The sequence below is a fragment of the Ixodes scapularis genome, unplaced genomic scaffold, assembly GCF_016920785.2.
Source record: "Ixodes scapularis isolate PalLabHiFi unplaced genomic scaffold, ASM1692078v2 PGA_scaffold11__112_contigs__length_91849675, whole genome shotgun sequence".
In the NCBI taxonomy this organism is placed as follows: domain Eukaryota; kingdom Metazoa; phylum Arthropoda; class Arachnida; order Ixodida; family Ixodidae; genus Ixodes; species Ixodes scapularis.
The window spans coordinates 46,428,575-46,572,753 of NW_024609837.1; the positions used below are offsets into that span (position 1 = coordinate 46,428,575).

The 144,179-nt window shown below is 46.5% G+C and overlaps 1 protein-coding gene, 2 long non-coding RNA genes and 2 pseudogenes across 3 annotated transcripts; 4 read left to right on the forward strand and 1 right to left on the reverse strand.

Annotated features, from left to right (window-relative positions):
- The first annotated feature begins 12,191 nt into the window (after nt 1-12,191).
- LOC8038323 lies at nt 12,192-99,795 on the forward strand (annotated as a pseudogene).
- On the reverse strand, nt 30,443-32,227 carry LOC121047559. The gene has a single exon (XM_040502881.2). It carries the CDS (start codon nt 32,149-32,151, stop codon nt 30,889-30,891), a length of 1,263 nt encoding a protein of 420 aa, XP_040358815.1. The 5' UTR covers nt 32,152-32,227; the 3' UTR covers nt 30,443-30,888.
- On the forward strand, nt 42,885-47,194 carry LOC121835020. The gene is made up of 3 exons (XR_006077447.1): nt 42,885-43,041; nt 46,915-46,989; nt 47,083-47,194. It is a non-coding gene; the product is annotated as an uncharacterized LOC121835020 (long non-coding RNA).
- LOC120844119 lies at nt 58,208-62,533 on the forward strand. The gene is made up of 3 exons (XR_006077448.1): nt 58,208-58,315; nt 60,332-60,497; nt 62,449-62,533. It is a non-coding gene; the product is annotated as an uncharacterized LOC120844119 (long non-coding RNA).
- On the forward strand, nt 88,871-94,837 carry LOC115329816 (annotated as a pseudogene).
- Nucleotides 99,796-144,179: the final 44,384 nt, after the last annotated feature.

A 144,179-nucleotide genomic window follows, 5' to 3' on the forward strand; every position in this document is an offset into this window, starting at 1 on the left:
ATGAATAAATATTATTATTATTATTATTATTATTATTACGTATGCTGAAAAGCGCCGTTCATTTCCCTGCATAGGTTAGTACGGATGTGTTTAATGACTGCCTTCTTGAGATCGAAAACGCAGCAAGCATGGTTAATCCTCGCAAACTATTATTATTAGGAAACTTCAATGTCCCGGATACATGCTGGGAGACAAACACTATTTCTTCGAGTAACCACAATGTCGAATTGAAAAGTAGTTACCGAATTGACTTTATCTCCTTCATGGGCATGAGCCAATTTAGCGAGGTGAAAAATGGTATGGAGGACTTCTTGGACTTTGTCTCTCAAACTTTGAGGATGTCTTGTTTGTGGAAATTAAATTTCCTTATGTGTCGAAAAACAAATATCATCCTCCTTTTGAACTAGCCTTAACTTTTACTGTACCTATAAATCGGAAATCGAAAACAGGATTCACTCAGGTAAGAAGGCTGCGCAACTTCGCGTCCGGTGACTATGTAGAGTAATAAACGAATTTTTATAACTTCGAACGCTCGCCCATTTTGGAATATTTTGATCATAACCATCGGGTTGTTCAATTCACTAAAGTGGTACACGACGGAATGGACCACTTTATTTCTATTAAATGACAACAAAATACTATAATTGTCATTACTGGTTTTCACCAAGTTTGAAAAAGCTGAAAAATATTCTGTCAAAAAAAAAAGAAAACGAAAAAAACTGGTAGCTCTAAATGGGAGTGGAAATTTAGACAATATAGGCACTCTTGCAAACAGAAACAGAAGACTGACTATCAAATATTCCCGGAGTCAGTGTTGGCGGATTTAAGGTGAAAACCCAATTTTAATATTTTAACGTGTTCGCTCTCAAGCTGGAGCACTAGAGCACCCTGAACTTAATTTGTTCGATGACAAGCATAAAACTGCGACCAACGTAAGTTTCGCCTTTGCGTGTCGCCTTAGTTCTTTTTATAAGGACAATGTAGATGGTTACCTGCGTCCATCATCCTCTGGCGTGAGTGGGCACATTTCTTGGCTGGCTGAGGATGAAGATATATGTTACGACTTCACAGCGCACAGACGTCTCACAAACAGGCACTCACTCGACTGCAGACACAGAAGCATGCGTGCAGCGCAGAACTCACAAATCTTTGTATTTTGTCTTCGTCTTCTTCTACGTATTATTAAAAAAAAACAAAAAAAACCTGTAAATTCTTTTTTCTTCGTTTTCTTCTTCGCCTATTAAAACTAATTTGTGAAATAGTCCGCAATAATCTCCTAAAGGTGAGGTAAGCTATTTCTTTTTGGCTGACAAGGTTGGAGATGGGCTTTTCACGCGTCCATTATCAAGCCTGGCAATATTCTTCGCTTCAATTATTTTCCTAGTTAGTTGGTTGTCGTCTCGGTCAAATAAGTAGTTGTGCCACACACCCGTAATCCCGGCAGTGCAGACCAAGATGCCCTGAGTGAGCTCTAGTAATATCATAGTGGTACTCACGAAGACGATCGTTAAGGCACCATCCAGTCTGGCCAAAATAGCGTTTTCCGAAGGAGAAAGGTAGGGAGTACACAACTTTTTATGTGCACTGTGAAAGAACTGTTTTTTTTTTTTGTTTTTTTTTTGCTTCGTATGGCTGCTCTTTGATCAATTTGAAGAAGCGTTCACTTTCTTGCAGAAGCTAGAGAGCTTGCTCGGAGCTGAGTTCGGTCACGTCAATGATGACTTTTTCTCTACTTTTTTTTAGTCCATGGGAGATGTTCTGTGTATAAGGCACACCAACAGGCCTAGTTGACCTGTCTCTTGGTGGGGGTTGAGTGGCCTCCCATCTTTTCATATCTTTGAGGACGTTCTCTGCAATCAAAATTAGTGAGACACTGGGGTACCCTGCTGATGTTAGGCGAGAGATTTGCGCATCGAAGCTTGTTGTCATCAAATGTTCGCATGATGTGTTAAGTGAGTTTTTGAGGCATACATTCGCGATGCCTCTTTTGACCGGCGTGGAGTGCGCAGAGTTGAAGTGAAGTAGCGGCCGTTTCTCCCGTGGCTCAACTGAGGAGCATACGTGATCGCTCGACACGGAAGAGAAGCAGGGGAGGAAACGGAGGAAGACGAGGGGAGGGCACAAAGAAGGAGGGAAGGGTATGAAGTGCCTCCCGTCCTCCTGCTTCCTTCTTCCTCCTCTATACCTTCCCTTCCGTACCCTATCCTCCTCCTCCTCAAGAGCTGCGCTCCAATTTCACATTACAGAGATTTGTAAACGTACATCCATTTTTTACATCCATCCTTTCTGTTATAAAAAAAAGAAAAAAAAAAAAACTCGTTAAGATTGGAATTATTTTAGAATATTTGGAACAAAAGCTGTCTTTAATCCTCTGTAGAAGTCTGGCAGCCGTGGAAATGTGGCTAACTAGAGGCCAGTTTGTCTTCTTTGCACCTTTCCTATGCTTTATGAAAGGGTAGTACATAACAGATTTTTTTTTTTTTTTTTCGTTTACAAAATGTAATAATTTCAAACCAGCACGGTTTGCCCCTTGCCACTCGACAACAACGGATGATTTCATTTATGTGTCTTTGGCATCCAAAGCTGTCTGCCAGAAAGGGTACCTTGACGTTATTTACTTTGACCTGAGTAAGGCTTTTGACGTGGTTGGTCATCGCCTATCAACATCAAAACTTGTTGATATCGGTGTTTATGGTTGGTTTTATGAGTGGTTAAAGACTCATTTGCCAAATAAAACTTGCGCTGTCCGTGCCAATGGCGAGCTTTCTCCGGAGTATTGCGCCACGTCCGGAGTACCTCAGGGGTCGGTTTTAGGCCATCCTCTTTTTTCTATCTTTGTTAACGATGTGTGTAAACATATAGCAAACTCTTCTTTTTTGCAATACGCTTTCCTTCTTGCTTTAAAGATACAGTTAAGGACTGATTGCACGTCAAGAGCTTAAGCGCGGTCTTTCTATCGACCTCCTACTTTTTCCGAACATAGGAGATAAACACATGGCAATTTTAAGACTAGAAGACCACTATTTTCGTTTAGCGATGACTGATGTCTAATGAACAGCCCTTATTTGGTCACGAATGACGGGCAGATACACGTTTAATGCGGTAGAAAACTGAGCTTTTTTTAGGAAGGGGGCGTGTGCCCAAAACAAGAACAGAGGTACAGACGTCGCGGACATCGAAGGCGGCGTGGCAGTTGATCGAGTGCCGGTGAAAGACTGATCGTGCACATGGAGGCGCGGCTTGTTTTTGCGCTTCCTGCGCATGCAGAACATTGGACCAAGAAAGATTAGCAACATTATATTCCGAGGGCGAACAAACTATAAAGTTTTCAAACCTTCTCGAATCTATGATTAACATGCAGAAAGATCAAACAAGCGCTGCCGGGATTAGGATCCCGGTTACCTGCGTGGGAGCCGAAGGCGCTGCCTAGTTAGCTAGCTGCGCACACGGCAATATCTAAGGCTAAATAAAGGGCGGTAAATCTAGTCTCCTGCTATTAAGCTTTATATCTTCTGCCATTACAGATAATTGTTTCGTCCATAACGTCTAAAAAAAAAAAATTGAAATTTCGAGTTTCCATGCAGATGTGGAAGCTATGTAATTGGAACAATTTATTTCTTTTAGCAGTAATTAGGAATGTAATGGAACGAAAATTTGAATTATATATCTTCATACTTTTTTTATCTTGAGGAGTATTTTGTTTACTTAAAAAACGAAAAGACCCCTTCTTACCCCCCCCCCCCCTTTTTCCCCCAAAGAAAAAAAAAAAAAAGAAAATCAAACAAAAATAGTTTTGGGCGAAACATGAAAGAGAAGAAAAAATAAAATGCCATAGGGGACTCATGAAGACATGCATTTTGAAGACCACAGACCGTTTGAGTTTAATTGTCCAATAGCTCGAGCACGAGCCATTCGGATACACAATATTACTGTCCCAGGCAGCACAAAACGTCGTGGAAACGTCGAGAAAAAGTCCCGGACGTCCGTGACGTCCCGCATGACTTCGATCACGTTTTTTCGATGTTGAGGTGACGTCCTTATATAACGTTCCATTAGAGTCCAATCAGTGACGTTGTGACGACGTTGTATTTCAACTCAAATGTCGTCAACGTTCCCACGACGTCGATGCACGACGTTCTCATAACGTCCAACGCTCACGTTTCTTTGACGTTGAACTGAAGTTCATAAATGACGTACCAATATCGTCCTGTCCGTGACGTGCTGGCGACGTCACGTTTCAACTTTAACGTCGTCATCGTCGCCACGATGTCAAGACAAGACGTTTTAGCAACGTCGAACACTCACGTGTCTTTAAAGTTAAAATAAATTCCAGTGTGACGTTACATTATTGCCCCGTCAGTGACGTTTCAGCGAAGTCGCGTTCACACCTAAATGTCGTAAAGTCATACAAGACGTGCTGGCAACGTCGGCCACTCACGTTTTGTTCGACGTTTTTAGATTTTCCAGCTCAATCTCCAGCCGCAGAATCAGTGTGGTCAAGGTGACAGTGCTCAAGAGAAGCAAACAAAACTTAATTTTTGAGAGGCTGAGAAGTTTAATTATTCATACATTAATTTGCGTATTTCAAAATGCTATTAATTTCACATCGATGCCGCTAAAGAGGGCATTTACAAAACTCAATGTACACGGAAGAAAAAAAATAATATGAAAGCATGTTCGGAACATCATTCCTTTTAGATGTGCTTGTTATTATTTTGGTTTGTTTAAAATATTGTTACGGGTTTAATTTTCGAAGCCCATGGCGTCTAGAAGGGATCGAATTGTACCATTCTTGCATTTTGCACGCGCGTTGTCGTCTTCCATGGGTCCTGGGCCCTGGCACGCGCCTCAGGGGCGCCGCTACACTATACCCTCTCCAGGTGATTTGAGACCTGCATCCTTTCCTAGGAGCATCCATACTGCTCCGCGACCACCCGAGATTGTTTTAAGGTTCGTCGATTTCTCTTCGTATTTTGTAACCCATGCTCACCTGCGCACAACCAAAAAATGTTCATCAACATCACAGTTCATCCATAACACCAACTTCCAGCGCCTTAGCGCTTTCGGTAGATCGGGCGCAAAGTCTTGTCACGTGACTGTCAGTACAGATCTGGCTATCGTTGCCACTGGTGACGTACCCAAACGAAAATCGCATGCCATCACACACTATATCAGAGCACAACTTCACTGCACAATTGCGCATTTTTGGAGTTGACTAAAAAAAAAAGACAATAAAATGCCCGGCAATGACGAAATCCGGTAGATACTGTCAACGGTTTGTGGAAATTGACATTCATGATGCCAACCCAGAATGGCCCAGATGACGGTCCAAAAAGCGTTCAAGCCCAGTCCGCACTTATGTACCGAAAAAACAAAACACAAAAAAAAAAGAAAAAAAGAAAAAGGAAAAAAAAAAAAAAACAGCCAGCACGGCGCGAAAGAGAGGGGGAAAGTTAGGCCGAGGAGGTGCCAGTGGCATCTCCATAGAGCCCCATGCGATGCGTCGGGAAACTCGGCAAGAAGAGGGCGAGAGAGAAAAGAGGGGGAAGATAGCGACGACGAACAATTGACAAGCCTAAGTTCCGGGTGCACGTATTTTCTCAGTCGTTCCCAAAATATTTCACTGAATCGGTCCAGCTTCTTCCGAAAGCCGGTCACTATACTTCGTTTCAGCTTCGGTCCGAGCGCAGCCGATGTTATGAGCTGAAGGGCCGATCAAACAGCGAAAGAGGCACAAGGTCATGGCGTGCTCTCTGCAGTTGATAGGACCAGCCGGTATTCGCCGTCTCTCTGTGCGCGCTCCTCCGCCGGCTAGTCCTATCATGTGCAGAGAGCACGCCATGACCTTGTGCCTCTTTCGCTGTTTGATTGGCCCTTCAGCTCATAACATCAGCCGCGCTCGGACCGAAGCTGAAACGAAGTATTCGCGACTCCAGCAAAACGGACGCCACCAAGCGGGAAAACCGGGAACCAGCCAGTCCAGGTCGCTCCGCGTCCCTCCGCGTCTCTGGTGGCTTTCGCGAACACGCGTTGTCGGCGCGATGGCGAACAGTGTAATTTCACGAAGGTCCGAAAATTTCTTAAGTTTGCCTGAGTGTTGATTAGTGTGGCGAAGCCTCAGTAGACTGTTTCCTTTCATCACGAGTTTTCGATTTCTTTGATGGGGAGGAATCGCGGAAAAACGTTTTGATTTCTTGTCTGTCTGGAATCACATTCAAAGTGACGACTACTTGGTAACTGATAAGGGGTTTCTTTATAAGGACGTAGAACAGTGGGAGGACGACAGATGAGTCATTTCACTGGAGGGAACACCAATGCTGCAGTCAAGTGAATGGGAAGGTTCGATAGCTGCTTTTCTTGAGTTTGGTTGTGTTCGATTAGCTTCAAGTTTGAGCCCCCCACGCCGGTCGGTGCGTTGGGTATTCATCTTGGCTGCTTTTTGCCGAAAAATCTTCTGGGCCACTCTGAAGGATTTGGGCTGATTTCGCAATTATTTGATTCATGAAAGCCTGCTCGCTGCAAATGAAGAATGAGGGAATTTATCTGTTTTCAAAAGGTGGGGGACGACGAGTCTCGCAACGTTAGAAGCTGTCACGGCATTATGATCTATCGCGCCTCCAATATATATATTATACCATCGTCGAATTAAGCCAGCAGCAATATACGTCTACATTGCTCAGGTTGATCGGCCACAAAAATACTAATTTTTTCCGTTCAGGATTCGAAGTCAAGTTCAGTGCAGAGAGGTTCTGCACTGAACTTGACTTCGAATCTCCAATGTATTGACTCTCCTCAGTTTGTCCGCATTCGTCTCCGTGTTACCGGCTAGAACCATTTGGCTAAGTTTAACTTAGTATCTCACTGTCTGACAAATATACTTTTATTCAGCAGTTCACCTAATAGCTAATTAACTAAGGTCATATTTCAAACCGAACAATATTCTAGTATCGCTTTAGTGGGACGTAGTACGTAATATAATACATAACCCGCTCGTCAAAATGACTTCTCGATTGCTACTAAAACCTGAATTGATGTACGAGTATCAGCTGCTCAGTGGGGTGCCGGCGGGTCAGCATGCTCCTTGGCTCAAGAAGCGCTTGCTTAATTTTCGTAATTTTCCTGCAGCCTGTGTTGTTGACCGAGCAGACGACTGAAGCTGTTTCTTAAACGCGGATACGCACAAAAGCCTGATTTCGCGGACAGATAAGTCGCATGGTCGAGGCATGCGAGTTGGCTGAAAATTACTGCCGCTGGGAGAATTCTGCAGTCATTGCCGCTTTCCTTAGATGAGCAAAACTGATTAGTATATACCGTCTTTTCAGAAGCCCATAGTTTCGGTTTCGAACGAAATGTCCAAAACGAAAGTTTGACATAAAAATAAAAAAAATAAAATAAAAAACACAGACACTTGGAAAACAAAACTATGTTCAGCAAGTTTATATGCACCGGCCACACTGAACCGTCTCAGTTCAAATACCTATAAAATTGGGCATTAAACAAAAGAAAATCTGTTAAATTGAACGCGCCACCTGTTCAGGCGGCCCGGCCGAGCCGACGCGACCTGGACTCAGCCGCCATGTTTGTTTGGTGGTGGCGCCCCCCTATAGGTCGCTGGAGTCGCGAATAGCCCCGGCCGTCACATCTACGGGTCTACGAGGCAGGCTGCTATGTCGCCGTGATTTTTTTTCTTTCGAGTCTGCATACAGTATAAGTGCTGCGATTGGATGAGTCGTTCAAGTCGCCCCTATGAAGAAGTCGGTGATCGCCAACAACGCCGTCGTGTTTAGTCACGGCTCGAGGACCTTTTTCAAGGCCATAACGCTTCACGCGTCGAATCTTTCTACTGCTCGGATCAAGGTTCCTGTGAGGATATGAATGACGCCCCCAGAAAACAAGTGGCAGTGCACATAACGGCGCGTCAAGTCCAGTCTCCGATCAAGACCCTTCAGACGCCTCCGACGATCCCAATCAAGAACGCCCAGTGGACGGGATCCCCCTTCTGAAACCATTCCCGTGCACGCAGCGAGTGTACCAGCTACGCGCAATGGGGCGGCTAAAGCACGCGCGTCAGCGCATTAATCAGAAGCAGAACGAGGTAAGCGGTGGAACATTCCGCGCTTCGTGACATCGTCTCTTGTTCATTTATTTACGTGAATTTTTTGTTCTTTTATATCTTTGAGGCCGGCAGATCCAGGGACGTGTTTTGGAGGCGCTCCGTATTGTATCTCGTGTCTGAACATGTCAAATAAACAGTTCGTACCAAACCTGTGTTTTAGGTACTTCCTTCGTACTTGCATGATAGCAACTTGCTTTCAAAATAATATAAAAATTTACTTCTTTTTTTTTTTGGGGGGGGGGGGGAGGGGGACGCAACGTTTTCCCACGACGGCTAGGGAACGTAATTTGGCAAGGTTTCTCGACGTTCTGTGAACGTCGTTGGTAGTCCGGATGTCGTAAACACACGTACCATAAACGTCGAGGGAGGACGCAACGGCCCACTGAGACGTGCATGTGACGTGCAACAAACGTCATTTGGAACGTCCCCTCGACCTTCTGTGCACCTTTTCTCGCGGACATTTAAAGGTTTCATCGACGTCGAAGGAAGGTAACGTCCGGACCTTCGACGTTTTACGACGTCACGTTACAGACGTCTTCGACGTTCTTTCGACGTTTTCTTCACGTTTATGTGCTGCTTGGGGTACTTCTTAAATAATATGAATAATATACAGAACGGGTAATTGGCAATAAAGGGAACACACTTAACTTTTTTTTTGCTTTTGAAATTAATATTGTTAAGGGGGCATGTGCAAGTATCTTTTAAATCTGCTCATGCATGAGTCATACGTCTTGCAGAGGCAAGGGATAAAAGCACCCTTCTGCAAATGCCCCTTTTATTCTAAGCGGATCCGCTTTATATTTTAGGAAACCTGCGTTAGAAGACGCAGGTTTCCCGGATTCGGTAATCGCCTCGGCCGCGGAAGCAATAGCGAAAAGCATTAAGGGTGAGGCGCGGGGAAATATAACAAAAAAAGTAAGAAAAACAGGTAACTGTCATCCCTTATGTGCACCACATGTCACACGGCTTTAAAAGAGCCGCCTCGAAGTTTGGGGTAGATGTGGTTTTCTCGGTACGTAAGAAGTTAAGCGCTATTTGCTCTGCGGTAGAAAAGCGCGTGAACAAGGAAGAAAAACAGGGGGAGAGGCCGTGCGGCATAAAACACCGCATTGAGTTCGTGCCATGCACATTGAGTGTAGTATACCAGATACCCTTCACGCGCGGGACGGTATAGATAGGGCAGACAGAACGGTGCCTCAACATTCGCCTGCGGGAATACCGTAGTTCTTTAACAGGAACAGCAAGCTCTCACTTCTCGTTATACTGCAGGGACTGCGCCTGTACACCGTTACTTGACAACGCCAATGTTTTATATAAACACAGGGACCAAAAAGCTCGAGAGATTGTCGAAGTTCATAAAATGAAGAAGGAGGGGCCAGCCTGCGTTAGTCAGGCTTCCTTGAATTTGCTGGACAATGAGGTCGCATTTTTAGATCGGCGATGACGCATATCGAATTGTGTAACAGATAGCACCCAATTTTGTGAGGCGCATGCGAATTTCCGTCGTGATTAGAGAGCCGTGTTGTACGTTTTCTTCGTTGTTTCCTGATAATAAACCTTTCAGTTGTTAGTCAGCGCTCGTTCTGTCCAGTTCCTTCCTCTGTACCTTTAAAATTCGCGCTGTTCAATTATGAATACATACCAACTCGCCCAGCTATTATGTTTGCTTCTCAATGTGTTGCACATTTTAGTCGTTCTAACGATGGAAACACTGCCTTTATCAGTTTATGTAGGATTAGAATATTCTTCAGGTATCCAAAATAAATTTATTAATTTATTTTAGCGCAAGATTGGGAACTCCCCAGCTTAAACAAAACCGTCTACGATAGCATGGGATTCCTTGGGGGCCGCAGTATAGACCATTCCATTAAGCGCTCTCTGGGCGGCACCATTTTGTTCGACAGCAGCGCCCTCTCCATACACCTGGGAAATTCAGCGGGTTTGGCGGGGTAAAACGAGAGAGAGGGCACGTGCCCGACTCCGCTAGCAGACGACAAAACGGGAGGTTAGCATTCTCCATCTTCGGGCTGTATCGGCGGGCTGTACGGAACATCGAACACTCGCTCGTGGCTGCCGTTGTGAAGTGGTTCGCGTTCTTAGAATAGTCATGGTTACTCCAAAATCAGCCTAGAGCTCTCTGTTGTTCCATTTCGGTAAATGATCAACTAGCATATCTTTTTTTCCCGTTACTTAAATAGCAGTTGAGTCAGCCGGCAGTACTACCCTCAACTACTGCGTGTATTGCGGCAGGAGAGCACGTTTTTATGTATTATTTCAGACATCCATTCATGGTCGCTAAAGGCCTACACCAGTACGAACTTTGTATAGTAGAAAAGGTACAGCCACCGGATCCACTTTTCGCCGGAGACCGGCCAATCTGACACAGTTTTCCTTATTTTTTTTTATTTGCACGCAGATAACAGCGCAATTTGACTCTGTTAGTCTTTTTTATCTAGCATAGTAATACACGATAACTGGCATACCAAAATCTGCGCATCTGCGCTTGAAATTCCCAAAATGACGCGATTTTAAACAGAGTTTGTACGCCAGCCGGATGCTAGGTACTGCCCACTCGGCGGAGCAGACGACATTCGGGCGAGAGGGGGAGGGCATTTTTTTCCCTTTTTACCCTCTCTGCTGTGACCCTAATGGAACGGTCGATATGAGGCCGAAAATTCGTCTATATGGAAATGACCTGAGTACAGCGTTGTGAACGCCGGGTTAGGGATTTACTTCCAGCGGCTCACGACGCCGAAATGTAAAACAAGCCTGTTAAATGAATAAAGCTCGTCTACGCAGGTTTATGCAGTGGCTCCTGGTATTTAGCTTCAGCCAAACTTACCGGATATCACTCTTCTTGTACCCTATATTTCATTTGACAAATTTTATAAAAGAATAATTTCAAACTTTTTTTCATAGGGCCGTCACTTATCTCAAATATCGAGTACGCCATAAGCAAAATGTCTTTAAGACTAATAGAGTATTGTCAACCTCAGCATTGCAAAATGCTGTTAATTAGTATTTTTGTAAAGCCGGTAGTGAAAGCAAATTCGTTTTCGGCATAGGATTGAATATCAGAATAATTCTCGAGTAATTATTTTCTTAAGAAACAACACGCCAAACAATATCACTTATTCCAAAGAATCGTTGTGATAAATAGGAGACTCTCCCAAGTTTGCAAAATGATGGTGTTCGCAAAAATCTAAATGTGAACTTGCGAGTTCATCTGTCCTTAGAAAATCTGCCCATTGTTAATTAGTACGGAGGTGAGCTGACCTAGTTGGTTATCATACATCACTGGTCGTTCTAGCTAATCAAAAAGGAGAAATAAAAAAAAAAAACAAGCGGCGGGTCGCCTTTTCTATTTCTCCTTCATTCTCCTCCTTCAATCCTTGTTCAGTTGGTGCCACCCGTGAGGATTGTTACTCAGGTTTTCGACCTGCTTTCCCCAATGAATCCTTGCATTTCTTCTTTCATTATTTTTTTCTTGCAAAGTAGGATCAGCGTGTACTGTCGATGCCAATGGTATTTTTTTTTGTGTGCATCATGTTGCATTGTTTCGACGGCCTCATTGGCTGAAATTAACAACAGTCGTACCCAGATTCCCCATAAGGTGTTCTTGAAAAATGTTATCAAATTTAGGCATCAAACTACTTTGGGGTTCTCAAAGTGACTCAGTTAAATTGTTTAATTTCTTGTGTACCAAAAGGAACACGTCTTTATTACGAAATATTTCGAGAATGTCATAAAACACCAGTACAGCCGCGTTCAAAATGGAACAAAAATACACAAGTACACTGAAGACTGCTTACGTGTAGGAAGGTGAAAGCCAGTCAAGAACGATGTTGAAAACGACGTCGAGGACGACGTATACGTCGACTTCTAGGACGAACTCTAGGACGACCTTAAGGATGACGTCTGGGGATGTTGAGAACGACGTCGAGAACGACGCCTAGAGGAGGACACTTGAGAGGCTGTTGTGTATTTGCCGTAGATGTAGACGCGGTCACCTTACAGTCCATCGCACGAAGCGCACAACGAGCACAGATGATGTCTGAAGCTCACCCTTTGCACACTGCTCTCCGGTGGTGACATCACGCTGATGACGTATGATGACACTTCATCACAGCACGCTGATGACGCATGATGACGTGTCTTTATATCCATCTTTTGGGAACAACGCCGACAACGCCGACGCCGCTTGTATTTCACGTACTGTGACAAGTGAGGTCGTCCTAAAGGTGTACGAGACTTCTACGATGACCGCAAGTACGACGCCGAGGGCATACGTTTGAGCGGCGCGTGCCCCGCTATCGCAATTTTATTGCCATTTACTCGGAATGTTTGCTCAATGATAAAAGTAAGGCTTTCGCCTTAAAACTAACCAAATTGAAGCAACCCGATCTTGGTGAGTACGTCAGCACCCTCTATCCGTCAGTCAGGTAACTACTGAGATAAAAAAGCATATGGTGAGCGCGCGACACCTAAAAAGGGCGCGCCGATCCAAATGATGTGCTCGTCAAATGACTCTTTTGGGAGCCACATCGCGGCACACTGTCTTGTGCACGCTTCCCATTTTCACTCACCAGCCAATCAGATTACGGCGTTACTCAGTATGAGCGCCGAAAAAGAAATCAGACAGCGCATAAAGATAATAAACCCTGCAATTCTCACTTCGCGAGTGAGAACGGCTTAGTTCGTTAATGCTCTGCCCGATTCCTTCTTCAGCGCTTTAGTACCGATGCCGAGGCATAAAATTGGCATGCCTGTTAGATTGTCATCGGGTGTAGGTGTCACTGGTTGTGCGAAAATTCTAAGTTTTTATATAACTTTACAGTAGTGACATTTTCAGCAACAGAGCAAGGTACAAGAGCCCCACATTTTCGTGAAGTAAACGTGAATTTTTAAAATTCACGTTTACTGACTTCTCTTGTGTTCGCTGTCTTCTCATGAGGAATATATGTTATCAGAACGTTTTATTGCGCTTTTATTTTTTATTTTTTTTCATTTCTGTTTTAACAACCGTAGAACAAACGTAATATGTACACAGTACTTTGCATCTGATAAATATATATTTTTTTTTTTTTATTGTCAGACACAGAGGTAATGTACCGGGCAACCGCGAGAAACCAAACCCCGAGAAACCAAACCCTAGGCATCACGGAGAGCTCAAACGCCGCCAGGACGTAGCCCCAGCCATTCGAGCAAGGTGTCAGAGTTTGAGCACCAACCGTGATCTAATTCGAAAGTTATGAGACATTTTCTGAAATTTTCAACGGGAAAATGGTGCCACTTTTCTCCCTTTTCCAGTTTCTGGCGCAATAAAACACCATGCATTTGAGAGCTCAGTCGGACGCCATTTTTTCATTGAAATTTTCGGAAAATCCTGTATAACCTTTAAATAACGGTTGGTGCTGAAAATTTTTCGCAACTTGCTCGAACAGCTTGGGCTACGTTCTGACATAGTTTGAGCTCCCTGCGACTTCTAGTTTATGTTTGTGGTGCGAAAAATTGGGTTGTGCTTTCTCGCAGACGCCCGGTAAAGTACAGGGAATATCGATTTCATAAACGCAAGTCAAACAATGCCTTAGAAACAGCCGGTGCGATTTATAATGTATGCCTTTCCTCCACATTAATACTTTTTCTTGTTTTCTGTCTGAAGCTAAACATGTGTGAATTTGTCCCAAATACCTAGCAACATCGTACACTGTGAGTCAGTGGGATTGGTGGCTCTTTGAAGGAATGGCAGAGATCAGTTTCAGAACGTATCGACCTAATACTTGCTCTAAAGACGGGACCAAAAACGTGTATTTATGGTTTATAAACAATCTTACCTGACTAAAAGGTTATAAATGAAACAAAAACTTCAAATTAACTGCCTACAGCAGCCGTGTACTAACCAATGGCGTCTGATTGGCGCAACTCCCGATAGATGTCGGCAGTGTTCTCCACGTCAACAAATGGGGGTCTGCATTGAAGGCACCGCGAGTACCGAAATTTTCAGCGTGAGCTTCGATGATGACGTACCTTTTGACGTCGGCTTGTTTTGGAGGTTTTTTTACTCGTTGAGGCGCGTGTTTGCCGGCGTATACTTGTAAGTTAGCCCTGTGGTCGCTTCCGGAGCTCTGTCCGAAAAAATCGGTGCAACTTCTTCGTCCACTCAGAAATCATTTTTCACTTGCTCGTTTGGAGCTAAATTCACAATGCAGTTGAAATAAACCCCAACACAACTCGGTTGAAAGTTGCAGACAAGAAGAGAGACGCGGTAACAACCAGAAAGTTCAAAGCAGACGACATGTATAGCCGAAAATAATGGTCAGAAAAGGAGACACCTCATCCGTTTTGTTTTTCTTGTTTTATCTTAATTTTAAAATGTTTTATTGGTAGCATAAAATAATCATGCATTGAGGATTCGTGCAGAAAAAGATCGCGTTGCTTGAGGCTCAGAAAACTCGTCTGCTATTGCCGAGGTTGAGGATGGCATACAAGGACGAAACATGACATTGTCTGAAGACTGTCCCTAGATGTACTTGCAGTGTGATCGTGGCCTGAGAGCACGCCACCGAAGCTTCTCGTCATAAATATCCCAGGAATCTCAAACGTATACTGCCCTGTACACCCCACTAGACGCCCATATTCTGTGATAGCGTCTGCAACCGCGGCGCGGCTCAGGCATACCGCCTGTAATCTTACGTGCCGCCATTTGTCCGCTGCTGCACCACTCAGACGCCTTTCTTTAGCAGAAGGCGACCGCAGATAGAAATTTGTCGTTTTCGTTTCTAACTTTTAATGTGGTAATTTGTTCTGTGAAAATTTGGATGGTGCGTGAAAGCACCCATGTCAAAAGCCCCGTGTCAAATACTGCGCGGCAAACACGCCGTCTGTTTTTGCCCCGCTTTCAAAAGCCCCAGTTTCAGAAGAAAATGTCGCGAATCCCCCGAGTCAGGTGGCCAGCTCCTCAACGTAATGGCGGAGCATTCTGATTTTAACTAAGATAAAGTGTGCAAGCGATCATGTGTAACGTAATCACGAGGTACCCTGGATTCAAGTAATGATTGAGACGTTGGAAGTGAAAATACGCAGACAATATCATTCACTGGCAATTAGCCAGTGAATGATATGGTCTGCGCATTTCTGATAGCGGGTTTTTGGCAATTAGCGGCCACCCTGAGCGTCTCCCCCTCACTCATTCCTAATGTTGCTCAGTGCTCTTGCTCCTTTACGTGCTTCTGCTACGCTTTTGCCCTGTTTGGTTCGGCGTTGTGCTCGTGCTTGAGTTTCATCGCACTCGTCGGAGGTCCTTCAGCCGATCCTCCAGAAGTCGTATCACCACCCAGGAAGGTTCAACGCTCCAATGAAAGCGCGGCGACCCTTTCCTTCTCGTGGAAACTCCTCCGTCGTTCGACATATCGCACGACGCGAGAGTGAGATACAGAAATATATTTGTACGAAAAAAAAAAAAAAAAACAGTTAGCAATACACTATTAAAGAATGATTAAATAGGAAGTAGAGAAATAAAAGCTGGATAACTATGGTTGTAACGAAAATCGAGAGGAGGAAAACCGAAGTGCCGAAGCGGACGATGCGAGTGGGCAATGAGTACAGGGAACTATTAGTAGAGCGAGGTCTGTACAAAGAATATACATGAAACACACTCTTTTTCAATAATAAAAATACAAAAATACATTGACTTTTTTGGTGTCAGTACGATCTTTTTTTTTCAATTTGCTTCTGTAGTGTAGGACGCTGCTGACGATAGTACGCCGTTAGCAGCCGTAGAGGAGTCGCGGGGATTCAGGATCACGAAAAGGATCTTTACGCTAAATGCCACTTTAGTTGCCGTGTGGCACTGCCTAAATGACGTTTACATTGAAGGTCCTTTGGCGTAAAGGTCCTTTTAGGTGCCCGTCTGACAGGGGTGTAAGTTAAGACATGTAACAATGCTGGTTGAAGCGCGAAGAGGGTGGTAGGGGGGCAGTGAGGGACGGGGCTTGTGGCACGCGGGGAATACGGGACGGGGTAATTGAACGCTGGGTTTTCGAAACATGAAGCTAATGTAGCGGGGATTTTACGACAGGAATTCAGCGCGCGGGGTGATTGTGCTATACCCGAAAAATTTATACCTTTAATGCACGTGTTTTAGGTCACGTTTCTAAACAATTTGAGCTCAATACGTCAACAAACCGAATTGTACGGTGCCTTCAAATAGGCATCGATACCCGCTACTCATCTTTAAGTTTACGCTTTTTTCCTTGCGCCGAAAATGTAGATACGAGAGTAATCGTGTGCATTCCAGTGACACTTGCTGACACTTTGCAGGCGCTACACACCGAGTGGATTCGGCGATATTCCTCGTTGCATCAAACGGTGCTGGCAGCACGAAGCAAGATCGCCAAGAAGAATTCTTGACAACGGCCTCGGGGGAACCCAGGCTTCCCGGTGCAGAATGCTGGCGGAGTAGCTAAACTACTACGCAATACAATCAGCTTAAAAATACTCACTATGGAAAATGCAAGCCTGACAGATACAATCAATTATCAGGTGTCTTCATCATTCGCGTCTCCTAACAGAACACAAGCTACGAATCTTACAGGCGAAGATGACGTGATGGGTCCACGGTACCATGAGCGCGTTCGCATCGCCATCATTGTCATCATGATCGTTGTATCGGTGTTCGGAAACAGCGTGGTCTGCTGGAAGCTCGTCTCGAGAAGACGAAACCACCGCGTGTCCAAGGCGCGCGTGCTCTTCCTGAACCTTGCCATAGCGGACCTCCATGTCGCTTGCATCACAATGACGTCACAGGTCGTCTGGGAGGTAATGGGACGACTGTGGGTAGCCGGCGACGTCTTTTGTAGGTTCTTCAAGTTTCTGCAGACGTTCGCCCTGGTGTCTTCCACGTACATGTTGGTGACCATCGCCCTGGACAGACACATCGTCATCGTGACTCCACTGGCTCCGAGCACAGATCCGTGGACACTGGCGATCGCGACCTGGGCCGTGTCGTTGTTGCCGTCGCTACCGAACCTCTACGTGTTTAGGAGCGTGGAAGTAAGTCCCGGCAAGTGCTACTGCACGTCCATCTTCTACGACCGTCAGACACCTAAGTACCACCGGCAGGTCTACATGGGGTTTGTGTTTCTTATGGTGTTCATCGGGCCCCTGGTGCTACTCGTGGCCTTGTACGCTGGAATATTGTTGGTTATCTGGAGGCATGGTGCTAAGAGGAGCACAACGGGATAGCAGACCACCTCGTCATTTCCGAGAGCAAAGGTGCGTGTGTCTTGGGTGTTGCAAGCTTCGTAATTGGCGTCTCCAATGATTTGTCCACTTGGTTTTTGTTTTGCAAATGAAAACAAATTGCTCTCTAAGTTTAACAAAATTAGCGACGGTTTCGAGTTATGCATTGCCTAAATGTGGTTTGCCACAAATGGGTTCTAAGAAAAAAAAAAGACTGATGACATGCTCGAGCTGGTGAACACATGCATGCCATGGCCAAACCAGGGACACAAAAGAGGAAGGCACTGTAAAAATGCAACATAAACCTTATCCGTTGATGTCACTCTTTTGACGTCTCAAACGTTTCCTGCAGAGATCGATCTTTCAAGGAATGGCGTGTATTTTTCTACGCCTTATCCGTCGATGTCATTCTTTTGACTTGTGAGACTTTTCCTGCAGATATATATTTAAAGGCATTGTGTGTGTTTTCCTTCTTTTTACGTGCCTTCCTCTTCCTTTCATACCTCGGGTTTAGTTATGCAAACTAGTATTTGCGTAATTGGTGTTTTGTACGTTGCTACATACAGTTTTTAATTCGTCGTCTGAGGGCTTTCTGCGAGCAACAGTTTACTGCCAGTTGACAAGAATACTCCAATACTAAATATCGCTTCGGTAAGACGGTTAAATTTTGATACATTACAATGTGTATGGTGTTAGTGACGCGAAATCATCTGTTAGCCAGTCGCATTGTGTAGTTTGTAGTCTAAAATCGGTATCCAATTAGCCTCGTCTTTAAGTCGACATCAAAAGTGTTAGAGGCTATATTTTGAAAGCTGCATGTTACTTAACCCCCAATAACAATATAATTGTGTTTCATACAAAGCTTGGAGACACTGTTTCTCAAGCAATCCTAGAGGCACGCGATTCGCATGGCAACTTCCATCGGGTATCTTGCTTGGTGTACTAAAAGAGGGCTTTCGTTTAATTACCATATCTTTATAACTTTAAAATACGACGTGAAGAATACTGGTTACTTATACGCATATGTCGCCAAATATCAGTTTGTATGTCGCTTACTGCTCTTGTATAAACCTATCATAACTGAAACATTTATTTAACCATGTGGATTCTTTTGAATCGGTCACAGTCTATCGGTATAAAAATATGCAAAAAACCAGACGAATAAAAAATATGCTGTAGAGCAAGCATAACAAAATGAGTCATTGTGGTGAGTGTGAAACGTGGTCTGCACAATTTTTATTACACAAAGCGTTTGTGAGAAAGCTGTATAGGTTACACTCTTATTAAGAATGTTGTTCATGGTGACCTAAATTCGAGTAATATATTAAAGTTCCTTGATTTTGATGATTCAGCTCGGGACAGTGGGAGCATATTTAATACCCTTGTGTACCCTTGTTTGGGGTTTCAGATATTTGGATAATCAGCATAAATGTGACATTCATAACATTTCAAAGGTTAAAAGCGTGAACTGATACACGGACGATACAAGAAACGCATACGACAAGGACAGCAACTATCCTTGTAGTACGTGTTTTATAATTTCGTCCTTGATATTATTAAAGAAACATTCAGTCAGCCAGGCTGCCGTTCACCATACCGTTAGGAGGCCATAAACCGATAAAATATTGGCAGTCTTATATAAAGCCACCTAAAAAAAATATTTCTTTATCCAACGGATAGAGAGGCGGCATGCTCATATACTCTTCACCGGTGTTCTTGATAAAGAAAGCTTCAACGATTTATCCATCCCTCTATTCATTCGTCGTTTGAACAAATTTTGTAAAACTTAAAAGCGGTTTGCGGCCGCAGTGCTACAATTGAATGATATTAGAAAGCATACTGCGCTGCAAAGTTACACTGAACAAACACGTAAAGTATAAGGCGATATGGTAGATAGAAAAGAACACGACATACATGCGAAGGGGCAAACTAACAACTGTGTTTTTGTCATTTCTTCTTTCTTCTTTATACCCATTTGTGAAATTCGAAGATTGGTCTCATAAGTCTTAAAAGTAAAGAGGGACCTACGCTTACAGTGCTCCGCGAGATGCCCCCCCACACCATTCCCCGTCAATTGTTACGTACAGGGAGCCTGTGCTCTCTCGTCCCATTGAAGGGATCATGAAATGACTTCTTTTTTTCGCTTTGGCCACAAAACTTTCACATTAAGCCTTCAATGTTCACTGAACGCAGAACAGGCATCCGTTTTCGTGTCGGTTTATTAACTTATACACAAAAGACAATTATTGAAATATCGAGTTTTTCTTCTCCAACTCACCGCAAAACAAGCCGCTGCGCAATCTTGAAGGGCGCGGCGTTTTCTGGCACCGGAACCGGAAGTTCCCTCGGCAGTAGGAGAATGAGAGCGTTAGCGGCGAGCTGGCCTTGTGCCGGTCGGTTTTACAGTATGGGATTACACTGCGCTGATGGCGCCGATGCCAAAGATATAATTTCTGAATCTGCGCCTCTCAACACCGCGATAGCCATGGACACATCGCAGCTGAGAGAAATTCAATTAGGTATGCTGCGCTACAGCGACAGCATAGGACTGGTCCCATACGCCGGTACACCTGCTGGAAAGCGCGGCAAGTCTTCCAACGAAGACTCCAGGAAGGCTATGTCCGACAAATGTTTCGTTTCTCCTGAAAAGAAACGAAAGTGACGATATCGCGTCTGATTGGTTAGAGGCTCGAATGACAACATTTTTCTGCAAATATGAGGGCAGAGACGGGTAAGGCGAGCGCGCCGCCCCCCACCAGACGTGACAAAACATTGACGTTTGGTTTCCTTGCCGTTTCGTCTTCAAGCGAGACGAGTCCGTCGATGGTCTCCACGTGAAACCGATGGACTTCGTCTCAATTTAGTGATGGGTGTCATTTTGTACCGAGAACAAGACTCGGTTGTTTCGTAGTCTGTGTGACGTGAATGAATAATGCTTTACGAGTATTGGCCGCTGGCAAAAGATACTTCAAAATCGATTGTGCTACCACGTCGTTGAGAGCGTAGTGGCGAGACCGGCGAGGCTGCGAAGGCGACGGGGTCGTGCTTGTTTCAAGTTTTACCTTTATGTAAACAAATCTATGTTGGTGTTGTGTTGTGACCGCATTGATTGTGAATGCTAGCGAAACACCCAGTGTTACGTTCGTCGCGGTAGGGCACATTCTACGTCGTGTTCGCGTAGGGACGCCTCCGAGATCACCATGAACCGTGTACTTTTGCTTCATCCTCGTGCTAACTTCCGCAATTTCTGCAAAGGAGTTACCGGCAATCCAGCGTTACGTCCATGGTACGTGAAATCCTGCTTCGTCGTTAAGGCTCTGTTTCATGAGTGATTTAGCCGTGAACAGGGAGCATATCAAACTTGCGTTTGATATGCTCTCTGCCCGGTCGAAGAGACCATCAGAAAGTTTTGATGATTCATCAAACATTCTCATCAGTCCTTCTTAGAAGCACATCAGACCTTCTTGATGGCCCAGGAGACATACTTGACGGCCAATTACACCTTGTTGATTTACCATCACACCTTTCTGGTGGTTTAATAGACCTTGATGACTCAAGAGACATTCTTGATGGCCCGTAAGACTTCATTGATGCTGTCTGATAGACCATCAAAACAGTTTTTGATGGTGGCTCATGAACCAATAAAGGTTTCTGTTTGTAGCACACACACCGTCAAAACGTTTCTTGTGGTGACTGACGGACCATTGAAACTTTTTGATGTTGCCTGAATGCGACCATCAGGATTTCTCGATAGACCATCAGAACGTCAAAACGTTTGAAGGTGTTTCTCATGACATCTTTCGGTAATGGAACGAACCGGACTTTTTTCAGTAGTTTCCAGAAGTGGCCGAGAGGAGGCGCTAAGGATCTCACGCCGTCGCGAATGCGTGAATTACAATCGGTGTGGAAAGCTTACAGCAGCGTGGCTCGATAAGGAGTTTTCGGTCCGTAATAATTTGCCTAAACAATTGTCCAAGGATACTAAAAGGGTCACGAAGACACCTTCTTATAGACTCGGGTATGTTTTGCAACCATAGTTCCCTTTTAAACTTTGTTCTAGTTCGTTCGTGAAATAATTCGTTTATCCGCTTTGCATGTCGAGTAGATCATGTTTACGATCTGAGTGGCAGAGATTGTTCCAAAAGATGCACTTTGCTTTATAGGAGAATGTGTCAAAAGATGCACTTTGCTTGATAGCAAGTTCATTTACTAGGCGGGCGAGTACTGTGAACTAAATGTTTACAAGTAAAAAAAAGTTTACAAATCCACGAATGCGGTATTACTAGGCTTACTGAAATCTCGGGCTGACGAGGCTTAGTGTATTGCCCGTCATGCCCGGCTTAGATAATGTGATAAAGTTGCACGCTGTGAAGCTTCGAAAGTAGCGACTTAATTAAGCACATTTTCCCTTCCGTTTTTTTTCAGTTTGATAATTCAACGTTTCATTATTTCAAATAGAAATAATACATGCCATAACCAAAATACTAGCTTTGCTTTCAGGTTTACAAGGAATTTCAGAAGGTATCTTACGCTTCGAATGTTCCATATTCAAAATAATAATGTGTACAAAAAATATACCTTTAGCTGCAGTGCAATCATTCTCTTCTGCCGGTGCATACTTGCGATTAGGAATTCATACTGACCATTAGACAAACAAACCATCAAACCATTAAACCATTAGACCATTAAACCATCGAACCACCAGACGTCCCAAAATACGACGCTATCAGAAAACAGACCATCAAGACTTTTTATGGTGGTCTTTTCGATATGGTGTTGTTTCACTGTACGCCTAATAATAACAGTAATGATTCATATATTTGATTGGGATATCCGTATTCGAGAGCACACATGGCCTGAGTCCACCTCCATGTCAGGGATGTGTCCGAATGGATACATGACGTGGTAAGAGTGGTGCTCTTTAGCCTAATTTTTAAGTTTCGGTTCAACCCTGCAAATTAGCCGCTGTGGTATATGTAATTTTAAGCTCAGTTCTCTGAAGTAAAATCTCGCTATATATAATCGCGGCACAAGTTTGTGTGATACACCTCAATGTAACGGCATTCACATTGCTCTACAACTAATATTTTTCGTGCTCTATATGCTTGCAGCACGCCAGCAACATTGAGAATATATGTCTGGTAGGGGAAGTTCTAGATGGCAGAGTATTGTCAGACAGTGAATGTAGCATGAAAGCAACCCGTGAACACGATTGTCTTTGTTCAGGGCTTCTGCCTGCTTCTCGTCACCGACAATCATACATTTTGCATTTTATTTCTGAACTTGGAAAAACATGAAAGTCATGCAAACACACGCCGTGTAGACACTTAGCTCCTTCTCGGTGCCGCACAAATTACAACCTACAGTCATTAATTTAGAAAGCACCGCACGTGTTAAATAAATGTTTAGCGAACAACATAGACATCTACACACTGGGCAAAAAAGTCTTACGTACCTACTGTTTTAACTACCGATAACTAATTTTGTTTCTCTGCTACTTCAGTATTATGTGACCTTGTTGTATTTTTGTTATCATCCTGGTAAAGTGTTTTATGTGTTTGTTGTAAGACCTGCTGCCATGTATAAAGGGAAGCCAGACCCAGTCAAGCTGCTTTTAGCAGCTTTTTGTCTGGGGACACCTCCAGTACTTTTGGAAAAATAAAGCTTATTGTATGGTATTGTATTTTAACCTCCTACATTGCATTGTTTAATAAGTGTTTTAATTAATTTTGCAGGTTACATCAGTGACGCCCATTGTTCGAATCTGTCCCAAGTCTAGGACCGGAGTCGTGCAAAGTATCTCGCTATTGGCGTGTCACATTCCCCAAAGACTCCAACCCCCGCCATTCTGAAATGTCAGCTCCCAGACTCCTGCAGTCGTTCAAGCATGTCGGACTGGCCCTTCCTGCTGCTTGACGAGTTTACCAAGAGTGCATGTACTTTTACGACAGGCTGCTGTGGTGTGGCAGCGGCGACCGAACGAGCCAGTAGAGCTGCCGTCTGCTACGCCTGAAATAAATGAGAATACCAATGCTGGATGTTGTTTTATTACAAAGTGGTTGTTAATTTTGTTTGCATCGCTTGCAAGTAGCTTGCATTGTCAAGGTTCACGTGAAGGTTTCTTGATTTGACTCCTATCACATATTAGAGCACCTAAGCACCTCAAAGCTGTGCACTTTGAGGTGAATAGCCTGAAGGGGTTGCTGACCCAACAGGGTTTGAAGCTCGAAACTGCCCGTGAATGATGACCACCAGCTGGAGCTTGAATATCTGAGTGACGACTGAAATCTTTTACGCATCCTTCTCACGTTTGGCTGGACAATCAGGCAGGTTCGATTAACTGTAAGACATAGGACTTATTGACTCGAACAGAGCAGAGAAAATAAACTTGTTTAACTGTATTTTAAGCAAAGGGCGTGATCATGTGTACGTTCCTAGCCGCGTTTACATGAATGCAACTTAGTCGCATCGAATCCAGTGGTCGCATTCAGTGCGGTCATGTAAACGGCATAATGCGCAAAGAAAGCGCGTCGCATTCAAGCCGCCAGACGGAGGTGGATCGAGATGGCGACTGCGCATTCATTCAACCCATGTAAACGGAGGTCGCATCGCATTTTGAAACGGGGAGGATTATGGGAAGGCGCTCGCTGCGGGAGTGAGTGAACAGCTGAGAACATGGCGGCGGCCAACCTCGTCGGCGGCGCGGAGAGTGGTCCCGTATGGTCGCCCGCAATTTTTTCCCGAGAACAAGCGCGAGATTTTATTGCCATCATAAGTAAGCGGAATATAGTGGAGCTGCTCGCTGAGGGCGGCCCCCGTCCAAGCCATGCGAAGTACGAGTTGCGCGTCCGAAGGGGTCCCAAAGGCTTCTGCGCAAGCACGAACGACACCGAGAGCTCCGAGCACTGGAGAGCACTGCATGGTAGCGCAGAACGAGCAGCTCCTACCTCGGTGCCGTTCCTGGCTGCGCAGGAGCCTTTTGGACTCAGGGTCCGGTCGCGATCGGCGAGGTCTGGCGATGCGAAGCGCGGAGGCTTCCTCAAAGCGAGCGCACACACGTCGCCTCTGGTTCAGAGTGACCCGGCGGCCCGGCCTGGAGCCCTAAACGCTAGGGTTTTGATGTTTCTTCCGTCTCGTGACTTCTTCCACAGCAGCGAAGACAGCGGGCACGATCTTTAAGTTCACTGAATGCGTTGATAGGCCTCCACGTGCAATGCACCGGAACAGATGGTGCGGCTGGTTCCGGAAGTGCATAACTTCGAGCTTTGACACGGCGTGGCGCCATCTTCGTGTAGGGTTTGGTACGCATTCATGTAAACGTTCCGCGTCGGCTTCGTCCGAAGAACGAGTGGAGTCGATGCGCTGAAGTCGCTTTCATGTAATGGAGGCTCCTGACGGAGTAGTCAACATGTTATACCAGCAATTAACACAGATCGTACTAGAAAACATAATATACTATAGTAGGTTTCCATATAAGATGACTCAAATGTTCGTGTATAATGTAGCAATATCATTAACCCATTGACGGTCGTCGCCGTACGGGGTGATTACACATCTGAAAGCGCCCGCAAAAACGTGAAATTGCGGACTCTGCATGAGGTGTTGCTATTTTTTAGGTATCTTGTGAACTATAAACATTATATTCACGCATTTCTCTCGCATTGATAGGCTGTTTATTTTTTTTCAAGGCTATTTATAGATTCAAATTAAAAACGCTCCGTGCACGGGATGCTCAGTTCGCGTACAAGCTGCTCTTCTGATTCAGACTTCCAAACTATTTTTAGAATTAAATTTAGAGGGTGGTAGTTCATCATCCAACTGGAAAGTTCTGTAAAGTACCTCCAATTAGGAATCTCAAAACCGATTGAAAGTCGCGGAAGTGGATGCGAATAAATAATATCGAATGGAAGAAATGTGTCAGCTTTTCGCTTTCAATATTTTCGCTTGATGCTTTTAAGTTTGAACAGTCTGCAAGCAGTGTACCTAAACAGCCTTGATTGACGCTTTTCGTATACTCTTCGTTTACAAACAAAACCGGACCATTGGAAATCATCGTTTGAGGAAAAAAATAGATCGATCGTCAACGGGTCAACAGATACTCTGCAAGAAAACATTTCGTGAACAGTTACTGTGAGGCGCAATATTCATAGTTCGTGCGCAAAGCATATACTTTGCGATGCGCCGAAAACATATTTGATGAACATTGGAGGTCGTATGCTGGCTTATGAAACCGTAAAGCCTCAGCCGCACTGCTCGTACATAATACAAAAAACAGTGTTTGCTGTAGACAATTACATCCGGACACGCCTCAAGCAACGTAGAAGCCATTCACATGTCTGCACCAAACATGCCTGCAGACAGTTGTACGTGACGTCATACAAAAAAGGCCTCAAACAATGTGTTCAGACTGTCTTTTGTGTGATGATCTCTCTGTGAGACCGCGACTTAAACCATGTACGAAGATGAGCTATGAAATCTGCTGGTGCGAGCGCATTTTTATCTAGAGTGCCCTCATTATATTCCCAGGCGCTCCGTTCGCTTTGCGAACGTAGCGAAAAAGTTTGACCCGGCTCAACTGCTTGCGTTCCATACCAACACGAACAAAACGGTCGATTGGCGCTTCGTTGCTATGGTAACTCGTCGTTCCAAACGGTTGCATTCGTTCTACTCAAGCATCTAGAAAACGAAACTCTACTTCGTGAAGAAAGAGCCATGAAGAGCAAATCCGTTCAGCAGAAGACGCACGGGGTTTGACAGTGCAGGCGCAGTCTGATCTTTCTTTTGCTTCGTTTACCACGCCATAGATGCCGCATGGCTCCAAGCATTATAAACTTCGACAATTTTCGTAACATCTCTAATTATGCTACAAAATGAGGATCGAAATATTTTAAAAAATGTTCACGAAACGTTCACGGGATATTTATTGTTTACAATCGCGGTGCAGCTGAGTTCGGCTCTTATCCAATAGGCGACGTGGATTTGGCACGGCGGATGCATCACAGTGAAAAGGCAGATAGCTTTCGAAGAAAGGAAGATGTAAAAAAGACCGCTTTTCTTTTAAAATGTTTATGGCAAAAAAAAAAAAAAAAAAGAAGAAAACGTTCGCCCCTCTATTCTGGAGGTTTTTTTTTTCACACATTTTAGGACGTGCGGTGGATGAAATTTGATTTCAATATCTTTTCAAAGTTCCTTTAACACAACATTCCGTCTGTCTGATATAACCACGCAGACATGCACAAGTTGCTAAAAAGTGTAATTATGTTAAGTTACTGAGTATTGGCCTCAAATGTAATCTGATTAGAATAGAAACTACTCAAATAGAAAGTAATCGACTAAATTCCTAACTGCCGTAAAAAGTAGCAAACTCCCAGGTAGCACACCACACTGGGCCAATATTGGGCCAAGCCAGGCATGCTTGGTCCAATGTTGGACCAGGTTTGCCATTTTATGGCCAATATTGGCAAATGTTGGGTGAAACTTGGTTAGCTCGGCCGTTATTGCCAATTTTAACCAGTATTCTGCCAATATTGGCTCAATATCGGGTTATTTCGGCTAAATCGGGCCGTTATTGCCCATTTTAACCATTATTCTGCCAATATTGGCTCAATATCGGGTCATATCGGCTAAATCGGGCCGTTATTGGCAATTTTCACCATTGTTCTTCCAATATTGGCTCAATATCGGGTTATATCGGCTAAATCGGGCCGTTATTGCCAATTTTAACCATTATTCTGCCAATATTGGCTCAATATCGGGTCATATCGGCTAAATCGGCCGTTATTGCCGATTTTCACCACTATTCTTCCAATATTGGCTCAATATCGGCTAAATCGGGCCATTATTACCGATTTTAACCATTATTATGCCAATATTGGCTCAATATCGGGTCATATCGGCTAAATTGGGCCGTTATTTCCAATTTTAGCCATTATTCTGCCAATATTGTCTCAATTTCGGGTCATATCGATTTGGATTGTTGACTAAAGTGGGTACTGGAACGTGACACAACCGTTGCCAGACTAAACTGTCCAAAACTCTGGTATTACCGATAATCGCAACTCCTTCGTGGACACAGTTCAACCACTGGTGGGATAGGACCATTAAAAAGGTTAACGACAACCATTCAAAAAATTAATTCTGTGCATGGTTCGTACAAGTGGTACGCGTGGTACGCCCTTAATTCGCACTTCACGCAGCGTCAATTTTCGGCACCTGCCGAAATTCGGAGCGCACAGCATTGTAGGTGGCGCCACAGCGTGTCATCTGCTTGGGCCTAATCCTCGGGGTGCTGTCGCGACTGCCACGTATACTTGCCGCTTCCTTTTGATCTGATTCGACAAAAGCAGCTGGCACACGTGCTAAACACGACCATGGGAACATCGTCCCTAGCGGGCTGTCCTTTGCTTGCTAATCTGTGCCACAATTGTTTTTGTTGCTCGGGCAGTCTCTTTACATGACAGTACAAGCTACTGAAGAAAATCAGCCTAGCTCCTGTTGCCTGACGAAGTCTAGAGTATGAGAATACAGTCAAACGTGGACATAGCAAGTTCAATGCTATAAAATTTTCAATCTAACGAAACTACTATTGCGTTGTCCACAACTCCTTGCTTACGCGGCGAGCAAGCTTGCCTGCTAGCCGCGCACAGCAAACGACAGCCGCCGTGGCGTCACGCCAATGTGGTATGCTTGATTTTCTGTCGTCTGGTCTGTGGCAGGTCGTAGCAATGGCCAGCCCTTTTCGGCGCCTGTCGGCAATTTACTGCCGTTTTAGGGATGAGGACAAAGTGTATCAAAAAGAGCAGAAATACGTCGAAAAGTAGGTTATTTACCCTGACGTGAAGCAGTTAACTGTGAGAGGACATGCACAAGTCTCGGCCGCCATGAGTTTCGCCGAGAGACGCGGAACCCGAAGACACTATGAAGCTCCTGTCTCGCCTCCACATTTCCTCGCTCAACTGCAGCAGACCAAAATGGGCCCACTTGCTGCACGTATAGGCATTATGCATTTTGGCCTCAATATACCAGGCTGAGTTCTGTCGCAATTTCAGTTTAACCAAGTGAGTGTGGCTCAGAAGAGAGAGAGAGAGAAAAATAAAAGCTCTGAGGCAGCACTATCAAAGTTCAGTCTTCAGAAGGAGTTTTGCTGCACAGAAGCGCTGGCAGGGTTACTTTACGGTAACAGGTCTCACAAAATAGCATGACCAGTTGCACCGGAGGGGCTTATTACATAGCGAGTCTGTCTGCTCCGTGGAACTGTGCAATTGGCTATACAAAACTCCACATGCTTTATATAAATGCAGTTTTAGGCTATATAACCATTTTACACAGAAGTTCAAAGAATGTGAAAGAATTCATACTTGTTAGAGATCCATGTAAGGTCCACATTTTTCCAATGCTAAACGATTGTGATATCCATCCCCGAGATATCTATCCACCAGTCACCCACCTGCAGTACACTCCGACACATTTTCTCATGAGATCTCTGGACGTAAGCTACTGTTGTCCCAAATAAAGGCTAGTTTCGAAGAGCATATGCGGGAAGTGAGCTTGTCTGCTAGTTATGCAGAGCAGACAGTCGTGTGACGTCAGGCCGAGCTCCTGGGAGGATAGGGCAAACAATGTCCGCTCTCCAGCAGGTCTTTTATTACAGCTTCTTTGCCTTTTCTGCGGTTGTTGGAAGTTTACTGCCACCTCAGGGGCGAGGTGATGTTGGGTGAGGATGCGGCATACAGAAAAGAGAAGCGGAAATACCCAGAAGGGTACATTCTTTCACTTGATGGGAAGGTATTCACCTTGAGATAACACATCCAAGCCTCGGCCACCATGATCCATGGCCAGAGACGACGGACCCTGTGGTAGGCCGGAGACGATATATAGGTGCCATGAAGCTCATCTTTCTCCTCCACGCATGTTCTCTCATTATTATTATTTTAGTTTTATTATCTAATGCCCCACACAACCATTAGGTCTTGGTGTAGAGGCACAAAGAAAAAATTGAAAAACACAATCAAAACTACCTGTCCACTTGCACAGAGTATGTCCACACCTGAGCATCGTACCGGCTGCGCTCGTGTAATCACATACTGGTGATGCACGTTAAAGACCCCAGGATCGCAATTGTACCGCACTGGCCAAATTGCCCATCTACAGCATGAGACATGTATTAAGATGGCTGACCAACATAACGCTGTTGGTCAGCCATGCCCTCAACAGAGGGCCCTTAAGGATTAATAAAGTAATGAAAAGATCCAGGTCCATTCCACGTTTGAATACAATGAAACGTGATCAAACAGGCGTGACGGACAATGACGAAGGACAGAACACAAACATGCCTTGCCCTTGTCCGTCACACCAGTTTAATCATGCTTCACTTGTACAAACTAGCATAGCGCACCACTTTGCATGAATATAACGAGATCAGAAAGCACATCAGTAGCAGGGGATAATCTGTTAACACAAATTTGCATTTGAACAACCGGAGACAATTTCACATGAGTAGAAAGTAAAACACATAACGGCCCCTAAAATCAGAAGGCAATGCATGAAAATTAAGAAATTATGCAAAATCACCATCCAGAAGTCCATGAATGGTTCTACATAAAAATAATGCATTGTAAGCAATTCTTTTTTATAGGTTCTGCAGGGAAAGTATTTTAAGGATGTATTTATACTCGTAAGTACATAGGCTTCCAAAGTACTCATCATAAATAATATGAATAGGTCGCTTTTGTGCCTTTTTCTATGTGTCATGTCAAATCTAATTGAATTCCAAGCCACAGTACAAGACTTAAGTTGAACTTAAACTAAGGAACAAACTAGCCTAACAGCACATGCAGGATTAGCACCATCCAACGGGCTTGTGATTGGCCCCCTTGGCCTGTAGCTTCACCGCTTAGTCCAGCTTAGGGCGAGACGGAGTATAGAAGTTCACACAGGGCACAAAATACACCTGGAGATGCTCCAAGAGTCGACTGATGCCTGACAGTGCCGCTGCACATGACACTTCACCGTCAGCTCAAACACTGGCAACCACTCGCAGGTCGCCTGCTTGATGCCCTGTACAATGGGCTTGGCAGGCTTCATGAACAGCTTGAAAGGACCTTGAGTGACGATTGGTAGCACTGCTGCACACAACACTCCACTGTCAGTTCAAATGCTCGCAGAAACGCACAGTTTGAAGGGTTGGCACCTTGCATGCTGCACTTGGAAGATTCCTTGCACAGTTCAGAAGAGCTCTGACGGACGCCTGGCAGCATTGTTGCACACAACACCGCACTGTCAGCTCGAATGCCAGCAGCAATGCACAGCTCATCTGCTTGAGGCCTTCCACACAGCATTTGGGAAAGCTCTCAGTCAGCTCAAAAGAGTCCTGATCAACATCCGGCAATTTTGTTGCCCACAAAACATAACTGTCAGCTTAACTGCTGACACTAGCGCACAGTTCAATTGCCAGAGGCCTTTCAGAATGCAGCCTGCAGAGGTTGGAAATCATACGAGGGCCTCAAAGAAGCTACAAAAGCTATGTTAAAGGCCTACAGCAGATGTAGAAGTGGAAGGATGACATGTCTGCTTTTGTAGTCCAGTCTGAGGTATTGAACAGCAGTGTCAAGTTCGGAAAGGTTGTACATTTTAGTCACGTGCGTGAGGGAATCGCACTGCCAGATGCCGATGGCGGACGACTTGATCGGCAGTTCAAAAAAATCTGTCATGTTTGGCAGAATGCTTGCCTTGAACCTGTCTTCAAGGAGCTTCAAGACGACAACTGCAGACTCGTTCAGCATGAAGCACTGACCTGCTTTGACAATGCGTTTCGGTTCCGAAATCTCAGGTTGATACAAATGTCTGACTTCAGACATTCGTCTGCTGATCTGCGCTAAAGGCTTGCTTGTTGAACGTAGCATTTTCTTAACCTTACCCAGGAAACTTTCAAAAGGAAACGCACTAAAACTGTCAAGAGGGCCATGGTCCAAACACTGCTCAGCCAGATGGCTGAGCGTGTGCACGTTGTAAACGAGCTGCTTGGCCCCATACAAGGTGCCAAACTCCTGCACAAAGTACCTAAGAAGGTCCCTGGCAAATCCGTTATAAACCTCGTAATGTGCAGGAGATACAAGAATTCTCACTGCCACATGCAGCATTAAAAAGTGACGGTACTGATCGTTTGGCAACACATGCTTCAAAACCACAGGTCCCACATACAAGAGGAAGCTTCGAAACTCTGTGGCCTTCCACCGGTCAAGTTCCTCAGTGCCTCTTGGCTTCCTTTGAAAGTTGCTGGGGAAACGCTTACTGCAACTTCGAAGTAAATCATTCAAATTTTCACGCTGCTGTCGACTTAGGCGTCTCCCGAACCCTTGGCTAACCCAGTTTCTCAGAAGGCGCCGCATAACGCCAAGACAGACGAGATGCATGTACTCCGTAGGAAACCATGACACCATGTCGACATCTAAAGATTCAAATGGCGACGTTCCCGTGTGATGGTGCTCGTCTTCCTGAGACCGGAACGACTCGTTGGTGCGTTGTGGTGAGTGCAAATCAGGAAATGTCATTCGACCCTCGAGATGCAGGCCCCTCTGACTGCACCGTTCGCAGGCGTGATAGCCAGTGTGCCCAACTATTTGCTTGATAAAGCTTCTTGCGGGTGCGTCGCACACCATGGCCGTGATGCTGACAGTGATGTGGCTCCCCTTGAAGACCATGCCATGCACTGTGAGCTTGCGGGCTTCTTCAAGGAATGCATACAGGTACTGCTCCAGATTTGGGGGCTTTCCTGTGCCGCAGTATAAACTGACCATAAAAGGTGACGGCAGAGGGGTCAAATTCGTTATCCGGCATAATAAGGGCCAGAAGCTCACCTGTGAGCTTTTGAACAGGGGCAGACCGTCAATGTTCCCTTGGAGCTTAATCTCCTTAGGAATGGGGCAGCCTTGCAATGACTGACGGATGCCTTCTTATAAGCCGAAATGCACAAACTTGTCACATTGCTCTAGTCGGGACTTCCGTTCTGTGCACAACACAGTCCGCGCGTCTTTGGGTAGTCCGGCAATGCCTCGACGCCGACAAAAGGCAAGAACATCGTTCAGACATACGTGGCTCATGTTGTGCTTCCCAGCAATACTTGCGAGCTCGTCGCATGCCGAGAGTTCATGCGGCTGGGATGACGACGTAGTGACAGCGTTCGGATTCGCGCTGCCGTTTGGTGGCTCCGAGTTATGGTCAGCGCTTTCCTCTGACTGGTACTCATCGCTCGTATCGTCTTCCGACGAATCGTCTTCCGACGAATCATTTTCTGAAGAACTCGCCAGCACGTCAGATCTCGAGACTTCAAAGCTCGCCGACTGCACCTGGACTTCCAAGTCACCCGAACAGCCAGCTTCACTCGACTGGAAAACGCCTCCGGCTGCAGGTTTATCAGAGCGCGCAACATCGCTGGAAACGGCATTGCCCGTCAAACCGCCTTCCGTTCTCGGCTTCTTGCAGCTTGCAGCTTGAAGATCCGCCATGAGCTGCTCATGGTCCTTCTTGAGCTTCCGGTACTTACGCCACTTGTTCATTATCAGGAAGTAGCGCACCAAATGCAGTCTTTAACACGGCGAAATACGAGCCACAACAGAACAGAGGCGCAGACCACTGTGGTGCAGACGCAAGTTGTTGCCAGATGGTCTCAACAAAAAACCGCCAAACGCCTGGGTGGTATAGCCCAAATATAGCCAAAACTAAAAACAATGGTTTTTAAGCCTTTTTTGACAATTTTTCACACACATACAAGACACGTTACATTATCTTTTTCAAGCCCCAGATGCGCCACATTTTGTGCACATTATGTCACTTGCAAATTAAAAAAAGAGTAAAGCTATACGCACTCCGGAGTGCGCCCCTCCGAGAGATCATGCCGCTCGGGCCACCCTTTTCGAACGGCGCGTGAATCACTGGGGCGCTCGTTAACACAGCCCCCCGCCTGCGTTCACGCCGCTTCGCGGCGGCAGTATCGGCTGCTAATTACAAAACGTAACCAGTGCACCGTAGCCGGCAATCCAAGCCCCGCTGTCCCCGATCGCACCTCCGGAAAGGGAGTCCGCTACCATTTAGTTGTGCAAAGTTTCTCGACAACATTCGATTTTTTTTTTTTTTTTACTGGTCATCGCAAAATAGGAAATGTCGTAAATATCGCCAAATGCCTCGACAAAACAAAATGTTTGAGAAAAAAAAAAAAAAAAGTTGGCCCACCGCGGTTCGAACCCGCGTCCACTTGCGTATGAAACGGACATCCTAACCCCTACGCCATGGCACCGCTTAGGAAACTCGTTGTGTCCACTCTTTTTATACGAGAAAAGCGGAGTGCGTATAGCCATTTCCGTTCGAAGCGCACTCCGGGGTGCGCTTCGGACGGAAATGGCTTAAAAAAAAAAAAAAAAACACTTCGGAAGGAAGAAAACAAAACTGTCACCTCCTTCGCAGGTCTTCAGAAGTACAAAACACACAAAGACAGTTTTATCGTGAAGCCCGGGATATGATCATTACAGTAAACGAACAGAATACAGAAGCAGAACGGTAACACTTGGTGTTTCAAACAGGGATCACAATATCTAAGGTCCTTACCAATATCCTACCCGTCTCTTTTTCTTTGTGTAGAATATGAGTGTTCCCCATTTCGGTTCACGCTATTTCTGATTGTGTTGTCCTTTCTTGGGGTGGGCGAAGACTGGAAGGTAGTCAATTGTTCAGCGGTGAAACTGCGGACTTTATATTTACGAACTTGGGTGCCTAAGGATTCTCTCAATGGGCACCAAAGCACGCTTGAACTTTGCAGAGTTTAGTCTAGGCCCGGGTAGAGGACGCCCTACCACTGTTTGGTTTGCTTCACCGCGCACTGTGGAGACCGCTTGAACTGTGCAAGCATTGCTTCTGTGCGCATTGTCAAAACGACGAAGTTTGTAGAAGTTAAAAGCCGTTCTCTTTCCTCTCTCTTCTATCGAATGGCCAAAAGAGATACAATTTTTTTCGAAGCTGATAAGAAGTTCAAAAATTAACTAGTCAAACCTCAAAGTTCCACGTCGAAACTGAGGTTTCGACAAAAGTTCGCCGCATCCTTAGAAGTAGCCCAAAAATAGCCATATAGAACAGTCACCGCAGCCGCCGCAGCTAGAGCACTATATAGCTCCTACGGAGCAGAGTAGCGCAATCCTTTGAACCCCGTGTTTTGCCGACAACATGGCCGACAGAGCGGCTCGGCGCAAGTCACGTGGTACTCGGGGTTCCAGGAGGCGGCCCGCCCTATGGGAGAATACATGGAGATCGACATAACACGGCTGATTAAAAAAGTAATGGCGAGTTCACATTTTTCAAAACTAGCCTGTCGTGAAGTTAGTAAAGCGCTAAACACTTTAGCAAAGTTTTAATAATATCGGATGCGTGTGCAAATTTTGAGAAGGCAATTTCCAAGGCAATGGCGTTTGAAGCAGACGATTTTTGCTCGCAGCGGAGATGGGCTTTTCGGGTTGGCCGGAGCGGGTCACGTGAATGTTGTGACGTCGCCGTGTCGTCTGCTGCATGATGCCGCTCAGGCAATTTTTTAAAAAAAGTTACGTCATTGTATGGCACAAAACTTATCGCATATTATTCTAAAATGTTTAATTATTATGTCAAAAATGATTTCCATTCCGCACATCCCCACAAAACTGAAGAAACAACGATTTTCTCACGTTCTCCATGCATTTCTGACCGCAGTTGGAACCTCCGGGCGTTCGCCACTAGTCGCCGAGAGACGGCGTTCTAGATTGCGCTACTCTGCTCTATACACGTTTGCAAGTCCGGCTTCAGGGCGCTGCCATCTTGCCTGTCTGGGGTGCGCTTGGACCAGTCATAATCCGATTACGAAGCCTTGCTAAGGCGTCGTAATCGGATTATGGCCGCTCCCGAGAGCGCACCCCACTGAGGAAGATGGCGGCGCCCTGAGACCGGACTTGCAAACGTGTATAGCGCTACATTGGTCGGCCATCTTTGTGTGGCGTGTGCTGGCGTGGTGCACCCACAAAGGACTACAACTTCCAGGATGCACCGCGGCCGTCGTGGGATCGGTCCATTGTGACATCTCGATGATAGCGTCACTTGCATCTGTTAGTATGTTTTGCCGATACTTTTTAACCAACCGCCAGGATCGGGCTTTCCGACAGCATGACAAACGTGACGTGGTCGGGTTTCCGCATCGCGAGCAACTTGATACATGGGAACTATAGGACAGTAAACGCGCCAGTAGAAGACGCGTTTCAGGCATCACAGTTCCCACCACGCAAAGGCCTTGTCCTTTGTCCCTCTTGTTCCCCTTCTTTAGGGATTATTTTCGTCATTCTTGTCCAGCTCGCTTGCACCTTTGCATTTAATAGCAATTTAATCGTAAGTCTGAAGAAGAGGTCTCTTAGCGGAACGTCGGCCACATTGTGAGGCTTCCAGGAGACTCATTTAAGTACGCAGAGGTTCGGCCATCAAATTTGAGTCTACAACAAAGGTGTGCTACGAACATAATAACGTATTTCGTGCACCATGCCGTAGAAGGACCAGGCGACAGAGCCCCACAGTGCCATGGCCACAAGTTTATTTTGAGTAAAAAGAACAGGAAGCATCTGTGGGCAGAAAAGCACATACAGGAGAGCGCTCTTTTCATATGCGGGATTACCGCGCATGGGGCAGAAAGAGCAAGGTAATCCCACGAACTACCCGAAGGCGAACGACGTGACGCATTGAGGCAAGTTGCAGCCCAACGAAAAGACATGCAGGATGCGGCCAATGTCCATGTGACCGAGGTGGGCCCATTTATGCTCATTGCTGCCCCTATGTTCGAAGAATTACTCGCGCCATCAGAGGTCACGAGGAGCGGTACGGAAGGGAGCTGATATTTTTGAATGCAACAAGTTACTGAAAATGTCGTAACCCCTGCCCTCGCCCTCCCAGAAAAAGACCGCTTCTTCCTGAAGAAGGAATTGTAAGTACCGTAGCCAAGCCGGATTTCGACACCCAGCCGGCCCCTCCAAAATTTGTTCCCCATAACGCGGATCCCAAAAGGCCCAAAAACTGATTGGCGTTCACTCTGTTAGACATATGCCTAAATGTAGTCCATGCGGCATTGTAAGCGGGTCCCATGTCAACCACCGTTATTAGATCTAATAACGCTGATGCCAACGAGACCCTCTACCTCGTTGGCCCATATATGTAAAAAAAGTACATTTGGAAGCACGTAATTTTGCGTGATTTAGCGGTCTCGCTTCACAAGAAATACATGTTAAAAATTTCGGTTACTCGTACAACAACTAGCGCACTGCTTGTTTTAGAACTTCCATCTTAAACCGGAGACACGGCAAAATAAAAAAAAAAACGGACAACACAACAACAGTTGTTGTGTTGTCCGTTTTTTTTTATTTTGCCGTGTCTCCGGTTTAAGATGGAAGTACTTCACCAGCTCGCCTGTGCGTTTACCCTTTCTTCGTTGTTTTAGAATACTAACTAAAGAGTGCAAAATACTGTATAAACAGTTCATAGAGGGCGCGCTAAAACTTTTAGATTACGTTAGGCTTGATGACTTCATAGAACTACGTCTATTCATGCCTTGTTCTTTGCTTCTCCCAGCCACTAGCAGCCACCTTCCCAGTATATCCGGTCACAGAGCATCCGGTCTCGGCAGGCTCACGCAGCTGTAGCCTTGGCCATTGAAACGCGCTCGAGGAGCAAGGGAGCGAGGAGGAAGAAAAGAGGAGAGAGAAGAAGAGAGGGTGCGCCACGGTAGAAGGTGGACGGAAGGAAAGAGTTTTGTAGGGGCCAACTTAATATATGCACCACGCCTGCCGCTAGGGGCGCGAGTAGTCGGAGGAATGCAGAGTATGGGCGGATAGACTTATACAGCTGGCTCCTTTGAATAAGGCGTTTAGTCGCGCCACCTGGTGGCCAGTGTTTTGTGGCGAACGAGTGGTCCTGGTGGTTTGCGGCGCCTTTGCGCTCGACCGCTTCCCTTTCTCCACTTTTTTTTGTATCCCAATCTATATATATATACAGAGCCGTATATGTAGAGAGTTTGGTCAATGGGAGGCGCGGGCAGAACCAGGGCGTGCGCCAGACTCGGAAAGAGGGCTTGGCATACTCTCTTGACCAACCAGAAGCCGAAAAGAATCCCCTAGCGGTGGTAGCGGCAAACAGTTCTGATCAAAAGTCTATGTTCCTATATGGTTTTAATAAGCGCGTAAGAGTGAAGTGTAGCAACTCTTTGTGGTTGAAAATAGGGTGCATGTGTTGTTTTGATCATGATCACGCAGAAAGATGTAAGAAACGAATGCACCGCTCAACTCTGTTTTGCGCGGACAGAGTGTGACCGCTCGGACGGCAGATTCCCGGCACCTCGGCGCTTGGCGTACGGATTATGTCGATCGTTCCACTAGCCGCACTCTTCCACGATCATTTTGGATGAGCGTGATTGAAACATCACGTGTACCATATTTTCAGCCATCGAGAGTTACTCCAACGCAGTTATCAGGTTTGTTTTTTGCGACCACCGCCAGGGTATTATTTCCGGCTTCTGGTTGGTCACATTCGAGTTTCTGAAGACGCCCTGGAACACGCCCAACCAGCTTTCGGCCAATGGCGCCTCCTCATTTGTCTCCTATACTTCCCAACGAATGGCCAAACTCTCTACATATACGGCTCTGTATATATATATATATATATATATATATATATATGCAATTCTTTTTTGTGCATAAAAAAACAGAAGCAGGTTTTTTTCACGTGTATTTCATTTTTTTATTTTTTCGTAAACATGAAAACACAGAAATTATTACACTGATTTATATAGCACAATATTCCACCCTTTGAAATAAATCTTAAAAAAAAAAACATGAAGGGGTTAATAAGGCGGTGCATTTGTTTGCAAATGTTAAAACTGCCAACTTGATTAAAAGTTACATACAAGGACGACACTTTTTGCTAACCAAAAATTAGCTTTCTTTTTTTTGCTGCCGTTGAAAAAAAGGACCATTCTACTCAAACATGTCTTATCAAAGAAAAAAAAAACGCCAAGGAAGAAAAGCTGAAATCAGTCTTATCCCAAGCTCTAGTCCTGCTCAGCCAAATGCCAAAAGTATAAACGGTAAAGTTAAGACACGGCGTTGTTTTTTAAGCACTTCTTGTTTATAAATGCGTCCGCCGAAAAATGAGCTAAACAGATAGCGCTGTTTTATTCTCTTGTGATCTTTTAGCAGATTGGTGTACGATGCCCACCTCTCGTGCCTTAAATTAATATTAATAACGTATACTAAGAATTTACGTTCACCAGACTTCGCAGTAGCAAAGTGAAAAACGTCCGAACTGAAACCATACCTGTGATCTGCTGCGAACGGCATCAGAGAAACATTTGGCGTCTTATTAGAATTGCCGCACCATCTCGCAGATCAGTACTTTCCAGGCAAGATTCACACTTCGTCTGTGACCAGACGCGACACCGCGACTTTCTTCACACAAACCAAAACTAGCCGACCGACACTGCCGACCCGTCTCTGCCGTCACCGTAAAACCAGTAGAACTCCGGCGAGTTCGGCGCATCCAAAACTGACGAGTCAGTGACCGTTGCTCCCTGCCGAGCCGTCGGGTTTTGCTGTCACCGCCGTCACCGTACAAAAAGCACAACACCGGCGAGTCCAGCGTATCCAAAACCGACGAAACAATGACCGTTGCTCCCTGCCGACCCGTCTTTGCGTCACCGTACAACCAGCAGCGCCGCAGCGCTCCTTCGAGTCCGGCGCATTCAAAACTGACGAGACAATGACCGTTGCTCCCCACGCGACAACAAAACGCCACAGCGCCACCGAGGCCACGGCGTTTGTAGGGGTGTTGTTCCCATAATCATATGCACGACGGTGCTGGCCTCTACGGTATTTCTCCGAACGCCGGGAGCTGCGTTCGCCTGGTCTCGGCCTCGTGGCTCGTTTCATTAGGGCTAGTTTCATTGTGTCGTGTTGTGCTGGAAGCTAGTCGGCCGATCATCGGTGTGCGTTTCCTCTCGACCTGTGACCTGTGTCGAAGTCTTCTGGAACATTTGGCTGCGAAGAGACGGCTTGTTTGCGTAAGTATAATGTCCTCTAATGTCCTAATAGCGGTGTACAACGTTGATATCGGAGATGCTGTTCCGGACACGACGGCGCTCGTCCGATAGGACTTTTGCTTTTAATGGATCATCACCGATTACCAATCTCTAATCTTCGCGTTTGCATTACAACACACTTCTGTTTTCATCAGTGCTGTCCCGGGTGAGATGGACTGCGGCCGAGACATGTTTCGAGGAACAAGTAGTATTGACCTCGAATCGTCGGTCCGAGCAATGGACGGAGTTAGAGGACCGGTTTTGTTCGATTTGGTTCAACTAATTCTAGCAGGTACAAAACGAGCTTCCTTTAGGAACCTTGACGGGCTCCGGTTAGTTCATATCGGAGAACCCCCCCCCCCCCCTCCCTCCCCTCCCCTCCCCCCTAGCCCCTAGCCCCGCGGCATCTCCAGTAATCTCGGGGGCGGCCTGGCAACCAGCGTGGAGGCGGTGGATGTCGGATTTGTAGCGTCTGCTTATCATTCTTTTGCCTTGTATTGCCTCAGCCGCTACGGATACAGCTTGAAATGTGGAATTTCAGAACTAAAGCACTTCTTTGCGGTGCACATACATTGTTGGTAAATCTCCAGGAGGCTAAGCTAAAACACGGGCCGGCTCACTCGAAGCAGCGTCTCATTAAATACTGTTAAGAAAGCGCTGTCAAAGGTAGCGCTCAAAAAATAAATCGCGCATCACGCGCTCCAACCTTGACAGTGCTTTTTTAAGTCTGTCTCAGCTGAGACTGTATTCGATCAAGTCGGCCCTGGGCAGCGGTCTTTCCGCGCGCTTTAGTTTACTCTATCGAGCTGTTTCCACAACAAAGGAGGACCTTTATTCTGCGAAAGCTCACTGGAGCAGCAGACATTGTCATTATGATGCCTTCGACAACGAGAACTGACTTAAGCGCTGTGAGGCGTCCGGCCGAAAATTCGGAAGATCCAACAGGAATGAAAACGCACTCGTGGGGTATCAATCAACTTACCTTGCGGAGGCGGCTTCATTTTGTCACCACGAGTAAGGCCTAGTTCCACTTGTCTCGAAGTGCTTTAATTCACGTGTTTTATTTACATGACAAACGCTCCGAAAAATAAAACAATATATGCAACACAACAGTGCCTCGACCCATCGGTTGCGACACACGACGTCTATCGGGAAATGGGAGCATATTCGGAAGCGACATATATCAACTTTGAAGTTTCATCAGCAAAGGGTGTACGCACTCACCGAGGAAACGAAACACCAGTGGGCGAATGTCTGCTCGGACCGATTATTGCAATTTCCTACACTACACACTCCGGTCGTGGTTAGGAAATTCCAGAGACAATGCGTCCACAAAATCAAGCGCGACCGCCGCGATCGCGAACACTCTGCCAGGTTATTCTTCGATAGAGACTACACCTTTAATGTCGTTCTCCGTCGTCAAAACTGTTGCTCAAGCGGTGTTCTGCGTTATCACGCGGATTTCACGCTTTGGTGGTTCGCAGACTCTGCATGTCGACGATCTCGGGCATCGCCGCGCATCTTCTCCGTCGGTTTCGTCCGTCATGCTTAAAGCAGCTTAAAGTTAAACGCCAAAACAACAGGGACATGAGGATAGATGCAAACGGGACGAGGCGCCTCGTCCTGTCTGCATCTATCCTTGTACCCCTGTTGTTTTGGCACAAACAACCAACTAGCCTAACTCGCCGTCTAAATTCCGCCAATCAGTTCGTAAATTCTACCGAACGAGGTATAATTTTATAGTATACCGCCAACCACACCACTTCCGGGCCGACTTTTTTTTATGACTAGGCTTCAAAAAAATCACGTGGTGCCATCCCCCTGCGAATATCGGTACGCCCGACGAAGGAATACCAAGTGTGGTACGAGGTGTTTTGACGCGAACTATTCGCGTAGTGCATGCGAGCAGAAATCGTTGTTAACTCCGGAGGTTGTTTCGTTCCACTGATCGGTTTTTACTCATAAATAGCGCTTCCTTGCCTAGCCCAACGAGGTGAGGGGCTTAAAGTGCTTAACCGGAAGTCCAAAAATGACCCCCCCGTAGGCGCTACCACCTTGACCATGTCCGCCGCCAGTCACGTGACTTTTTAGCAAAAGTGACGATACAGAAAGAATATCTGCTGTCCGAGTTACCCAAAGCGTCGGTTTTAGGCAAAGAAAGGTTTACTAGGGGGCTACTGAGGAACAGACGCCTAAATCACTTAATCAAAAGTGACTATAGCACCCTCTACTTTGAAGGCAGTACATCGTTATTTAACTTTCGGCGAATCGACTTGGGCACTTTCGCCTCAATCTCTTTCAGCTGAAGTTCTCCTTGCTAAAAAAGACGCTTTGAATAGTTCAAAGCGCAGCAGTCTCGTGCGTCTTCGTCTTTTTAGCAGAAAAAGTCACTTGACTGACGATGGAAATGGCCAAGATGGCAGCGCCCGAGGGGGGGTCATTTCTGGGTGTGCAATGCAATGCCTGTTGAGCTCTCTAAGCCCCTCTACCTCGTTGGCCTAGCCCTTAATTGAAAGACTACAGCCGATTGCAAGCTTCCATTTACAAATTTGGTACTGGAAGTGCTTATATACGTCCGGCGCGATGGCCGCGCCGTCTTCCGCATAGTTTCGAATTTGAATCAGCAGTGTTCGCCACGGCGTCTGGCGAGGCTTTCGGAACTGAACCGCCGTGGGATTGCAATATTCGGCGTCCATAGTTGTCCGCCGACCGTCGACACTGCAATTGCTTACAGCACGGTTATACGCTCACAACTTGCCTACGGTGAAACAAAAGCGGTGGCTCGGACAGGTAGGTAATCGCGCTGAACCCCGAATGCCGCGGTAGTGTGATGGGCATACAGTGGTCGCCCTCTCGCTATCGCAGGTCGAGCTTGGGGCCCCGATGCCAGCATAGGCTAAACTGACTGCAGCAGCATTCAGTCTGCTGCGCGTATACCCACCTCACCGAGGCCCCCCCCCCCCCCCCCTACCCCCCGTCTCAGTAGGGAAAACTCACTATCGCACTAGTCTTGCACTAGTCGCTAGTGCAGTCGTTCCAACTTGCATCTCCTGCCACTCCGAGAGAGTTAAGATATGATAGAAAGGTTCCATAGATTTCACGGAAAGTGCTGCATCAGCTAAAACAATTGCTCACACAGCCTAGAAAGAAAAGGATAGCTAGTTGTGTTCTTACTCTTCGATCTACAGTTTGCGTGAAAGAAAACATTGAGACACGTTCTGTAATTTGGAAACTTCCATGAAGATTTTGGACACTGAGAGTGCTTCTGTTAGTAATAATATGTGTCACCAATATTTTTTCCCATTTTCTGTGATACTAATGGTTAGAGCTTGAACAAAATGACGATTTTGTTGTCCCTGCAGAATGGCAAAGCAGTATGCGGTGGTGAATTTCACCGAGGAAGACCATGTGTCCGCTGTGCCAATTTCTTGGTTGGTGGTTGACAAGTGGAGTTGCCTGTGGCCAAAAGATTTCGCCGGATCCCGCCTCCTGGATGCAATTAGGGACAAGATTGATCCTGGCGCAAACTGGAATCGATACCCGGTTAGGGTACTGACACGATGCAGTAAGCTTGCGCTCTCCTTCTCTGTATGCACTTCTGACTGAAACACTGAGAAAACAGAAAACACTTGGAAAAAAATATTGTGGAAGAGACCATAAGAATGGAAAGCATGACCTCTTTAGTGAGAGATTTATGCGAGTTCAATTTCTGTTGTCCGGTTGTAAAGCTGGGTGGCACCTTTGCCTGACAATTTTGATATTTGCATATATGAAACCTTTCTTCTACTTTCTCCTGTTTGTAATGAAGCCCATAGTAGTTCTTTCTGTTTTTTAATTGGAATAAAGTATTCCTAATAGCTTGACACGTTCCATAAATGTTCATTGTTACGTAGGTCTACTAATCAGATTACAGTTCAAAATGATTAATATTAGAAGTTTTTGCTCCACATAACAGTGCAGCATATTGTGTCAGTCTGTTTGCAGGGGTGGAACGGCTGCGCCATTTGCGCCATTTTGCGCCAGACGCATTTGTCTGCGCCATCCTGCGCCATGTTTCGGAAACTGCGCCACAGTCAATACCTCGCGCCATTATGCACCAAATTGGAAAGCGTGCGCCAAAAAAATTGTATTTTGTCTTGGTTTCGGTTTCTATCGACTCGATTGGCAACAATGATCGCGTTTAGCGTGGTCGGCCTTGCAATCCTTTTTTTCTCTTTATTCTCCCTGTGTATCCCGAGTAGGAAGTGTGCGAAAAAAACTCGGGGTTCGGATTCCAAGCGCTACACCACCTGCCTCTGGATTGTTATTCTTCAACCATAAGCGGTTAAACAAGTCGGTCGAGGTAAGGTCGAGTCGTTAAGCGTCAGATTGCCTGAGGCTCCGAAGCCCGGGATCCGGACGTCAGTCAGTTGAAAACAAAGGAGCAAAAGATTCCTTTGAGCACTTCATCGTTAGAAGTTGGAACCGCATTCCTGCAAGATAAATCGTGATTTGATAAATCTGAAACGCAGTCCGATCCGAAACCTTGCCGGCCAGCAGCTCTCACGCGAGCGGTAGATCTGCTCGGCATACGTTAACCTTGCTCCTGCTTATCGCTTCGAATACGATAACTCCGTTAATCGTAGTCTGCTGCTTCGATATTGAGTTGCACAATAGGATAAACTCGAATTTTGTTGCGATATTGAGTTGCGCAATATGAGAAACTCGAAATTTGTTTCCCTGTTCTTCCGCGCAACTGCACGTTCGTTGCTTACGCACGTCACGTGGTTCGCACATAAAATCACTCTGTCGAGGACGTGCGGACTGTGCGATAAGCGGTGCTGGTTTGCATTTTGAGCAGCTGAAAGCCACTCAGAAATTACCAAGGCTCACAAAGTTCCAAGTTTTCGCATCTGTTACACTGTTATCCCATCTGCCTAGGTCCCTAACCGCTCATGTTTATCTGGGCTGCTAAGCACAACTGAAATTGCCCCCGTGCTTGTCTAAGACAGAAGCTGGAGTGCAATGAAAACTGATCTGAGCTGCTCCTAGCCTGCTCCAGAGTGTAGTTTTAGCTGCTCCCAACCTGCTCCAAAACAGCTGTTTTAGCTGCTCCCGTGGCTGCTCCCAAGCACATTTCATGAGTTCCACCCCTGGTTTGGCTTAGCACGCTAGCCTAATATTCATTCTGAGAAAGAAGAAACATGAGGCATACCTTACTTAGCATCGTCTGTTTCATGTAAAAAAGCTAATGTCATTGTCATGTAGCTTTAGTTCCTTTTGCAATTAGCACCTGTTTACAAGAGGTTACAAATTTATATTAACATGAACTAGCTGAAACTTAAGGATCATGCGAAATGTTGGAGACATAGTTGTACAACTAATTTATGTTTTAGGTGTATGGTCTAATTCATGCCTAAAGGGAACAGCACGTCTGTGGCTCGTGGTATGCGCAGCGCTGCCTGCGGGAGGCAGGGAAGTTTTGGCACAGGCACAGACAATGCGCAGAGGTGCTGGTGTCTCTGTATCATTTCCCACTGCACTGCGCACTGCTGCGACGGTTATGACTGATGTTGCTGCCAAAGGGGAGAGAGGGACACCGTAAAACAGTGTTTAAGGCCTTCTTCCTTCTCTCTTTTTTCGGAAAAGGACACTTGAAAAATTTTTAACCTTCAGGAACCCGCAGGGCAAGCAGCACTCTGTGTCATGGCAGGCATTGCGATGCCAGAAGTGCTCCCCCGCATTGCCTGTCCCTGTGCTGAAGGTTGGCTGGCTCCCATTGGTGGCGCTCTGCAAAGAGTGCGCCACTGGCACATTGTTCCCTTTAAGCCTGAAGCAGACTGTACTATCTTGATTCGAGTCAGCGGGAACACGGGAGTGCGTGGCATGATACTACCAGATCAGCCTAGCGGCGCGGAGCGGAAGTTTCAGTGCACGCGCATCGCGCCCGCTGAGGCAATATGGTCTCATCGTGCGCATCGCATCATTGGAGCGCTCGTGCGTCGTCTGCTACGCACAGTGCGTGCTACGCGCGTTGTCTGCTGTGGGTAGCGTGTCGTGTGAAGGCATTGGAGATAACTGCGTGTAGTTGAAATTGTCAGCCCATAACCATGCGATAAGCTTGCAAATATTTTGATGCGTAATACAGTGTCACACCCTTTTTAGTTTTCTCAACATTATTGAGAACATGTGGGCCGAATGAGGGCGGCCTAGGCCACGGGTTTCTATTTATTTGGCCATGGAAGACTAGCTTTGGAACACATTCCTAGCAGAATGGGAACGCTTGAGAGTGGACGCGTTTTTGGGTCTAGTCTCTAAGACTGCCTGCCATCAAAGATGGCAGCTGTTGTCCACAAAATGGAAATAGAAGCAGTTCATGAGGCTGCTTCAATTGATGTGAGCTTTTTCAACGGCAGGTAGCAGCTTATAAATGTTAAGATTAAGTTTTGATTGAGCAATAAAGCTTGCTGCTGCTGACCTCTGACAGGCACACTCCTGACGGAACCTCGTCATTACTGCAATCGGCTGCAGCAAGCACTTCTGTCGTCTTATGGGCAAATAACTAAGGCGTCTGAACTCAACAGTCAGCGGCGCAGATCGAACTATAATGGACCAAAAAGGCAATAACGGTAAGGAAAACAACAACGCGGAGCTATGAGCGTTGTTACCAAAGTCAGGGTTACATTAATAGGCAGACACACTAGCCGACAATTAGTCTACGATCCCGGCCCTCGTCACAGAGATTTCACAGGAAGCGGGTTCAGCAAATCTGGCGTGATTGATATAAGAAAAACCCACAATTTTTATTTGTTTTAACAAATATTTAGGAACAGATGAGCACATTGGCGGAGCTTGTAATGTAGGGTTCGCCACCTGTTGGATAGACTGAATTTCTTGCTATCACCAGTAGCGTGCGCGTAGCGGGCGACACGTGTGTCAGACGACACACATAGCAGACTACGTGCGTAGCAGACGACAGACGAGCGCCGCGATGACATGATGCGCGCGATGAGGAGGTAATCTCACCGCCCGCGTAACACGCATGCCCAGCAGTTGCGCGCTTGACCGGTAGAGCGCTCTGATAGGGTACGATGCCATGCGCTCCCGTGTTCCCGCTAACTCGGATCAAGATAGTACATAGTTTTTTCTTCCCCTCCAAAAATGTAATTCTTTGCCTTAAATTTTTGTGGAATAACTATAACAAGAAAGCTAGATATAAATTTACAAAATGAGTGCATGAGCTTCCATTGCATTGTTGTGAATAAGCTGAAAATTTGTAAAAGCTTGATTTTAGTTCTGCGGAACAAGAGTTCTCACAATCAAATATTTCTATGAATGAGCTTGGGGAAAACATGTGCTAATTTGCTTAATCGCTAACAATACAGGCCTTTTCTGTAGGGCATGCCTTTATTGTGTTCTAAAAGTATTTCTGGTGAGGTTCTTTGAATTCATTTCTTAGAAACCTACAAGAAGGCCCTCAAGAAATCTCGGCTAGCCGAAGAAACATCAACACTTGAAACGTCGGAGTTTTCAGGTGTGTATTAATTTGCAAATGTCTTGGAAAATTGTTTTGAAGCAGAGAAACATATATTTAATGCAAGGGCATCTTTGCTTGTTGAAATTCCAGCCCCGGAGGCCGAAACTCCTGAGGATGTCTTCACAACCTATGACGATGCGCCATCGCACCGTCTGGCCTTGCCCTCTCCACGTAAGTTGAATAAATATTGGTAATGTAGGCACATACACTAACTTCGGTCTCCTTTAAGGTATCTAAACTTATCTAAACATCATTGCATTTCTGAGCTAGCCTTGTAGACAGCCAGCCATATGGCTAGGAATTGCTGGAATAAAGCAAGCCAGCCAGTGAGGGTCTTAATGCATTGACTTCAGATGCAGTTAAACACTTGAGCTGTGGTTGACGTGGGTGACTTGTTGCAAACTGCAAGCCAATGTTAAAGTGCAGCAAATTTCATGGCTCACCAACATCTAAGGCTCTTATGTGCAAGACATAATTCTTATATGTGCCATGCAGGTGCTGTGGAATTACTTATTAAACGCTATGATATAACTGAAAGCAATTTGCAGTTGAAAACTTGCTTAGGGTGAATTTCTGCATATGTATATATGCTTCATAGGAAATAGAAAAATTTAAAACCATTTGAAATGTGGGCATATGCACAGGTGTGTGATATATTTGGTAGATTACATGTCACCATAGAAATATTAGTTTCATTTCATGTGCATATGTTTTTATCTATTGCTTCACATTCTCATGCTTCTCTGTGGATCTCGTCTTTCGGTTACAAATGAGGCAGTCACCGGGTTTAGTTGCAACGGTTTGGTGACTTTGCCTTCAGGCCTCACCCCGAGCCACTTGTTTCAGCCAAGTCTGAAACAAAGACTAACTAGACCTGCTGTTGGACTAGCTGGTTAGAGTCACCTGAACAGATCACAGCACTAGAAAGGACAGATACAGAGACACACCACAACAGGATGAGTGCTACACAGTCATCTGGTTTATTTGCCATGAGAATTAGGCAAACAGTGTAAGCAGTGTAAGTGCAACATGCAACAAGAGAAATACAGAATCATACGTCAGAGTGCCAACAACATAGACAAAAGAATAGAAGGAGGCCATCCCAATTTGACATGAGTCAATGAAAAAGGCTCCACCATGTGGCATACATTTACTTTTTATATAATCTGCTTCCAAAAGTTTGTGTCGTGGTACCTTTGCTTGTTCCAAGGATCCTAACCTTCTGTTGGAGTGGCTCATGTGTGCAAGTGAGACAGTAAAAAGGCAGGTGCGTGCTTTTATTTGTAATAGATGGCTTAGGTCTCCACGCTCATTGACATGATGGCCTGTATGACCCTTACAGGCCTCCCCCCAAAGAGGGCCTGGCATATTTTTTCTGGCAGCCAGAGCTCCTGTCAGAGGCACGATGTGTAGAGGAACAGATGCCCGCAAGTTTTCGTAGCACAGAAAGCTCCTTGAGCACCCTATACCTTCTTAACGTTGTGCACACCCTCGTGAAAGCACGGCACAGCTTCGGGCATCTGTCTCTTATGTTCAGTGTTAATTCAACCTCTTGAAGTGCCCTTAGATTTTTTTAATTTTTAGAGATGCCATTGTGTCAATGTGCGAGGAAACCTAAGCTGTCTATTACAAATAAAGGAAGCACGCACATATCTTTTTACTTTCTCACTTGTGCATGTGAGCCGCTCCTACACAAGCTCAGAATCTTTGGCACGAGCAAAGGTACCATGACACAAACTTTTGGAAGCACATTATATAAAAAGTAAAGATACTGCATGTGCTAGTGGCTATTCCATTGTCTCGTATCAAAATGAGGTAGCCTTCTTTGATTCTTTTGTTTACAGTGTTGGCACTCAAACATACAGGTATGTATTTTTCTTGTTGCATATTTGCTGTGCTTATGCCGGTCCTCATTATTTGTTTAAGATCGAAAACTGCGCAAAAAAGACGGGACACAAGAAAGGAACGAGCAACACAACACAGGTGCAGACTTACAACTGAATTTTTAATCTTTCACTTCCTTTAACGAAGGAATGCAATGTGCACGTGGGCCGCTGAGATGCGCTATCACTGGCTCGAATGGGCACGCTGAGGGCAGAAAACCTAAGGACGGTGGCAAGCGCAAGCGGGATAGGGATAGCGAGGAAACTGAGGACGATGGCGAGCGAGCGACTTGTCGAAGCCCTACAAGAAGGCCTGTGTGGTGTGAATGGTGGATTCGCCGTAGATATTGAGGAGCTGTTTTATTTGATACCCCATGATGAACTCTTTGTCGCGGTGAGGAACTGCATCGAAACCTCCGGAACGGTTCAGTTCCAGAATGCCTGTGGTGTGTCAGTAGATGGATTCTTAGAACTTTTGTCCATTTATCTATCATCCACCATTGTGGGCTTCGAAGTAAAGTTTGTAGTTCAGAGGCAAGGCATCTGCATAGGTTCGAGTGTGGCACCAGTGTTATGCAAAATCTTTTTGGCTGCTTTTGACCGTTTGTTAGTGCAAGCACTCGCTGACGACAAACGGGTCCGAGTCTTCAGATATGTGGATGACTTTTTAGTCCTTTTAATTAAAAGTTAACTCCTGGCGTTCTTCTTGAAGATGCCACCAACGGGATTTTAGAAACTTCGTGCCACCTCCACAACCTTAACATTTACAACCGAGCTTCCACTGCGGGAATCTTTGCAATTCCTTGACATAACATTGTCATTCCAGCTAGACCACCTCTGCTGGGAGTACGCACCCCGCTCAAAAAAAGCCCTCCTGCCTTTTGATTCAAGCTATTCCAAAATAGTTAAGAGAGGCATAGTGAGGACATGCCTGAAATCATCACTTGAGAAATCTTGTGCTCACACAGTTCAGAGTAGCTTTGATTCACAGGCCCAACGTTTGTTGAGAGCAGGATTTCCACCTTCCATCATAAGGGCGGTAGCAGAGTCTATGTTGAAGGCCTTGCGTATGCGGGCTAAGGAAACAATGGGTCACTTGGAGGGACCAAAAAAATTTGAGGTCATGCCATATATACACGGGGTTTCTCACAATTTAAAAAGAGTCGCTACTAAGTTCCAAGTAGATGTGGTTTTTTCAGCCCTGTGTAAGCTCTCCCGGGTATGCGCCTTAACCTCAGAGCGGATCGCTCACAAGGATGGTTGCAACACCATGCATTACAACCAGTTCGTGCCTTGCTCAACGGGGGTGGTTTACCACGTCCCGTTATCTTGCGGGAAAGTATATATCGGACAGACGGGTAGATGTCTAAATGATAGACTGAGGGAACACGGAGCCTTTTTGAATTCAGCAAGCGGAGCGCACCTTGCCCTACACTGTAAAGAATGTGGGTGTAAACCAAATTTTGGTGCCACTGAGATAAAAGGTCGCAACAAAGACAAACTCACTAGGGAAATTTCTGAGGCGGCCCAGATTTCCTACAGTGGAAGTGACAAGTGTGTTAGCGCACCATCTATTTCATTATTAGACAGAGAATTAGGTTTTTTGTTTACTTCCCAGTTCCATCGCTCTTCTCTCGCTCGCGCTCGCCATCGTCCTCAGTTTCCTCGCTATCCCGCTCGCGTTCACCACCGTCCTTAGGTTTTCTGCCCTCAGCGTGCCCATTCGAGCCAGTGATAGCGCATCTCAGCGGCCCACATGTACATTGCATTCCTTCGTTAAAGGAAGTGAAAGATTAAAAATTCAGTTGTAAGTCTGCGCCTGTGTTGTGTTGCTCGCTCCTTTCAATTGTGTCCCGTCTTTTTTGCGGTTTTCCATCTTAACCCTTTCAGTACCGTAATAATTTTTCATGTAACACCCTCAAAATCCGGAATTATTTTATTCATGCAACCTGTTCAGCCTAGTCCGTAGAGCACAATCATATAAACAATTTTATCAAAAGCACAGCATAAATGGACAAACAATATTTTTATAAATGTTAAGAAGGGGGCTTCACTGCACGTAATGTGGAAAAAGTGGGCTTCACTGCACATACTCACTTTATTTTATTCATGAATTTACAAAGCAATTCTGTCAACATCAGTACCTAGTGTCTCTGTTCACGAGACTACGGGCTTAGTCAGTCCCAGGACATCCCGTTCAAAAGTTTGCCCTTGTGTGATATGTGCGAAAACACTGTATCGCACACAGGGCGACACCACAGTCTGGGCACCACGTCCTTGTTTCCTTGCGAGCTTTTTTTTCTTGTGCAGACAACGCATCTTCTTGTTGGGCTCTCTTTCTTCTCAGTTGGAGGTAGGTAGTCTGGGAAGTGTCGCTCAGTCAGTCGCGAGAGAGTGTTGTCAGAGAGCCTCCCTTTCTTGGGTCGACTCTGGGGGTCACAGTTCAGTTGAATGAGTCCCTCCACTAACTTGAGCCTGAACTCAAGATGTGTGGTGGTGTTGCCACTCTTCTGGTAGATAATGAACGCATTGTAGATGGCCATGTCTACCAGATGACGGAACACCTTTTTGTAGTATATTTTCTGTCCATTTCTTGCACAGGGGTAATATGAAAGATTTTGGTCACTCTTGTCAACACCACCCATGGTGTTGTTTTAATTCATCACTATCTGTGGCTTGGACGCAACTTCACCTCTCTGGTTTGTTACATCCACCATTGCCACAGAGTGCACCGTGCTGAGGAAGGTTACCACCTTCTTGTCCTTCCACTGAAGTGAGAGGCACTTGCCTTTTTGGTAAGCTTCAGTTTGACCTTTCTCAAGTTGTCTTGTATCGAAGCTCGGCATTCCCTTGCGTCCAGATCGTCCAGATCGTGCTGTCCCGTAGACATCTGTCTTGCGCTCCAGAAGTGCTTCAACTAGTTCGGGTGAGTTGTAATAGTTATCCACGGTTACACAGTAGCCCTTATCGAGAAGGGGACTCATCAGGGACAATACCACACGTGTACCCATGGCCACATCTGCGTCACCAACAACAGCACCTTTCCCATGTACATAAGCATGTTCCAGATGTAACCACTGGAGGACTCGCACAGCACGAAAAACTTGACGCCAAAACGGGCACGTTTCAGTGGCATGTACTGTTTCCAAGACAGCCTGCCTTTGAAACGAAGAAGGCTCTCGTCAACTGACACATCTCGCTCTGGTGTGTAGAGAGTTTGAAACATCTCGGTCATTCTTGTGAGCACGGACCACAATTTTCTAAGCTTTGGGTTCGGGTGCTTGTCGACTGGCGCCTCGTTGTCAGTGAAGTGTAGAAATTTCATTATCAGCATGAAGCGGTCGCGGCTCATCACGTCTCCGAATGCAGGCGTGCGGAGAACCTCTCTTGTTGACCAGTAAGATTTCACGTCTGGTTTCTCAATGACCCCTGCAGAATGATGAGCGCGAAGAAGGTCATCAGTTCTTTTTTGTCGATCTGTCTCCATGTTTTGAGGTGGGAAGCGTGGTGCGACCGAAGAAACTGGGTTGCGTAGCGGTTGGTCTCTGCGACAATCAGGTCGACCAGCTCTTCATCGAAGAACTGTTCAAAATATTCGACAACGCCGTCACCTTCTTCCAGGTGGCCCTTGAATCCCGGTGATCCCACAAAAGGGAAACGAGGTGGCGCACGAGGAATATCGCCCACGTCGATCTTCGTCCACACACGTGCGGTGTCGAAATCATCATCAATCTCTGTGTCGCTCTCATCTGAAGTCAAATAATCAATCAACGACTCACCAGAATCACTTTCCAATTCGTAGTCGCTTTCACTCGAAGAAGTTTCAGAAACTGCGCGCTGTTTCCTTTTTTTTTTTCCTTGTTTCGCAACGCGTGGACACACATCGTGCGGCCGCCCGGACGACGCCATTTCTAAAGTTCAGTGTAGCCAGCAGCCTCACGAAAAAACGTCTAAATTCAGCTAATTTCACCGGTTTTGACTTCTCCTGCCATCTGTCGGTCGTTCTAAGAAGCTCCGTGATACAGACGAGCTGAATTCGTCCTCAGGATCGTTGTATTGATAATGCGGACTCTGGACGAGCTGTACTCGTCTTCAGGATTATTTGTGCGTAAATGGTGGACGAGCTCAGCTCGTCTTCCGTACTGAAAGGGTTAAACATGTATAACCAACTAGGCCAACAGAGTACTCTACTCCTCATTATTTGCGTGGCACTTATCCCCTTTTGGTCCTTTTATATCTGTGTACTGTGGTATTACGCAATCAGAAAACAATGACTGTTTGGTTCACCCTTGAACCTACACGACAGCAGACTAGTACCTGGATGAATTGCGATGTGACCAGTGGAACTGGTAGTTTTTAATACAAGTTGTGTCACCTGACATAAGCAGCATGAACTCCCAAGTGCAAGAGGTCATATTCTGTTGTTTGCGTTTCTGTTTATCCCGGTAATACAAATGTGCTCGCTGTTGGTGGTTCCATCGCGGCGCCACATGTTTTAAAACCAGCAGCGTGCTTTGGGCAGCTGTGAGTGGAAATCAGGGAGCATTTGTGGTAGAGCCATATCGGTATGATATGGCTCTACCACGTAAATGGTGGACGAGCTCATATGCTCGTGACCATGGGGTCTGGCATCTTTAATGCCTTTGCGTTTTGAGTCAGGTTACATGTCTTCCTTGACAGTACCGTTTTATTTCACGTTTTCCTCTTCAATGTGTCCAGAGTGTTCCACTGTAGTTGCCTTCACATGTGCTTTCTTCTCTTCTAAGCAGTTTGTTCCAATTTAGAATGTACACCGACTGCTTTTAGCCTTACTCCAGTAAATAAATATTTACTAGAATGATCTAATCAAAACTGGAGGAGGGTGACCAATTGTAAACTTTTCCTTTTTAGCGAGTGGTCTCACTGGGACCAGCTCCTCGGAGCAAGGTAAGCCACATTTTCGTATTCTTGTAGAAGTCATACTTTGCTTATTGCTTGGTTGCATTGAAGTCCAAATCAGCAAATGATAAAAGTCGCAATGTTTCAGTTGAGAGGTCTTCGTGCTGGGCAGCAGCTCTCAAAGTGATTACTTCGAAACTCCTTGGTCGAGCAGATCATTCTTTGGTTCCATCAGCACCCACATCGATCACCCTCTCACCCTAACGTTTTAAGATTGAGAAAGACCAATTTCGCAGCTCATTCTAATATCTGTACTTTTTCAGTTCTGCTATCATTGCAATAGAGCTCACGCAGGTTGGTTTTTAAACTCTTCTATTCTTACTGGTATAATGCCCGGTGGTCAGCATTATGGTTCACGGAGACAGGGGAGTTCGCAAACCCTAGCAACAAACTTTGTTGCTGGTTGCTAGGGCTTGTGAGATGACAAATTGTGAGAGCCTCTGGTCTGGGGGTTACTAGCAACTTGCCAAAATATCCCCCTCCTCTTTTCCCCGATCTTTAAGTGGCAACAACTTTAGGTAAAATTGTTGCCAGCTTGCATTGTACTTGGAGTAGAAGAGCTGAAAAGTCAGCCTGGAAGAAGTCTGTTGCAGTGGTAGAATGAAGAAAACAGTAAGCATATTACTCCAAAGGTGAACATATTTGACAGAATTCTGTCTGGTTGGGTAGAAAATCAGGAAAAAAGGAATTTGCCTACCAAATGTGGAAAAGATCTGGAAAAAGATAGTCCCAACATTTCGAAACTATTTGTTTCTTCTTCAGGGGATGAATAATAATAATAATACTTTTATTGAATGAAAAAATAGCATGTACAGATTCAGGCCTACCGAAGCCTCATCGGGCTTGAAAGGTAGTGCCTGGCAGACAGTGACAAAGTAAAGCAATGACAGTAAAACACAAAAACCCCACATAGATAAATCAAGCTATGACACACACAGAAAAGAAATCTTTATACAATTCTATTTCTGAGCGCTTTTTTCAGTTTGTATTTTGTACTAGCACAAAAAATACTCATAGGAAGCTTGTTAAAATACGAGGGAACATAGTAACGGCGCATGCGTTCGCCATATCTTGTGCTGCACCGAGGTATACAGTAACGTTTTTTTGGCCTTAGGCAACGGGCTGGGGCATAAGGTACTTTAAAAGAACTATTCCAGAAATGACGAAAAAGTACAGTTTCTATCAACAGAGAGTTGAAATCCGGAAAGCATAATGCTCTAAATACGTCAGTATCTTTATCAAGACTTAAATCATAAGAAATAACTTTTAACAAAGAACGCAAAATTGAATTGATTCTTATTTTCCATCGAAGGGCACAGTGGCCGTACACAGTTATTCCATAACGAAGCACACTATAGCCCAGGGCATGAATGATAACCTTACGAACGGATAATGGCATAACGTATCTAACACTGTACATCAAACAAGACACCGCGCGAAGCTTCTTACAGATATGAGCGAGCTGTGAATTCCAGGCAAGATCGCTATCAAAAATCAAACCAAGGTATTTAACTGTAGATGTGTAATTCACAGGGGTACACGCGCAATTAAGACAATTAGACGTGTGCAAAAAAAGCGGAGAAGTGAGACTGACTCGTTTTAATGGGCTATGAAAACAAATTAGTTGAGTTTTTGTCGTATTAATAGAAATTAAATTTGCATCAAACCAGTCCATTGCCCTATTTGCCGCATTTTGAAGCAAAGAGATTGCGTGCAAATACTTAGAAGCGCAGGCTACAATTACAGTATCGTCCGCATAATGAAATATTGAAGTGGGCACGGTACTAGAAAGATCGTTCACATAAATATTAAATAATAAAGGACTAAGTACTGAACCCTGCGGAACACCAGCTTTAATTATCGAGAAGTTACTTCGAAATTGTTCAATCGAAACACATTGGCGCCTATCCTGAAGAAAATTTTGTAACAGCAATAAAAAGGAACCGCGAAATCCCACCATTGACAGCTTATTTAGCAACAGACGGTGACATACACTATCGAATGCCTTACTGACGTCTAGAAATAACGCGCACGCGACTTGATTCCGCTCAAACGACGAGTTCAGCAAATCAGAAAAATCTTCAAGTAACATTTGAGTGCCTCGACCTTGCACGAAACCGTACTGAGAGGGCGACATAATACGATGCTTATCCAAAAAGCGTGTCATGACCAAGCACAAGTGTTTTTCTAACAGCTGAGCAATACCTGGTAAAATTGAAATCGGACGATAATTTTCAATATTATTTCGCGCTCCAGCTTTGAAAAGCGGGATAACGATTGCCGTTAAGTGCAGTCTCTTCATCTTTTAGGTGTTACATCACTTTGTCTTTGTCGGTGTTGTTGGGTTAGCTTCGTCGTGCCCTATCCGTTATCCCATTGTGGAGGCCGTTCACATATAACGTAGGAAGTGTCCCTAGTGACCTATTGATGATGTTTGAAGTGTGTTGAATATGCCATGATTCAATGAGCCGCCTCCTACGTAGATTTGGTGCCGTGTCCAGGATGCTTGCGTTCTCAAATGCGGTGGTCGAGGTTATCACAGTGTTCAGCGAAAGCACTGCGCTCTTTGTCAAAGTTTCTCACATCGTTCTTATGTTGGTAAAGCTGGTCGTGAAAGTTCTTTGTTTCGCCGATGTAAGAGGCAGGGCACTGGGAGCATGGGATCTTATAAATGACACCTTAATTGGGCCTTCGCCTTCGGTGGTCTGTTCTTAGGGCGAGGTAGAAAGCATCCGACACTGGTTTGTGAGCAACCAGGACGTGTTCTTTTGCAAACAGTCGGGATAGCATCTCGCTTATCCCTTTCTTGTAAGGGATGCTAATCCGTGCTATCGGTTTGGAATTTATCTAAGGTTGTTTCATCCAATTACGGTTCTGACGACGGATGACGTGGTGAATGAAGTTACCGGGGGAGCCGTTCTTCCTTAGGTCGTCCATGATAATCCGTTCCTCCTTTCTTTTGTCGTCCTCAGATGAGCACAAGGTGTTGGTTCTGTTAAAAAGAGCAGAAACGACACATACCTTATGGCCGACAGGGTGGTTGTAGTCCTCCAACCATTACCTCCAGTTCGACTCCACCCACCGTCGGCCATAAGGTATCTGTCGTTTCTACTCTTTTTAACAGAACCAACACCTTGTGCTCATCTGAGGACGACAAAAGAAAGGAGGAACGGATTATCATGGACGACCTAAAGAAGAACGGCTCCCCCGGTAACTTCATTCACCACGTCATCCGTCGTCAGAACCGTAATTGGATGAAACAACCTTCGACAGTTTCCAAACCGATAGCACGGATTAGCATCCCTTACAAGAAAGGGATAAGCGAGATGCTATCCCGACTGTTTGCAAAAGAACACGTCCTGGTTGCTCACAAACCAGTGTCGGATGCTTTCTACCTCGCCCTAAGAACAGACCACTGAAGGCGAAGGCCCAATTAAGGTGTCATTTATAAGGTCCCATGCTCCCAGTGCCATGCCTCTTACATCGGCGAAACAAAGAACTTTCACGACCAGCTTCGCCAACATAAGAACGATGTGAGAAACTTTGACAAAGAGCGCAGTGCTTTCGCTGAACACTGTGATAACCTCGACCACCGTATTGCATTTGAAAACGCAAGCATCCTGGACACGGCACCAAATCTACGTAGGAGGCGGCTCATTGAATCATGGCATATTCAACACACTTCAAACATCATCAATAGGTCACTAGGGACACTTCCTACGTTATATGTGAACGGCCTCCACAATGGGATAACGGATAGGGCACGACGAAGCTAACCCAACAACACCGACAAAGACAAAGTGATGTAACACCTAAAAGATGAAGAGACTGACATCCTTTATTCATCCCCTGAAGAAGAAACAAATAGTTTCGAAATGTTGGGACTATCTTTTTCCAGATCTTTTCCACATTTGGTTGGCAAATTCCTTTTTTCCTGATATTACTTCAAAGTGTGGAACTGCTTTGCTCATGACTGCAAGTTATCAGATTGTTTGGTCACACAGGACGGGAGAGAGACTTCAAAACTAATTTTAATTGCACTCCAGTTCGTAGAAAGAATAACACACAGAAGGACGAGACACAAACACAAACACTCGCATACACAGGGACAGGACACGAACACAGGCAGGCATACAATCTTTCTGATTTTATCTGTGTCTGTTTGTGTGTCTGTGTTTGTGTCCTGTCCCTGTGTATGTGAGTGTTTGTGTCTTGTCCTTCTGTGTGTTATTCTTTCTACGAACCGCAGCGCCTTTCACCAACATGCTCCCTTTGCTTCTAATTTTAATTGTCAGAGAGAGGCTAACAAAATTTGCACCATGTGTCTACTATGTTAGCCAACTGTTCTGGGCCGAAATAATTTTTGTCATTACATTGTGGTTCAGCCTCATCGACATCATCTGGGCAAAGCCTGACCAGAGTGGACGGTGCCCTGGAGGCGCCTTCAGGTTCCATTGAGGAACTCCCGGCAGGAGCTGGGATGACGTTGGGGGCCTCAAATTGTAAGTCCTCCAATTTTTACTGTATGCAACCAAGCACAACACCAGTCAGTGGTCCTTGTGTTAGCCTTTTTAATGTTTTATTTCCTAACACCGGCCTAACCAAAGGAGCTTTGACATGTGGTTTTTATATATATATATATATATATATATATATATATATATATATATATATATATATATATATATATATATATATATATATATATATATCCCTTGACGTCAGCCATCTTGATAGTGTCAAAATGAAAGTGTGAAGTATTAATGCTCAAGGTCTGAATATTTGGTGAGTAACAACTGGCCACAAGGTGGTGGGCACTCCAGCTTTTCTCCGGGTATTTTATACTCAGAAACCTGTAATCTAACTTGCGAAAGCAAGGGCCTGCCGGCCTGTTTAACCACTGTTATAGTAGACTTGTTTGCACTGGCTGTCCTAGTTTAAGTGTGCCGGGCTGGCATTTTGAACCTGTCGGCTGCAGTGCTGGGATATGGTTTCCAAATTAAGCTTAGGAGTTTAAGAATGTTGGAACATTCATATCTTTTATTCAGCATGATTCTACTAGGAGCCAAATGTGGGAATTACTAGCTAGTAATTAGCTTGTCAGCTTTGGACCTTATAGCGTAACCATCATTTATCTTTTTTTAATGCTTCAGCTGAATAGTGCATGAATAAGAGGTAATTGCTGTAATGTGTTTCCCACTGGCAGTGACACAGCTACCTTTTTTTTACAGCTAATTTGTATAGTGTTTCCTAGTATAGCAGCCGTTGAGTTGTACTGTCAAAATAGCTGAAATGACTTTGCTGACTATGATTGCACCTCCTATGTTAGTTATGGTGCAACAAGGTTGCTGATCAGCTTATGAGACCAGCTCTACCCAATGCTATTTCCTTCACTCTGGGGACTTCTCAACATATTCCTTGCATTGGTGGAAAACTGATGTAATTTTTTGTCTACCATTTGTTGCATTGACATGATTGATGCACAGCTGATACAACCTGGCTGGTTTATGACGGCTTAATGCAGCCCTTTTTCATACAGCCATGTGCTTTCTTTTATGGTTCAAATATGAGATAATAAAGATCAAGGTTAAATATAATTGTTTGTTTTTTTGTATTTGCAGGCTCCTGCTATGCACACTGCAAAATATATATTTTATTTATGAATTTTTTCACACCATTTATACAATGGGCAAAGTGTGTGCAACCACGGTGTGTGAGTTGTGTACTCCAAAACTACCATCTGCAGGCAGCCTCAAATTTAGCACACACATAACAGTGCTTGTCTCTTAGCGAGTGCAGTCATAAACATATATATTTTTAGGTTCACGGCTCCTGATGATTTCTTTTATCAGTCAAGCCATTTTAATCTTTTGCTTTTAAAGAAGGGAAAGACTGGTGTCCGCTAGTGCTGCACAGCTTACTTCTCCATAGGACCCAGGGCCAGAGCTTGATAATGCATTACTCACCCTAATTAATCTTCCATTTCAGGTCCAGAGCAGTCTCCAATAGTTAAGCTGGTGCTTGAGCTTCGGCTACAGAATGGGGAGATTTTGCGGCAGTTGGGGGCGATGCAGCAGGACATTAGAAACTTAAGTTTTAATTTATCGCAAATGAAGGCCTCAATGTCTGCTGCACCGCCTTCGCCGGAAATGGCTCCAGAGCCGTCGCGGGCGCCCCTTCCAAAGCTGCCCGCGGCGACTATGGAAGAATTCAGGGAATTGGAAAATGCCCTGAAGGATAAAGCTACAGCCACAGCCCTGGTATGTTGCACTTTCCTCCTTTCATATGATGATTTTTCTAACATGCACTGCAGTGCTTGTCGCTGGCTCATAATGTCGACTATCATACTCGGCCACTAAACGGGTGGACACTGCATTTGCTTTACTCAATGTTAATAAATGATAGCTTTTCAGTATGAAGAAAAATGAAAACTGGTTGTGTCGTCATAGCCGTGTTTCTGTGTTTGATTTGGTATTTGGTCATGCTTCTACATTTCCGTTGTCCCTTGTCTTTCACAGCAGCTGGAGGTGGCTACGTGGGTCAGGGCAACTGACACGGTTGCCGAGGCCTGCCGAAGCCTTCTGGAAAGGGCCCTCAAGAAGGAGGTCCAAATAAAATTTAGCCTCCTGGGCCGGAAAGGCAAGCTACCTTTCCGGGGGACCCTCCTCTGCCACATTGTGACAGGTATGATTATATTTGCTTAATTGATCAACACATTGATAGATCCTTGTTATTCGAGTTTGCTGAAGTGCATGCAACTGCTTGACTGTTATAGCATGTCACTTTCAAATCAAATCCTTTATTTGTGCCTGTGATGTAGCATATAGTACAGGCACTGGGAGGCAGACAAAAACCCAGCAGTTGTTGGCTTGACAAGGTTTGCACACTTGTTCACTCAGCAAGCAGCAAGGTGACAAATGTGATACAAAGAAAAATATAAGAGAAAAAGAATTGCACCAATAAATGTTAGTAAACACTATAAACTATTTGGGGATTAGTTTACAGAGCTTGAAACATGATTTGTCTCATCGAAGGGTGGTCACAGGTTCTATTTGTACTTTTTGTCATAATAATTGGTTTGGTGATGATGGGAGATGATGCTTTAACATTTGTGTGCAGTGGTTATAGTTCAATTATGAGGAACAGTCTATAGGCTACCATCACGTAGGTTACAGGCAGCAGTGATCTCAGTCAGGTGAGGTATGGAGGGTAATCTCAGTGTGTTAAATTTATTATACTTTAATTATGTACCATATGGTGCTAGAGAATATTCACATTGGCTAGTATTTGGAAGAAGGTTCATTGTATGAAAAAGATTTTTAGTCTTGAGTGTTATATTTTACATTTACAATAATACACACAGCCTTTTTCTAAAGTAAGTTCGTTTTCAACAATGCTTCTAATCTGTTATAGCGTAGCATATTTAGTTCAAAAGGCCTATTATAGTGCCTGAAAATTCTAGCTATGCCTGAATGCAGCATATACTCTATCTCACAAGTTGCATGCAGTGTAGTGCAACTGTAGCCCTTGTCAGCCAATCAAGAACATAAATGCACCAGTGTACATGTGTTCTTACACAGCGTATCAGTCTTCGCCTGCATTGTCTGGTCTCTGTAGAAGCCATTACAGGCAATTAAGTTATTCCTTACAGTCTGCCGAGTCATTCCATATGCCTGAATAGTTCATACTCTATAAATTCAGCATAATCTCGATGATAGGGATTACCCGGGAACACGAAAAAATATTCATATAATCCTGAATTTGTTTAATCCAAGACAAGCTAACTTGTGTGTATACTTTGTCTGTGATGTTTGTTTGCACTCTTCTGCCCTTGTAGTTGCTCATAAGCCCCATCCAAAATGCATAAAGCTGCGCAGCGCTTTCTCGGCTCATATTGCTTGCACTTATGGTGCAGCATGGAACATCAAGAGCGTTAAGTGTTTCTACCATCGACGACACAGCTTTGTTGGGCATGTGAGTTAACCTTGGCTCGTTGGGCTGTGAGCCAGGCATTCTGCCGCTTGGCCAGCATAGACTGGAGGTGGAGAGGGGGCCAGCGGCAACTGTGCGTACTCTCTTCCCCTCTAAGACCAGCTGCGCCCACCCACTCGTTTCGCATGCACCGATGGTTCACGTGCTCATATCACCCGGGACGACTTGAGTACTGTTTGTATCATCCTGAATGGCAATATATTCAATATTGCCCGGACCATCTTTAAATTCACGTGACCCTGAAATTCCGGTCAATCGTTATTGTATCATCGACATTTGACTCTGTGCAATCTGAGCCGTACCGGAACTTGTAACCGCATTGGGTACTCCTCCACCTCGTCGCACCTTGCAGCTCCACACTGCACACAACTACTGAGACAGAGTATAGCTGTGCAGTGCTGATGGGAACCTCTTCTTAGAATAGAAGTGTGGTCATTAGTATAGTAATCAGTAAAAGAGAGGAGCATGTTGCTTCTCTGTACCTAGCTCTTGACCTGACATCTGTATTTTAATTACTACTGCTCTGGATAGAGATTTAACCCTGGTTGGATCCAATTTCCTGATCCTAAGACTATTCTAAGTATCAGCGGCAACCGTTATGCCTTGATGTTTAATGCAGAACGTTTAAAATTTCCACTTTCAGAGACCATCAAGAGTGCGAAGGCTGCCAATGTGCCAGATGTCGAAAAGGCCATTGGCAAGTACCTGGCCGGTGCTGTGGACCGGGAGGGGGGCAGGCGCGAGAGGTTTTGCCGCCAAACAGAGGCCAGTCAACTGCCAACTGGCGATGTGTGAAGTGCAAAAAAAAAATAGCACAGAAAGTTGTTTTCAAAATAAATTTTTAGCAAAGAAATTATTTTGTTCATTTGCATGGCAAACTAAAATGCACGCAATATTTTCTTATGGTAAAATTATATATTTTTAGCCTGCATGTTGCAAAGAAAATCTTCAGTGTTATCAATACAAGAGAGCTAAAACTATTATCTGTTGTTGCAGTTGTACATTATATTGCCAAATATCGGGAAGAGCCTGGCGGCAAAGGGTTACCAGTGCAAGTGTGGTAAACTGCTCAACCATGGTGCCAGGAGAAAGGCACGCCCAATATTTGTAGTAGCTTAGCGAAAAAGGCCTTCGGACATTTGGTTGCCGTTCCGACAGAGATTGGCAGCCAATTTTAACGTGGTTGGCAAAACCTATCTAGGCTAAAAGGGCAGTGCCGTTATGCCCAATATTGGCTGAAAATGGGCAAGCGGAGTGGTCCAATATTGGCTGAAAATGGGCAAATAGAGTGGTCCAATATTGGCTGAAAATGGGCAAACAGAATGGTCCAATATTGGCTGAAAATGGGAAAATAGAGTGGTCCAATATTGGCTGAAAAGTGGCAAACAGAATGGTCCAATATTGGCTGAAAATTGGCAAACAGAGTGGCCCGATATTGGCAGGCTAGCTGGCCCAATATAGCGCCTGGTAGCGTTTGCCTATATTGACCAATATTGGTGCCAGCGTGAGCCGATATAGGACCGTCATTGGACCAATATTGGGGTGCTACTTGGGCTGCTTCTGAAGTTTTTATTTTTTTATGATTTTGAGAAAGCACATGGTTTTTGATCCGTTTGCGAAATTCTGCTGCCAGATATGAAGCTGCTTGCGCTTTCGCAATATTGTTTTGCCCTTTTTTGTGTTTTGGTCAAGCATGTTCTGCGGATTTATCATTTCTACATCGAGGTTTGGCACTGCCTGAGCTTGATTTTGCCGGCAGTGTTCGCTTGTTTACGGTGTTGTGTAAAGTGCATATAAAAAGTACTTCTAGTAAGCTGCAAAGTGATTAAGAAGTTATGTACATATTATACATAACCTCAACTACATAATCCTATGTACGCCGAGTGCAATGTACTAGAAGTGAGGGACTATAAATACGATGTACTTTTAAAGTGAAGTTCAAGTTCATTTAACACAATATTTTCTTATGCCTTTTCGCCCCTTATACAGTGTTTTTATACCTGGTATTCACTGCTTCAGGGGCAATCGAATGTGCATCAGTTTTCTTGTAAATAGCGGCATATACTGGATAAAGTCAAGTCGCCACAGACTAGATGTTGTAGTCTCGCTGACAAACTATTTAACACAATCAACTTATAAGGTGCTTATTTGTATTGGTCTAATAGCCGCCGTTACTTCACTTCGAGAAGGGACTAGGTGACGTCCCAAAAATGGCGTATCGTCAAGTTTTCACATGACGATACGCCATTTTTTTTGTTTTCAAATTTGGGCAATGTAGTATGAAGTCGGGAGTTGTACTTTTCTCGTAAAGTACAAAAAATACTTTAGTAAAGTGTAAGTAAATGCTCAAAAAATGCACTTCAATTAAGATACAATTTTTCTAAACGTATTTGAAGTAGTACTTTAAGTATTATGCAGTTAAACTATGTCCCAAAACTGCGCGCTTATTATTTTTTGTGTAAACGTGTGAGGAGAATACTAAGGTCTATCGAACATCTTTGGATCTTGGAAGACTTGCATATCCTGAGTTTCTGGAAGAAGCTTTTAGGACTCATATACTGCGTTTTGTGAGCCACGCGATTCGTCAAGTACAGCACAAATTACGGGAGCACCAGTAAAGCTTCAGAGCGGGTGCTGCGTTTCGCTGCCTCTTATGAGTGAGGATGCAGTGTGTATACATCATGTACTGGGTGAGAGTTCCCACGTTGATGAGAAGGGGGACAAGCCCTTTTTTTAAATGCGTCAACTCTCCTTGATCTTCGGGACACAAAGAATCCCGTCTTCGGCGCAAATTCTGCAATAACTCGGCCTCACTTTCGACGTGTCTGTTCACTCCGCACGCCTCGTAGCAGAGTTGTTCTAGTGAAGGGCACGTAAAAATTCAAGAGGGTTCGGACCCTCCAGACCATTCCCCTCTCCCTCTGCCTACGCAACATGCCCCCCCCCCCCTTCGTAAATATCAGCTGATCATCTAACATCTTATCTTTTTGTGCATGGACCTTTGTTGGTAGGCATACCTACCGCTAATATTGAAAAGTAATTTATGATTTGAGTAGAAGGAACCTGGAAAAAATAAATTAAAATAAAGTACTAGTTACCGATATAAAAATGTAATTGAAAGCTACTAAACTACTAAGAAAAGTAGTTAAGGTACAGCAACTTGAGCAAAATAGATGTACTACGTACTCGTCTGAAACACGGCCACATCTGAAGAGAGTTTTATTGACCACTTTTGTAACACACTCAATGTAATTTTTAACATTTTTTTGGTACACGGGACATGCTTTTTTCTCGACAAGACGGTTCAGACCTTGGAAAGTTTACAAGCGACTAAAATTAAGATAAAAATATGAATCTGTTAAAAAGCTTAATAAACAGTAACCCAACGTTTCGAGACTAGTTCGGTGCCTTGTTCACGGCTGAGTGGCAAGAACAAAGATCTGATTCATGCAAAGAAGCTGGCTGCACTTCAGCCGGACAACTCAGCCTCCAGCCTCCGCGGAATCGACCCGAGGTTCGCGTGCAATCTTTCATCGAGATAGCTCTTCTATTCGGTCACATCGGTACTAGCAAGAGACCGGGGTTCAACTTAACCGCTCGCAAGCTTACCCTCCCTGCTATTGTTCCGGTTGCCAAAGACGGACTTCATGGGTTGGATCCGGCTACTCGCAAAAAAGCCCGGTTAAAAGCCATCGCATCATATCTCAGGCCGTTCAGCGGAAACCTCTTAAAATTTTGGCAGAGTAAAAGCAGGTCTTGCGTCGCCTCAATGAAATCAAAAACATCGGAGTGTTGTGGGCAGACAAAGGAGTCGCTACCGTCGACATAGAGAAGAATTACGACCAAGAGGTGCTAAAGCTCATGGGCAGCAGTGCCTACGCCCTTTCCAAGGCATCCTACAAGAAGTGGAAAAGAAACGCTCAACAAAAAACAATGGTAATCATCTTCAAGAAATACCCAGATTTCCGCAGCCTTTACATGAGGCTCATCTGCATAAATGGATTCATCCCGGCGTTGTACGGTCTCCTCAAGATGCACAAGACCGGTGTACCACCTCGCCCTATTGTGGACTTCACAACGTCACCTTTGCGCGCCATCTCCAACTACCTCCACAGGTTTCTCTCACCCCTCACCGGAAAGACTCCAACATACGTGCAGAACTCTAGTAACTTTATAGAACTTGTTTCCAAATTAGAGCTACGTGACGACGATAGTCTCGTCTCTTTTGACGTGGTGTCTTTGTTCACCAGCATCCCTGTGCCCTTAGCTGTATGTGTTGCAAGACGTGCGCTCGCGGCAGTCAACTCCCGGAGAGAACGTGCCTATCGGTAGACAAGATCTGCCGACTGCTAGAGTTCGGCCTGAACCGCACGTACTTCTCATTTAGCAAAAAGCACTATAAAAATTTACAAAAAAACAGCCGTAAAGCTATGGGGGCAGCAACATCTGTGACACTGGAAAGCCTCACAATAAAAGCAATCGAACGCAAGGCTCTCGACTCTTTCGAGCCTAAACCCAGAACCTTCCTACGTTACGGGGACGACTGCTTCTGCGCCCTTAAAACCAGCGAGGTGGATCATCTTCAAGGGCTCTTGCACTCGGTGGATGCGACGACAGTTCATGGTAAACGCAAAGACAAAGGTTCCCTTCCGTTTCGGGCAATATGCTTCTCTGTTTACAGGAAGCCAACCTGCACTGGCAGATACTTGGGGTTTGATTTCCACCATCCCCGGTCCCATAAAGCGTCAGTGGCCTTTGCGCTCTTCAGGCGCGCCCTTGCCACCTGCTCTACAATGGAGTGTCTCCAGGGTGAAATTAAGGTCGTAACATCGGATCCCCGGTAGAACGGCTACCCCCAACGGTTTATTCGTTGAATTCTCGAAAATCAAGGCATCCACCCGTAGGGCGTAGCATTCCCCCCTCCGGTCGCGTCTGTACGCCTTGCATTAGCCGCACCAGCGAGGCCCTTTCCAGCATTATCGATCGCTATCACATAACCCGTGTCAACACTCGGTCATCACCTCTCCCTTCGAAAGATGGGCCCCCCAAAGGAAAGACCAAAGGCTTGGTTTATCGCCAGGCATCTAAAAATTGCCCGGCCTCATACGTTGGCGAAAGGAAGAACTTCGCAGAGAGGTATACGCGACATAGGTACAATGTCCGGAGGAAGGGGGGGGGGGGGGGGGGGGGGGCAAGCGTCCTCGCGGAACACTTAGAAGCAGCGGGCCACACAGTCGACTTCGAGAGCAGCTTCGTGCTGCCCCCGGAGTGGAATTGGCGAAAACTGCTTTTCGTTGAGTCTTGGTTCGTTCAGCGCTCGAGGGGAACCTGAATTGTCTTCGGACTCCCTGCCCAGCAGTTATGTCTCTAGACTGCGTGACGTTAGCAAAGCCCCATACATCCGTGTGTGCATTAAGGGCGCGAGTCCTTTTCGTCACTCACCCATGAACAAGGAACCGAACTGGTCTCGAGACGTCGGGCTAGTGTTTAATAATGTCTTGGAGTCATGTTTCTTTTAATGTATATTCCTAACCAGGCAGAGGGCTGCCGAACGTTGGACCTGAAGGGGCTGAAAACACAACATTGGTGTTGTGCCTTGCAGCTATCTTTTTACAAATTGGGAAACACAATGTGCATGTAGGGCACCACACGGACTGGTATTCTTACGTTTTGCTCTTGACATTTTTCGCCGCTTGGAGGTTAATATTATTGCGTGAACTTTTCACGAACATTAAAAACTAGGCAGGACGGAAAACCACCTTTCTTTAAACGCCCAACCTGACGATTAAAGTTGTTTCTCAGTGTACGCTGGCAGCTCTTAGTGATAGCGGCGTGTGGGCATGTGGAAACTGCTGAAAGTAAGGCGAACGTTTTTGAACGTGGATTGTACCTGCAGCACACATGATAATTAAAAAAAACAAAAAAAAAACAATGCGGGTTTAGCAACTGTTTACAATTATCCGTTGGAAATTTCCGTGTTAATTTTAGTGTGCCTGAGAGCCAAATAAGGAACTGAACTATTTTTTGTGACAGCAATGTCGATACCTTATCTCTGTACAATCCCCCGAAACAGCAAGGAAGTCGTCCGCATAACGGAAAACTTTCACCAAATTCAACCTGACCAAAGTTCGAGAAATGCTCTTGTCCATGGCAGAAATAAAAATGCCACAATACCGGTTCTACCAAAGGCCCAGCACAAATATTATCTTTTTCAACACAGAATTGTGCATTAAAACTGAGAGCCGTTGACAGGAAATAGCATTTCAGTAGCGAGAAAAAAAAATTATCACTTATTTCCCGTGGAATTCTGCAACCGAGACTCTCCTGTATCTTCTATCTTATTGTTGTAAAGAATCGTAATATTTTCAAAGTTCGGCTGTGCCACATGCATGCGCGAGCCGCATATTGAAGATTATGGGGAAAGGGAATAACAAAACTTCAAGAGAACTAAAAGAAATAGCCTATCTTGAGCGTTGATGCGATAATGGTGTGGTTGTTTACTTTGGTGTGTTCTTTTCATTAAACCTTCAGTTGAAGTTCATCCCTCGTCTTGGGCATTCCTCCCTTTGGCCTTGTGTTTTTTTGTTTTTTTTTTTTGCTTGCTGCTATCAGCTGTGACGATGCTATGTCGGAGAAACCGGACGGTGCCTGGATGACCGGCTGCGAGAGCAAAACCTTTCTTTAACATCAACTGTCGGAGGTCACCTTTCGGTACATTGTAAGACCTGTAAAATCGGGTTCGAATGAAATGCGAACAGTGTCCGTACACCGAGTCCACTAATGGCGCACCTTCCAAGCTAGGTTTGTGTTTGGCGACGTCTAAAAAGTGAAAGACATTTGCAATTCTTTGTAATTCCGAATTAGAGCGCAGCTCTTGAGGAAGAAGAGGGGATGGTGCGGAGGGGAGCTTGACGTGTGAAGTTACGTGACGTCACGAAGGTAAACATTTCCTGCTGAATTTGGCGGAAAATTTAGTGCAGAAATTATCCCGCCAAATGTAGCGGGAAAAATTTACCGCAGGATTGAAAGTTGGGCTAGTTTGTAGTACTTCATGAAAAATGGAACTTCAGTTGCCAGCAAGCTCTTGTCTGTCGTACGTGTCTTCTTTTTTTTGCATCCTTGTTTTTCGCGCTTTCTATTTTACCTTAAAACTTTTACCCTCGTGACGTCACGTCTGACGTCAGACGTGGCTTCACGTATGACGTCATGAGGGTAAAATTTCCCCGCTACATTCGGCGGGAAATCTTTCTGCTAAATTTAGCGGCGGCATTTTCCCGCCAAATTTAGCGGTAAAAAGTTTTGCTCTCGTGACGTCACACGTGACGTCACGTGTGACGTTATTATGGGAAACGTCCCATAATGCAACGTGCGGTTACGCCGACGGCGATGGTGACGCAATTTAAGCCGGAAACGGGCGCCTAAGAGCTGCGCTCTGAAACATCCGAATAGGGCGCTGCGACGTTGTGCCTCGTACTCCGATGTGTTTGAACCTCGCCAAGCACAACCCAAGCTTGGAAACTGCGCCAGTAATGGGCTCGAAGTTCCGTCACTATTTGCATTTAATTCGAACCTGACGGTACGTGGTCACCATCTTTAGAAAAATACCTCAATCATTGGGTGCTTCAAAGAAAAACAAACGCTCGAGGTGCTCGAAGTGTTCACCATCTTGGGTTTGACCCGTCGCCGCGTTCGTCAGCCGTCGGTTCCTTTGAGAGAAAGAGAAGTTTCCTTTGCGGTTATTTGACTGTGGCTGAATTGTATTCCTTCTGGTGCCGGTGCCCGCTGTAATGAATGAATCTTGCTTCATCTTTCCTTTCTTCACCTTATATACCAGAGTTGTGAGTACGCCCCTGTGTGGGTTCTGCGTTCCTTCCTCTTTTGTCCTTGCCTCTTTGTGCGCGAGTATTCATCATGTTTAACGTATACCAACTCGCCCAGCTTGTTACTTTACTCAAGCTATTCATCATGTTTACGAACTATGTTGTGTGCGCCAGCAAGACGACTGTTCAGTATGGTTCACATCAAGCAGCATAAGCTGTTGCGATGTAAACAGGGATAACTGAATGTCGGTACATATACTGTAAATAAAGTGAGTTCGATTTACTGCCTCAAAGTTTTGAAAGTAATGATAGAGTAAATTCATTACTTTTGGAATGTAATTGTATTGTAAGGTCATTACATTGAGTCTGCGTAATGTGTAATGTAATTTAATTACGTTTTAGAAGTTCTTAGAAAAGTAATTAGTAACGTAATTTAATTACTTTTTAAAAGTAATTTTGCCATTTCTGACAATAACATTCACATTCACATTCATCCTGGTGAACCAATATTGAGATCCTTTCGAAGTTCGACGGCGTTCAGAGTAGGTCAGCCGCGCGTTGCACTGTACTGTTGTGACGTTCAAAGCAAAGAGCCTGTGCGGATGCGAGGCTCGTATGACCGGAGACACATGATTCCGATGGCGGGGTATTCTACCACTCTTAACGTTTCCGTAAAAGTTGCGACAACAGAACGGAGAGAGGGAATAATGAGAAAACATGAGGTGGCGACTGCAGACATGTCGGTAGCCGATTGATCGGTTTACGACCGGTCCTGCGTCTGAAGAAAAGGATAGTGGGCCCTACGTTGACTGTCGAGTCCGCGATGATGAAAACCGCGCTTTGCGACGTCGCAGTCAGATTTCAAAAGGATGCACGAAGCTGTCTATTTTCTTAGTTCTGCTCAAGTCTGCTTAGAAATTCAAAGCAAGCTTTCACTTCAAAGCAAGCTTTCACTTCAAAGCCAACGTACACTTTGCGCTTTCCATTTTTGGCCGCCTCCTCCTTTTTCATATCCTCTTAATTTTTTTTTTTTTTTTTACCTTGCCTCAACTTGGCTTTTTTCGTAGCTTAGGCGAGTGGAGCGCCAAGGGATTATCTTCCCCAAAGAAAACAAATGTTCGTCGGTACTTAAGCAGTCTTTGTTGCTATACGGTGTGCCCTATGATAACATTGGCTGTTTCGAGGGCACACGACGCACTAAGTTTAATATATTTGTGAATTTTTGTTTTTCACTAAAAAAAACGTCTTTGCTGTTTGAAAGAGTGTGGACGTACGTGTACGTCTTTGTTTTGATTCTTTCGGGTTTTAAGCGTTCATGATAACAACACGCTCGAATTAACTAGTAAAATAATCCTTCTCTTCGCATATAGAAAGTAGCACGGCTTGCGACACTTTTACTTTTTTGAGTATCCAGAACTGCACAGATGTGAACGAATACAAAAGTATAAAGGGCGAACCTGAGGCTAAATTGTCATTTACAGTAGCAGGGCTTTGAAGTATCGCAATAGTAGCATAGAGATACTTTCGTGTGTCTCTATATGTATATCGAGATACTTTTCAAAAATATAATTGTATATGAGTAATGAAACACATTTACGATGTATCGGTATAATCTGCCAGGCTTGGGTATTTCGTTGTATATTATGAGGGCGGGGGCGCTGCTGTCCGTCTTGTTTTAAAGCTCACAGGCTCGCTCGTCGTCAGCCCCTTTCTGTCATGCCCATAGAGTTATTAACAATAAACGCTAGAGGCTCAGGTGGCGCTAGTGTGCTGTTGCATTTTTAAATAAACTACAACCAGTCTAAATATGACTTCCGGTAATGCATTGATATGGGAAAACGCCAATGCGTTTTCTTTTCGCGCTCGATTATAAGATCAATTATTGCTTAGTTTTATGCCAGAACAAAAAGTTTGGAACGTTTTACAATCGGATGGACACACATATGTGTCAGTGTGTTTTTCTTTAGAATTCTTGCGTCGAACACGGCGCTAAAATAGCCCAATACACATGTATAATACGTGTTCACGTTGCAGACTGCTCTTATAAGGCACGTCTATACGCATATTCCTAATGTTATGAAGCGCACAGAGTGAATTAGCTTGACAAAACACCGAAAGGGTGCTAATATATGCCAAATCAAACCATCAAAAGAGACGACAAGAACGAAGCATGGAGTTATCGAACGAAGGAAGGAACGGCTACCGGATTAGTAACAAGCTGTACATTAGTAACAAACTGCGTTTCGGTCTTCTGAAAGCTATTACAGCTTGAATAAACCCTACGCACTTTTGAATTGTCCTTTTTGCTTGAACTGATAGCTTGTACTGACATATTAGGCTGGACAACATAGACTTGGGCTTCAATATTTGCTAAGTTAAACATCGCTCAGTAATAAAAAAAACAGTGACTAAAGAAATTGCACTTTTATTATGTGAATAAAGCTACATTGTACCCGTTACAATGTAGGTACATTGTAGATACACTGGGCTGATTTCTATTATTCCCTAGCAAAGAGGAGAAAACCACGTGCGTCTTCCCGTGGGAATACACAGGAAGACTGGAAAAGTAGACTGGTTGCTGTCTGCTTCAATTTGCAATCGGAAGACCCGTAGACCCAGCGCCACCTGAGCCCCTAGCATTTTAGAGCGCAGCTCTTAGGGGCCCGTTTCCAGCCTGAGCGGCGTCGGCGTCGCCGTTGGCGTCGCCGTCGGCGTCGCCGTCGCCGTCGGCGTCGGCGTAACCGCGCCCCTCCCTCTCCTCCTCCTTCCCCTCCTCCTCCCCTCCTCCTCCTCTTCCTCCCCTCATTGTGTAGTATGATCCGGGCGGGTCACGTGACCTCGGGGGGAGGGGGTCACATGACCCGTTTCCAGCCTGTGCGGCGTCGGCGTTGGCGTCGGCGTCGGCGTCGCCCCTCCCCCTCCTCCTCCTCCCCCTCCGCTCCTCCTCCTCCCCCCTCCTCCCCCGTCAAGGTCACGTGACCCCGGGGGGTGACTCCCCTCCCCCCGCCGAAGTCACGTGACATCCCGCCCAAGGTCATGTGATCCCGTCCCCTCGAGGTCACGTGACCCCCGGACCTCTGCCCTCCTCCTCCTCCCCCTCCTCCTCCTCCCCTCATTGTCTAGTATGGTTCGGGGGGGGGGGGAAGGGTCGCGTAAGAGCACAGCTCTTACGCGACCCTTTCCGGCTTGAGCGGCAAGGAGGAAAGCAGTACGAAGGTGGAGGAGGGGGGGAGGAGAGACGAGGAGGCGGAGGCGAGGGGAGGGGAGGAGCTTGAAGGACGAGGAGGTGGTAAAGGAGATAGAGGGGGAGCAGGAGGGGAGGAGGACTAGCAGGCATGATCACGAGGGAGGAGGAGGAATATACCCTCCACTCCTCCTCCTCAAGAGCTGCGCTCCAATTCGGCGTTACAGGAAGTTGTAAACGGCTTTCACTTTTTTTGTGATAACTTTATGGTCCGGTCTCGGGTACTCGCGCGCCACTCTTCGCTGTCCGGCTTTCCTTTTCTTTCGCTTTAAACCCTTTTTTTCCAGGCTCGCTTTCGGCTATCTTTTTCTTCTCTTTTCTTCTCCTTGACCGTGTCTTCTCCTCTTCATCATCGCCTCCACTATTTTTGTCCTCTCCCAATTCTTCCCCGGAATTTGGGAAACACAGGTGGCCGGATTGAGGTCACACGAGCGGTGTCTCGATCGTGTCTCATTTGAAATCCGGGCAATCCTCCTTTCCGGCGGCACTGGCGACCTTAACACAGGATTGGAGACGCATCTCAATACCGTGCGACAAGTTGAGAACGAATAATGACCAGAGCTAGGGGCCGTGCAGCCCGCTCTATTTGGACGACACGTGTCTTGTACCTTTAGAAGGCAAATGTTAATTCTTCTGCACTCTGGAAATGTAATCTCGGGTGTGAAAATATCAAAATCGAATTTCAAGCTACACCCGAAGGTGAGAGCCGCTTCTTCGACTTAGCTAAATTTTCTCTTTCTGCTTTATCAGTTGTTTGTGTGCACTTTGGAAAAACGAGAAGAGTATACAGCCGCACCAACAAACATTGACGACTTTGCACCATCAGCGTAAAAATGATTATAATCTTTTATTTTTCCTCCAATGGAAAGAATTTTTGCTGTAAAATTCAAGGTGAGACTCTTTGCTTCCTGAATTTTGTGAAGCACCAGTCACAAAAAATGGGTTTGACATTCCATGGGCAGTGTGGTATGAACTATCCAAGAGGTTATAATCATGAGTCAGATTGAGGGAGGAGCGAAGACTCTCGATACGGAGACTGAAAGGCCGCACAACACTTGGCTTATCGTTAAAGAGGCGAGAAAACCTAGAGTTTTGAATACAACTATAAGTGAGGAAGCTGGAGCCCGACAAAATTGTTTAAGCATAGGTGAGGCTAAGCAGCTGTCGCCTTTTTTCAAGCGACCTTTCATGATAGTCAACATACAAGCTAAGCACAGGGGAGGTTCGAAAAGCACCAGACGCCAAACGCAGCCCAAGGTGATGTACTGGAGCGAGCATTTTCAAAGCAGACGGTCTCGCAGGGGCGTAGACAATTGAGCCATAATCAAGGCGGGATCGAAGGAGAGAAGAATATAGACGAAGGAGACATTTTTATCCGAGCCCCACGACTTGTGCGAGAGATCTTTGAGTTTGTTTGATGCCTGCGGAGTCTTTTGCTTGAGCTGTTTGAGATGCAAAACAAAAGTAAGTTTGCGGTCAAAAGTAACTCCTAGAAGTTTGTGCTCCATTTCGACAGCAATGCTGTTTCCATTTAAAAGAAGTGTAGGATCTAAACAGAGGCCACGCCTTAAAGAAAAAGGAACACAGACAGTTTTTTTCCGGAGAGAACCTCACACCATTCTCATCAGCCCACGTAGTCATTTTATTTATGGTCAGTTGTAGCTGCCGCTCACAGCTAGACATATTACATGACGCTACATATATCTGAATATCATCGACATATAGCGAGTAAGATACTGAGGGGGGAATGACTTTACTAAAAGAGTTAATTTTTATTGCAAAGAGTGTGACGCTTAGGACTCCACCCTGAGGAACACAATTCTCTTGAACGAACCAGTCTGATAAAGTTGTTGCCAACCGAACTCGAAAAGGGCGTTTACACAAAAAGATATTTATGCACTGAAGCATTCTACCGCGCATTCCGTACATAGAAAGGTCGCGCAAGACGCCATACTTCCAAGTAGTATCATAGGCCTTGTCCAAATAAAAAAAAAAAAAAACAAACAGATACACAATGCTGCCCCTTGACGAATGCCTCACGCACAACGATCTCCAGCCGCACTAACTGGTCTGTTGTAGAGCGTTCAGGCCGACAGCCGCACTGATTGATATCCAAGATATTGCCGCGCGCCAAGTGGGCAGCGCGGCCGTAGCCTAACGGTTATCGCGTTCGCCTCCCACGCGAAGGGCCAGGGTTCGATTCCTGGCCGTGGCTACGCATTTTTGTTGACACTGTAATGTGATGTTCGGGTGAATTCGAGAACCGTCTAGCAGATTCGAGATTAGAATGTTCTACGCGTCGAACCTTCTACGTCGAATGCTCCAGAAGCCAACGCGGGTACAAAAGCGGCTCCGCGTGGCAAGCCGGAGTCAGTTGCGCCCCAGCGTTGGACTCTGCTGTCACGCCGACTTCGACGCCCGCGACGCTCTGTTATTATCTTTCGTACCCTTTTATTTTTGGGCACAAGTTCGCCCCATTAAACGTTTACACTCTAAAAAAAAGGGTATCACCTTACACCCTTTTGTCCCATATAATACACCCCAAAACTTCATTTCGACGTGCAGCGCACTATAGTCAAACAGACCGCACCAAATTTTACCAGGGGCTTTATAACGCTGCGGTATAACTTATTAAATTGCTAAAATACGTATCAAAGACCACAGAAAGAAAACACGGAGCTTTTGCAGTACGGCCAAGAAAACTCCGATAATCTTTTTTGAAATCAATAATACGTACATCAGCTATCTTAATAAGTTGTACCACACGGTTATCAAGCCCCTCGTAAACTTTGGGGCCGCCTGTTCGACTATGGGGCGCTGTACGTCGAATTGAAGTTTTAGGGTGTATTATATGGGACAAGGGGTGTAATAATACACCTTTTTTTTTCTGAGAGTGTAGTTTCTTCAGTCTTTATCGCCTCATCAATTGTCATTTGTGACAATATTATGCTGCTCGAGAAAATGAATAAGACGCCTGTTAACTAATCTTTCAAAGGTTTTCCGCAGACAACTTGACAATGCTATTGGTCTCTAACTTTCAGGGAGGGAAGGGTCCTTGCCAGGTTTCAACAGCGGTTTAACTTCAGCCCGCTTTCATTCAACAGGAAAGTATGCATCACTCCACAGGCCATTGAAGTAAGCGAGAAGGGCACTGAGTGACTCTCTAGATCAGTGTCGGATGATGTCGTTTTGAATTCAATCAGGACCAGGGGCTGAATTCTTGCGGAAATTCACAGCCACTTCGAGCTCAACCATTGTAATTGGCTGATTGTAAGGTGCAGACCAGTGTTGCGGAGTTGCCACTCCGGAGTTGGAATGATTCTGGAATCATTTCGCATTTTCGCGACACCAGAAGGGAATGGGAATGCAATGGCGGCAACGTTCAGGAAAATTGAATGTGAATAAAATTTTATGCCTTTTGCCCGGAATGGAATGAGAATGGATTGGGCCAGGTTCTTTATATATATATATATATATATATATATATTACGTTCAGCTATACCGAGCCAGTCAGGGAGTCCCGAAGGAAAAATCCATCAATGTAACCCTGTTTGGCAGTCAATGTTTTTTAGTGGACCGCTGAGTGTGCCTGACTGTACGTCAAGCATGTCTGATTGGCCAACAAGTTACTCTGACCGACAGTCAAACTCCAGTCAGACTCCGCTTGTCGGCTTTCTGATGGTTTCCTGGTGGCAGTCGGCCGCCGCGAAATGCCATTTAGATGTTTTGGTGGCGATTCTGATTGTACATCGATTGTCTCTGACTGTACGTCAAAAAGCTTCGACGTGCAGACAGACGTACGGTCAAAGAACGTAAAGTTCGTTCGGATACCACTATTTCGTCAAATCTATAAATACGAAAAATAATCTATGCACGAGAAAACGATTTCGGGATGTGAGCCCATAAAACCGCTGATGTTAGAGATATGACACGCAACCGACCGACAACCCTGATCAGAAGCCCGCCGAAACGCCGAAAACGCCACTTTTGCTTCGCCCGTATAGAGGCTTCGCCAGCTTCGCCAGCTTCGCCGAGCTTCCATGAACGATCGCTCTCGACTCGTCTTGTTTGCCCGCTTGCTCCAACCTGTCGATTCTGCCCGGGCTCTACAATGTCTTATGTTTTAGTAGAATTTCTACTCGACAAGACTCAGCCTATCGTGAGTTACGACGATGTAAGGGACTTTAGCGGTGTAGTTGAAGACGACAAGGTGTACCAGGTCTCCTGGGCCGGAGACGCGCGAAGAAAATGATCGTTCTACGACGCGAAAGTACTCTACATGGCAGGTGATTAGAACTGTAGTACGGCGATTGATGTACGAGTGCTTTGCATAACATGCTGAAGGCCTAATTGCATATGCGGCCGAAGCATTCTTTAGAACGATGCGCTCATTGTCGGAATCTCGCGCTGCAGTACTAAAATGCTCCTGACTCGGTCCGAGAGGTTTGGGCTAAAAAGTTTATACCTTTCTATCTGGCATGGGCTATTGGCCTTACCGCTGTGTCGCACCTCATTATTATAGTTTCAAGAGTGCAGACAAAAAGCATCTGCGAGCGTAGTTCAGATATGTCTGCTGCTCGCGTTCGTCCGTGGAAGCCAGCGCTGCCTGTCGTAGCATGCATGCCTGCTCTCTAGCTTCAACGGAGTCGCAGAGGTTTTGTGAATTAAAGTGTATACGGTCGTTCCGAAAGGTTCAGACATCGAGGCCGTTTCTTTGAAACATGCTTACGGTGCATGTGTTCCCGTTTGCAAACGAATGTCCCTTTTGCCTGAAAAACGCAAATTTCAAAAGGGGAAAAAAAAAAACAAAGGACGGTTACACATTTTTCCTGATTTTTTTTTGTCATGAATTACAATCATTTTAAGGATTTCTGAACCGTTTCTCAGCCATGCAAGACGGCCACCTCGGCTTGTGAACCGTTTCATAGCCATCCAAGATTGCCACCTCGGAATTTGAGCTCTATATAAAGAGTAAAGCTATACGCACTCCGGAGTGCACTTCGGACGGAAAGTGCTATACGCACTTCAATAAACTCGTATAAAACGAATTGTCAAATCGAGTTTCCTAAGCGATGGCATAGCAAAGGCGTTAAGGTGTTCCACTTTGTACGCAAGTGTACGCGGGTTCGATCCGCGGTGGACCTGTTTTATTTTCTTGTTTTTTTTTTTTCTCGAACATTTTGTTTTGTCGAGGCATTTGGCGATATTTATGGGGGCTTATAGGTTTACTCTTACATAATGCTGCCCTTGTTGATGAAATTCCCATGGCAGTGGCAGTCAGACGTCATCTGATGGACCATCAGGACACGTTTCACCAAGGCTGCTGACTGGAAGTCAGTGTCCCAAATTACGTATCTTGATGGAATCTTCAATAGGGGTCGGTTGTTCAGAAAACAATTAGCGGGAAACAGCGAACCCGCTTAAGGCTCTAACAGACTTAAACGCGAAAAATGCAATACAAAAAAAAAAAAAAAGCGTTAAAGCAGAGAACAGAGGGGGAGGGGGGGGGGGGGGGGGGGCGGCGAGGGTGCCTTTCACCAGTGAAGTTCAACACATATCCGAATTCGTTTGCGCCGTTAGTATTGCACGGCTCAAGAGTACGTCACCAGCCGACGTGAAGGTGACCCGCTGCTCTGGTGATCCGATACCCAAGAAGGAGGCCAGACGTGGCCTCGCTCTGCGGACCCAGATTTCGTACACCTGCGACTCGTTTCGAGCACACTGTTTCTCAGAGAGCTTGCACCTGTGCCGGCCAGCTCAGGTCGCAATCCGCAAGGTCTCTGTTCGAATTATGCTAGGCGAAACTTGAAGACTGCCATTCATGCGTTGGAGGCGGAAAGTCGGCAGGAAGGACAGTCACAACAGGGATGCCACCGTATCGATTTTTCAACCGTAACAGAAGATAAGACATGTGCTTCAGGATGCTTCAGGTGGTCCACTTTTCTCGAAAATTCCAAATGCAACTGCCTGCATGGTCTTCAACGAGGTCACCTACGACGAAAGTACGTATTGTCCTGTCATACAGCGACATGGGTAAAGTTTCATGTTCAAGGCAACACCTACAGATTCAAGAATACTAGTACATCCCACCGTGACGTCATGTGATCAGTGCTGATGGGGGCGCCCCTATTGGACAGGGAAATGGTAATGTTTTGATGGAATTTATTTAGAGGTTGAAGTCTTTTCGCATTTCTGGTCAGTCAGACAGGATGCCAGGGAAGGAACTGCAGTGAATCTTTGATAAAGCGTTGTTTTAAACGCATTGAGGACTCTTCGTCCGGAGCCACTACCTTCAAGGCGAAGTGCCAAGCCTGCAGAAAAAGAATTTCGGGACCAAAAAAACAAAAAAACAAGAAAACTTCCGCTTTAAATTTAAGCTTCATCTCAGTTGGCGTCTCAAAGAAGTTTGAAAAATGTATTGCATTATCAGTATTTATATTTCTGCCCTCCGTAAAATTTATTCTTTTATTTGTATTTCCAAAGACTTTTGCCTCTTTTTAAAAGGTATTTCCGATACGTATCGCGATACAGTTTTACAGATATATTTGAGACTTGAGTATCAGTATCTTATCACCTGCTTTCATCTTTCCCAGTATTTGTATTTCCAAATACATTTTTGAATATTTCTGCCCAACCCTGCAACGTAATGCAGCTTTCAAGCGATAGTTTTAACGTTTAGGAATTACGAGGAATGGAATAGAGCGATTCAGCCATTCAAGGAGTGGGAATGGGCCAAGTGTCCCCCTTCCTAGAAGTTGAAAGGAATGGAATTATTGAAAATTCTAATTCTCCGGAATGGAATTGGAATGGATGAGGGTGCCCATTCCGCAACACTGGTGCAGACGCTCCTTTTGTGAAGCAGAGCCTCGTCTTTTCTATGCTTGCCTTACGCTTCAGGAATGCTGAAGAGTAATGTGCGGAGTTTGAAAAAGCAGCGAAGTGAGTGCACAACGCATTAGCCTGGTCAACAATGAGGCTCCAGAAGAAGGAAAAACAGCGGTATTTCCTCTCAACCTTGTGAAGTTTGTCTCACACTTCCTTTACTGGAACATAGCTGCTGATGGAGGACAAGTCACCTACCTCTACAAGATTTTCCTTTCGCCGGCTTCCGAGTCCAACGGGCACAAGCTCTGCGCCTCTTGAATTCAATCAAGTTCACAGATGCCGCGTATCTAAGAAAGACACCCCAAGCCTTATCTTGGTTAGTCTTAGTGGCGGAACAATCCTCATTCTACCATGGCTTACATTCCTTGGGGATGTTCGAAAAAGTTTGAGGGATGGAGCAATGGGCAGCACCAATTATATGCTCTGTGATGTAGGCTGTGGCATCGTCATGAGTTAACGAAGAGAACATAGAGAAAACAAGCTCGGATTTTTGGCTAAAAAGAGCCCAGTCTGCTTTGTTTAGCTTCCAACGCTGAGTCCGTTTCATAAGACTGGGAATAGAGTTCACGCTCTCCAGACCAACCGGAAAGTGGTCGCTTCCAAAAGGATTCTTCAAAACGCTCCATGTGAAAAAAGACACCATGGATGGGGATGAAATGGAAAAATCAATGGATGTATCGGTGGTGAATTCCGAAATATATGCCATCTGCCGTACCTCAACCGGAGTGTGTGCCGTGCTGTTAGAGGCCAGCGCCTAGGTCAACGGCTTATGGTCTGTCAAGACGAAGAAGCTTCGGCCTTCCACGCAGTGGCGAAAGTGCTTGATGGCAAGGAATATTGCCAGCAGCTCACGTCCAAAGATGCTGTATCGCCGTTCTGTCGGAGTCAGCTTCATCGAAAAGAAGGAAAGTGGTTGTTAGTTGTTTCCGTCTTGTTGTTGTAACCGCTCCAACAGCTCCATCCGAGGCGTCGAACATGCTGGAGAGGGGTGCGTCGCTTTTGGAGTAGCTGAGAAGGGTGACGTTGGCGATGATACGTTTAACTCTCTCGAAAGCTTGGTTGGCGGTTGGCGTCCAATGGAGTGGCGCTGTCTTTACTTTGGTGGCCGGCAGTAGGTCGTAGAGGGGCTCGCAAACTTGGGCGCACTGTGGTATAAACCGTCGATAGAAATTCACGAGTCCGAGAAATTCCCGAAGTTTCTTTGCCATCGGAGGTTGTGGAAAGCTTCATATTACTTTTACTTTCTCGGGTAATGGTTGAATTCCCCGGCAATCAACGTGGTTGCCAAGAAATTCAAGTTCGTTGACGCCGAATTCACACTTGGTCGGTTTGACGACAAGTCCGTATTGTTAAAAGCGCGAGAAGAGTTGTCGTAGATGTTCGGCGTGCTCTTCCGGGCTGGTGCTGAGTACAAGGATATCGTCGATATGCGCGAAGGTGAACGACAAACCTCAGAGGACTGTGTGGACGAATCGTTGAAAGGTTTGTGCAGCGTTGCGCAGTCCAAAGGGCATTCGTAAGAGCTCGTACAATCCAAACGATGTGATGACAGCTGTCTTTGAGATGTCTGCCGGTTTTATGGGGATCTGGTAGAATGCATTCACGAGGTCCACCTTGCTGGAAACCTTCGCGCCCTGCAGGATGCCACCGAAGTCCTGAATATGAGGGATGGGGTAACGGTCGGGCAGAGAACACTGGTCTAATGATCGGTAGTCCCCACAGGGCGCTAGTCCCCGGTTTTTTTCGGGGCCATGTGAAGTGCCGAAGACCAGGGACTCGAAGATAGCCTCATAATATCAAGTTCATGCATGTGTTGGAATTCGTTCTTGGCTATCTTGAGGCGGTCGGGAGCGAGTCGACGTGGTTTGGCGAAAACCGGGGCCCCTTTCGTCACGATGTGATGGATCACGGTGTGTCGGATGGCTTGATCGGGAGCAGGTGGGCGAAACACGTCAGAAAATTCGTCGGCGATGGTTTGCCAAGGAGAACTCGTTTCTGTTCGTGGAAGAGCAAGTTTAAGAGGAGGGGACTTCGACACGATAACTTGGACGCTCAATTGCGTCTCGGTGTCAAGGAGTTGATTTCTCCTCAGGTCCGCGGTCAGTACGAATCGCCGCAGAAAGTCTGCTGCTATGATCGCCTGTCGAAGATCCGCGATGATAAAAATCCAACGGAATGTCCGGCGGAGTCCGATGTCCAACGTCAGGGAGCTTTCGCCGTACGCTTTTATCGGGGATTCGTTAACAGCCTGGAGCGGTGCTCCAGCGTAGGAGGTACCACGCTTACTTTAGCCCCAGTATCTATCCAAGAAGCGGACCTCTGTGTTGCGTTCCGTGACGTAGAAAAGCCGGCCTGAAGTTGGGCTTTCGACGCTGGCGTGTCGTTTCCCGAGTAGTTACACGCTGGGCGGCATGCTCTGGCTTGGGATCCGTCTCTTTGGTGGTACCAGCATGTTCTTGGAAGGGGGGACCCAGTTCCTGATTCACTCGGGCGCCGGGCAGCGTTAGCTCGTTGATTGACGGTCAAGGATTGGGAAGGTCGTGATTGGAGGTTACGAATCTCATGAGTGAGCTCGCTCACCCTGGCCTCTATGTGATCGTTGAAGCTGAGGAGTCGAGCGAGCTGGGATCCTATGTCGGCCACAGTGGTGCACGGCGTTGAGGAGGTCTCTTGACGCACGGCTGAGATGGCAGGGGAGCCTACCTTCATGATTTGGTCGACCATACGAGCAAGCGTGGAGATTGAGTCGGTGGCAGATGTACTCAAAATCATCCCGACTTGGCTTGGTAGACGTTGGAGAAAAAGTTCTTTAAATATGGATGTGTCCATCGTCGTGGCTTTGTCTCCAAGGAGGTGCTCCATGCGTCGTAATAATTCTGTAGGTTTACGGTCTCCCAGCTCCTCCGCAGTCAACAGCTGCTGGAGACGCCGTTGCTCAGACTCTGTGGTGCGACGAATGAGCTCTTTACGTAGAGTCACGTAGGGCTGATCTGCGGATGGAGAACGCAGAATGTCGTGAACTACGGATGCGGTTGACTGCGCGAGAGCCGCGACGGCGTAGTCAAATGTGGTTAAAGATAACGTGATCCTGCTCTTTCGGAAAATTGATTCCGCAGTCAGGAACCACAGCTCGAAATCGGACGACCAGAAATCTGGGAACTTGACGTTGACAGTCGTCGCCCCCAGTGTCGTCGGGGCTACGGGAAAGGCGCCATAGTCAGTGCGTAGGAGTGGAGGCTCGGTTAATCACACTCTACATATTTATTTACAATATTTACACTGTCATTTTCGACTAGCTCATCGAGGGGCCCTTCGCCGAATTCCAGATTCCGTGCAGCACGTGGCTCAGGCACCTCGTGTCCTTAGCTGGTGCCTGTCCCGTGAGCTTGGCGCCGTTCAAGCGCTGGATCGCTGCCGATAGCTGCCGCTACAGATGTAAAGGAGTTGTGAGCTGCGCCAAAAAAGGTAGGCTCTCTGCTGTTCAAAAGTCAGAGACTTGATGACATTAAAAACCGCCCAACGACTCCACCAAGCAAGCCCTGGCGAGTGTCCCCCACAAGGGATTCTGGGCATTAAAATCTCCCAGAAGTAAAAAGGGGTGAGGAAGCTGAGTAACTAAATCATAAAGATCAAGAATATGCAGTGGAACATTTGGTGGAATATAGCTCGAAACAATGGTGATAAAGCGGTCCAAGAGGAGACGTACAGCTACAGCTTCAAGGGGTGTAGAGAGAGGAATCTGGGAACAAGCAACTCCACTTTGGACGATCACCGCCACTCCACAAGATGAGTTTGATGTGGAACCATCTTTTCTAAAAACTTGGTGACGACGTAAAACAGACACATAATGATCATTAAGGTGTGTCTCTTTTAAAGACAGAGCTATAGGACAGAGGTCGTCTATAAAAAAGTTAACATCGTCAATATTGCGTAAAAGGCCGCGGCAATTCCACTGAATAAAAACAGATTTCCTCATATTGTAAATATATTAAAATCCTAAATAAGAAAGGAGGGTAAAGAAAGAAACGAGTAGATCCGATCGTAAAGAGGCAGCCACACCATCAGGCACATCATTTAGGTGCAATTACAGGTTTTTCGTTTTTGTGCTCGGTCTTCGAAAGCTGCCACTCCATGTCGTCCTGATCAGATGCAGGAGTGGACAATTCTGTGCACTGCTCCATTGCCTCTACCTCTAAAGGTGGGGCGCTCCATGTAGACCTGGAAAGGCTGGAGGCACGAGGCGGTAAACCCCGACCCGGACCAGACCCAGCTGAAGAGGTAGACGAGGTACTGGGTGAGTTCTCACCCAGGTTCACCCGTTCCTGCCCCTTAGATACCGGAAGAGCAGCACGCGGATTTTACCGCTCCTTGCTGGAGGAGGCCCTCTCCAGTGAGTCGGGGCGAGAGTTTCGCTCCTTCCCACCGGGGGAAGGCGACGAAGTCAGGACGGGCATCGGCATTACCTGCATGTCCTGAGTCTTGGGGGCTGCTGATGTGCTCCCTCCAGAAGGTGGGGGAAGCTGCTGCCCTGCGCGGGGGGGGGGGGGGGTCCCGAAGGGCCACTGCCAGGGCTTCAGGCGAGACCTGGGTGGCCTTCGATTCCGCTCGCGGTGGGGGGCCCCTGCGCTCCACGTCGGAGTACGTGCCTTTCGAAATAAAGGAGAAGCTTTGCTTTGCCTCTGGGTGAGATATGTTTTCTTTTGCTCTTAAGGTGAGGATTTCTTTTTCTTGTCGCCACGAGGGCCAAGAACGAGGGCATGCAGGGTGAGGACCCTTGCAGTTGACGCAGAAAGCTGCCCTTCGCAGATGTCGGCTAGATTGTCGTGGCTGCCGCACTTTGCGGACGTCTCCTTCCCTCGGCAGCTGCGTGATCCGTAGCCAAAACGCTGGCAACGGAGGCACCGCTGGGGGTTGGGGACGTAAGGGCGGATGCGGCAGCTAAGGCATCCTGCCTTGAGGGTTTCTGGCAGTGTGTTTCTTTCAAAAGAAGGATTACGTGTTTGGAAGGAATTCCCTTACCATTTTTACGGAATATGATGCACTTAACGGCAACAACGCCAACTCCTTGGAGTCCCTTGAGAAGTTCTTCCACACTACAGTGTAAGAAGTCGTCTTTGGAGAGGACGCCACGGATGGTGTTGAGCGTGCGGTGAGAGCTAACCGACACTTTTACATCAAGAAAACTAGTCAGCTTCAGGATCGCTTCACTTTTGTTTTATGGTGGTTACTTCCACTGCGAGGTCTCGGAGTGCTGCTTTTTAGCCTTGTAGGAGAACCCTACAAGGTGTTCTAGTACCTTCGCAACAACAAAAGGCGACAGCTTCGCAACAGGCTTTTGTTAATCAAGCGAATGAACCGAAAAATTTCGTAAATGTTTTTCCTTCAGAATCGTTGTCGATGCATGGACTTAAGTTCAAGACAACGCCCTTAAAAGGCTTGCCCTGAACGGGGTTTGGAAGAGAGGGGCGCCATAGGAGGGCAAAAAGTGTTCAGAATCCATGGTGCACCACCCACCACCGAGCCCAACAAGGGGTTAGGTAACGTACCTTAACAAGAAGGGCTCGGCTGGAGACGTTACGCTAACAGTACTGCCGGGAAACTATACTCAAGTGTGGGTCAAGACAGAGGTCCATTGCCATTCAAGGTTAGCCCTTGCCGCCAAAGAGGGGTGAAAAAGGAGTAAGAGAAATGAGAGAAGTAAAAAGAAAAGGAAAGGTAAAGGTGAAAGATTGGAAAGGATAGTAGAGAAAAAGGCGACTAGACTGAATCATCCTGGCCGGGCCTTACCAGGACTCTCGTCCACGGGAAGTGGGGGTCGAAATGGTGTATTGCCTCACCCGGAGGGCCCCGAAGAGTCCAAACCTACCCCGGGCTCGGCTGAGCCACCAGGATGCCCTTTCCTCCCGGACACGGGAAAGCCACGCACAGCCAGACGTGGGCGGGCGAACCCGCATAGCTCGGGGTCCGTGGTGACGCCACTCACCAATCACCTGTTTTCATAGGTGCCCCCTGCGGGGCACGCGACCAGAATACTATTAATTTTCCTCTTAACTTTTTTTTTCAAGAACCTCTTTAGTTTCTTTTAAGTTTGGCACTGTGGGAATGGTGTATAACGAGCCACACAAGAGCCATTTTAAAGCCAAAGTAAATTACTTAGTCACTAACGTCCTACAAAAGTATATTTAGGCGCAAGTTAAGCCCCTATTATTGGCAAACTTTGGACGAGTTAGGCAGTCTTTAGGCGCGCCGCGTGGACAGCGACACATAAAAGAGGCACGTGGCTCTCGGAACCAAAAAAGTACAAAACAATAAAATATTTCAGCGTGTCGTTTCGTAATTAAGAATACGGAAGAAAATCGTTCCTTTTAACATGATATGCATACTGCTTTTTTCTCGTTTCTTTAGAGACCAAAATGTAACTCCTGCAATGTTCAATATCTTAGCATTTTTGACGTTAGGAGAGTTTTTTTATATTACTAGCCACAGCGTGCACGAAACACGTACGTAGGGTGAACACACATAGAAAGACAACCACAGCGCTGATTATCAACTCACATTACTTCTCATATTTCTTTGAATGAAGCAGAACCAAGGTATAAAGAAAACGAAAAAAAATAAAAAGGTCTGAAAAACTTTGCTCATTACGCTGACTACTTCGTCGTCATTGCGGTTCAGATATTGCTAACGAGCGTGCTGGTAAAGTATACAAAAACAAAATTAATAAAACATAAATGATGTACTCGTTTGAGTTTCGTACACTCTACGTTTTATTCTTTCTGTCATCTAGCATAGTTCGATGGAAGATAAGGAGTGGATCTTCGCAGCCTTGTAATTTCTTTACCGGGAGGGTCGCCTTCCGTGTCGTTATTTGCCAAATAACTATACTACTTCGCGAAGGAGTCAGTGTAATGAGCGAAAAGGTTCGCGGTGTTGTTTTTTTTCGTTTTTCTTATACCCTGGTCCTGCCTCATACAAAGAAATAGAAGAAACGCGACTTATAGTGCTGCATTTGGTTTTTATGTGTCCTCTTAAAGTTCCCCGACGTATTTGCGTTTCTCTTCCAAGAAACGTAAAATACGACGGTGCACAGTGCTCCGTGTCTCGAGAGGCCCTTGGAAGCAAATAGCGGCGCGGCGCGCACTGAAATGAGCTGCCTTTGGAAACGAATGACGGCGGAGCGGCCGCACGTGGGAAGTGTACGGCGCGTTTCTCCTTTAATGGTTGGCGGTACTTCAAAGTGTGAATTTTTTCGAGGAGCATTAGTCTTCTCCTTTTGTCAGTGTTTGTTAGGCGCTGTTAATACTACTATGAACTCTGACGAACTCGCCCAAGCTTCCATTTCTTTGTTTAATTGTGGGGTCAAGGGTATTTGGACAGAATATGAGCTTTCTCGTTTCCGCAGGCCTTTCGCATTTGCTTTCATAGGCTGGTCAGTCAGAATTTAAAAAACAAACTAATCTACTACCCTAATAAGTCATAATTAAAAAAAAACACTATAAATATCGTGTTATAGGAAACTGTACTGACAAATAACAAATTCGTTTTTCTTGGTTTAGCTTTTGCTTGCCTTTGTATTTCCAAGATATAATCAAAAACATTACTTTAGACGCTTCGTTAAAAAGAACAACATCGTTTTAGTTTATATGAACGATATATACTGCCTTAGTTTAATAAATATAGTTAAGCTACGTACATGTTCAATCCCGTAAAAAGGGTTTCGGTTTCCCACACAGCTTCTTTCTCAGTTTCACGAATAGGTCACGATAGGTAGCCAGTAGGGAATTCTTGTTGTTTGCGGAAGATGGCGATGTAAACTGGACTCTGCGAGCGAAGCCAGAGCGCCGAGAATCGTTCGAACAGCAGCGCCATAATGTCTCCACGCACGCAAGTGAAGGGATGACATCTGACGTCAAAAACTATCCCCAGATAATGGCAAGATGGCCGACCTCTTTGACCTCAAGCCGCTCTACGGTCACCTATTGCACTGCCGTGGGCGTTTAGCATCCGAGCCGTGCGCCGTCGGGGTATGTTGTTCGTGCTACCGTATCTTGTGCCACGAAAGAAACTTTGTGAGGAAATTGTTTGCAACTTGGATCGGTCAAACGGTGTCCCGTTATGATGGTCAAATGACAAGCTGGAATACCTTCTCGCTTCGACCAGAAAAGTCCCAATCCACTGGAAGGAAAAAAGACGAGAAGGCTGGAAACATAGGTGAAACGAATCATCTTTCCATACCTGATAATCGGAATGTCGTGTTACTACCGAGGAAGATTGTGGTAAAGGAAAATTGATGGAAAACTCACGACCGCCGGTTGTGGGAAACACCGAGATATTCACGTCTTATAGCCTACCCGCAAAAACACACGGCTCGAAATTGGATGTGCTGATATCCGAGAGGTCAAGCACGCGTCCCTCCTTTCTACTGATTTCGCCAAGTTCCGGGTTCGAATCCTCTCTAGGTTATGCTCTCAGAAACCAAGGGAGAGGAGGAAACTAGTGCGCGTGGTGACGGCAGAACCCCGAGCTCTAATTGGAATCGTTACTTGGTGGACCTAAAGCTAGCTGCCCTTGTGTCCACGACACTCGTCGAACGACTTAGAATGCGGAAAACCGGCGTCTAGCGTCTGGCTTTCGCCTTCGAACGCGTTCGACGAGTGCAGTGGACACAAAGGCAGCTGCCGTTAGGTCTACCCACTAATGACTCCAACCAGAGCTCAGAGTTCTGACGTCCCAGAGCACCTCTCGTTTCCTCCTCCTCTTTCTCATTATCGGTGCGTAACCACGAAATAAATGAGATTAATATGACTTTAAGCAAGGTTAATTCGTAGAGAAATTGAGACGCGCCACAATCAATGTCCGTGTTCAAGGCAGTGGGAAGCCCGAGAAGAACAATTGGGAATTTGGAATTCCATCTAGCGTCGGTGTCTTGCGCACGCAGTGAAGATTCGACTGATGGATGAAATCGCTCCCCAAGTCTTTTAGATACGAGGTGACGTGAGGTTGTGCGAATTCTTGAAGAGTCTAGTATGGTCATGAGTTGTCGGAATAGAGCAGACTCAAAATGGCGACCACGATCTTTAATAAGACATGTGGGTACGTACGTTTGTGGGGCGCTCGGCCCGCCACACGGCGGCCAAACCGGCGACTAGCGGGGGGGCGGCACCCGGCGCCGACAGGGTAGAAAAGGGATGGCCCGTGTGGCCGAGTGCAGTGGTTGCCCCGAGTCTGGACCAGAGTCATGGTAATAAACCCTGTTTGACCCCGAAGAACGAGTCGTCTGGTTGATCACCTGCGGCGGACGGCGGAAGGCGAACGCCACATCTGGCGCCCAACGTGGACTCTGTCGTCCGTCGTCGGTGATCTCGACCAGACGGTTCGTCCTCCCTTTCTTCTACTTTGCGTTTCTTAATCTCTTTTCGGTCGTTGATTCGTCGCGGTTCGCGTTTTTTATTTTTCTATATCGCGTCGTGTTTTTCTTGTTCATTGTGACTTTTTGCGCGCTCGCCTATCACCGCGGTCTGCACGTCGCTGACGGTGCGGTTTTCTTGGCGTAGTTTGTTGGCGCGTTTTTTTTTCTTCCCTCGTGTTCGCGTGTGCTGTTTTTTTTTCCTTGTCGCGCGTTTTTCTTTTTTCCATGCCTCCCAAGAAACAGTCCCAGCCCCCGTCCGACCACGGCGACTCCAGCGAAGAAGACGCGGAGCCCGGTCCGTCGTCGGCTGAGGTCCTGGCGCTCATGGCCCGAATGTCCGCCACCCTCCAGTTGGTGACGGAGCGCCTCGCAACCGGCACGGGAGGAGCCGGCGGCCATGTGCAGCAGCGTGGGCCCGAGCTTCACCCTCGGCTCACGGTCCCCGTGTACACGGGGTTCGACGACAGGAAGTCCGTCGCCGACTTCCTGGAAGAGCTGGACGTCTACGCCCGAGCGTCCGGCGCCTCGGAGAGCTACGTGCTCGAGCGCATCCTGCCCCTCGCCTTACAAGCGAGCGCGAGACGATGGTGGGTGTTGCAAACTCCCTTTCCGTCCCTAGAGGTGTTCCGCCGTAGCTTCCGAGAAGAGTTCCTGCCACCGGGGTACGACTCCCGAGTCCAGCGGGAGCTCGAACGACGTACCCAGCATCCAGAGGAAGGCCTCGTCGAATACATCCGGGCCATGCAGGAGCTGTTCAACCGAGCGGCGAAAGCTGCTCCCGAGTCGGAGAGGGTTGCACGCATCATCCGACAGAGCCACCCCCGTTACCACGTCTATCTTCAGGGGCGGCGGTTCGAGAGCGTGGAAGACCTCGTTCGTGCGGCGCGCGGCGTGCAAGACATGATCCTGGCCAGCGTGGACTACCGGCCGCCGCCCCCCGTCACAGAAGCCCTCGAACCATCGTGCGCGTGGTCGCCACCTGCACGCACCGCCCTGGAACGCACCCCTCCGACTCACCGCCCACCCGAAAGGGTCGGCGCCTACGCCTACTTGCCCCGCGCCCTGGACACCCTTGAGTGCACTCGGGATGGCGACGGGAGGCTCGGTGCTGCATCACCGGCTGGGGTCAGCGTGAGCTTAAATTCCCGACCGAGGGAAGCCCCAGGCGCCTGGGATTGGTCCCCCCCGGGCCCGCACTTGGGTGGAAGCCCGCCGCGGGTGCCGCGAAACCCCGAGAGGGGCCGGCTGCAGTTCCCGGACAGCGAAAGCTGGCTGCATGACCCTCGGCGAGATCTTCAGATGGTGGAAAGGCCCCAGCGCCAGCCGAGAGGCGGCTGGCAACGTGGGAATGACCCGGCGGAGCCGAGAGGCAGCCGGCGACGTGGGAGTGAACGGGGCAACGTGGGAACCCAGCGGCAGAATGACTCCTGCTACAACTGCGGACAGCGTGGCCACTTCCGCAGCCAGTGCCCACAACGGCGGCCCCGTGAGCAGCGAGAACTGCCTGACCAGGGAAACCGAGGCGGCCCGCGGCGCTGAACCCGGAGACCTCGCCGCCCAAGGCCGCCACCAGCCCCGGGAAATGTAAGTCGCCGGCAATACTTCCTTCTGTATGTCGAGTACGACCTACGAACCACAGCATCGAGCCTAGGATAACGATTTCTCTGCTCGGAGTTCTTTTCGCCGCCCTGTTCGATACCGGCGCGGGAGTTTCGCTTATCGGCGACGTCGTTTTTGAACTCTGCAAATCAAAAAATGTTAAGCTCCGTTGTTCGAGCACGCTTTTGCAGTTAGCGTCAGGCGCGCAAACAAAAGCAGCAGGCGCAGTAAGGCTGAGGATTTCTTTCGACGGAAAAACACGGAGTCAGCGTTTCCTTTATCTGCCAGGATTGGCCGTACCCGTTATCTTGGGCCGAGATTTCATTGCAGACGAAAAAATTTCGCTCGACTTTGCTGCCGGCGGGTATCGGCTGGACAACCAGCCACACGTGACCCCCTTCACCAGACGTGAAGACTGCGTCACCGGCGCAACCCTTCCGACCCACTACACAGCGCGGCCAGCTGCAGTTCTTCCTGATGGCATCCGAGACGCCCTCAACGCGTGCCCAGCAACCAGCTCGCAAAAGCAGCAGCTCGAGAGCATCCTGCAGCCGTTCGCAACGATGTTCACGGAAACCCCGGGCAAGACCGACGTGTTGCTACACCGCATCGAGACTGGTGACGCCCGACCACTGCGGTGCAACCCTAGGCCCCTCAGCGTCCACAAGCGAGCCCTACTAGACGCAGCACTACAGGAGATGCTGGATACCGGAGCAGTGCAAGAGTCCCAGAGTCCATGGGCCTCCCCCGTCGTCTTGGCTCCGAAGAAGGACGGCTCGGTACGACTTTGCGTGGATTATCGCCGCCTCAACGCAGTGACGGTGAGAGATTCGTACCCCTTTCCTTCCATTGACTCGGTTATGTACGCGATTGGCAACGCGAAAGTGTTCACCACTTTGGACTGCAGTCGAGGTTTTTTGCAAATTGAGATTGATCCAGAGGACGTGCCAAAGACTGCGTTCACTTGCCACAGAGGATTGTTTGAATTTACCCGCCTCCCCTTTGGCCTTTCCAATTCACCCGCTAGCTTCCAGCGCTTAATGGATATCGTTCTCGGCGACACAAAATATAAATTCGCCATGGCATACATGGATGACATCGTTATTTTTTCCCAGACTTTCGAGGAACACCTGAAGCATCTTGGGATCGTCCTCGAGCGCCTGCGCAACGCCGGCCTGACGATTCACCCTGACAAGGCGCAGCTCGCTTCACCACAAATTAACCTCCTTGGCTTTGTAGTGGACAATGGAGTTCTTCGCCCCAACGAGGACAAGCTGCGTGCAATAACAGAGTATCCGCAGCCACACGACGTCAAAAGTTTGCAGCGGTTTCTTGGATTGATTGGGTTTTATCGCCAGTTCATCCCTCGCTGCGCCGAGATCGCTACCCCCTGACCTTGCTCTTGCGCAAAGGCGAGAAATGGCGGTGGGGGGAGGATCAGCGCGTCGCTTTCCTTCAGCTCTCGAAAGCAATTACTGACGTCGCCTCTTTGAAGTTGCCGGATCTCAACCGACAATTTGTCGTCCAAACAGATGCCAGCAACTTCGGCCTGGGCGCAGTCCTCCTTCAGGAACACGACAACGTTCTTCGCCCAGTCGCCTTCGCTAGCCGCACGCTGACAGCGGCCGAGCGAAACTACTCCGTGACGGAAAAGGAGTGTCTCGCCATCATCTTCGCCCTCAAGAAGTTTAACATGTATCTCGATGGCGCTTCCTTTTAGATACAGACGGATCACCAAGCGCTCTCCTGGCTGAAGAATTTGCAGAATCCAGCCGGACGTCTTGCACGATGGGCTCTGACACTGCAAGCGTACGACTACACTATCGCCTACAGGAAAGGAGCAACTAATATTGTGGCAGACGCACTGTCACGGGCTCCTTTGCAGGTCCCTCCCACTGAGACGGAACCGAAGTTGGTGGGATTAACCGACATCGTGGCCCGCACTTCGGAGTCACGGTGGGGGACGTTGGTGAGCAAAGCAGACCTCCGCAAGGCCCAGCAGGAAGATGGACTTTGTCGACGCGTGTGCGAGAGGCTTGCGGCACGAAGAGCAAGCGGCACCGGAAGCGACGACGAGTACGACTCGTACCTGCTGAGCGAGGACGGACTCCTTCTCCGCTACATCCCCCAGGCAGACGACGACAGCGATGGATCGCCTTTCCGGATTGTGATACCTCGGAAGCTGCGCAAATCATTCATCAGGTACTTCCATGATTCAGCATTAGCGGGTCACAGCAGCGGCAGTAAGACTTACGATAAGTTATGTCGTGTTGCGACTTGGCCAGGAATCAGGCAGGATGTACTGAAGTATGCTCGCAGTTGTCCAGTGTGTCAGAAGGCGAAACCTCGCGGAGGCCAACCACCAGGATTAATGCAGCCAGTCGTTAGCCAGTCGCCTTGGCAGATTGTCGCATGTGATGTCATGGGACCGTTTCCACGTAGTCCTCGCGGAAATCAGTACCTACTTGTTGTGACTGACCACTTCACCAAGTGGGTCGAACTGTTCCCCTTACGGAAGCTTCTTTCGCAGCGGATCTGGGACTGCCTTCTGTCCGTTTTCACGAGATTCGGCGTTCCTGCAGAGCTCATCACGGACGGTGCTTCGTATTTTCGAAGCAAGATTTTCGTCGACACCTGCGCTGCGCTTGGAATACGGCACAAGCTGACTTCGCCGTATCATCCGCAAGCCAACATCACGGAGAGGATCAACCGCAACCTCAAAATGATGTTGATTTCCCACACAGCCCGTCACAAAGACTGGGATGCCAAACTCGACGAGATGGCATTTGCAGCGCGCACCACGGTCAACCGATCCACTGGTTTCACGCCTGCCCGTCTCAACTTTGGTAAGGAGCTAACCTTCCCAATGGAAAATTCATTTCTATACACAGATGTTGCGCAGGATGGACGCCCATACGCGCAGTTCGCCCAGGACGTCCATCACCGACTCTCGTCGGCCATTCGTGAAGCAAGAGAGAACCTCGACGTCGCTCGTCTTCAACAGGCCGCCCAGTACGACAAGGGCCGCCGCAGTGTCCACTTTCAGGTTGGAGACCTGGTACTTCGTCGGACACATCCCCTCAGCGATGCGTCGAAAGGCTTCGCAGCATCCCTCGCCAACCGTTGGGATGGACCCTTTCGCATAACGGAAACAGTTTCCCCGCTAAGCTACCGCCTAGCACGACTGCATGGTACACAGCAGTACGGCCCAATTCACGTCTCTGAGCTCAAGCGTTACTGCGAGCCAGCCGTTTTTCCGCAGGTCCCGGGCATCCCAGCTCCCAGCCAGCCCTTGGACCACGGAACTACGCCCAGGCGGTACAACCTACGCCCTCGGTGACTCATCACCTGCTCTATTCATATCCTTTTTTTGGCTGGCTGCGTCTCTTCGCGGAGAGGGGGGGAGAGGATCCATCTCCTTCCCGCGGGTCTGCCCTTTGTTTTCACAAAGGGATTGTTCTGTTCGCGAGTGTCTCCGAGCATGTTTGACGTATCACAACCAGACCCGTTAATTCGTCCTTTTTCTTCGTGTGCCCGTTCTCTATTTCCTCCGCAGGATCGTCACTGCCACCAAGAGCGTTCCCGCCACGCCTATCATTTCAGGCGATTGGCGGCACGCTTCCCGCCGCGCCGTGAGCGTGCCTCCGTGGCGACTTGGACTGTGCTGGTAGAGGACCGCCCGGTGGGCTGGGCCTCAGCGCTACGCTGGAGGGAGCAGCCCCGGCCCGAGCGTGGCGCGCCCCCGGAGTCCGTCCCCGAGCCTTTCCGGGGCAACACGTTGGAGGACCGGCACCCGCACGAGCCCGCGGCCGTATACAACGAGGCGGAGCGCCGCCTGCTGTGCCCCGTCTGCGGGGTGCCGGAGCTCCACCGCCCCACCCACCTCGCGGGCGCCTTGCACCAGGCCCGCGTCGCGGCGGACTGGGCTCGCCGAGCCGCGCCACCTCCTGCTGCACCTCCGGCAGCCCCCCGCCCGTTGGAGGTCGCGGAAGCCATCCGGATCCTCCGCCAAGTCCGCCCGGATCTGCTCCGCGACCCGGCCCACGAGGAGGCCATCTTAGACCTCGACCTCTAAAAGGGGGGGGGAGGTGTGGGGCGCTCGGCCCGCCACACCGCGGCCAAACCGGCGACTAGCGGGGGGGCGGCACCCGGCGCCGACAGGGTAGAAAAGGGATGGCCCGTGTGGCCGAGTGCAGTGGTTGCCCCGAGTCTGGACCAGAGTCATGGTAATAAACCCTGTTTGACCCCGAAGAACGAGTCGTCTGGTTGATCACCTGCGGCGGACGGCGGAAGGCGAACGCCACACGTTGAATCGGGAGACCGAACCGTTGATGAGAATTTGGGCGACTTGTGTCTCTGCACCAATATCCTGGATCGGGATGGCTTCTACACAAATCCAAGTCGGTTAATGCAGGGAATCATGTAGTTATAAACATTTGACGTTGGTAATGACCGAATTAAATACAGTTGGGTGTGATCTAGTCGGAGATCAGCTGTGATAAAGGAGGAGAAGGGGAATTCATATGTTAAGTGACCTTGGAGCGTTGGTGCTGGAGACAAGCACGTGTTTTGTCCCTGAGGCCGCATACTTGACCCGATAAATTCATGAGTTTTGAGTCGTTGTGTTTCGCGTATCCAGTCCACTTACAGGTAGTAAACAAATAATCGACTGCAAGTTACTGAGAACAATCTTTGATGTTCAACACAGAGCCTCAAAGAACATTTCGATGGATATTTTTAGTTGCTGTAGTTGGAAGCCCCATCGTGAGAGCGGATTTTCTTCACCGCTTCAAATTACTCGTGATAATCACAGCAAACGCCGTTTCGATTCTAACGTGCTTTGGGGACAAATATCGTCGGACAGAAATAGGCAGAGGCCTGAGCTCGTGTTTTTCTGTTTTGCACCATATCTGTATTTAAAAAAAAATATTAATGCGCTTTTTCAGATCCTTCTTTGTTTGTCATAACTCAATCGGGGATCTCTAAGCGTCCTAAAACAAACAAAAAAAAAAAACGAAAATTTTATTTACGTGCCGGCAATTCGTTTACTGAAAGTGATAAAAAATTGCGACACTCAACGTTGTCGCAAAACAATAGACGGCGATACCGAACATTCCTGAATGTGGTCGAACTACGGACGGGACTTGTCAGCCACCCGCCACTGAAGGGTTCCCCGCGTGGACGAGCGTGGGTGGACGGTCGCTCGTCCACGCTGGAATCCATCTTGCGCGAGTGGCCGACAAGTGCCGTCCGCCCTTCGACCATATTTATCAAGGTTCGGAGCGCCATTTCTCGTTCTGCGACAACGGTAAGTGTTGCAATCATTGGTTCTTTTTTAATATGCAATTCCGCCGCGAAATGAATGTAAATTTGTTTTCTTAGCATGTTTAGAGCTCTTAAATTGAGCTGGGAAAGTAAAACCAGGATCTCAAAAAGCACATTCATGCCCCTTTAAGCACCCGGGAAGTTCTCTGTAAATATACGAGCGAACCAGTCACCTGCAGTTTCCTTAAACTGCTCCGCAAATCACACAATAAAAGCGTTTCAATAACATATTTGGGCTCTTCAAAGCCTCGAACGGTGAACTTCACGGAGCAAATATTTGGCAAACGACCAAGAAATGTCGCCCGTCTGCAAGTTCGTTGCATGTCCGGTTCGACAGCCGTTGTTCTGACAGCGCGCTCAGTGTAAATGCCTCGGGTCAAAACCCGTGGTTTACCTTCGGAACTTATTCGCTGCACGCCAATCGCACGGTTCGCTTCGTTTATACTTGGATCTTACGAGGCAACTAGTGATCTAGAATAGAGGAAGAGTGTATCGTAGCTTTCACGTTGTTCGCCGATTTGACTTTTAAGCACGATTGCACGCTTTACTCCTTTTCAAAATGAGGTAACTGCGTCTGTGCCATTTTTCAATGAAGCTCTTTGGCGCACGTTTCCGGGTTGAGCGTCGTCGCCGTCGGCGCCGGTGTCACCGTCCTATAATGCAACGCGCGCGGTTACGCCGACGGCGACGCCGAAAACGTAACCGCGTGCGTTGCATTGTGGGGCGCCCCACTAAACTTAGCGGAAAACGTTTTCCGCTAAAATTGGCAAGAAAGTTTTCGCTAAATTTCTCTCTAAATTGGAGGCGAGGAGGAGATAAGGAGGGGAGGATTCGGATGGGGAGGGGAGGCATGTTCCACTCCGTACCCTCCCACCCTCCTCCTCCTCCTCATTGGCTACGCTGTGATTTTGAGTTATATTTTTGCTGCATTTGTTTTCCATCAGCTTTGGCAGTACATCTCTGAGACATACGTCGAGACATTTAATCACTAGTTGTTTTACTATGTGCTGCTCTTCTATTCTGTGTATAGCGAGAGACTCTGTGAACTCTTTCCTATTATGTTCCCTTGACGAACTGATTGTATTTTGGAATAAAAGAAGTCCATCGTTTAGAAAAATTATCTCGGTGAGCTGGTCAGCATGGAGCCAGCTGATAGCCATCCATAGTAACTGACAGGGATGGGAACAGTAGGGCGTGTCTCTCGAACGTCCGGCTTTCAGGACGGGCTTCTTGGTTTCCGCTGTGATTTGGCTTCGAGCTCAAGGGGCATGAAACGCCGATGCGTTGTCGTAGGCAGGAAGCTCGCGCTAGAGTCGGGACAACTAAACCCCTTCCTACCCTTCTCTACTTGTCAGTGACTATAGAAAACAAATATGAGAGCTCGTTTCTAAAATAAACAAAAATATTCCACTAAAAATGCACACGTACGACCCGTACTCGATGATGTCAACCCAAAAACAAATAATGTAAAATATTGCCAAGGAGGCCAATATAGAACAGTTTTGTCAGCGGACTTGACAATTTTAAGTCGTCCAACACTAATCTGCCGTATCTTTTACAGACGTTATATAAACAAAACACACCGTACTTTCGGTGTTGTGTGCAATGAAATAAATATCGCTGATAAGAATATGGTGAAAGTCGGTAAGAAGAGTGCATTGTCATTTATGTGTCTTCGCACAGAGAAAGTATGGTAGACAACCATTGCCAAACTTAGAATTGACCTCTGCTTCCTTCATCGTTTACAGACATTTCTCCATTCACAGAACTGCACACGTTGCAGTTGTGTAGGATTAGATTATTTTACAACAACTAAATATTTAGGATTACATCTAAATCAAAATTTCCTGTGGAATGAGCATGTAGAATATCTCATAAAAAGAATTTGGGTTGTCTCGGTTTATTGGTACGGGATGCGTAATGTAGCGACAATGTCATTAAGAGGGAGGGTGTATGGTGCCCTGGGTGATTTTATTCTCCGATATGGTATCTCTTTATATGCAGTGTGTTCTAATTATATATAAAAAAAACTTTACAAAATACTACATAAAACTGCAAGTAATATTACTTATGGAACAACCTACTCAGAGTTGGAAATGAATCGGAAAATGAACGTCTTAAAGGGTAAATGCAAAGAAAACAAGTTTTTTAAGAGCCTAATTGGAACAAGCATGCCGCAAAACAAATCTTCCGCGAAAAAACAATTTTTTTTTATAGCAATATAGGCGCCACAGGACGTAGTTTAGTCGGAGTCACAACTTCTCTACATTTAAAACTCCCGCGCTTTCGACGCGCGCGGAGTGGCTATTAAAGGTCACTCTGGGACGTATAGCAGCAACTACGTGACGTAGAATACCAACTTTGTGGCGCGCGATTTAAAACGGACGAAGTAGCCGCAAACTAAAATCAGTCTCGCGCAATAAATATTGCTCTAAACAATTTTGTTTTTGGCGGAAAATTGTTTTGTGACATGCTTGTCCCAATTAGGCTGTTGCAAAATACACTTTTTTCTTTGCAGTTACACTTTAAAGTTGTTATCCACAGAAAAACTGCACTGCTATGTTATTTTAGTAAACCAGTATTATAAGAGCAACTTTAAAATTGTATTGGAAAAGGAACGAACACTTAGGCGCATAGAAAGTTTTGTTATTCCGAAGGTTTATACAAATTATGAAAAAAAAAAAACGGGCATATTACGTCCCATTTTATTTTAATAGGCTTCGAGAAACAACTGTATTATGGAGTCATTGAAACAAGCAAAATATGAACTAAAAGAGTGGTATTTGAATTTGAAAGTGTCACTTTTCTTCTTGTTTGATTTTTATTTTCTTTGTGTGCGCGTAATGCACGTAATAAGAAGATTTCAGTGTAGCAGCCCGCTGGACGCCAGGTCCCGCATACAGGCACACCAGTGCTTTTGCGGACCTGCATGTGTAATCTGTTTATGATGTGAATAAAATTTCTTCTTATTAATATTATTATGAAAAGATGCCTATTATGCGTCATACGCTTGCTTTCCCTAACAAAGACCCCAGTATATACTTTTACTATTTGGATTATGGTGCTGGAAATCTAACTGGAAGTGTTCTCGAAATCTGAAATCCAGATTGCAGACAATGGAATAACTTAGAAAAATCCTAAATACAGATAGATTTCCAGTTCCATAATACAGATAGTGAAAAGTTTTACTTGATTTTTCAGTTGGGTTAGTTTGCATTACGGGATATGGGCTGTAGGAATACATATGTTTTTTTTCAATATGGAATATTTGACCTCAAAGAGAGTCCTCACACAGCGTCTCCTTGCATTTTCCCGTTCTAGGTCAAGACCCTCAAGATGACAGTGGTCGTGTTTGGCGCATTTCTTGTCACAAACGTGCCATACATGGTCCAAGAAATGATCCTGGCCTTTGGGAACCCGGGAATCCTGGACCACAACGTCGTGGCGCTGTTTGGAGTCATCTCCGCCTCCAACAGCGCCATCAATCCCTACATCTATCTGTTCTTCCAGCGTTCTAAGCGACAGTGTGGAGGATTCTGCAGTGCCCTACTAAAAGACGCGCAGACCTGGTTTCTATGCCGTTGTTTAAGCAACCTCCGCAGTTCGCTGTCGCCGAGCTCTGCTGTCACGATGACGTCACTGAACCTTAATGGAGACTATGCTATGAACAGCTTGAACACGGGAACGCAGGTTGAAATTCGGAGTTGAAACGAAGTTGATGTATGATCTCCTTTGCTGGAAATATCTCAATAAATGTAAAGTCTTCGAGTTTCCGGTTTAATCTTTAATAATAAAACGCTTCCGCTAAGGGTTGCAGACGATGAGGTTGCTGGCAGCTCTGATATATTAATCACAAAATCAACTGTTCGGCTAGTTGGTTGCTCCAATGTGGTGAATTGTACCATCACGTCCTCTAGTTGGTCCCGTATCGCAAAATTCAAGAAAGCGCAAAGGACAGGGGCAAGTAGTAGGACAATCAGAAGTGGTAAGCGCCACTATCGAGCTGCGTCTTAATACATTAGTAGTCGAAGACAAGGTCAAAGTGAGAAATTGATAAATGTACGGGTAGAAAGATATACTATTCATTCAAACCGAAGTGTGAACGAACACCGTTTTTCAAAATATATAAAATAAAAAAAAAACGTGAATGATTCAAGACTTTTTTTTAAGAATTAATCAAGAGATATTCTTCTACAAAAATTCTAGAATTAGAGAAGTGATTGAAGCATTCTTCTTGTGTTGGATTTATAAAACTTTTAAGCAATTTATATTTTATAGCTTCAAATTAATTATTATAAGCGATGTTGCGACAGGACAAGTGCGTTTATAATATTAATAATAATAATAACCTTGTTCATTTTACGGGCCCAAAACAACCATGCGGGTCTCCACATTGGCACATACAAGAAGTTAAAAAAAACAGCACACGCACAGCATCAAATGTACAAATAACTTGACTGCAAAAAGTCGGCACACTTCACACATATGTAGTACAGTTTCAACTTTCAACTACACTCTCCAAGTCTCGGCGAAAAAAACTGACGAGTCCATGAAAACGTCAAAGATACAGAATGTGATTCCATTAAATGAAATTTGCATACGCGATAGGGGTGAGAATTTAGACACTGATTGAACGTAAAAGACAATAACATTTCTGATAACGCAACAAGGAACGTTAAAATCGATAGAATTCTTACATAGATTAGCATCAATCCAACTATTTATCAGTTTGCGAAAAAAAAATCAAATCACGTTTGGATCTTATATGCGACAAGAAATTCATCATCATAATAAACGCGACGCTGAAAGTGTCTCTCATATACAATGCGTATCATTCTGTCTTGCATCGATTCAGTGCTTAGAGTCTGTGCACGTGTTAGAGAGAGTTCCAAACCATTGTGGCCAATTCAAGCCGTGAGCGAACTAAAGTACAAAATATACAAATTATACAACCAGGGTGTCTAAACTTTTGAGTTATGCGAGATAGAATGCCAAGAGTTTTCATCGCATGACCAGCAATCAAAGAAACATGAACATTGAATGTCAACGTGCTATCATGGCGCACACTGATATCTATCATTACAGTCACGCGGTCAATAGGAGTTCCTCCCAAAGAGTTAGTGAAGTTCATAACAGCATGTCGTCTGCCCAGAGAGAGCCTTAGTTTTGGTAGTCCAGAGGAAAAAATCATTCGCCAAAGACCATCGTAGCATGTTATTCACGTCGTGCTGAACAGCAATCAAGAGGAGTAGCAACACGCATAAAACTCTTAATATCATCTGCAAACAATACGAGTTATGGTTTTTTTTTTTTTGTACATGGGACTATATCGTTAGCAAATATCACGAACAAAAAAAGCCCAAGAATAAACCCCTGTGGGCTGCCTGAGGTTGAGCAAAATGGTATAATACACACTAGAAATTCGAACATGATTTGTATGACATGACGAATAGCTTTCAAAGCAGAGAAGTAGTTCAAAACAACAATCGTATAATAATGATTTGTAGGGCAATAGATCATGATCAATTTTGTGGAGTGCTTTAGAGATATCAAAAGAAATAGCATCTACCTCACCCCTGTTCGTCACTATTGGTGCAGCGAAGTGTAAAGACCGTCCAGTAATAAACCCCTGCTGCGAAGCCGCTACTTTCTGACTAAAGTAATACGTTATTTTTTTTTAAATAACCTTCTCAAACATTTTATAAAAGCCGCACAGTAAAGAAACAGGCCGATAATTACTGAAAACCGATGAATCGGCCCCCTTCAATATTTGCGCGACAACCGCTTTATTCCATAACGATGGAAAACACCAGAGCGAATTAACAGGTTGAAAATATATGTTTCAAATGGGTGCAAACAAGTCACCGCAACCTTAGAATACTAAGCTGTGAGTACAATCTACACCAGCAGATAACTTCGGTCTTAGGTTTCTCATACCTTCATGAGTTTCATCCCTATCTGCTCTAAACCCGATAAAACGCCCTGGTAGTTTACTTCTATGTCAGTGGTCTGAATAACTGGCTGACCAATTGTGTAGAATTATTAAAATAGTCTGAAAAATAACCGGACACCTCCGGTGCTAACGAAACACACTTGGCGTTTCCGTTAGAACAATCCCGCAGTGAAATTTCACGTGCAATCTTTTGAGTGTGCGTTTTGCAAACTTCCAGGACATTTTGGGGCGGCGGTTCAGACCGCTCTCAACATGATCAAGATATAGTTTTTTTATCTCGCAAGTATACTTTTTTCGCGAGAGCATGATAAATACTGAATTTTCTGTACCAAAAGCTAGAGCATGTTTTTTTTAAACGTATATGAAGATAATCTTTTTTATAAAGGTATACTTTTGAATCATTGGAAATCCAGTCCGGGTAAACAGAAATATGAGAAATACGTTATGGGACAATAACGCCCGTCGCTTCTCGACATGACTGAAGTAAACGCTTCTGACGGGAGATTGGTGACATCTAATGCAAGAACATCGTTCTAGTTATAATTATGAAAGTATCTATACATTGCCCGATAATCTTCTTTGGGGTAACCGTAAGCAGAGGGTCTGTTCGACGCGTGAAAATTTCTTCGAAGCCATATTTTAACCTTGAGAGAAGGACGATATCCATTTATTTGTAGAGGAGGTATCAAAACAGTACGAATTGATTCGATTTAAATAGTTTGTAACACTAGGTCAAGAACATTATTGGCGGAGTTTTTTCAACTGCAAAGCTGATTCAGCTGATAAAAGTGTATGGAACATAACCCCATAGCTGCCTTACTTGACGTGATTAAATCACGATTGTTTACAACGCCCAGTGACTAATATATTCAGAAAGGTTAAACTCCTCGAATATTTTAACCTTGTACGTATCGAATTTTACTTGTTTTCCAGCGTTTCAAGATGTTGAGTAGTTTCCAATGATGTCATTAAAGCCGCCGGCAGTCTTAACTTCTACCCATAAGCATTCTTAAATCGATTCCAGGTCAAACCTTTGATGTGACTGAAGCGAAGAGTGAAGCGCAATTAGTACGCCACCACCTAGTTTTTGCCCTATGCTAACATAGTCTCTATCGCGGCGATAGACGTTGTATTTAAGTGTAAAGAAATTCAAATTCGGAATGCAATTGCAGAGCCAAGTTTCCAATAAAAAAGATGAATTCAAAATCGGTAGTAATAAGATTGGAGATAAACTCGTTAGCCTTTGTGCGTAGTCCTCGAACATTTTGATAAAAAATGCTATGCACTGCCACCATTTACATCACATGTTGTTTCGAGGGTACAAGTACGAGCATGGTCAAGCTGGCCAAACAACTGTTAACGAATACTGCCCTCCGGCCAAACTTCCGTATTGTTAATGGTGTAAAACACGGCCTGATAACAAGACAAATCAAAGGAAGAATACCAATGAAACCTAGTTACCATTTTGGAACAGACAATAGACTTCCCGCCAAGGACCAGTGCGAAAAGCGCCTGGACGTCGGCAGTCGACATATTTGGTCGAAGCAAAGATATAAAAGGTGTCATATCGCGCTGGTGCCTAGCAACAGCGTACACCGTGTCTGATTTATTAGTGTCAGCATACGGCTTGGCACGTTGTCGAGGCTTGATATCGTTCAAGCCGTCATTCGTCAAGCTCGCGGAATGCTCTTCATTCCCACCACGAAATCCAGACGGTGGTGGAGGAAGGGCAGTTTCACGAGAGTTGTCAAATTCGAACCTGGAAGAGAAGGCCAGTTGTTCGGGTGCTCAAGGACGGGGGGTGACAACGAAGCTTTGCTTGCCCCTGAAGACACGCGGTGTGTCGGGGCAGCAGTAGCGGCATAAAGTGGAGGCGATGAAGACGGGATTGGTAGACGATTCACTAGGCGCTTGCGTATTTGCTGCACTTTTGAGCGATGGTGTTTATTTTCAGCTCCGAGGCATTTGAACTCGGCGGTCAGGATGTCCAGTTTCCGCGCCATGCTCTTAATCACGCGCAACAAACCCGCCAGACGTAAAGGCTATCCTGTGCCGCCACTGGCTTACTCGTGAAAGTGTTCGCCATGTTATTATTCGGCGTATATGATATGTCAACCTGGTCTTTCGGTGATTTACTGTGGCGCCGGCTGTCACCCATGCACTTAAAAGGGCTGGTTCTAGATTTCATGAAGATGTTGTATTCCTCAAGGCCAATGTTTAAGCATCTGCAGAAGAATTTTCTGTCGCAGCCCGCGGAACGGTAAGGTATTGTTGCTTTAGGTAGAAACGAGCTGCACTGAATCCCCATTTATGATTTCGTGGTGCACTGACTGACGCGTCCTTTGCAATAGGAACCTTCATTGCGAGAAAATTAGCATAAAATATAAAAAAAATTCAAGCTTACAGCAAGAGCATCAAAAGATTCAATCGTCGTCATCGTCGTCGTCGTCGTGATGTGCTCTATTGTCGTGACTGGTTCCTGTTCCTCCTCCTCTATTCGTCTATCCACAATCGTTTACTTTCCATCAACCTAAACATGGCACCTAGCCCCCTCCCCTTCACCCCCTTCACGAAAAACGAGGTGCGTGATTACAGAACTAAGTTACTAGTTTAGTATCTACAATTTCATCCTGGGCACATAAACAATGTCAGTGTTTTGGGAACGGCCATCTGGCATGGAAAGCGCACGGTTCACATCGTAGTTTACGTCGCATATTTGACGAGCGACTTGATATGGCTCGAAATAGCGCGACAAAAGTTTAGGAGATCGCCCAACATAAAGAACGTGGAACCAAATCGAGACTAGGTCTCCTATTTGATACGTCACGTGGTGATTTGCGTCGTTGTTTCGCCTGATCTATAGCTGATGAGATGTCCATGTGCGATGTTGGGGGAGGGAAGTATGCGCTTCTTGTTCATTAACCATGTAGAATGGTGAGGATTGCATGGTGTCGGAGACAGGTATTGTACGCATGGTTCACGAAAGGAACTATTTCGTCCCAGTTTTGCTGAGCCTGCTGAACATACATTGTGATCATCGAAGAAAGTGTACGGTTAAACCGCTGCGTCATACCATTGGTTTAAGGCTGGCATGCGGTGGTGGTAAGGTCAGTGAGTCCGCAATGTCAAATATGTTGTGCTACAATTGGCAGGAAGGCTCTACCCCAATCACTCACAGGTTTTCAGGGGATCCATGACGTAGAACAGTATCATGCAGAAAGAACGATGCGATCTCTTCGATATGTGTAGTGCTCGGTGCTTTCGTCTTCATTTACTGAGAAAGGTGGTTGATGGCGACAACATCCCACCATTTACCTTATCTGGACTTCGGAAATGGTCTATATAGGTCGATTCCCATACGCTCAAAAGGATGATTGGAAGGTCGTAGTGGGTGAAGGTTTGAATGAGCCTATCGTCCCTCCCGCCGCGTCCTGAACTACTGATGTAATGGGACCCTGTGGTGATAACACCGACGGTGCGTCGCTAAATTCCACAATCTCGCGGCCACAGCGGCGCTGCCGGAAGATGACAAGCTACGGCAGGAACGTATAGACAAGAGTGGGAGCTCTCTGCTGCACAGAACGAATTACAGTGGCTGCCTGGCTCTTGGCCGCGGAGTTCTGGCAGGCTACCAGCCCACGGATGACAGCGGCCAGTCGGTACCAACGCGGCTACCTGTAATATGTTGGTAATATGGTATGATGGTGAAAAGCTGGATGAGTTAGTGGTACATCTTTTAGCGAAAAAAAGTGAAAGCCGTTTACAAATCCCTGTAACGCCGAATTGGAGCGCAGCTCTTGAGGAGGAGGAGTGAAGGGTACTGAGGGGAGGGTAGACCCCTCCTCCTCCCCTCATTCTTTAATATGCTCCGGGGGGGCGGTCACGTGACCTCGGGGGGGGGGGGGGTGTCACGTGACTTCGGGAAAGGGGGTCACGTGACCTCGGGAGGTCACGTGACCTCAGAGGGGTCACGTGACCTCAGAGGGGTCACGTTGGGGTCACGTGACCTTAAGATGACCTTGGGAGGGGTCACGTGACTTGGGGGCCACGTGACCTTCAAAGGGTCACGTGGGGTCTTGGGGTCACGTGACCTTGAGATTACCTTGGGAGGGGTCACGTGACCTTGGGATGACCTTGGTTACGCCGACGGCGACGGCGACGGCGACGGCGACGCCGCTCAAGCCGGGAACGGGCCCCTAAGAGCTGCGCTCTAAAAGTAAAACCAGCGCAAGTAAAAAAAAACAAAAAAATAAACAGAGGACAAGACGACAAATTCTACAAAGAGAGCGCTGACTCTCAACTGGTTTATTGGAAGAAAACACAAATCGGCTAACATCCCAGATCATAAAAAAAAAACATCAAGTCACCTCCCTCCCGCACGCTTCAAATCTGCTAAAAAAATTCAACACTTTGTCAAGTATTGCGATAGAAGGCAAACAACTGACGCACTTGTCTTTTTGCTTCGAATAATAAAAGGCGTCTGAAATTTCTATAGTTATCTTTTGACTGTGTCAACCTAAGACACTCGTTTTATCGAAAGCGGGTTTGCAACCGCGCCTATCACAGTGTACTGCCAAGTTGCCTGCTGGCGATGATCTAAGCCAGTGGTCGGCAACCAGCGGCCCGCGGGCCGGATCCGGCCCGCGAGGCAGTATCATGCGGCCCCTAAACCCCCAACGTTTAACGCCCCCCCCCCTCCCCCCTCCCCCTCTCCCCCAGCGCGGTCAGCTAAAAATAAGGAAAAAAAAATATAAAGTTGTCTAATTCGCTGCCCGTTGCCTGCCTTCGCGAATGACTGACGAGAACCTCCACAATGTTTTGCGACTTGCAGTTAGCAGCTTGAATGTGGATGTCCGTAGTTTGTCGAGCGCAGTTCAACACCAGAAGTCTCACTGAGAGGAGTCTCTAGGTTTTCGTGGAAATGTTGTATCTCATGTCGTGTGCCGTGAAATAAAGAAAGTGTTCATTTTCGATTTATGTACGTCAGTGTGAGTTCGTGCAAGTGTTCTTTTTTTTTTAATTTTACCCCCCCCCCCCCCTTTCCCGCTGCTTGCCGTCCGGCCCGTTCCACCTTAGCTTCACGGCGACTCGGCCCGCTGCGCCCAAAGGTTGCCGACCACTGATCTAAGCGATAGAAAATGCTCTCTTATCCTCTTGTTTACACATCTGCCGGTCTGTCCGATCTAAACGGTGCATAGGACACTTATTTGTTGTCAACTACACCGTCAGTGCACGGCATGTACATTGTCCTGTGGTTCTTTCCGCATACAAGACTATTAACCCTAATCCTGCCAACTTTAGTGCAAAGACGTCCTAATTTCGAAGGCGCCGAAAAAACAACTGGCACTCCACGATGTGGCGCTACTCTTTTGAGGTTATCCGAGACCTTTTGCACATAAAGTGAAACCATAGGTCTCCTTTTCGGCCTATCCCTGGCCACCTTTCACGTGTCACGAAGCCCTCTTAGCAAGCCTTCCGGCACACCAGTCCTCAAGCCATCTGGATAGCCGCCGTCGTGAAGCCTAGTAGCCTGCTTGGAGCTGCAGCCTCCCGTGGACGACAGCGGCTCGCCGGGATTAACGCGGCTACCTGCCCGGAGCTGCAGCCTCCCAGTTGTATCGGTATGAACGATGCACGAGCAACAGCTAGCAATAAAGACGACGACGACGGCAGTTGATCTAATCCCATTCAAGTGTACGGACTGCTTTGTTTGTCGTTCTTAACAGAACGATACATGGTGTCAGAAGTGGGATGTTAATCACTGCACATCATGACTGATCTTCCGCCGCCAGGAACGCTGAGGTTGGGAGAGCATGCCGCTGAAAACTGGAGGAAGTTTAGGCAGAGAATGGAGCTGTTTCTGTTGGCCACGGAACCCATCAAGACTCGGACTCAGCAGCAAAAGGCCGCTATCTTCTTGCATATCGCGGGGCAGGAGGCTATTGATGTCTTCAATACATTTGGACTACCACCCGAGGAAGCCACAAATTACGACAGTCTGGTAAGAAGATTTGAAGAGTACTGCCTCCCGAGATGTAATGAAACCTTTGAGCGTTACGTATTTCGGACGCGCCAACAAGAGGAAGAAGAGCCATTTGAACAGTTCTACCGTGACATACAGCTGAAGGCGAGGACTTGCGGATTCGGCGAACTAACGGAGTCAATGCTGCGTGACCAGATTGTTTACGGAACGGCAAGTAGAAAGCTGCGAGAGAAGCTCCTGCGAAAGAAGGATTTAACCTTTGAAATGGCAATCGAATGTTGCAAGGCTGAAGAAATAGCCGATATGCACAGTAAAGCATGGACTGCCGCAACACCTGTCAAGGAGAAGAGGGAAGCAACGCTGGAGGTGGAACACGTTGAGAGAAACAAGCACGGAAGTAAGGTCGGGGGAAGGCTCGGTGGTAAGAGAAAGTGTGGCTTTTGCAACTATGTTCACCATCCTCGACAGTGCCCAGCTTATGGGAAGACGTGCTCGAAGTGCGCTAAAAAGAACCATTTTGCAGCATGCTGTAAGACCAAGCCGACTGGTATCCACGAGGTCGAAGAAGCCAGTGAGGGAGACAGCGAATTTGATGCCCTCGAAATTCTAACAGCCAGCGGCTCGCGGCCCGAAGGCAGCCGTGACTGGACAATCACCACGTTGATAGAAGGAAAAAAAGTGGAGCTCAAGGTAGACACCGGTGCTCAGGCTAACCTACTTCCGCGCACATTGTTTCTGAAGATTAGAGCCAAACAACAGCCTAAACCAACGGCTGCAATTCTACGCAGCTATGGCGGTGGACTCATCGAACATCTGGGAAAGGTCCGGTTGTCCGTGTCCATCGGAAACAAGCAAGGACTTATGGATTTCTTCGTTGTCAAGAAAGGACGGCAGGCCATTATGGGCCTGAAGGCGTGCGAGTACTTTGACCTCATCAACAGGGTCAACACTGTGGGGCACGAAGACCAACTGCGTCGGAAAGTAGAAAGCGAGTTTCCATCTCTCTTTCGTGGTCTAGGATGCGCAAAGAGACCATACAAAATGGTTCTCCGTGAAAACTCTACCCCGGTGGTACAACCAGCTCGTAGGGTACCGCACGCACTCAGAGCGCCTCTCAAGGCAGAGCTGGATCGAATGGAGAAAGCCGGCGTCATCGTGAAAGCGCAAGAACCTTCAGACTGGGTGAGTCCTTTAGTGATAGTACGCAAAAAGAACAATAAGTTGAGGATATGCATGGATCCCCGTCATATAAATGAAGCACTCAAGAGAGAGCATTTTCAACTTCCGCGAAGAGAGGAAATTGAAGCGGACTTGGCGCACGCCGCGTATTTCAGCAGGCTTGACGCCAACAGCGGTTTTCATCAAATACCGCTAGATGACGGCACTTCTCGAATATGCACCTTTAGTACGCCTTTTGGGCGATACCGATTTTTACGACTACATTTTGGACTCGCTTCAGCTCCAGAAGTGTTTCAGCGTACCATGAGCTACCTTCTGGATGGCCTTCCAGGCGTCCGGGTGTATATTGACGATGTCATGATTTGGGGTGCAACACGAGCAGAACATGACCAACGCTTGCAGGGGGTGCTCGCCGCCATACAAGCTGAAGGACTAACCCTAAACTTCGAAAAGTGTGTCTTTGGGGTAAAAGAAATCACCTATCTAGGGGATAAGATTAGTGCTGCTGGCATTGAGCCAAATCCAGACCTTGTAAAGTGTGTGGCAGCGCTCCCTACTCCGTCAAGTAAAAAAGAAGTTCAGAGGTTGCTAGGGGCTGTCAACTACTTTGGCAAATACTTGCCTCATCTGTCAACGCAGACCGAGTCCCTGCGTAAATTCATTAGGCAGGACACTGTTTTTGAATGGTTGGGGGTGCACGAAAGTGAGTGGCGGCAGTTACGAAAAATGCTGACTGAAGCGCCGGTGTTGAAAACTTTTGATCCCGCTAGGCCTACCAAGGTTTCAACAGACGCTTCTGCCTTTGCTCTGGGTGCTGCATTGTTCCAGCATGATGGACAAGATTGGAAAGTGGTGGCATATTCTTCAAGAGTGCTTACAGACACAGAGCGTAGATATGCCCAGATTGAGAAGGAGGCATTAGGAATTGTATTTGGGTGCGAGAAATTTAACGAGTTTGTGCTAGGAAGGAAAATATTAGTTGAAACCGACCATCAACCTTTAATGGCTCTTGCAAAGAAAAACTTGGGTGAATTGCCACCAAGGTTGCAAAGACTATTTCTTCGTTTGCTGAAGTTTGAATTTGATTCGCAGTTTGTCCCGGGAAAGAAGCTGGTGATCGCGGACACACTTTCTCGCATCTCTTGCGAGTCACAACTCGAAGAAAGCTCCACCGACGTTGAGATACATGCAAATGCGGTGCTTTCAACACTGGTAGGCAGCCGGACTTTGGGCAGCCTAAAGACCGCCACATCAAATGATCCGGTCCTGCAAGAAGCGATCAACTGTTTGGAAGCGGGAAAACCAATCCTAGGTGAGCTAAAGGCCGTCATGACAGAGCTTTCCGTGGTCAACGGAGTCTTGTTGAAAGGAAGCAAAGTAGTAATTTCTACGGCAATGCGCAAAGAAATACTTAAACGAATACATCACGGTCACCTAGGTGTCAACAAGTGCAGAGCAAGGGCAAGAAGCCTTGTTTATTGGCCAGGAATGAATGCGGACATCACTGAACTAATCAGGCAATGTGAGACTTGCCAAGTCTTCGCATACAGACAGCAAAATGAACCTTTGCATACACGTGAGGTACCGGAAAATCCTTGGGGCCGAGTTGGGGCAGATTTGTTCGAACTGGCTCGAAGACATTACCTAGTTGTTTATGATGCGTACTCCAATTTTCCGGAAGTGGAGGAGATACAGGACGTAACTGCTAATGGCGTGATAGCCAAACTTTCTGCGATTTTTTCGCGTCATGGAATACCGTTAGAGGTCTGCACTGACGGAGGCCCACAGTTTTCTGCGAAAGAATTTAAAGACTTTGCTGTGCGGTATGACTTTATCCATACAGTGTCAAGCCCTCGGTATCCCCGTTCCAACGGCCTAGCGGAGAAGGGCGTCCAGGTGGTCAAGCGGCTGCTCCAAAAGGCGCAGGCTACTAGAGAGGATTTCTGGCTGGGTCTTCTCAGCTACCGCACGGCTCCGATGGAGGGCGGTCGCTCACCATCAAAGCTTCTTATGGGTCGCGGAATTCGAACACTTGTGCCAGACTTCTCCAGTGAACAAGCACCGACTGTACAAAAACATGCACAGAACCTTCAAAAAGGACGACATCTAGGACGGTTGCAGCCGGGAGACACTGTGCGGATTCTAAATAACGGCAAATGGGTCACAAAAGCCAGGGTGCAATCATGCGTAGCCCCAAGGTCATACAGCGTCATCACAGAAGATGGCAGGACGTTCCGCCGCAACAAGCTACATCTCTTGAAAACATGTGAAAAATACGTTCAAGGAACAAATGACGATGACCATGACGACGACTCAGAAGTGGAAGATGAGGGACTATCGGAATCACCTCGACCAGACAATACGGATGAGAACGAAGCTCGGACGCCGCATGAGTACGTCCAGCAAACTCAAAGGCTCAATGGGCGCACCTCAGGCACGTCACGCAGAACAAGACGACCTCCACGTAGACTAAGCTATGATAAAACATTTCAGCAGATTGCGTAGTTTTTTTTTTTGTTTTTTTTTTTGTCACTTTTTTTTGTTTGCTGTTTCCTTCCGTTCTTCCTTCTCTAATGTTTTTGTTTGTCTCTTTGTATCCTCATTTAAAAAAAAAAAAAAGCTGGAGAAAAGAGGATGTATTGGTATGAACGATGTACGAGCAACAGCAATAAAGACGACGACGACGGCAGTTGATCTAATCCCATCCAAATGCACGGACTGCTTTATTTGTCGTTCTTAACAGAACGATACACCAGTGACGATGGTGCTGGTGGCCGATGACCGCCACCTGCGGCCCCACACCGCTGCCCACAAAGAAGCCGCCAACAGCGCACTCGTAAATGGTGGACGGTATGCTATAGCAACCGCCGTTGTGACCCTCAGAAGGACGACGTTTGCACGCCGCCCGCCGGCTACCTGGACATTGACATGAGGGTTGCCGCCCAAATATTATGTTTTGTTAATAAACCGTTAACCTAGAGCGTGTGTCGTGTCCGCTCGAGGAAAGGGCGTAAAGAACCACCTACAAGGCGGCCAGCACGAGCAAGTGTGGGAATCTTGCGGTGTTGATTGGCTGATTTGGTGTTTATGACGAAAAAGCTACCAAGGCCATAGAGCGCCAAAAAAAGACTTTTGTTGGAAAACGTTTAGAAAGAAAGAAGCGTCTTTAGCACCCAGTGATTAGATAAAATATGGTAATGGGGTACCAAAACGTACAAGGGTGATGGCCATGATCAGTAGGTTAAGAAGGCTACAATCGGTGTAGAAGGCCGATACTATCTAAAAAGTGTGAAAACATTATTCTGTATCACAAGAGGATCATCACTTAAAAGTAGAACTGGGTGTAGTGGCTTATGTTCTCAATACAGTTGCGAGTTTCACTGCTCGCACGTGGGGACGTTCTCTTCATGGGGGAGGTAGCCTTGAGTCCGATGAGTGTGACCGGTTCTGAGCGGGCAATGGACAACCTAAAAAAATGCGTTCCTTGTGGCGTGCACTTTGCCATTCGCTCAAAAGAGCTTTCATCATCTCCAAATTGTTGCTGGTTTCCTGATACCATTCGGCCCTCTATTTACACTTAACGTGCCGCCTAAGAAGGGCGTTGTTGTCTGCGTAAACAATGATGTGGAGCTCAACTGCTCGCTTTAGGCAGGTACTTGCTGCGCGATCATATGACTCATTGCGCGGAATGCCCACGTGGCTGGGAATCCAACAAAATATAATTTGGTATTCCTGCCTTGAGGCAGCAACAAGCTTGTTTCGAAGTTCAATGAGCAGGAAGTTCTTTGAGGGGTGTTAGTGAAGACAGTGCATTCAACGCACTGAAGGTGTCAGTGGACACGATTGAGGGAGACTGGTTTTTTAAGTATGTAGCCTATGGTTAGACGCGGATCAAGAGCTCTGCTGTAAGAATAGAACTAGAGGAGTTGATTCGCCTAAAAAGAAATGGTTGGGCCAATCATAAAACACCGAACAGTAGATTGCGTCTTTTTGTTTCGTCTGTGTAGAATCTTACATATTCGCCATACTGACTTTGCAGTGAAAAAAAATTCCTAAAAACAGCATTGGGAGTATCAACTTTCTTGTATCGCGTCAGTGAAGGGTCACACTTAATGAAAGAGAACTACGAAAGTACTCCGACAGCAGTAGACTGCACTACCAGAGGCCTCCAATCGATTCCCATGGTCTAACAGGTACTTTTTCATGTCAAGGAGAAGAGATGTACAGTTCTAGGTTTGTTTTGATACACCCTTTCAAGACTCTTCTATAGCCATTAGCACAGGGTGATCATAAACGGACTGAACCCTCATGGAACGCACAAAGCCCTATGAGAATCTTGTCTTCTCAAGAGACAGCTCGCTGAGCTCTGCATACAGAGTGGCCACAGGAGACGTGCAAAAGGCACTCGTAGCCAATCGCAGCCCAAGATGGTGAATAGGGTAAAGCATGTTTAAAATAGAATGCGTAGCTGAACCGTAAATAATGCTTCCATAGTTCAGTTGTAATCAAACTATGCAACGATATATTTTCAAAAAGTAAGTCCGGTCAGAACCCCAAGATCGGTCGGATAGAACTTTAAGAATATTATTTGATTTGTTAGATTTCGATTTAAGATTCTTAATATGGGCACCAAAGGTTAGTTTGTTGCAAAACGCAAGACTCAGGAACTTGTGCTCCCGCTTCACAGAAACGTTGGCATTGCTTAGTGCTAGTACAGTGTATAGAAATTGTCGGCGTTTTCGAGAAAAGGACGCACAGAATGTTGTATCCGAGGAAAATGTAAACCAATTTTTGACTGGCCCAGGTTAACAGCTCACTGACCTTTAGCTGAATTCGTCGCTCACATAATGACAGATTGCACGAGGACACAGAGATCTGAAGGTTTCTAAATACAGTGAATATTGCACCGATGGGGGATAGCCAACGCAAGGGAGTCCATTTTGACAATAAACAATGTTACACTAAGAACTTCTCCCCGAGGAACACCATTTTCTTGGACAAACACTTTAGATAAATTCGTTCCTATCTGAACACGAAAGGTACACCTAATGAGGTAGCTCTCAATGGTACGGAGCATTCTATCGCGAAAACACCCGATCATACATTTGCCTTAGTGCGCTACAACAACAGGCTGTATCGTAGGCTCTTTCGAGGTGAAAAAAACAGAGAAAGGTAATGTGTTCTATGAACGAAAGCCTCACGCACGACTTTCTCCAGGCGCATTAAATGGTCAAGAGTGAACTGAGAAGAGCGATACCATATTGGTGTACATCTAGGTGGTTATTTAGTTCCAGAAAATACATCAGACTTATATTAATTATTCGTTCAAGAGACTTTTTAAAGAAGTTAGTCCAAGCGATAGGCTTATAACTAGCTGCACAGGATGGCTTCATACCGGGCCTAAGAGTGGGTAAATCGTTGTCATTTTTCACTACAATGGAAAGTAGCCCTCAAACCAAATACAATTAAAAAGGTATAAAACAATATCAAGTGCGGAACGATGGAGATGTTGAAGCATATAGTGGTTACGGAAGCATCGTTCCCCACCCGTATATTTTCAGTACCATATTTTCAGCTTTACTTTTACGTTGCAGAAATGCAGGGGGATATTGCTGCGAGTGGGAAATAAATTCAAAATGCTCGCCAAGAATGTTGCCCTACCCTTCCAGATTGCTCGGGCATTTTTCATTTCTGGAAAGAAGTGGGATAGTGGAAGCATGATATTAGCCATCTACTTTATGAATCGTGTCCCCTATTTCCTTGGGAGAAGTACTGCTATTGATAGAGGACGCATATTTTTGCGAAATCTCGTGTTTCGCTTTGCGACAAACGTACCTTGCACGAGCTTTCATTTTTCGGAAAGATATCAGCTTCTCTCGAGTTTGGTAACGACTTAGAACACCCCAAGCTTTGTTTTGCTGTTTGCGACTCTCTTTACAGCTTCCACTCCACCCTTTGCTACCGTCGTCTAGAATTCTTTCAAGTGACCGAGAAATTGAAAGTGATGCTTCAGTGAGAACATTGGATATTAAAAGATGGTTTAGCTCATCGATGGATAGCTGATCGAGGCGAGAATAAATGGACCAGAAGTGATGACTGTTTAAAAAGCTCCAGCCGGCCTTTTAAGGCTTGTAGTGTTGAGGGCGCGTAGTGAAGGCTGAGGAGTGTCTTTACACTTTAAAATAATGGGAAAATGGTCACTTCAATGGGGATTTTGATCCCCATGGGGATTTTGATCCCCAAGGACATTGACTCTTGCACATCTACAGCAAAAATACGACGACCACATCCACGTGTATACCGACGGATCAACCAAGGATGAAGGATCAACATCAGCATTAGTGGTACCCCAGTTCAACCATTCGTCATCCTTTCGGTTGTCACATAATATTTCTTCAACTACCGCAGAATTGCATGCTTTACTCGCGGCTGCAATATACATCAAAAAAAGCTCGACAGTGAATTCCTGGGTTATATGTACGGACTACAAGCCAGCACTACAATCCATTAATACCCTGAACACTCGCAACGAAAATATGGCTCTTGTGTACCGAATTTGTGAAGAACTTGGGGATTGGATTGAATTGGATTGGATTGGGTTTTCGTGGCGCAAAAGCATCTAAGGCTATAATGCGCCAGGTACATAAACTATTGCCGAAAAGGGTTAGGGAGAAGAAAGCGCTCTAGTAGCAGATGATGGGATAAAACTATGAACATGAGGTGTGTATAAGTGTAAAAGGTATGAAACTGACTTTAGGGACTTAAAAAAAAAATCACAGTCGGTGTAGAAGGCCGATTGCTTTAAGGAAATTAAAAACACAAGAGTGTGGAATAAGAGGTTCGTCGCCAAGTAAAATCATAACATGTAATGGGGTATGCTCCTTGTATAGCTGCGAAAAATGGTCAAGGCGTTCTGGGTCATACGCATTACATTCAAGTAAAATATGATGTATGGTTAGATGGCTATGGCAATGCTCACACTTCGGGGAATCTTCGCCACGCAGAAGATGCCCGTGCGTTAGTCGTGTATGGCCAATCCTTAGACGGCAGAGAACCACCCCATAGAAACGTTCGCGATGTCGGGCACTCTCCCATTCCTTCAGTATGTGCTTCACCGCATGTAACTTGTTGTTTTCTTCGCGGTCCCATTCATGTTGCCATTTCTGCATTATGGAACGTTTCACCTTCTTACAGTAATCTTTTGAAGGGATTTCTCTTGTATCCACAAAATGTGTGACGGCAGAGCGAGCGGCCTGATCTGCCTCCTCGTTACCCGGGATGCCAGCGTGACTTGGCACCCAGCAAAAAATAATTTCGTACCCAGTTTTTTTGGCTGATATTATCTTATCTTGCAGCTGAGCAACCAAAGGATTTTTGACTAAATTTAGTGAAACAAGGGCTTTTAATGCACTTAGAGAGTCCGTGTAGACTACAGAGCGACGAAGCCTTTTTTTAAGTGTATACTCCACAGCAAGTAATAAACCCTGCAACTCTGCTGTTAAAATTGTAGCAGAAGGGTTAAGTTTCTTTACATGGCAAACAGATGGTCCAACCATTGCACAGCCAACAAAAGAATCTGTTTTAGTGCCATCTGCGTAAATGCTGAAGTGATGTTGGTACTGGCTTTGTATTTCAGAAAATTCTTGCCTTAGCACTTCATCGGGAGTATCTTTCTTTCTGTGATTTGTCAAGGTGAAATTACAGTTAATGAACAAATACTCCCAAGGAGCTGCAGAGCTTCTGTACTTTGTCACAGGGGGCTTTGGGTCAAGGTCAAAGTACTCTGCTGCCTTAGCGTGCCTCAGAGCAAAGGGAGGGACGATTTTTGGCTTATTTTGAAAAGTCCTCTCAAACTTGATTTTTTCAACCGATTCAAGAGCTGGATGGAGAGGGACTGATCTTACTCGGAGTGAATACATAAACCCCAAAGCGAAACGTCTTTTCTCTAGAGAATATTCATTGGCCTCTGCATAGAGGCTGGTGATCGGAAAGTGCGGAAAGCACCGGTGGCCAGCCGCAGCCCCTGATTATGAATGGGGTCCAACATCTTCACTGCTGAAGCTTTGGCTGAACCATACACAAAACTGCCATAATCGAGTCGGGAGCGAATTACTGCATGATAAATGCGCAGGAGACAGAGTCGATCATAACCCCAAGATTGATGGGACAACACTTTGAGAATGCGGAGTGATTTGATGCATTTTGACTTTAATTGCTTAACGTGCGGAACAAACGTTAACTTTGAATCTAAGAGGAGACCTAGAAACTTGTGTTCACTTTTCACCTTGATAGGAAGCCCATAGATGGTTAAGGAGGGTTCTGGAAAAAATCCTCGCCGGCGAGAAAAGCATACACAGACAGTTTTTTTCTGTAGAAAACCTAAAACCATTTGTATTAGCCCAGCTTGTTAAATTATTGATTGCCACTTGAACCCTCCTCTCACAGATGGAAAGATTGCATGATACACTGAAACCTGAAGGTCATCAACGTAGATAGAATACTGAACTGAACGAGGTATTACATGGGCAATGGAGTTCATTTTTATAATAAAAAGAGTGACGCTAAGTACACCCCCTTGGGGAACTCCATTCTCTTGCAAAAAATCTCGAGAGAAGGTGGTACCCAGCTTTACACGAAATGAACGACTTTCTAGATAACTTTTAATTGCGCCGAGCATGTGCCCACGGATACCAATGTCGATTAGGTCTTGCAGTATTCCAAATCGCCAGGCAGTATCATACGCCTTCTCTAGATCAAAAAACACGGAAAGGCAGTGTTGTTTGTTCACAAACGCCTCTCTCACGGCTGTCTCGAAACGAACCAAGTGATCTACTCTGGATCGGGAAGATCGAAAGCCGCACTGGTATCTGTCTAGAATGTTGTTATTTTCAAGAAAATGCACGAGCCTTCTGTTAATCATTCTTTCAAGAGTCTTTGATAAACAACTTGTCAAAGCTATAGGCCTGTAGCTAGATGCGCATGAAGGATTCTTTCCTGGCTTCAGCAAAGGAACCACGAAGGCAACTCTCCAAGCGAACGGAAAATGGCTTTCAGACCAGATTTTATTGAAAAGGTATAGGATAAGCTCAAGAGTTGAAGGATGAAGATGTTGGAGCATAATGTAATGAACTCCATCTGGACCGGGTGCAGTCTGTTTAGGACAATGGAGAACCATTTCAAGTTCACGCATTGTGAATGCAGCATTGTAGGGATCTCGAAAACCACTCGAAATGTTAACAGCCTTCTTTTCCATCTGTGCTTTGTGTTTAAGAAATAAGAAATATAGGTGTGTAGTTTCTTGAGCTAGAAACAAATTCGAAATGTTCTCCAAGAATATCTGCCTGTTCCTCGAGGCTTTCAGGGCATATTCCATTTTTTGTCAAAAGAGGAACGGAAAAAGCATGATACGAGCCATTAATTTTATTAACTCGATCCCAAACCTCCTTTGGTGTTGCCTGACTGTTCACAGAAGATGTATACTTTTCCCAGCAATTCCTCTTTGACCGCCTGCGGACAAATCGTGCACGCGCCTTCATTTTCTTGAACGAAATAAGATTACTTGGCGTTGGATATCGCCTAAATATGCCCCATGCTTTATTTTGTTTCTTCTTTGCCTCTTTGCAGTCCTGATTCCACCACGGCTTAGGCCGTTTGGGGAGGTGAGTGGACGTCATTGGTATTGCAAGCATAGCGGCTTCTAGTATGTGGTTTGTGACATGACCTGTTGCCTCATCGACAGAGAGCTGATGGAGGGATGTAATAGCTAAAAGAGATGACTGCTTAAAAAGTGTCCAGTTGGCTTTGTCAAACTTCCACCGAGGTGACCGTGTTGGAAGTGTGACAGGATGATTCTGGAAATCTAAAATAATGGGAAAATGATCACTGCCATAGGGATAAGGGATGACTTTCCATGACAACAGTGGAAATAATGTCGGATGCACAAGTGAAAGGTCGATTGATGTGAATGTATGTGTTGCTGAGGAAAAGTGTGTAGCCTCTTTAGAGTTGAGCAAACACAATCCTGTTGAAACCAAAAAACGTTCAATAAGTGCTCCTCGTGTATCCCTTCGTGCACTTCCCCACAGAGGGTTATGAGCATTAAAATCGCCTACGAGCACAAAAGGAGGAGGTAGCTGATCACAAAGAGCTTCAAGCTCTTTATGCTCCAGGTGATAATTTGGAGATATGTATACAGAACAAATGGTTATTAAACGGTCAATCAGTATACGGACAGCAACAGCCTCTAGTGATGTGTTTAAGGAAACTTCAGTGCAAGGGACTGAGCGTTGTAAAACAACAGCAGAACCTCCAGACGAATGGCTCGAATGTTGACGATCCTTGCGAAACAGCTGGAAATGCTTCAGGATTTTCGAGTGACTTTCCTTCAGGTGAGTCTCTTGCAAACAGAAGGCAATAGGACTGTGCTCCTCTAGCAGGTCAGTAACATCAAAATAGTTTGCAAGTAAGCCTCGACAGTTCCATTGAAGGAGAAGTGGAGGCATTAGTATCAGAAGTAGATGAAGGTATACGGAACACAGTCAATTAAATCCAATCCAAAAATGTAGTTCCCACCAAAAACTACTTTGGTGGAATTACTGGCTTTTTTGTTTTTTTCTTAGATTTGGTTGTCTCCCATTTCATGTCGTCTTGGTCGGACGAAAGAGCGGAAAGCTCGGTGGCCTCGTCTTTCGCCTCCACCTCTTGAGACGAGGCTTGTTGTATAGGTCTGGGCAATGTCGAGGCACGGGGCCGAACTCCCCGGCCACGACCGCCCTCACTCAAATGAGCAGTAGTGGAGGTGCTGGGCTGAGCGTCACCCAACTCCATCCGTCCCTGCCCCTCACCTGTTGAAGGAGCGGCGCGATGCCGCTCCTTGGACGAGGCCCTCTCCCGTGAGTTGGGGCGGGACTCTCGCTCCTTCTCCCTGGCGGGGGCCCTCGGAGTGGGGACAGACAGAGGGGCTCCCTGCCTGTCCCGTGGTCGGGAAGCAGCTGGCGCGCTCCCTCCAGAAACCGGAGGAAGCTGCTGCCGCTGCTGGGGGGTTCGGGACTGAAGAGCCACTGCCAGGACCTCAGGCGAGACCTGGGTGGCCTTCGATTCTGTTCGCGGTGCTGGTCCGCTTTGCACCGCTTAGGCAAAAGTTCCTTTCGCAAAAAAGGAATACTGCTGTTTTGCCTCCTGGTAGGTAATGTTCTTTTGTGCTTTAATTGTTAGAATTTCTTTTTCTTGTTTTCATTGTGGGCATGTTCTGGCATAAGCAGCATGATTGCCTTGGCAGTTGACACATTTGAGAGTATTCTCACAAATGTCAGCAACATGGTCGTTGCTGCCACACTTTGCACAAATTTGACGGCCCCGACAGTTCCGCGAGCCATGCCCGAAGCGCTGACATCGGAAACATCTTTGTGGATTGGGAATGAAAGGCCGGACTTTGCAGTGCAAATAACCAGCTTTAACGGTCGTAGGAAGCGTATGCAGCTAAAAGGTCAGTATCAGATGCTTGGTTGGCTGCTCCTGCCCGTCTTTGCGGATGGTGATTCGCTTGACGGCCACCACAGCCTGTTTCTGGAGTCCAGCCAGAATTTCGTCCTCACTGCAGTCACTGAGATCAGCCTCGGAGATGACACCTCGGACACTGTTCAGTGTCCGGTGTGGGCTGACCTTTATCTTTTGTTCTCCTAGACATGTCTGTTTTAGAAGTGTCCTGCTTTGAACTTCAGTTCCTACTTCTACGAGAAGATTGCCAGAAAGTTTTTTCGCCTTGAAAGCTTTGCTAATGATGGCATCAAGGCATTTAGATACAAGGAAAGGCGAAAGCTTAGCCAGTGGCTTTTCTTCATCAAGGGCTTGAAGGACAAAAAATCTTGGAAACTTTGGTAGTTCAGATGCTTTTTCAAAAGTAAGTACGGAGCAACCCCTTTTAGGGGGGCGCACCGTGTTGGGTTTAGACGAGGAGGCAGCCATAAGAGGCGAAGTTTGTTCGGAACCTGTGGTGTGCCGCCCACCACGGAGCCCAACAAGGGAATAGATAACGCACCATAACAAAAATGGCTTTGCTGGAGACGTTATGCTATTAGCACTGCCCAGGAACTATAACCAGGTGTGGTTCTGGACAAGGGGTCTGTCACCACCCAAGGTTAACCCTTGCCGCCAAAGAAGTTGAAAAAGGAAAGAAGAGAAATGAGAAGAGTGAAAAGGAGGGGAAGACAAGGGCAAAAGTAGGGAGGGGATAGTAGAAGTGGCGACTAGACTGAATCATCCTGCCGGGCCTTACCAGGACTCCCGCCTACGAGAAGCAGGGGCCGAAGTGGTGTATTGCCTCGCCCGGGGGGCCCCGAAGGGTCCAAACCTACCCCGGGCTCGGCTCAACCACCAGGATGCCCATTTCCCGGACACGGGAAAGCCACGCACAGCCATACGTGGGCGGGCGAACCCGCACGGCTCGGGGTCCGTGGTGACGCCACCCACCAAACACCTGCTTCCAGAGGTGCCCCCTGCGGGGAAGAACTTGTGGAAGCAATAAGGATTGCACATACGGTACACCTTCAATGGGTTCCTGGACATAGCGGTATTTTAGAAAACACCCAAGCTGACCAACTGGCTACGGATGCATATGCAAGCAACAACGTCCAGCTCACACCTTTTACAAAAAGCGATGCCAAGCGGTACATTCGTTGTCTGAGAAACATGATGTCCCCTGACACGTGGCTCAAGAGCATCTCGGAACAGAGCCTACTCCTTCTAATTGATCCAGACCTTCGGTGCCCAGTCCATAATTACTTGAACAGACCTATTGAAACACTAATTCATCGCCTACGACTAAATGTTGCGTACACCGGCAAATTTTTTTACCGAATTCAACAGGTGGAAACACCGAGCTGCACGTGTGGCCACCCCGTGGAAGACGTCGAGCACATAATAATGGACTGTCCCAGATACGACCAGTGGCGAACTCGATTACGAGTGGGACTAAGCATACTCGACAATCGCTCTTTTTCTTTGGCCAAAGTTTTAGGACCTTGGCCGGACTTAAAAAGCCAGAAGAGGGCATCAACTTTACTACGTTATTTTTTTACTGACACAAAGATAGTTTACAGATATTAGGTATCATACGAAGGTCAAAACACGCACAGCGTGCCCTTAAAAGATAACTGAGTTTTTTATAGTAAGTTTATTACTATGTTACAGTAATCTGTTGTACATATGTACATATGTATTTATTGCGTAATCGCTTCTCTCACCGTGTATTTCTTTTGTGCGTGTACGGCAACTGAGAGTGTTATTGATGGTGTTGTCATTTTATATTTGGATGTTATACATCATTCATACTGTACATTACTTGATTTGAAGTAGCCGGTCCCAGGATATGGGACCAAACTCTTCAACTCATCAAATAAACATTGAATTGAATTGAATTGATTTTGATCGACAGTTCATGAAAGCTCAGGTAGCAGATTTGCTCTTCCAGTAGAAAGATGTATGTATGTAGATGACAAATATGACGGAGTGAATATATGGGACGGCCAGTATTAACAATGCATAGTGGATGTGAATAATATCGATTTAATTATTTTTCCGCATGTATCTGTATGATCGCAATCCCAAAGGGTATTGCTTGCGTTAAAATCACTGAGTAAAAGAAGACACTGTGAGCTGGATTAAAAAAAAGTCGAGGTCTTGTCGCTTCAGAGAAAAAGAAAAAAAAAATGACACTGAATGTTAAGATACTGCTTTATGCAACAAGAGACGAACAGCCATGGCTTCCAGCGGCGTCTAAAAAGAAACCTCTGCACACGGAATATGTTCTGGAAGCACCACCACAATGCCGCCACAAGAAATGTACGAGCTTGGACTGTCTGTAAGAAACACTCTGTAGTGCGTCAGAAAGTCAGTGTGAGTATATTCAAGTGTGTTTTTGCAAGCATAAGCCTGGTGCCTCACCCTCTTCTAAAAGAAACTCACTATCTGCAGGGTTAGTGAAAAGCCGTGGCAGTTCAACTGAAAAGCTACGGAGCCCATTTTTAAGGAATAAAGGTTTCATAAATAAAATAAGGCAATTATGCATCTGTTACACCCTAAGGAGGAACAACCGGGTTTTTTCCCCTTTTGTTTTGATTTGGTGGTTTTCCATTTTATCTCTTTTTGATCCAAGAAAGGACGGCTGAAGTCGGCAATGTTAGCAGCTGCGACTTCACTCTGAACGTAGGATGGAGGTTTACCAATTCCGACGTGGTCAAAGACCTGAGCCGCGAGTTTCCGGCCCCGGCCAGACGCCGCCGAAGTGGGCTTCGACGTACAAGACCGGGATCCTACCACATTCACGCTTTCAACCTGTTTTGATATTGATGTTGCAGCAGGTGTTCCGCGTTGCGGCCTAACAAGGCGGGCTGCCCCAAGGAAGTGGAGCGACGGCCTCAAGGTAATGGGCAAGTTGAAAGATTCAATAGAGTCCTAAAGTCCGCCATCCAGTTGGCAATGGTGCAACGCCGTCCGCTTCGAGAGGCCATCACTGAATACCTTGGAGTTTATCGAAGCACTCGGCATGCGGCCACAGGTGAAACCCCGGCGTTTCTGCTGCATGCAAGAAATCATCGGACTCGGCTACACATCCAAGAAAGAAAAAAAAAGAAGATAGAAAAGAAAGAAAGAAAAAAAAGAAAGAAAAAAAGAAAGAAAGAAAAAAAGAAAAAATGTATCTGAAGAGAGCGGCACCTCGGATGAACCAAGTTGGGACCCTGTGACTCCAAGATCCGTCCGAGTAAAACGAGGGTGACACCACCGGAAGTATAAAAGACAAAAAGAAAGAAATTTTTCAAGATCCGAGAGTCGAAGAAGACAAAAACTCCACGGATCGGGAGAAAAAAAGGAAGTTTCTGTCTAAGGTCCGACTGAAGTAGTAGAAGCTACCCTTTTGGGATGGGGAAAGTCGAAGAGGTGGAGAACACCACGGTTCGTGAGAAGAAAAAGGAAGTTTAAGTCTAAGCTTTGACTGAAGAAGAAGAAGCTACCCTTTTAAGGATTGGGTTGAGGAAAAGGAAGTTTATAAAAAAAAAGGGTTGATAGTCCAGCAGTGTGTTTCTTTCTCTCTTCGTCGCTTTTCCTAACGTTCAGCTGGTAATCAGTAAGCAAGGCCTTGTTCCCCACCCTGAAAGGAAGAACCACTAGCACGAGGCTGCCGGTCAGGCGGAGGTCGTGCCTGGATTGAAGGGGGTGTCTGTGTACTCCCAGCGCTATCAGGGCCGCCCTGCTTCCCCGCAGGTCGTTTCGGGGCATCAAAGGACCATGGGTTCCTTACATGGTGCAGTGCCCCTGCGCACCACGTTGGAGTAGGTGCCTTTTTGAATGGAAGAAAACCTGTGTTTTGCTTCTGGATATGATAAGTTATCTTTGGCAAGTAGGGTAAGGATTTTCTTTTCTTGTTGCCATAGAGGGCAGGAGCGAGAGTAAGCAGGGTTAGGGCCCCTGCAGTTCGCACAGGCTGCTGAATCTTTATATACGTCGGCCACATGATCGTGGCTTCCAGAATGCACACTGTTCCCTCAACCGACAGCTGCGCGACCCGTGACCAAGACGCTGTCAACGAAAGGATCGCTGTGGGTTTGGAATGCACGGTCTGACACGGCAATTCAAGTCGACGGTTTTGACGAGTGCGGGAAGCGTGTTGCGTTCAAACGCATTAAGTTTTCATCTCAGCACCGTCACTACTCTAAATGCCCGCAGGCCCTTCCAAGATCTCATATTCACTACTGGAAAGAAGCTCATCTTCTGGAAATCAACCCCCAAACGGTGTTGAGGGCTCTTTTTGTGCTCACTGTTACCTGCACGTCACATCGAAACGCCAATTTTAGAAGGGTAGTGCTCTGGGACTTCTCCGCAACTTCAACAACCAGATTACCAGAATGGAGTTTTTTTGCTTTGCATTACACACCTATCTGAGTGTCGAGAACTTTTGGCACGAAAAGCGGTGACTTCTTAGAGAGACGTCTGTCAGGAACCTCGGAGAGAATCACCACCCTAGCAAAAACTCTATTAGAAATTTCTCCATGACCAATTGAGATTTCTATAAGACCATTAGATATTTATACCGGAGGAAGAGCGATCTTTAATGGACACAAAGACATTTTATCCCACACATTGGAGATTTCTATTTGTCCATAGAAATGTCTATTTGTCTCTTAAGATTTCTGCTTGTCCAATAAAAATGGCCATTTGCCCCAAAAATACTTTTATTAAATCATTAGAAGATCAGCCGCAGTGAAAACTTCTATCATATGTGAAAATATTCTTTATGGTTGGCAAATGTATTATATTTAAATATATAGTGTTTGTGCTTTAATTCGAATATTTTCTAGAGAATAGTTTTAATGCGGCACACTCTTCACTGATTTTGATTGAGGTTCTCTACAATTTCAATAGCTCTAGCAAAAGTCTGCAGAGTCGAGCATCTTCAAACATTGGGCCACTTCCTATCGATGAAAATTTCATAAACACTACAATGCATACTTATCAGAAGAAATTTTAAAAAAATAGTAAAACACTGAATTGAATTTTAAGATTGAAGCTCTAAAATAATTTAGTAATAGTAGATCGTAAGCTGGCCGTTATGAATTAAAAATATACTTTATGACTAAATGAAGAAACAATTGCAAGGTTAAAAATAACGAACAAAATTGACTCTCCTAGCCCTCAACACCCAGGGGCGGACGCAGGTATTTTCAAAGGGGGAGGGGGGCGGTTCAGCGTATCATACGTTTAAACCCCCTCCCCTCCCCCCCCCCCCCCCTTGTTTCCCCGCCCTCAATTTTTACACATGCGGAATTCAAGAGGGGATCAGGACATCCGGAGCCCCCCCCCCCCCCCCTTTCTTCTAAATTTGCCACTGATGAAAATATGTAGTTTTGATGCAACCGCAAAACTTTGCGCTTATTCATTTCTTTATCTTGCTCAGTATTTTTATATTTTTAATACTAACCCACTATATCGCTAGCCGACATGCTACCGCTTTTTCCTACTTTATTTTAGTTCAATTTTGACCTCGCAATGGAACGCCCCATCGCTATAACATCAATAGGTGTTTGAAATTTCATCCGTGTGCTCGTCAAGTACCGCGGGTAAGAAATGCCTAGGAACGAAAACTAGTGTCAATTTCTTCAAGGTTACCAATGTTCGAAAATTATTTTCCTTATCAGAGTTTTAAAGCAAAGCCTGGAAAACCACGACACGCTGGGATGAAGAAACAACTCCGTCCGGCGGAAACTAAGATAAGTATAATATTTACTTTTTTTCCTCGAACTCCCGTGGCAAGTTCCGAATGTTTGCTATACCAGTCTGTCGCCGAACTGCGCTTGTTTACCCTTACCTGCTTTTATGTTTGGCGCGGCCTCCAACTTCGTCAAACCTTGCCACACGCTCAGCGGTAGAGGAAAAGTTTGCTGTGCGCCGACAGTGCCATACGAAACTTGTGTAATAAGGGTTTGTAAAATAAGAGCCTCAGCAGTGCATGCTTCTTGCGTTGTAAAACACTTTTCTTTTGTACCGGATTGAAAATTCCTGATGGTTATTAGTTCCTTATTCAGTGTTCAAGCCTTCATTCAATATAAGTCTTATTGTCCTTAACATCGCTCTTAATACCTATGTTTTATTTGTTTCTTGTAGTATTTCCATCGTTTGAATGCTTGTATTGTGCAGAATGCAGTTAATTACCATAAATGCCTTTGAATTCAGACAGCTTGGAGAATAATTCTCTTTGCTCTCATCGTTATCCAAGGCGCGTGTAGCCTCAAACATGCAAATGAGGACAAACGAACTTGCAAGCTGCTGTCTACCTACATCTCATATCCATTGTACAGCAGTTGAAATGTACTTGTGCTGAAAGTCATTTGCCGCAAATATACAGTGAACCAGAAAAATTGCATCCTTTCGGAAATTGAGTATGCGCAAAGCCAATGGCACTTTGCAGTCAAAATGGACACGCAAAGGAGCCTCAGTTTCCGCCCTTTCTTTCAGAATTGATCAGACTTACAAAACGATGCATTTTTGACGAAAATAATTCAACTCTTGCAATGAATGTCACAGGTGTGAATTTCTACGATTCGATTTGTTGAAGGCAGTTAATTTCATGTAGAAAATCAAAATGGTGAGGAAGTAACTAATAGTTTGAAAAACATAGACGACTGCCGACTATGAGACTTATGAGCTGTTTGTAGCATTCATTTTCCTGAGATAGGATATCTATCAAATACGTATACCAACTGAAGCCTTATTATCTTGTTCCATATATTTCAGATCATTTTTTTTTTGTTGAAATAAGCCCAATATATGTGAAATGAAACTGACATAAGCAGAAATCTGCCCTTATGAGGCTACCTTTGAGTCATGTACCGTGGCCGCCTTTACATTAGTTTTTCCCGCATAATGTGACAGATTTCAGAATAATACCTTTGGGAAACGATACTCCGAATTTCAGCCGGAATTGGTTAGTTATGGTTTCAGCATTTACCTCAGTAAAAAAATAATTTTTATAGATTAATTATGTTTTATTGATAAAAAAACCTTGTTTTCCGTTTTTGTTTGCACTAGTTCCTATTTTGTTGAATGAACATACTGAAACTTAAAGGCTTTCTAAAAGCTCGCCCAGCATTCCTAGATGCAAAAGCAGCATCCTGGCTTGAAGAACGTAGTTCAGTGACAATCGATATTATATTGTGACAGAAATGCATGTTGAATTTCATTGATCGCATTATAGGACTGCTTATAATTTTCTAGGGGTTTTCAACTATTATCTGAAACAACCGCGCTCACCTGAGGGAAAAAGCTTACAAAGGAGATACTACTTGCACGTCGGAAACAGATGGGATGCTACCTATGACAGAAACTGACAGAGATTGTTCGTGACCACTTCGCTCGGGATGCAAGCTAGACCTGATAGGCATTTACATTAATGACTGGAAAACTACCTTTACATTTTTTTTTAAATCTACAAGTCACTATACTAAATCAGCAGGGTGCTATTCTTAATTATCACAGTACGATGCACGCGCTGTTTACACCTATAAATTATAAGGGAAAAGCAGCAAAAAGGAAGACAGGACAAGACACCTTTCACTGTGGCAGTGTGAACATTTATTGAGTAGAGAGGGAGAAGAAAAGGAGGCGGCTGAGGAAAACTGAAGCAGAGAAATATGAACAAGAAGGTAGCCTAGAAGACAGGAAACTGAGCATAAACATTTAACACCAGACCACTTAAGTGGGTGGAAATACACCCCTGGGTCACTAAACTCGTCGAACATGAAGATTTTTTCTGTTATGGCGTAGCGGGGAGAGAGGCTGAAGGAACGCCGCAGAGTCTTTTTTTTTTCTCATAATCTTACGGATCTGTTTCTCTTCGTGACGTTTTTAATTGAAGGGACGAAAAATCCCTGACACTCCCTAGGCGCTGAACAAAAGCATCTTGAAAGAGTGCGCGGAGACAACCGTGGTTCATACGTGTGACGTCAGGGAAAATATTATCATCTGCGACCAACATATTTGGTTGTATCTAGAAAGCCCGGCGGAGGCTTGGGGTAATTGCAATCTAAAATAAACACCGTCGAATATAACAGTGTGATGTCATTCTTATCTTTTCCGATAAAGGAAAATTTCCTGAAAAACGTCCCTTCCGTTATTTTTATTTTTCTTGACCCTTTGAAAATGGTCGAAGTGTAGCTCCACGTGGCTACGTCAGAACCAGCAGACTAGTAGCCTTGTCCGCCTTTGGACGGATATTCGCCTCCGAGCCGTTGCCTCCCCATCGGCATAATAAAATCAATTTGCAGCTTTTTCTTAAGCATTGACCACGTAGATTAGCAAAAGCATCAATGTGATTGGCTTTCCAAGATTAGCCAGACTGGGATTCATTGTGCTTGCATCAAAATATATAATACTAATGCCAGGTTGTCAATATTGAAGTTGATGTTTTAAGAACGCGATGCCTCAAGCTTCCATCTCACACATTTTTTACTTGCCACCATGGATTCAAACACGCACCATAGAATTTGTCGTTTACAACTGATAACCCTTACCCTGACGTCTAGGGTAGTAAATATAAAAGGACGCCACTGAACGCGACTCCAAACTACGAGCCCTGGCACGAGCCTCTTCCTTGGGAGTCTGTCATGGCCGCTATTGAGTCATGGAACGTGAACCGTTTTAATTCCAGAACATCTTGAACCACTATTTAGAAAATTGCACGCTGCGGTGTTCCTCGTCGTCGCTCAGTTGAACACCTATAAGCTAGGTCGTCGAAACAATGGGACAGGGGGGTGGGTAGATTCAAACCCCCCTCTCTCCTCCCCCCCCCCCCCTCTCAGTGACGTTGGAAAAGGAGGCAAAAGGCATAAAGAAGTAAGGTGGGGAGGCGATCGCCCCAGCCGCAGACCGTAGCCTTTAAATTGTCACGAATGAATGCGACGAGAGGATGAACAGTGAACTGAAAACAAAGATTTAATAGGCGGACTTGTGCCAAGTAAACTAAAAGACGAGCGTCGAGACAGCAGTAAAGTGGGCGAAAATTTGGCGGCGTAACAGCAAGCGAGAGCGAGACTGACACGACAAGGTCACGGGCAGCTCCTTATGTAGTGTGCGTGACTATCTCGAAAATTCGGCAAAGAACCTTCGAGCGTCGCGCGCTCGGGGCGAGAATGAACAGGCACTTTCGAGAACAAGAAAGCAGGAATGATAAAAGTTCCGTCCGGAGAAATAATAAACGCGAATCTTCAAAAAGCCCGACCCTAAAAAAAGCCCGCGCGTCTATTCTCCTGCACAACTCTGGGACAGCCAGTCAGCGCAACTTTTTTTGCATTGCTTTATGTCACAACTCAGACTGCGTTTTTTGGTCTGAACATACGTTTCGGCATCGTCATGCGCTGAGCTGCCTCCGTAAGTTGCGGTAATTGGCTTTTCGATTATAGTGCTGGAAAGTAGACGCATGGGTATTTTTAAAGTGTAAGCGAGCGTTGCTCTCTCGGCCCTGTGGATGGCATTATCTCCTCCCCCCCCTTTCACTTTAAAAGCGCATCGTCCTTTTGTAACGCGAAAGGAAAACAAAATTGGCCCAGAAAAGATCAAAGACGTTTACAACTAACCTGTAATGCCGAATTAGAGCGCAGCTCTTGAGGAGAAGGGAAGGGTACATAAAGCGGGTATGCCCCTCCTCCGACTCTGTCCACTCTCCTCCCTTTCCCCTCCTCCTCCCTTTCCCCTCATCCATCCTCCTCCTCTCTCCTCCTCTCCTCCTCTCTCCTTTCTCCTCGTGAGTCCCTCGTGAAACCTTCACTGTGAAGGTTATGACCTTCACGAGTGACCTTCGTGATCTCACTCGTGACCCTCGTGACGTCACACGTGATGTCACGTGTGACGGCATTATGGAAAACGTCCCATAATGCTACGCGCGGTTATAAGTGACGTCACTCGTGACTTGTGACGTCACACAAGACGTCACGTGTGACGTCATTAGGGAAAACGTCCTATAACGCAACGCGCAGTTACGCCGGCGGTGACGACGACGCCGACGGCGAAGGCGACGCTGCTCAACCCGGAAACAGACGCATTACAGCCTCGCTCTAAAAAAACAAAAAGAAAACTTTTAGCCTTTTTACTCTGGAGAAGAAAGATAAGCGAGGCTATACTATAGTGGGACGACCTCAAGGATGACTTTCTGGACGACCTCAAGGACGACGCCTGGAGGACGACGTCTAGGAATGCTGTAGCTCCAGCTATTCATGTTGTTTTTCGGAGTTTTTCGGGTTTATCCGAAAACACGGAACACTACATATGGGCAAGTTCTAAACCACATTTTTCGAGGAACACCTCGAGAAGGGCTTCTTTTTTTCTTTTTTTTAATTGAGCTCATGTTTTTTTATCAGCGTCGCGGAAGCGAAAGAAGAGCAGGTTAGATCGGCCACGACCAGTCGGAATCAAGAAACGCCGTTTAAAAGGGATTTTTTTTTTACATCTACGGCCGCATATTTTTTCCAGTTCCTAGCACATGACACCTTGGCTGTAATATTTCTATGAACATATTTTGAACGCAATAGATGCTATGCAAAAGGGTTAGGATGATCTGTGCAGGGTAAGCACAGGATCGTTGGCCGCTCTTTGGTGGTGGTGCTGTTGCGTGGTGGCGGTGGCGCCTTGTGAGCGACGAGGTTGGGCGAAAGATCCGCCGCGGCCGCTGCTTTGTGGTGCTGCCGGTCCCGTCGGTAAGCGATCGTCAGTTGGCCTTGGTGTGGAACATAACATTAAGTGTTCGCATCGGTGCACGCTGGGAGAGGCAGGCCACGAAATGGATCGACGAACATGCTTGAATTGTGATAGTATATACAATGGCCACTCTTGCAGTATTTTTGTTTGTTTATGTGCTCGTTTTGTTGTAGGTCCTGGTTGTTTTTTCTCTTATAACAATTCATATAAAGTAGAAGGCAATGTTATTAACAGTGTCAACATCTCCATTAGTTTTACTTATTTTTTAACGCAGAAAGAGAGAGACTGGTTGAAACGCTAAGAGCACTCTAAATAGGATGACACGCAAATTGTCAAAATGTATGTTTAAACAATCCGGGCTGAAACGCGAATTACGTGTTTTGAGACGGAGCTTAAAAAAAGAATAAGGATTTAAATGAGAGCGAGTTCAACCGAAAAGGGCATGAATCGTAAAAGGTTAAAGCGCAAAGAGCGTTAGGCGAATGGTTCGAAATACGGTGTTCAAATGAGGACGGGTTCAAATGACACAGGTACAAATGAGAAAGGGTTCAAACGCGAAAGTTTAAAACGCGAAGGTGTTTTTCAATCGGGTTCAAACGTGAAAGGTTCAAATCAGAATGGGTTGTTTTGAGATACACCCGCCGGCTTCGTTGGCGGTTGCTTCGTCGGTCCTTTCTTTCGTCGCTGGCACTCGTGGCTCGATTGTGTGTAGAGGTCACGGTGTAAGATACACTCTTTAGGTGAAGACACGGCGGGGTTGAATGCGCTGCGCGAGAAATCAGATAGCGTTCAATCGATGGGCATCCGAAAGGCTGCATCATTCCGTGGCCACCGTGCCTGCTGCTGACAGTGTCGCCGGCGGCCAAACGGCGAAACTGTGTGAGAGCGATAACAATTATCTCGTTGCCATGACACCGCGGTACACCGTGGTCTTTCTGCATGTGCGACAGCCTCGCTGGAGCTCTGCGCGTGTGCAGCATATGGCGGCAAGAGCCGTCTTGTGCACTGCTGCCTGCCTCCTACGTCTAACACCGTGCCCACGGGTCGACGAGTCATCTGCCGGCGTCGCTTGAAACCATATTGAGAGAGAAAAAGAGAGAGAGTGAAAAGCGAACTTGATCGGCACGTCACGAGGAGCGCACTGACCTCTTCTGAAGAGTATTATCTGACACCGGGCCAGCAGTACTTCTCTCGGATCCTTGCGAGAGTCCTGTTGTATTTAAGGTGAGCTGAAGTGGGGGTCATGGCAGGCATGGAAGATTTCTTCTCGAGGACTTATAGGGATTACCAGGAGCCACGTCTCGTTGATGTCGTCAAAGTTCTCTTTGCCAGACGGCGAATGCTAATAGTGCACGTGAAAAAAACAACAAAAAAACTTGGAAAATCGGTTTCGCTCGTCCTTCCAAGTGGTCGACCAGTGCGCGCAGTTCAGCAACGTCTCGTTAGTGCTGCCATGCCGTTAACGCTCACTCCGCCAAGAAAGTGATCGTCGTCGTTGTCGTTGGTTTGGCACAGCCTGTAGCTGACTCAACGGGGGCTCTGGACAGACAGCCGGCGTCGCTGTGTTTTCAGCCCGACTTGGAGACCACGATCACGTAGCGCTCTCGCAGTCACAGGCTACATCGAGCTAGGCGTCCCGGTGGGTCTTTCAGGCTCGCTGACCAGCACACCGAGTGGTGGTCGGTGACCACTCGGAAAGGACTTCCACACAAGTATGAGCGAAATTTCGTGATGGGCCAGGCAATGGCCAGACATTCCTTCTCGGTCGTCGAGTTGTAATTGCGTTCCGGGTTCGACAGCGTCCAATCAGTGTATGCGATCACGCGCTCTGCACCCTCTTGTCATTATACCAGTACCGTTTCGAGTCCCTTATTGCTGGTGTCCGTGTGAATTCTCGTTTCGGTAATTGGTAGAAGGGGCCCGGAATTGGTGGCGACTGGACCTGTCACGTTAGCTCGACGAATGCCTATTGTTCTCCTTCCCCCGATTCGAAGTTCACGGCGTCTTTCGTGAGGTGCGTGAGCGGCCCAGAAAGACGCCTTGCACGTGAGTGAAAGGCCCAGAAGACTTGTGGGGCTACGGCGCAAATCTTCTCATGCTCAGGACCAACATCTCCGTTGCTCACAACGCCGCCCAAGAACTTCAGTTCACCATAGGTGAACCGGCACTTTGATGGCTTGAGGATCGTCATAGGTGAACCGGCACTTCGTTGACTTAAGGGTGATTCCGGTGGTCCTGACGGCCTCAAGAACGGCCCTTAGGCGTCACAAGTGTTCGTCGAATACGGCTGAGAATAGCACAACGTCGTCAAGATAAACGAGAAAACTCTGCCATTTGAGGCCTGCCAGTACGGTTTCCATGACATGCTGGAAAGATGCTGGCGCCATGCGCAGTTCGAAGGGCATCATTATGAACTCCTACAGTACATAGAGCGTGACGAACGCAGTCTTCTCTCGGTCCCGTTCGTCGACTTCGATCTGCCATTAGCCATTCTACAGCTCCATGGACGAGAAGCGTTGGGAGTGGCACGGCCGGTCCCGGGGTGTCACCGATCCGGGGGAGCGAACACACGTCCTCCTTTGTCACCTCGTTGAGCCGCCGGTAATCAACGCAGAATTGAAAAGATCAATCAATATTTTTGCCAGTAGGACCGGAGAGGCCCACGGGCTGCTTGACGGCTGCATGATGTCGTCGTTGAACATTTCTTGTAATTGTTCATGAATCGCTTCTCTTTCTTTTGGGGGGGAGGTGGGGGGGGGGGGGGGGGGGGGGGGGGACTCGATACGGCGGTCGTCGCACAGGGAGTAGCACATCGTCGTTGGTAACAATCCGATGTTTTACAACTGTTGTTTGCGCACTTTCAACGTCATCGCAACGCAGTTACTGAATTCGGCAAGGAGGTCTTCGAGCTTTCGTCATTTCGTGGCACTTAGCTTGGGGTTAACGTCATGCTGCGGCGACGGCGTACTGTACGGCTGAGATGGCGAAGTCTCATCGTAGATTGCGGTGATTTCGGAGGCGTTCCGGAGTTCTACGTGGCCTACAGCCGCACCTTTCGTGAGGAGCGGCGCGTCCCATAGAAACTTCGTTTCGAGGAGTACAGTACGTCCATCCTGCAGCTCCGTTACACCCATCGCGATGCCTATTCTTCTTTTGAAAAGCAGTGGGCCGTTGCATTCTAAAAGGACTTCCCAACAGGCGACTGAATCGGTTACAACGGGCACAAGAACACTCGACTGCTGCGGCGGGGTCACATTGTCCGCAATGATTCGGACGGCTTCTGGCATCATTTTGCATTCCTCCGGAGATAGTACGGGCTTTCGCAGCGTGATCCTGTTTGCTCCAAGGTCGACCATGGCGCCGTACTCACGCAGGAAGTCCATGCCATGGATAACGTCTTTCACGCAGTCCTGAAGGGAGACGAGCTTCACCGGACAGGTCTCCCCGCGAATTTCGACGCGAGCAGTGCACGTCCCAACAGGCGTGATTAGCTTTCCTTCGGTGGTGCGTTTTTGCGGGCCGTCCCAGGGCCTCGTGACTTTCCGAAGGCGGCGATACAGCTTCCCACTCAAAACGGAGTAATCTGCTCCGGTGTCCACAAGTGAAGACGCGTTGTGGCCGTCGATGACAACGTTGAGGTTGTTGGGCACCGTTGCAGAGTCGTCATTCCGATGCTTGTCGTCGCTAGAGTGGGGGCCCTCTTATGTTCTAGGAAGTTATTTTCGACTGTAGTCTTCGGAAACTCCATCTCCAGGGGTTGAAGCGCTTAGTGTCTCTGGCAAGGTAGGGAGGACAAGCTCTCTCGGCGGGACCTGGGAATTGGCGACGACGGACATCGTGGTGACGGCAAACGGGATCCCCGGGAGAAAACGGGAGTCGGTGACGGCGGGAAAATGCGGGTACTCGATGCCCCGCGGTCGTTCTCCGCTCCTTGGGCGGGGGGCCTTCGGTGCGAGCCCACGAAGCCCAAGCTGCCGGTAGAGGCATCGCCGCTACACGTGGTCGGCTTTCCCGCAGTGGTAGCACAGCGGGCGTCGGTAAGCCGTGCGCCACACATCCGTCTTCTTGGGCACCGGGGGTTCGGCTCGGACGTACGGAGCTTGCTTCTCAGGGCGCCAAGCGTAATGCGGCATAGGGGCTTCCCGTCGAGATGGTGCCGGATGCTGGTACTGGCGGGTTACGGGCGGCGGTCGTCGGGCCATGACGGCATAGCTTAGGGCCGGTTGCTCGACCGGAGCAGGGTTGACAGGAGCCCGTGGTTCGATGGCTCTCTGAAGTTCTTTCCGCACAACTTCGGCTATGGACAGCAACGCCAGGGGGTGGCAGCGGTTTCTTGAGTTTTTCGCGAACGACTTGGCGGATCATCTCGCGAAGCTCGTCGACGCTGGTGCTGAACTCGCAGCTGGTCTATGCCAGAGTGGAAACGTCGTTGAGCTGATGCTAGTTGGGCGCTCAGACCATTAGTGACCGCCCGATGTTTGTTGCTTAGACTACAAATTTTTCAAGAGTCGTCGGGGGTTTGCGAATAAGTCCACCGAAGATTTCGCTTTTGAGGCCTCTCATGAGGAAGCGCAACTTCTTATCGTCGGCGGCTTGCGGGTCGGCGCGGGCACTTAGACGTAGCACATCTTCGACGAAACTGGTTACGCTTTCGTTGGAGGTCTGAATTCGTGTTTGAAGCAGATCCTCCGCCCGGTGCCGTCGGTGTTGGCTCGCAGAGGTCCGCTTCAGCTCAGCCACGCAGATGTCTCACGACGTGCGCGAAGCCTCCTGGTTTTCGAACCAGCGAAAACCACAGTGCCTCGCAGTACCTTCCAGCGAAAAGTAGAGGTTCTGCAGGTACTGCTCGGTGATTCATCCGTTATGGCGTGCCACGCGCTCGTAGGGCGGGATCCAGTCTTCGACGCCCTCGTGGACCTCGCCGTGGAAGGGCGTCGCTGTACGGGGGGCGACGGGCAGGCAAACGACGCTGGAGGCAGCGGCGGAAGTCTCAGTTTGCAGGCCCCTGGAGGTCGTAGTTTGTTTCGTCGACTTCTTCCTCTGGGTGTTTGGCAGAAGTCCGATTCTGGGGGTTGATCTTTAGTACGGCGGCTACCTCAGGTCTCGGTTGCCTCCACGGATGGTGTTCTTGAGCCGGCGTAACAGCAAGCGAGATAGAGACTGACTTGACAAGGTCCTCCGCACCTCCTTCTCTAGTATGCGTGACAATCTCGGAAATTCGGCAAAGAAGCTTCAAGCGTCGCGCGCTTGGGGCGAAAATGGACAGGCACTTTAGAGAAAAAAAAATGAAAGCAGGAATGAATGATAAACGTTACGTCCGCAGCAAGAAGAAACGCAAATCTTCTAGAAGCCCGTGACCGAGCGTTGCTTTAACGGCCCTGCGAGTGGCAGTATAGTTCCGAGACATCTTAGAAAGGTGCAATAAAATATTCTGGAGAGGGGAAATGCATCTTCTTCACTGCCATAAGCACTCCCCCCCCCCCCCCCCCCCCTTTTACCCGAATATTTTCTAGGCCGCTTCCTGACCCCTAATTGTTTCGTTGAGGGTAGGTCGTATCCTTTTTTACTTCCCTTCCCCCATTTTTTCTCGCCATCTTCCGTTGCCCCCGTCATCTTTCAAACACTACCGACGTCACTACCCACACCGCCTCTCCATGACCCCGGTAGCGTTGTTGACAGGGGCGGAACATCAGCTCTGAAGCCGCTTACACCGCGCACGGCTCTGTGATATCACGACGTTGAATCTTCGCCTCGATTCCAGAGTGAAGATTTCGGCCTCAAATCACTCCTTTCCAAGGTTGTGAAACGTTACTTTGTGCTCACCGATAGCCTCCGCAAACAACAAAATTGGGACGAGAAAGTTACCGGTATTCGGAACTCGCCTAGGGACAATCAAGACAGCATTGCAGTAAGCTTATCTGGGGGCCTAGTTGGTTGTGCATATTAAGATATTAAAGCTCAAAACAACAAGGAAACAAATAAGGGAAGAAAGAACGGTGTGTTTATGCTTATAGAGCCGGCAGGTAGCCTGATTTAGTGGGCGTCTGGTATCTCAGCTGTAGTTGAGCAATTTAGCCAGTGCGGTAAAACCTCTAGCATGGAGTTCTTAACGTGCACCACGCAGCAATGATGCACTACCGCACGCCAGTACGATGCTTATCCAGATCGAAACGGGGAGGGCTGCGAAGTGAACCAGAATACCTGGGTTCTGCAGCGCGAGCTTTCGCTCCGTGTGCTCCGAGCTGGTATGCGAGGGAGTCAGGGAAGACCACTAACTGACAAAAGATGTTTAATATTCCCGCAAGAGGAAAAGAAAGAAGTTCCGGATGTTATCAAAACACCGAAGAGAAAGAGAAAAATAAATTTCGTCGAAAGCATATCTTAGACGCTAAGTACATTATATTTACAACATTAAAGGGGAAATTACTAGGAATATACTTAGTTTTAAGAAAAGGCATTACCAAAATAAATAAGGAAATAATCTAGTTTTTTTAAGAAAAAAAGCACGAAAACATGTATAGCAGAGATGCTTATTAAAATAAACAAAGCCGAAGTTTTTGAAGAGTATAAACTAGAGTCATACTGTATCGGAATTCCCCAAGGCGTGGGACCGGGGGTAGTGATGTTGTTTTCGTGTCATGCCATCAGACATTTTCATGGCAGGGCATTATCAGCAGGCATGGCATGGCATGACACGGCAGGGCAAGGCGTGGCATCGCATGGCATAGCATGTCATTGTCATGTCATGAGAGATTGCAAGGGCTCTGCTATGTTTAGCCACACAAAATTCTTAAAAAGTCTCAGGGCTAAGAGGAACGGCGATCTCTACTAGGCACAAATCATATTGTCCAGTGGGGACGCCTGCCTCGGCGCGCCGTCAATTTCTAAAACACACAAATACATTTTTCTTTTTTTTTTTCTAGAGCGGAGCTTTTAAGGGCTAGTTTCCCCAGTTTCGTGTCCGTGGAAAAAGAAATCTCGACACAACCCTCTGGACAGCTACGAGTGACGGCGGCAATCAGACAACAGGTTTGCCGGCTGTCTGGTTGCCGCCGTCGCTCATGGATGGCGGCACATAGTACAGCTCCGCTGTTGTTCCTTCTTCAGCAGAGTAGAAAGGCTGCAAATTTTATTTTTTACCTTAGTCTCTACTATGACTTTTTAGTTGATACTATTGCCAAGACTCATCTTTGTTTATTTTTATCAGCAGCTCTTTTTTTACGTGCTCTTGTGCCTTTTCCTTAAAAAAAGCACATCGCCCTTATTTATTTTAATATTTGTTATTGCAGTACTTAAAACTAAGATTCCTAAGTAATTAATGTGGGAATTAGGGTCAATTGGTTCATGATAGTAGACAAGCGCTGATAAAAGACGGGGACGACAAGGCGACGGAAACATTGGCTTTAGTAATTTCCCCTTCAATGATGTAAATGGGATTTACATTACCTATGGACCGACACAGCGGCTTGACGTCACGAAGCTGCGGCGGCGCTGCGATCACGCCGGAGCCGGGTGGTGTGAGCAGAAGGACGCACGTTTTACATGGGCGTCATAGCATTCCAACATAGCGCAAAGCTGTGTAGCCGTTAGTTGCACCGAAAGGTACAGTAAAAGTAGCGGAGAAAGTCGAACTCTGAAAGGCACAGGAAGGGGAGAATATTCGTTGATCGAAAAAAATGGTCGCCTTGCGAGGACGACCGCATGTGCGGCAAGCACTTTCTTGAAGGCAAGTGTGACTTCCATTTCAATCTCCGCCCGAGGCTTGCTTATGGGCAGGGAAACCGTCGTCTGATCGAGACCACCCAGATTTTGTTCCCACGGTGTTCGCGCTCAAAGCTCCGGACAAGAGCTCGTCGGTAGCTCGCAGCACCCGTGCAACCAAGCGGAAGGAGATCGGCGGCAGACAGACAAAGCGTTACCGCTTGTCGTGCCTTGTGGTCATGAGGGTAAAAAAAAAAAAAATCATACATTGACTTGAAGAACGCTGTGTGTATTTAATCAATTAATGAATACACTTCCGCATTCCCACAGTCTGATGATCTCGCCGGTAGCACGGAAACAGGCTTGAAGCAATGTAGGCCTCGAGAGACTTCTATGCCTGCACCGCGTCGGCCGTGAACAGGCTTGTCGCACAAACTAAATAAAGGACGACTTGCCATTCATGTCGGTAGCAGTAACTACACGTCGGAACTCCAGCAGTCCTTGTTTACGGCGTACGGATCGTCGAAGACAGCGCCTTCCATGAATAGTTTGTCTCGATACCGCGGCCATACAGGTTCGGGTAGCAAGCTCAAATAGTCGGGCATAACATACAAAATACGTTGGAAGAAAATACGACTCACAAGTAAGGCTAGACGCGTCTCTACAACATCCACAACGAGCGCGCGCCATACAAAGCAATGGTGAAAACACGGAGAGCCTGGACGCTTCTGCCCACATAGCTTCTGCGCATGCGCGGCCTTCCGGTCATTTTGGTACACAGAGCGGCGCCGCGTATCGGTCTATAGCACTGATCTCTATGTCTATTTGCTGGATCGCGTTTGACCACCTCCGCCTATGGACGGGAATGTACCCACGGTCGGCCATCTTTTTGGTAGAGTTATATTATCTCTAGCCATCATGATAATATGGCGGACAGCGCTCTGGCGGCAGGATGCCATAAAAATAGCCGTGGGTCCATGCACTGTACAGTGGTTATATATTTTGTGCACGCTTGACTGAAGTTCTTCGACGAAGCAGATGCTTGAAACCCGGCATGAACGGTAGTCCCATCTTTGAGGCCCTGGCGAAAGTTTTACGAAAGCGCATCACCGAAGAAATCAGCGCAGCTCGCATTGAAAGCAGACGCCAGTACGGCGTCTGCTTTCGTTGCTTTTTTCGATGTGACTTTCGATGCAGGCTGTGCTGCTTTTTCCCGGTGTTGTGATTTCGTAAAACTTTCACCGGGTCTTCGAAGATCGGGCAACCGTTCACGCGGGGTTTCAGCAATACGTCTAACAATTTCAATCAACCACATAATATCACCCACGGTTATTTTTATGGCAGCTGGTCACCACAACTGCCACAACCGCCACAACGCTGTCTGCCATCAATGGATGACGGTGGCTGCACCAACTGTGCATTGGCTAGAAGTAATATAACTCTACCAAAAAGATGGCCGTCACATTCAGCTGCCAGTTCCTCGCTCTAAGGCCGTCTAGCTCATTGATCATTACAAAAAGCAGGGTCTCGTTAGCTTTTTGTTACTTATCTTAGGGTTTATATTGTGGGGTTCTTGTATGGTAACAGTCTGCGCAGGAGAGGTAGGGGACATGATCCTTGTTTTCAATGCCCAGGACTGCGGTACAAAAAGCAACACTTTTAGTTAAAGGAAAAGACACAGAAAGAGGGACGTCTGAAACTCAGCTACTTTTTTCGCTTGCACGAATCCTCATACGCTCAGTAATTTAAGGCTGACTGCAGCCATCACTGAACTTCCACAAAGAGAGCTACAGTTACAACAGAACAAAATGTTGCCAGACATTGAATGCTTCCTTATAACTCAAAAATTGGTCATTTAAAATATACAAAAAGTTAAACTTTATTCCCTCCCCTTGTCTCCTACCTTCAAACTGAACAACGAATCCAAACTTTACGAAAGAGGACTGGTAGGTTTAGAGACTGACGTTCCAAAAACCTTAACTTCTATTTCACTTGCTCGTCTTGCGGACAGCAATATGAAGAAGCAGTTTTTCACAGGAACCGGCGGTTCCAGAGACCGACAGGAGTCGTGCTGACGGCTACGGAAGAATAATGTCCAGGGAATTAATCGACCACGTTCGGCGGATGAGCTCGCGGCCAGGCGCGTGTCAGGTTACGCAGGGAGCGCTTCGTTGAAGCCACCGCATGTTCGGTGTTTTGTTGCTATACACAGCCTTAGATTTACGAGGCGAGCTGGCGGCTCGCTGTTGGAATGTGTTTTTCGTCAGCGCTCGAGTTGCCTGGCGGGTCTTAGTGTTTCGAAGAACCCTGCTCTAAGGTCAGGGGCCAGACCGAGGGGGCAACAACCTACCGTGGGAACAAAGAGAGTGCGGGAACCGCGGGGTCGCCAAGACTGGCAGTGTGAGAAAGAACTCTTACCGCTCATTCATACTGGAAGCGGATCCGCGTTCGAAAAGCCGTTGCGAACGCGGTTGTATAAAGATCCAGTACAATCGCACGCGCACTCGATGACATCAAGAGCGCATGCAATTGTACTGGATCTTTATACAACCGCGTTCGCAACCGCATTGCGAACGCGGATCCGCTTCCAGTGTGAATGAGCGGTAAGGTGGACGGACGCGTCGCGACGTCGAGGGATGCGGCGAGACCCTGTCGACGGCCCCACGCCAGGCACCGGACGAAGCTTCCAGTGAGTGTGCGACCGCAAAAAGTGGGGGTGCGGGGACAGTGAGCAGCGCCCACGGTGTGCCAAGCCACCTGCCAGAACTTTTCCACCTCGGATGGACTGCGCTGGGAGACGCCAGCACCTCTACGCCAGATGAGACTTTTTTTTTTTTGCACTCACCTATCCTCCTATTTCAGATTACCATTTGGACCCTCTTAAACTTTGTATTTTTCTAGTACTGTCTAGGCAACCCCGAGCATGAAATTGTAAACAGTTAAACTTTGCGTACCTGTGCTATCCTCCGTTTGGTGTCTACGTGATTTTTGCATATTGTATAGCGCCTAATTATCTACTATACCCCTGTCAAATTAAGCTTCATTTATATATCCGACACCCGCCTCCGTCTCTCTTCATTTGTAAGACTCTCCACCAAAGCGTGGCCCTATCGCTCGGTCAGCGGCCCCCTTCTTTCACATCGTCACTCGGGAGGCCTACCGCCTTCCTGTGACACAATTATAGTTGCAAATTAAAACAAGGGACTTTGTGAGAATGAAACGTGTGAGGTTGTTGTAAAATGATCATGCAGCGTGGGATAACAGTACATGTGGCTCATCTGAATCGCCCACCACAAACATGATTATGTTTAAAAGCTGAGATTTTTAGAAGTGAATATATCAACAAATAAAACCTTGCTTCTGCTTGTTTTCTTCTCCTAGGGCCGTAATCTCGACACTTGGCGAAACAGTCGGAAAGTATCCAGGTTATGGACGCTTGCATCTTTCCATCACGGAATTCAAATTTGTATGTTCCCACGTAATGGGACAGAAGAAAAACGAAAAAAAAAACATTTTTTGATTTCATTGTGTATGGTAATCAGCAAAATACAAACGTAAAGCATATGTAACGATACGTTCTATTTTTAAACTGTAACGGGAACGAGTTCCTTTCTCACAAATACCACTTGTAATGGGAACGCGTTCCGAAAATCAGAAAGAACGAGGAGCGAGCTTTCCTCCTTTTTTTACGGAGAACGTATACAACACTGGATGTAGGGACACGAGGGTGCGAAGTAATCAGAGCAGCCGTTCAATCGGCTGGCCCTACGGTGTTAATCAGGTGCGCTCCGACGAAGCTCGCTACGACTTTTTGTTTCACAATCGCGTTCGAATTTCAGCACCGAGACAGTCTGAAGAATTGACATCTCGTCCCGCGTGATGCCCTCGTCGCGAGATTTCAATCAGCACACTTCCGCAAACTTCGGCCCCTATTTTGTTGTTGAAGAGTTTAGCGACTCTGGAGTCTCTGTGAAGCTACTGTTGTCCCTGATATTCCTCAACCCGGCGGGTCATACCTCACTCTACTAGGGCATGGGTAGTTTCAGTTGCCCATGCAATACATTCGGAGGTCCCACGTCGGTTTTGCAAGGACAAAGTCAGCGTGAATCTGGCCAAAGCGAGGGCACTTCCAGTAGCCACGCAGCACCGCCTTGGCTTGCAAATCGCCTACGCATGGGCATGCCCAACTTCCGCTTCCCCTGCACTGCCCCATAGATTTTACCTCGGCTACGCGTGGTAGGTTTAGCACAGGGGTGGGTTCCATGGGGGCACCGCGTAGACATGACCAACTTGGGCCCACTGTGGCCTTGAAAGGCCACAGTGGGTTTCACCTCGGCTATAAGAGGGCAGAGTTAGCACAGTGAAGGGATTCACGCGGGCAACGCGTGGGCAAGCGCAACATTGGCTGCCAGTAAAATTCGCACGTGCGTCCCAAATTGGCCATACAGACACAAATTCAGCACGGAGGTGGGGTGCACGAGGCCAAAGAATGGGCAGGTTGAAGTCGGGCTGCCCATGTAATACCCCCATGAGTCCCACGTCAGTGCTTTCCAGGCGATGTTATAATAAATATAAGCTCCAAGGGACACGCGAGGATCGTGGCCAACTGGGAATGCCTGTGTAATTAAAAAAGGCACTTTCACCTGATATTGAGAATCTTTAGTTGAAGTCCTGTACATTTATCATAGAAGGTTGGTCCATTTCCTTACCAAATCACCGAGGATCGTAATGTAAAGCGTGAGAGAGAAGTTTTGTCCTTTAAAATATTTATTATGAACTTACTACAGAGCGTGTACGTAGAAAATGCCGTTTTACGTGGTGTGGAATTCTTTACTTAAATTTTTAACTTTTTGTGTGAATTCTAAACAACCTCCTTTTAATGCCGACATATTTTCTAAAACTCGGTATCGGTAGCCGGCTCAACGGGCCTGATTACCTGTTTAAAAGATTGTATATAAATATGCAGTTTTCTGTTCCTTCTGGTACACTTCAAATGCCCAATTTTCGATGGTCTTGCTTAGGACATTTTATTGCTCA

What these genes read in the sequence shown, in the direction of transcription:
- LOC121047559 (XM_040502881.2), bottom strand. Translation starts at nt 32,151, where the DNA reads ATGGTCAGTTTATACTGCGGCACAGGAAAGCCCCCAAATCTGGAGCAG.